Raw genomic sequence first — 121,896 nt, forward strand, 5'->3', positions numbered from 1 at the left:
TGCAAAACTCAAACCTTGTGATTTCTGGAGCAGAGCAGTGTCTGAAAATATCACCTAGGCCTTGAATCTGTCTGCATCCCTTCTCCAAGTTTACAGAGAAAATAAAATCTAAAAAGTCTAGGGAACTATACTTGAACAGCCAGCAGATTATAAGTAACTGACTTGTAAAAGCAACATGTGAACTTTTCCGAGTGTTTTAGTGAGGAATCTTTGAAAGAAAGAGCCAAAGAGAAGAGAGGTAAAGAATGATTTAGAAAGCCTGCAGCTGTTATCAGTGCTGGCTTTATGTCAATAAAGCACTGGGGTTTAGAAAAGAGAGGAAGATGCAAACATTCCTCACCTCACTGAATTCCTCAGCTAAAGGCTGACCCTGGGCTGTGCTTGCTCTGCCCCAGGTACAGCAGCCGTCTGGGTTGATGTTATCATACCTTGGCACACCGGCCCGGTGCCAGCTCTGCCCGGGAAGGCCCCACGGGATGCAGTGTTGCATCATGCGTGTGTGCCCGAAGGGATATTTGTGGATGGTCCTTTAGGAGCCATTCCTTCTGGGACCGCGTGTTGCAGGGACAGCCCCTTGCCACCGCAAACCACTCTCCCCGGCAGCACGGGCTCGCTTTGCCTGTCATTACGGGCTCATCTTAGAGATTAACTCCCCGAGCCTTCTGCTGGCTCTGGTCTCCCCTGCATGGACACGGGCCCTGTGGGCAGCCGAGCGGCCGCGGGGGCTCTGGGCGAGGGCTGTCAGCCCCGGAGGCAGCGATGTCCCCGGCAGCGAGGGGCTCCGCAGACGGACCGGCCCGGCCCCTGCCGGCCCCGCTAGATGGAGCTCGGGGCTCACGCACCGAGCGGGCCCTGCGCTGTGCCCGCCGGGCCCGGCGCTGCCCTGCCGGCCGCAGAGCCCGAGGGGCCCCGCAGTGCCAGCCCCAGAGCCCGAGGGGCCCTGCCCTGCCGCCCCAGAGCCCGAGGGCCCCGCAGTGCCGGCCCCAGAGCCCGAGGGGCCCTGCCCTGCCGGCCCCAGAGCCCGAGGGCCCTGCCCTGCCGCCCCAGAGCCCGAGGGGCCCGCAGTGCCGGCCCCAGAGCCCGAGGGCCCTGCCCTGCCGCCCCAGAGCCCGAGGGGCCCCGCAGTGCCAGCCCCAGAGCCCGAGGGGCCCTGCCCTGCCGGCCCCAGAGCCCGAGGGCCCTGCCCTGCCGGCCCCAGAGCCCGAGGGGCCCTGCCCTGCCGGCCCCAGAGCCCGAGGGGTCCCGCAGTGCCGGCCCCAGAGCCCGAGGGGCCCTGCCCTGCCGGCCCCAGAGCCCGAGGGCCCCGCAGTGCCGGCCCCAGAGCCCGAGGGCCCTGCCCTGCCCTGCCCTGCCGGCCCCAGTGCCCGAGGGCCCTGCCCTGCCGCCCCAGAGCCCGAGGGCCCTGCCCTGCCGCCCCAGAGCCCGAGGGGCCCTGCCCTGCCCTGCCGCCTCAGAGCCCGAGGGGTCCCGCAGTGCCGGCCCCAGAGCCCGAGGGGCCCTGCCCTGCCCTGCCGCCCCAGAGCCCGAGGGGCCCTGCCCTGCCCTGCCGCCCCAGAGCCCGATCGGTCCCGCAGTGCCGGCCCCAGAGCCCGAGGGGCCTCGCCCTCCCTTAGGCCCGGCCAGGACCGAGGCTGCGCCCGGCGCTCTCCTGCTAGAGCCGGACAGTCCCTGCGCTGGGGAGCTGGAAATGTCAGTGTGGAGCTCGGGGGGGCAGCCCCGGACGTGTGGGCAGAGGACGGGTGTCGGGACAGCAGGGGGAATGATGCGGTGGTGAAGGTCAGCGTGACAAATGTCATCCTCGCTGTCAGCCACCGCCACGTGCCTTTGAAGCGCTGTGGCAGAGATGGGCTTCAAGGAGAGATGTGTCGGCGCAGGGAAAGGTGGCCTGGCAAGCACTGAGCTCCTGATGTGCAGATGTAGGAGAGAAGAAAAAAGCTTTGCTGAAACGCTTGCTTTTTGAATGGATAATTTAATCAGTGACATTAAGTCCTTCCAATTATTTCTTTCCATGGGTACTTCCTATTTATTAATTTACTTCATATAAATCCATCAAGCAGTTGCCACACAGCAAGTAAACAAAAGCACCCCAGAGTTTTGTTGGGAAGGCATAAAAGTAATCGAGGAGGTTAATTATCACTGTTAATTAATTGCTTAACAGATTTGGCTGTGCACAGCATCTCCCAGTGCCCTTGGTGCTGGAAAGCCAGGGCCATGGGGCTGGGGTGATGGCAGCAGCAGGGCCACCAGGCAGGGTGCCATTGGCAGGGCACTCATGGAAGGAGGGTCCCATATCAGCATATCCAGTCTGGGAAAAGGAAGTTTTGTGGAAGCTTCAGGATACCAGGGGTGTGTCCAGCAACACATTTCCTTACCTTCTAGAGTGATTTACTTAATCAGCTTCGGCTTCCTGCTCAATTAAGTAGCTCCTTTGGTGTGGCAGTGGGGCCAGAGGGGTTGCCTTGGGAGAGAAGAAGGTTCAGAGGCTGGAAAACTTTCTCTGAAGGGAGCCATGAAGGAACTTTAAACTAATTTAGCATAACAAAGGAAAGGTTAAGAGGTGACTGGATCATCATCTCTAAGTACTTATTTAGAAATAAGCCTTCTGGGAGCAGAGGGCCATTTAATTTGGAGGAAAAAAGCATAACAATATACAATGCCGGAAAGATGAAGACAGCTGGAAACAGGGTGTTTCCCTTGTTAATGCTTAAGATTCCCTACTAATGTATTTGGAAGGACAGAAAAGTTTCCATCCTTCGGTGTCTTCAAATCCAGATCAAAGGTCTCTCTAAGAGACGAGCCTGGGGTCAGAGAAATTATGGGCTTGTGTTTCTGTGGCCTGTGTCTTGCAGAAGTTCATATGAAATGATTTTATCTGATCCTTTAGCCTTCAGATCTATACATCTCCCTGCAATAACTAATGGCTGCCACAAATGTGCTAATTCCATCTGATAGTTTATAATGTGATACATTTTGTGTCTGCCTCTCCCCAAAATGTGGTTTCGATGTACATCTGGGGCCTCTGCCATTGCAGACTGCAGCCCTCCTTGCGAGCCCCTTTTCCCTCAAATGGACTTCAGTGAAGCAGCATTTTTCTGTGCTGGTTTTCTGTCCAGGGGTGGCTAAAACTTGTTGCTGCACAGTCTGGTTAAAACATGTTTTGTGGTCCAGGCTCTGCTGTTTACTGAGAACTACTGAGGTATGCAGTAGCTCATCACCTGCAGAGGCCATGGGACTTTATTTCTGCTGAACTCTGGTTACTCTGAAAAATGACTGTCACTGTAATAGTGAGAACAAATACCTGCTTTTACAGAAAATTTGGGAGGAGTCATCCTCCCCCAGAAAATTCAAGTTTCTGCTGCATAAGTTCGAATTTGCCTGATGAGGACATGAAAAAGCTCTCAGCTTCCAAATCCACCTGATTTAAGGCAGGTGCATGGTTCGAATTTCTTCTCCTCGGAGTCCTTGAGTTGCTCAGCTGAGCGTTGTGTTAATGCTGGGCTTTGAATTTGCTGTTCCTCCCTTGAGTGGCTATGCTCTGTTGCCCAACCGTGCCGTAGCTCCTCGGCTGATGTAAATCAGTTTAGCTCCGCTGCCTTTGCTCCTCTGTCACATACCCCGGCTTACAGCGTCTCCCACAGCCTGGCGTCCCAAGGCAGCCACCTCAGCAACCTTGCCCCCAGGGGCCGTGCAAAGGAAGGTGAGGTTTAGCCGGAGTTCCAATTACAGCCCGGTTGGCTGAGGCAGAACGTCAGTGGGGCGGTGCTGTTGTAACCTTGGTCCCAGGGCCAGGACTGGACGCTCACATCTCCCACTCTTTGGAGCAGGTAGGTGAAGTGTTGCTCTCTGTGAGCCCCCTCGGTGCTGGTGGTGGGGAGCATTCGACCCGGTGGACATCGCTATGAGCAATACAAAAGAAGGCGGCGTCCCTGCACTAGGACCTTGACTTCAGCAGGCTTCCTGGTGGATTCAAACTTCCAGCATGACTCAGGGTATTGCAGTGAATCTTTAAGATACCGTCTTTTGCTTGCCAACATGTAGGCTGGCTGCCAAAGGTGGGGGAGGAGATCTGTTATGAGGCTTTTGTATGTGCTCATAGTAAATATATACATGCCAAATTGATTACACTTGCCTTTCTATTTCCCCACTAGGAATTGAAGGAAAGGAAGAAGTAGTCCCCTGTGGTCTGGCCGAAACCACTGCCTCACATGCTTGGTTTCTCAGGTGCCTGTATATGCCCACTGCTGCTGCTGAAGCCAGGACACACCCCAGAAACAACAGCATCAAGTTCCAGATTTTGCAGCATGGATTGAGATCCCTGACCTGCTAGGCAGGATGCTCTCCCACTCCATGTCTGAATGTGCTGCTGGGTGAGAGGGTGCTGGTGTCGCTGGTGACAGGTGAAGGGAACCAGGATGCAGCAAGGCAAAGTGACATGGGGTGCTGCTGGCTGTGGTGTGAGCTGCCCATGGCAGGGACACTCTACCTGGCTCAGCCCTCATTCTGCAGAGCTGAGCAGCATGCTGGGCCAGCTCAGCCCTACCTCGTGCCCTTAGTCCTTGCCTACTTGCAGAACCCCAGGACAGCATCAGTTTTTGATCTAGTGTCTCACTGCCAAACCATTAATTTTTTCAGTTTAAATGCTTAATACAATGGCCTTATTTTGAAGTCTGCCAGCTGAGCTGCCTCTGAGCTGCTTAGGACTATCATTTCCAACTGTTCTCTGGCAAGATGATTTCTCAAATGATTTAAAAAAAAATAATCAAAGTTCTAACCACATCTGTGGCTGCCTTTATCTTTGGGAGCAGGGAAAATTAGCTCGGAGGCCATCAGGTGCTTTCTGAAATGGAAGTCTTCTCCTGCAGATGGCACATCTCCTGGCAGTGGAAAGACCAGCCACTAATGTGACTCTTGCTGGGATTTCTGGCACCAGTGTTTTGTGGCTGAGTGAAAAGAACAGCCTAAAACCACCTGATTTAGGCTGTTATTCTAAATCAGCTGTGGGGTCTCTTCACACACACCATCCAGCTGTGCTGATGTGTTGGCAGGCTGACCTGTAAGGAGATCTATAGTTTTAGTGAGTGGTTTTACTTAAATGCTTCTCTTTTCCTATTAGTTCTTCCTAGACTGCAGTATTGGTCCTCCACCCTTTCCTAGCACAGCTGGCAGAGGAGGCAGCAATACAAATTTTTGCTTCCATGGCAGAGACCAGCTAAACCAGCACATTTGGAGCCTTCTCTGTGACATACCAGTGAGGTTCTACTGGTGTGCTGCAGCTGAAGCTCTGTTCCCGTCATCTCTAGGAAAAGTTGGTTAGGTCCAGTGGATTGCTGACTTCTTTTATGAAGAAGCTGTAAAAAGTTTTTTCTTCTGCTAGTGCTTTTCTCCAGGGAGTTGTTGGCAGAGAGAGAGAGGCAAGTGTCTCAGCAATAATACATTTCAAAGTTATTATGCCAGCAGAAAAGAAACACAAGGGTTTGAACTTGGTAATATATATTTTTTTATGACAGGACAGAACTCTAAAGGGGCCCTCCTGCTGTGCAGACCTCCCTGGGTTTGCAGGGCTCCTGGCTGGCTGCACTGTGGGGTGACAGCGGCTGCAACTGGAATTCCATTTCAGGCCTAATCCTGAGGGAGGTTTCCGCCACTGAGCTGGCTCCCACGCTGGCTGGGGAAGATGGGGATTTGGATAGAACTTCTCTGTCTCTTGGGCATGTTCTTTCTTCTGACTGTGGACAGACAGGGGTCCTTCTACCTACACTTACCAGTCACATTCAGGTAGTGAGCAGTGCCACCAAGCCCAAACCTTTGTGCTGCTGTGGTAATGGTAGTGCTTTCACATCGGGAATGTGTGTTTTGTCATCTGGGACCTCTTCTTTTTGTAATGATTAACCTTCTGCTAATGATTTGATATAATATTGGGCGACGTTGAGTGCTGCAATATTGATGTTTAATGTGTTTCAAAGCAAGGGCTCAGGAAGCAATAAAGATTTACTCAAGCTAATGTGTGAGGGCTGGGTTGTCCCTGGGCCCTGCGCTCACTGATGGCCTGACATGTTTGCCGTGGTGTGGCAGCATCATCTAACAGAAGCTGAATTTCTGGCTAATAATTGAATGAAAGCTTTGCTGTATTTTCAATTACTGGAAAAAGCCATGATTCTATTTTGATATGTGTTATAAAATCAGCCCTTTGTACTGGAAGGAGCCAGGGGAGAACACCTCATATTTCTCTTTTGGCTCCTGATCAGTCCTACAACAAAGCCTGCCTGCCCCATGACAACATGTTGGGCCATACAGAAGTGCTGCCCATGAGTCTGGGAAGGTGGCTTGTGCATGGAGAGAGTGGCAGAGGCAGAGCATCTAACTGGGGCACCCACCCAGCCCCAGGACCCTCCATGTCCCACACATGGCTGAGGTAGATGGAGCTGGCACAGGCTGACACCACAAATAAGATGGCGTGGGAGGAAAACTTGGAAGGACAAATTACTGTGAGTATTGATTCCCCTGACTGCTTGCAGAGGGATTTCATTTAGCAACACTGCCAATGACATTATGTGCAGCATCTTGTCCATGGCTGGTTCAGTGGCATTAAGAGAATTACTTTGGCCTAATGAATAGGAATAAGAATATTTCAACCTCCTCCCTGGAAAGTAATGGTGGATCATCAAGTGTGCAGCCAAGTTCAGGTCTAGTCACTTGCCAAGTGAATGCAAATGACAGGTTGTTTTATCTAATGGATGCCATGGTGTGTTGGCCAAAACTGTTGTCTCTTTTCTTTGCAGATTGGTTTTCCCCCTCTCTTCTAAATCAGACTTTGCTCCTGATTGGCTTTTTTTTTTTTCAAGCAGAAGACATTTTTGCTGACTCTTGCACTGAAATCTGTCTGTAGATTGCACCAAAACTCCTCTATCAGCTGTATTTTGTGCTGTGCTAAGGGAGGAGGCAGAAGCTGGTATGCTGGTAGTGGTCACTGCCAGCCTACAATGGGGCTGCAGCTCCTTGTCTCCTTCCAGCTCAGAACCAGTGAGATGCTCCATCGATGTCACTGCTGCCCCATCACTGGGACCACAGGGACATTGTGGATCCTACACTCTAGCATTGGACCATTTGCTGGCATGGTGGCCTGGGAGCACCTAGGCTGAGATGCACTTGGGTTTGTGCAACACTCCAGCACCTCTGCTCTCAGCTGCCATTCAGGCAGTGCCCCACAGCTGCTCCCCTCCAAAGCCTTCCTCCTCTGGCATGGCTTGTCGAAGTGGTGCTCACCTCAGCTGCTGCTGTTGTCAAGAGGTTTGCAGGGGTGAACGTTCCTGTGAATGTCCAGCTCCCCATCTGCTGCACACTCACTCAGCCCCCAAGTGAGGTGGGTGCTCTGAGCTGCAGGGTCTGGGTGGTGCTAAAGCACAGCTGCATCCTCAGCACAGCGTCCAGGCAACCAAGGCCAGGGGCACTGCAGATGGGGGATCCCATTCCACCAGGGCCTGGATTTAGTGATACACGTACAGTGACTCTTCGAACACAGGCTGTGCCTCACCATGGCTCACAAATTAGATCAGCATGAGATAAAATATCATCACGAGCTAATATTTTCAGATGGGATGCAGTGTTTTGCTTCATACAGCAGTGAGGATTTGCAATGGCCAAGGGTGGGCTTTTTCCCTCTTCTTTCGTAAAAAAAAAAAAAAAAAAAAAAAAAAAAAAGCAAGCATTTGCAAAGTAAACTCTGACATTTCAGCTCCAGACTAGTCACCTAGTCACCTTTCAAATGAAATGGCTGTTACTGCTCACTGGCAGTTAATCCTTGCATGGAGATTTTTGCTTAAAGAGCTGGAGGGAGGTGGGGTTTTTACTTATTTGTTCAGAATCAGGGTTCTGTCCTAATTAATTTTTTAGTTGACAGGTTTCTGCTTTGTTTCTCCTAGTGTTTTGATGTATGAGCAGAGATGTCGCACGGGATATGTGTTTGCAAAAGAGGCTGATGGGAAAGATCAAAACTGATTTGTTTTGTTTGCAGAGAAGGAGGCTCCAGATCTGTGAAACAGAGCAGAGAGTGACTGAAGGCCCCAGACACCAGCATTTTCAAGCTGAAATTGTGGCTATAAGCTGGTGACCAAAGCCCTGACGACCTTGCAGAAGCCGCTATTTCATGTCAGATGTCTGTCACATCCTGGTGCTCCCCTCCCAACCTGCCCTGAACAAAGTAACACAGCACAGACTTGGGGATGAGCCCAAGGGCTTCTCCGTCTCCAAGGCTGAGCACAGCACAGACTGCTGAGCGATTTAGGAATGAGCTGGGCTGGGAAAAATTCTAGACAGGTCTCTGACCATTTGCAAATAAGCTGCAAAATCACGCTCACAATAGGGCTGCAGAGCTGCTTTAGACTGGAACCATGCCTGGAAAATGTATTTCCCAATTGGGGACTTCAGCCATTACAAATCCCTGACTGATGTGGTTGAGGAACATGGCAAACACATGACCCATTACCATGATCCGCCAGGCTAGATCCTGCTAATGTGCTTGTTTAACCCTCTCCAGCACTATCCAGAAGCTTCTGCCTCTGAGTGTCTCCAGTGTCAGCCCTTCCTGGTGCAAACCCCCATCCCCACAGGCACAGGCAGATGGGAGCTCCCTGGAGAGAGCTGTCCTTTCTGCTGGGAAAGCAGCAGCAGAGAGCATGGGAACAGGCAAGGAGCTGGCTGCACTGCTCCCACAGAGCCTGGGAATGAGTGTGTGCTGTTACGGCAGTGGCTTCAGTGCTGCATAGGGTGGGACAGGGGATTGTCACCTCTTTCAGTCACATCTGACTTCTGAAAACTGTCAGTCCCCATGGTTCTCTTTCTTCTGCCTTGTCTGCTTGCAGCCTTTGTCCTTCATGGCAAGCTGTTGCCAGGGTGGATGGCTGTGGTGTGTGGTGTGGGGTCTATGATGGGATGGATGGATGGAGGTAGGATGATAGTACTATTTGGGCTCCATAGCAAAACCTCTAAGCTATATGGCTATATGGTCACAGTGTCATGGTTCTGGGGACCTTTAAGGGCATGGACACCATGTGAGGAGCTCTCCCTGTCCCACCCTGCAGTTTGCTGAGGATGTTCACCTCCATCGGCAGACAGTGAGTTGCCATTGTCCTTCACAAGCTGTTCTAACTCGTCTCTAGCAGGACTCCAAGAGCACAGTCTGCCTGGAATGATTGTCATCCACAGCAGCATTGTGGCTGGGCCTGAAGTTGGAGCCAGCTGAGGCACTTGGCTGAGATGCAAAGACGTGGAGCTGGGTGCTCTTGCCTTTCCAAAGAGCTGTGGCACTGAGTCCTGATGTTGGCATAGGCTGGCATTGTGCTTAGTGAATTCAGAGGATGTTTTTACACAGTTGTGGCTGGGAAGGATTGAAGAGGGTTTCTTCACCTTTTAAACAATAAGTAACTGCAAAATCCATCCCCTGCCTCTTTTAAAGACAGCTCCTTTTCCTGATGGGTAGATAGATATAATGAGATTCTCAAACTCGTAAATCTGCTGCGACTTTATTGCCTGCATCTGTTGGAGATGATGTGAAGAGAACTTCATACAGAGAGGACTCTTGAAAGGTTACAAAGGCAACCAGCAGTCTTCAGAAAATCTTCATCTAGAGAAAACAGCCAAGAAAACCCACACAGAAGAAAGCACTTGAGCTGGATGAATAGGTGTCAGGGATGAATGCAAGTGACACCGGCAATGGGGCACCTTGTTGTGAAAGCAAGATGAAGCTAGTGCCCCATGTGGGGCAGCTCTGGGGCAGGAGCCAGCCTGTGGGTGCTGTGCAGAGTCCCCAGCCCAGCAAGGGGTTGGCCAGCCCCCCTACCCTTACACCCAACACCCACTTCACTGACAAGGGGGGGCACTAATGGGGCAGAGCCGAAATGTGTTGTGGCTTTTTTATTTGTCCTCTGGTGCACATTGCCCCATTTCAGCCTCTGCCCTGAGGCAGGGACACTGGTGAGAGGCTGTTGCTTAGACCCTTTTCCAGGCTGCTGGGTCCACCACAATGGGCATCCCAATGGGTGGGGTGATAGCACACCGTGGCATCACCCTATTCCCATGCTGCTCCACCTTCCCTCTGGGCTCTCACAGGGTCACCCTTGGGGGCCAGTGTCGTGGGAATGGAAAAGGGTGCAGGAAATGACCACAGAAATTAACTGCGTGTTAAGCTGGTCAGTAGATCAGTGGGGATCTGATCAGCACCCAGGTGAGCTGGAGCAGCTCTGTGCTTGTTGAGGAGCCCTGGTCCAAGGACTGGCAAAACCCTGGAAATATTCCAGTAGCTCCTGAGCAGGGTGGCTATGTCTCAGCTGGAACAGCTTGCTCAGTGTGGCCGTGACCAAGAGAGGGGCAGGAAAATGAGATGTCCCAGCCTGTGCCTTGCCCCAGGAGTTGTGATTGACAGACAGGGGACTGCAAATAGTGAAATTGGCTGGAGATGGTACCAGAAGGTGCAGCCTGCTCCCAGAGCACAAGCTGTTGTGCAAGGCCATGTCTGTAGTGTGAGGCAATGATGTCCTCATGATGTCACAATGCAAGCTGGCAGCTATTTTAGTGGCAGAGAGTTAGATTTAAACTTTCCATTTCCTGCTGCAAGGGGCAAGATGTATTAGCTGGTTTTCCTCCTCCAGGTAGCCTCTGCTCTTGCTGACACCTCACCCTTGCTGAGACGGGGAGGCAATCCTAAAGCAGAGCTGCAAGTGGGGAGGGAGCAGATGACATCTTTAAGCTGTGATCATTGAAGAATATTAACCGCACTTGGGCTTTCTGACTGCCAAAAAGTGATGCTTGAGCAATGTGGCGCCAGGAATCCTGAAGTCACTTTTGTAGCCTTAGAAAATGCAGCTGCTTTGGGATTTCAGCCCAAGACAGCTGTTATTATCCACTGTGCAGAATGAAGCTTCTGTTGGGAGCCTTTACAAAGGCCATCAGTCTTCCCAAATAGTGGTTGTTTTTATCACCTGGCAGTAATGATACTCTCTGGTCCCTTTAATATCTGAGTGTGTTCCCAAAGTGAGACCAGGAAACTCATTTAGGGCTCACCCCCTCCAAGGGAAACAGCTTACAATTTTCTGCCAGGTAGCCCTACTGTTGTGAGAATGGGCACGACTCACCTAATAAAAACCTTGCTGACAGACACGACCTCCTGGAAGTTTATCTGAGTCGTTTGTTGTGGAGCAGAGCAACATATATCAGGGCTGAAATAGGTGCCAAGCAGCAATCCTAATGCACGCTGTGTCTGCTGTAATTGATTTGCAGGCAGGACAAATACCCAGTGGAGAGCGCAAGGGGCCCTGCCTACTCTCCCAGCTAAAATGTTATAACGCTGTGTGAAATCGTATTGCTGAAGCCCGTGGCTAAAATCCATCTTGTGGGCTGGCTGGCTGTAAAGCTGCATCATCCAAAATATCCCCTTCCCTGCATGCACTTGGGGCACTTGGGCTCCAGTTCAGAAGGAAACATATTAAAAAATGGATCAAAAGTTATGACTCTTGCCAATAATGTGTGTGTGGCATTGCATGTGTGTTGGCTTCCATTTTTTTGTCAATGCTGCTTTGTTGTTCCTCCAGGTAAATGAGGAAATGAATGAGGAAAGGTTTAAAACTTGAGGAAGCCACTTAAAAGCACAGGGAGTTGTGAATTTTAGGGATGGCTAAAGTTGAAGGGGATGGCTTGGTGTGGCAGCATGGTGCAAAGCAGGTGATGGCTCTAGGAACATCCTGAATTCCCCACACTAGGGAACAGCCTTAAATTTTGTTGATTGTCTTGCATCTACTACATACGTGTAGGGCCAGCTATGGTACTGCCTCCCCATTGCTCCGCTGGGGAACTTGGTGGGAGTTGTCCCCAGAAGGGTGTGAAACGTCACTGGACACCCCTAAGCAGTCTTTGCAAAAATACGGGCTGGCCGGGGGAGCAGGCAACAGAGAGAAGCTGCCATCTCCTGTGAGCTTCTTAATTTCATCAGCTGCACAGGTCTGCTTCATCACGCATCCCCCCCAGCATGGGATCAGGTGGAATTAGAGATTTGATCCTTGGGAAGGACTGGGGGGATGTCTTACAGTGCGAAACTGGAGGAGCTCAGCTTGTTTAGCTTATTAAAAAGAAGATTAAGAGGTGACTTCATTGTGCTGTGTGAGGTACCTTCATGGGGAGAGAAAGGCAGGTATTAAAAAGCTGTTTAATCTGGAGGAGAAAGGCATTGCATGAGCCCGCGCCCAGAAGCTGAAGCCAGACAAATTCAAATTGTGAATCAAACAGACCTTTTAAAAAGAGAATGTTAATAAAGATTAAACTACCCAGGAGAGCCATGCGTTCCCTTGCCTTTGATATATTTAGACGCAGACAGGACACATTTCTGCCCCATACACTTAAGCCAAGCAGGAGTTGCTGGGCTTGGTAAGGAGTAATTGAATGCCAGACCCGGCCCTGCATCAGGGAAGGTCAGGTGAGATGATCTAATGGTCTCTGCTGGCCATCAGTGCTCCCATGACTGGAGGCTGTGATTTGTGTGCCTGTGTCCAGGCAGCTGGCAGGGACATGGCTCTACCAAGAAAAATCAGTAAAAGAACACGAGGAACGTGGCACTGTGTCAGAAGGCACAAGAAGGTAAGTGAAGACTGATGTGTATGTGGAGAGTCAAAACCCTAGAAAGTGAAGGCTTTTAGCCAGAAAAAGGCTTTTTATGAAAAAAACAGATTATCTCTGGACATTAGCAGACAGGTAAATTTTCTGTGCTTAGCTACCCGTAATTTTCCTCACAGTTCATTAAAAATAAAATCACCTCTCAAGTTTTATGTTGACCAGGAAATCAAATCGTTAATATGAAAGCCTCATTTAGGGAAAGACAAAGACAAGTCATATCCCAATTTCACGTAAGTAGAGTACAGTGAAGTGTACCTGAAAACCTCAGAGAGGCCCAGGAGTGGCTCAGGGATCACTGTTCACTTGGCAATGCTGGAGTATGTTGTGCACTTATTTTCCTCTTTATTTTTATGAGCAACTCCCCAGGGCTGGCAGTTGAGTATGGATGCAGAGAGAAGCTGCTGTAGGGTGTCCCTCATTATTTTTAATTATACTGGGATTCAGCAGAGCTTATCTCCTGCTCTGTGCCTTGAGTTCCTGTCCCAGCCCTGGGGCTGGCCTGCCTGGAATAGGATTCTGAGAGGCAGCACGGAAGTGTGGAGGGATGCACTGGGCTTCAGCTGCTCCCAAGTTGAGTGATGGGCTCCTGTAGCAAAGGATGGAGCCCGAGAGAGAATCTTGCGGAGAAGTTGTTGTGCAAGGTGCTTTTCATAATATTTAAAAAATGTGTTTGCTTCCTCTTGCAAATGTTCAAACATCTTTAAAGTGTCTGTGGTGCCAAGCTGCTTCTCGCCCTGTTTTAAGAGAAATAATCTTTCTTTAAGGAAAAGGAGCCACAAAAAGCACAGCAAGCCCAAAGTTAACAGCAAGCAGACCGAAACTAAATTAACACCAGTAAGATTTCAGCTGCCCCTCCGAAATATTGTGTCTCACAGCAAAGGGTCTGCGAAAAGATGGGAGAACAGATTGCTTTAGCGCATCTTCATGATGTCTCTGCGGCACAGATGAAGCTCAGGCTGGGTCCCCTTCCCCTTGCCAAGCCTGCAGTGAGGGCTCACAGCCCCCAAAAGTGGACATTCGGAGGCGCAGGCTCGGCAGTGCCATGAACACCTATGGGTCCAGCACCACGAGGGGATGCGACTCGGGACACTGTATCCAGAGAGTTTGGAGAAGCCTCACCTGCAAAACCAGAGTGTGAGCCCAAAGAAGAAGCAGTGAAGAGAAGGCAAGGGACAGGGAAGGAGAGCCTGGCCCTTCTCCACTGCCATAAATTGGAGGCGAGAGGATGGGAGCGTTAGTTGTTGGCCATGGTGTCACAGCTCCGTGTGGATTACATTGGCCAGCTTCAGTGATGAAAATAGGCAGCCAGCAGTGAGTTCCTCTTTGTAACAGAAAATAGTCAAAACAGCTTGAAAACTATTCATAATGAGAGCTCTGAGAACAGCCAATGCTACACACACGGAGTGAATACTGTCATTAAGCACTCTTTGGATGACAGTCCCAGCAGTTCATTATCCCCCATCACTGCTTTGGGAGGGCGGTGGAGGAGAGAGAGGGGTGAGCTTTTTTTTCAATAAACCTTTTTTTCTTTTTTCTAAATTAATCTCCACTGTAAAGCACAGCACCAAAGGAGCAGTATAAAGGCAGCATCCTGCCTCGCCAGTGACCTCTGAGGCTGGAGCTTGGGGCTCTTGCAAAAACCAGTGCCACCAAAACACAATCGCAGCCTTGATTTTATTTCATTTACTAATGGATTGTATTTATCCTTTCCTTTCCTTTTTTTTTTTTTTTTTCCTTTTCTTTTCTTTTCTTTTTTCTTTTCTTTTCTTTTCTTTTCTTTTCTTTTCTTTTCTTTTCTTTTCTTTTCTTTTCTTTTCTTTTCTTTCCTTTTCTTTCCTTTTCTTTTTTTTGGTGTTGTTTCTGGATGTATCTTCTTCCCCTTAAAGTGCAAACAAAAGTTTACTTTTAAGATCCTAGCTAATATTTCTGAGTCATATTAGGCAGTGTGTCCAACAGATGTGAGCTCCAGCCTCACCACCCATTCACCATGAATGATGCAGCAGCTGCTGGGAGCCTCTTTCTCCACGTGAGGATACTCACCTGCAGGTTGTGGCTTCTTTATGTGGATGCAGGTGGGTGTCTCAGACTGTATCTGTGAAGCCCCTCCACATGGGGACTGTGGGGCAGGGGGACAGCCAGGACAGACAGCAGGTCTCCCTGCCCTTGTCCTGCAGTGAACCAAATCCTGTAGTTCCCTGTGCTTAGGGAAGAGGTGCAGGATGCCAAGCTGGGTATGGGCAAAGGCCTGGCAGCGCTGTCCATGTTTGCAGGCCGAGCCAAAGTGTATTATGCCTAGGCTAAATGGGGATATCAACTGGAGGTATTTTATAATTAGTGTATAATTAGCCTCTTGTTTGAAGAGGTGCTTGTTTCTGTCAGGGACAATATTACAGTGCACATTTGGTCTCCTAACCAGAGGTTTTAGGATGTGAATATCCCTATATGCCCAGAGGAGAACTCTGTGCCCTTGCTTGGTCAGAGGAGCCCAGTACCCTATCACTGCTATCCAAATTCATCAGGGCATCCCTTGGCATCAGGAGGAACACTTGTTAAAATTCGTGCAAATATTTCCCCAGCCTGCGAAGTTACCTGGGCATCTGTGATGAGTCACTGTGGTTGTGTGTGGCTCCCTGCACTTCATCAGCATTATCTTTCCTTCATCTCCAGTATCTGAGGAAAACATCATAACTTATTCCCAAGTCAAAATGCCGAATCTCTTCAATTCCAGCAACATTGCTGTGTTCATAGCCTTGTCATTATCCTGAGACTGATAACCTCAGGCAGAGGTGTTAATTTTTTAAGTCATTGAGCAATGTCCTGTTTGTGATATGGGATATCCAGAAATACAAGATAAAGCAGTCCTTCCCATCCTCTCAAATCACGCACCAAACCCTCCACCATTCCACCCAGACTCACTATCCTCCTCAGTCCTTGGAACAGATCCTGATTTAGGGCTGCTCAGCTGCAGGTCCCATTACAGCCCCCTGCTTATGTGCTGTGGTCTGGCATCACTGCATGGCAGGGACTGCAGATCACTATTGGAATGGTTTTATGCCAGAGCAGTACACTGCTTGTTCCCAAGTGTGGAACTGCTCTGTTTTAATGAGCTTTGGACATGGCATTGTCAGCAGAGCCCTGGCTGTTTGATGATGGCCACTGGGGATAATTAACCCAGCGTGTGCCCAGAGCCCCCTGCCTGCCTGTGGCCCCAGCTGGGGCAATGCCAACAGCATGGATGGGCTGTGGCTGAGATGTGCATGTGCTTTAAAGGGGCCTACTCTTACTCATTTCTTCCTCTTAAATTGAGCCTAACATAGTTTCTAAGCTCATAGTCTAACTTCTTCCTTTGGAAAATAAAAGGAAACAAAAGATTATTTTTGAAAAACAGATTCCAAAGTGGGGCTCTGTGACTCACTCCTTAATGCTACCAGGCCCAGGTGAGGATGCTGCTTGCTGATACCTGTGTCTGCACTTGGCCTCCACAGAGCTGGTGAGGACAAGGGTGGGGCTCCTCATCCCAGGGAAATGGGATGTTTTGCACCACCCCCTTCCCCGAGTCCCCGAGACACACAGCCCCATGGGGGTACCTGGGGAAGGGTTAACTGTGCTGCTGCCTTTGCCTTTGGCCACTTCAGCATGTTTCCTCCGTGTTTGTCCTAGTCCTTTGGAGTGTGCTTCTACTGCAGCTGGAAGGAACTGCTGGAATGGCACTGAGTACTTGTGTATTTGAAGTTCAGAAAAGCAAGAGTTACTGAGATAGCTATCCCCTTCCAGGAGGAAAGCCAGAACTGAAACTGGCTTTTTCTTCCTCCTTCTTTGCTCTTACCCAAAACAAATAGAAGTTTTTAGCTGTTTCAGCAGGCAATCACTGCCTGTGCGTCAGAAAGGGCCACGGGAAACTCCCTTTGCTTCATAAAACTGAGGCAGCACATTTGTCGCCCTCCTTGACACAATTGGCCTGCCACGTGTTGGCAGGGAAGTGGCACCTTCCCGGCATTTGGGATTTCCTTGCAGTGGCAGCAGTGGGCGGCGGTAACGGGACAGCCTGTGGCAGGAAGTGGCACAGCTTTTCTGCCTATCCCCGTCCTCATCCCTGCCCAGGCTGGGAGCCCTCAGAGGTGCTTGTGGCCCAGGCTGTGTAGGCAGTGTCACCACCACCAGAGGAAGCATCCCCAGAAGGCTTCAGGCCAGGCTCCCAGCACCCCCCTGAGTGCATGCGAGGGAGGGCTGTGGTGAGCACAGGGATGGGTGCCACACATCTCCTTGGCTGAAATGGCATGTGTCACCCACAGGGAGCACCAGGCCTGGTTTTCTATGTGTTTGCAGAACATCTCCGCATCCAACAAAATAAATAAATGGATAAATAAGAATTGCTGGGCGAGAATGTGGTGGCAGGGTGCCAGTCCCAGCACAGCCAATTCATTTTCAGTTCTCATTAATTTGGACTGACCTTTGCTCACATTTCCACCATGAGCACGTTCAAACCAAGGCAGACATTTAACTCTGTTTTGGGCAACGTTACTCTAATGTGGCTTTTTTTGCAGAACTCTCTCTTTTATGGTAAGCAAATGTACTGCCAACTTTTCTCTTGCTATGTACACCAGCGAAGGGAACCAGATGCTTTGTGTTTTCCTCCGAAATGTATCTGAATGTTGTTTTTTGTTTAGTGTTTCGGAGGGAGGGCTGGCTTACAGACAGCATTTCATAAATCCAGTCCTCACTGCACGCTGTTTCCCAACTTACTGCGGGTCCTGGCTGTGGCTCCTGGCTGGATTTGCGGTCTCTCCTCACACAGTGTGGCAGCAGCCCTGAGGGGCCGGTTCCCACTCTCAGTGGGGCAGGGCTGCCTCTGGGGGAGCCCCCACTGGAGGAGTCCCCAGTGAGGTGTGGTGAAAACTGTGGGGCTGGGCAGGCTCATCCAAATGACTTCTTGCACAATAGACCATCCACAGCCTGGCTCTGTGCGATGGCCATGGATCTTGAGGAAGCTCTGAGATCAGCCTGAAGACACATCCCAGGGGGGAAAAATCTCCAGTTCAGGAATGAGGTTGTTGCCTGTGGGGAACAGGATGTTTGGATTAGCCTGGTGAGTGCTCTGCCTCTGGAAATGGAGAGGTATCAGTCCCGAAGACGCTGGGGCCGTATGGGGCTGCCTATGCCCACCCCTCTTTGCCGAGGGGCTCAGAGCTGGTGTTCTGCATGGTGGGGGCTGCTCCTCCTCCTGTCTCTGCAGACCTGAGCTGTTGAAGCCAACCCAAGAAATACTTGCTGTGCAAGAAAATCATGCGGTCTTGGGCAAGATTGTCAAAAATACCTATGCCACCAGGGCACTTCTGGCCGTTTTAAATAATTTCTCTACCTCCATCAATACTTCTGCTGCTATTTTTATAATCACTCTTCTGCTTTCAACTCCTTATCTTCTTTAGCTTTCCCTCTCCTTTTCACACTTCATGCCCTAAAATCTTTTCATCACTATATATATATATATTTTTCAGTCTGATTGGGCTTTATTTCTTCTCCTCTGCCAGATTTATGTGAGTTGTCAAGTCCAGCAGCCGTTTGTCTCTGCCTGATGACAGACTTGTGTCCCACCCCCCTCCGAAATCAGATTCATGGCTGTTCTTTAAGGCCCTTTAATATTTTAATGCTCTGACTATAAATTCCATTTTCTCTAAGCTTCAATCCTTCTGCGGGCCTTCCCGCGGAGGGCCGGCGGCGCCCCCCCGCTCTCCGCCGTGATTTGCGGTGTGTCACAGGCGGCGTTTGCCATGGCTTTGCTCCACGCACGGGAGAGGAGGGCAGGGGAGGGGAGCGTAGCAGGAATTCGCTTTTCCTTAAGCTCAAACGATTCTTCAAACCTTGACAGGAATTGACTTCTTTTTTTTTTTTTTTTTTCTTTTTTTTTTCTTTCAAGACATGATTTGTTGTGGGCTTGTTGTGCTTTTTATTAAAATGCTCTCGTGGAGTGCTTAGAAAGGTTGGCTTTGCACAGCCTCAGCTTCCTTCTTTAATAAATGCAGCCTCGGCTTACAGTTTTTCCCTCTGATGTGTCAGCTGGGGGACTCACTCTCCATCTCAAATACACCCAGACTGCTTAAATCATCCTTATTTCTCTCAGAGGGAAGAGAGACTTTTGCTCTCCCAAACTTTTCACACCCTAAGTTAATAAAACTTCTCTGCTGAAAGGGATGGATGTGACACTGTGCTGAGGATTTCACGGCCGAGTGCTGGATTATTGCCGTGGTGTAAAAGGCTCCCCAGCCTTGGTAAGCACATTGAATGTCTTCCTAAAATATGAGGTTGAAATGCATTTGGCAACGGCTGCGTTGCTCAACACAGCCCATCACCGAGGTGTCCTGTGCCTCTGCTGAAGCCACTCTGCCTGGGAGTGTGCTTCCAGGGCTGCAAAGAGCTGGGCTGGGAGCCAGGGCAGAGTAACTCTCTATAAACCCGAGAGACCAGGAGGGCAACAACGGTGCTAGAAATTCTGACAGTTTTTTTAAAGAAGTCAAGTCTGTTATTAAGCATGAGATTGGCAGCTGATCCAAAGGGTGACAAAGCAGCCCTGCACTGTGCCAGGAGGGAGCAGATAGGAAATTATCAGCAACATCTGGGACAGCTATTTCCTCTAGGTTTGTAAACATTTAACCAAGGAAATGCTAGCAAAGTCTCTTGCAGCAAACAGTCCTGAGGCACCAGCATGGGCTGGCTCACCCTGCAGCCCTCCACCCACTGCTGCGGCACAGGGAAGCAGAGCTGTATTTCTTCCCTTGCTTTTTGGCACCCGGGCCAAGGCGGGGGTAGAGCTGCTGAGTGTTTAATTCAGTGCTTTCCATTTCGGATATTAGTAGTGCAACTGAGTTATGACACAGGAGCTGAGAGAGGAGTCATTCCCTCTCAACACATTCAGGATTAGTTATTTTCCCATTAAACTGCTTTAGACACGGTGAGTTTGTTGCCTCAAACGGGTCACTGCATGTAACAGGAGTTGATCAGAAAGCCTAGTCCTATCTGATCAGTGTGACAACAGGGACCTATTGAATTCAATGCAAATTTTGCTACAGATGTATACAGACCAAAACTCATGGTAACCCTCTGTATTTACACCACAGGGCTCTACTGAGCAGCCACAGTAAGGCTGAAAGGACACAGCAGGGTCACAGAGAGCAGTGGTGGCACTGGCTGCAGTCAGGACCCCAGTGCTCAGCTCACCAGGAGTCAGCGCCTGGGGCTTCACCAACACCTCTCATGGCCAGGTGGGTTTGTCCATTTGAGATGTAAAGAGGGAAGATGTGGACTATTTTGGTGCAGTTATTGAACAGAGCCATCCAACTTTCATGGGAAGGGGCCATTGGGAGCTACCCAATGGAGAGAAGGTGCCTTTATGGGTGCTTGTCGTCAGGGTTTAGGGGACCTGGCAGTTATGGGTACAATGGACAGGCTCCCTGTGGTCCCTTCAGGGAGGAGGTGGAGCACCAGCCTCCCTGCCTGCCAAAGTCATTGTCCACAGCAAAACAGGCACCAGGTTTTGCTCAGTCCTGTTGGATGGCTGGTGACAGTGCCAGGCTCCAGGAGACAGAAGCTTTCTTTGGAGAGACAGAAGAGAGTGAGGCAACGGGAGGCTCTACTTGCACCTGCCTGCAATTAATTAATTACGAATCCACTCATTAGCTCAGCCCCATGGCTCCCCTTACTGCCAAACCCCCAGCTGTCCAGAGAGCAAGTCATTATTTGAGAAGATTTCCCATTAAATCCAAAAGAAAAGGAATATTTGAAGGAAGAGGGGGCAAGAGAAACAGCAAGGGCGCATACACGATTGCAATCAGCTCTAGAGGATATGCAGGCGTGGCTGGATCCCCATCTTGGAGCAGCCTGAGAATGATGAAATGGATTTCATTAGCCTGCTCAGCCCCTGATTACCCCTGTGCCATGTGAAACACCCCCCATGGCTCCCCACAATCTGGCCTCTGCTTCCAGTGGGTACCCTTGTGTGCATGGCAAATGCACCAGGGTACTGCAGGTCCCACCCCATCCTGCCAGCTCCACAGCAGCCCCATCCAAGTGCAATCCCAGCTTGTGTGGAAAAAAAACACCTGAAGATTTCAATTGGGTGCCTGCCTTCCCTTGGTTCCCAGGCAGCAGCCTCAGCCCAGCTCACAGGCTTTCAGCCTCAGCCAGAGCATCCATCTGCTTTGCCCACCGTGTTTCTATTACCTGCTCTCTGCTCTCCTTAAAGCGCAGTGATTTACAGGCGGCGTTACGGCAGGACAGGTCTGACACTGATTGAGTCGCTTATCTGCCGTCTCCGTCCTGCTCTCTGACAGCCTCTCCCCCAGGTATCAATCTGCACATCAGTTCTTTATTCCTAGGTGAGAGGAGAGCTGTCAAGGTTGCAGCTACACTGTCATCTTCATCTAAGCTGCCAGCCACCCTTCATCACTTAAAGACCCTCTTTAACACACAGACGCTTTGGGAGGGAGTCACCCTGTTGGAGATGGCAGCAAAATTTCATTTGCTCTCAAGGTGCCCAGAGCTTGATGGATTGGCTCTCATTTGTCAGGGTGCCCGTAAATAAACAGGAGTTTCCAAGCGGTAGGTTCAGCCCCACAGCTTCTCCTTTCTGCAGCCGTGCAGTGGCCCCTGGTTGTCTGCTGCAGGGTACTGGGACCCCTATGAGACATGAGGCTCCTCTGGGCCTCAGCTGCCACCGGGGCAGTGTGATAGAGCAGAGGGAGGGTGGAGAAGATGGTGTGTGGAGCCAGGCTTGGCTTTGGGGCTTGCCAGGAGTCCCCGCTGTGTTTGTGATGAAGAACAGGGCTGAAGTTGAACTGCAGAACATCACCCCATCCCAGCCACTGCCCATTTCAGCAGGTTAATAGAAACAGGACAGGGATACCTTGGGATACCAGCACCTGTACCTTTGTGAGGTGGACAAACTGTGACAGGCTGGGCCCACCAGTGACTTTTAGTTCTAAATGATTTTTCTAAATGATTTTTTGCCTAAAACTGCACTCCTCTCTGGGATGACTGGGCCATGGCACAGGGTGACAGGAAATTACCTGCACCCACTTTGGGGTTTGCTCTCAGCGTTGCTTTTGGGCCAGAGCAGCTTCCAGCCATTCCCAGCTTTGATAGGAGATGCTGTGTGTGTGCACTGGGTCTGTGTTAAAACCCCATGTTACCTTGGTGTTCCATGGAGCCTGGGGTAATCCAAAGGGACAGGCAGTGCACACCAAAGGAGAGCAGTGGGCATGACCCTGTGAAATGCGTTGCACCTCATTTCACTGGGACTTCTGCTACCCACAGCCCTCTTCAATTTGGTTTCCTTGTTGCTGCTCTTTCATGAATAAAAAAGCCACTGAAACAAAATCTCTACCATAATGTTTATTAAATAGTAATTTTAAAAGGTTTTTATACAAATCATATAAACACAGTTTTATTTTTTGTTTTGTTTTGTTTGTTTATTACACCGAAGAATCACAGTAAAAGCTCTTTAAGTCCGTAAGTCCTGGCTCAGCCAGTAATTTGTCAAATACCTTGAACTGCAAACCTTGGAGAATTTCCATTTCTGCATATAATTTCTTAATGGTTTAATTCCCATGCTCACCTCCAGCACCTTCCCACAAAATGAAGTCACCCAGAACTACAGCCCGCCCATTAGCAACATGTCCTGCCATGGGAAGCGTGTGGAGGCAACAGCCCATTTAAGCAAAGGCATTCATGCCGATTTTTTTTTTTCTTTTCTGAATTTCACAGAGGGAATTGCAATCAGCAAACGTAATCTATTTGCAGAGGAGGATGCAATGAATTGAATGCACCGATGACCTCCCCCCTCCCAGCTGAAGTTACAATCAAACACAGTTTTCCGTAGAACAGTAAAGCACCCGGCAGAGGTAAGTGAGGTATTGGCTGTGCAGCATTATCGGCCTTCTCTCGCCTGGCGAGCTCACACGTGGGCCCTGCCCCAGCTGCCAGGGGCTCTGCTGGGCCCGTGCCACCTTAGTGCCAAGGTCAGCAGTACTCTCCTGCCCCAGATCAAGAGACACACTAACACAAGTCAGTCCCACGGAATAAGTCACATACACGATACATACAGAGAATTCACGTGCGTGTGCAAACACACTATTTCTGAATATATGTATATATGAACTCTTCTCTCTGTACGCCTACTAGACACCATAACATCACCTTTTTAATTATATCTTTTCACCTATTATTTGCCTAAGTTGGCTTTTCTACTGTATGGTCCTTTTCCATTCATCCTTCCCCTCTCTGGTGATTTGAAGGGGATAAAATCATTGAGCAGCAGCAATCCAGCTTTGAAATGGTCTGGCACATTTCCTCTCACTGCCTCTGTTTCTTTTGTACAATAAAATAACACCCCTGTGGAATTTGTCTGTGAAAAACGCCGAAAGAAATAAGGTGATTTAAAAGGAGAATCACGGACACATTTAGTGCAGTTTTTGTCGGGTGCACAGTGTGAATTAAAACACGAAGGCCTTTGAGTGTGTGTTTCTCTGCGTGTGTGTACGAGCGTGGACGTTCTGATGACGCAGCTGCTGTATCTGCTCCCCCAGAACACGTGCACCTTTCTTACAGTGGAGAAGGGGTTCTTTTCCCCTAAAATCTTATTGTCTGAGGGAGCTCTTCATGAAACAGTAGACAAATGTTCCTATTCCCAAAGTACCACGAAGCACCTGTGGCACTGCTCATGTGTCCATTCTCATGTCCTCTCCAGATGTTGTTTGCGTCCCCAGACACCTGGACTCCTGCACAATGTGTTTGTGGGGCTGGGCAAACTGAGCTTCACAACACATCACACCTTTGTCAACTGCAGTTGGTGGGGAAAATAATGCCATCCACACCCAAACTACTTGCTAGGTAAAATGTAAAAATCAGGACATGCCAGGTATTGTTACCAAAGAGCCCCTGGAAAAGCAAATCCAGTGTGACAGACAGGTTTCTTATTTATGTATGTGCAAGCTGATAGCGGTGATCCATCTGTACTGAACTGGAAATGAAGGCATTGTTTTGGGTTCAGCATTTCAACTCTTTTTCTCCATTCAGTTGTTTTCATAACACTCTTCTCCCACACCACAGTGGTAAGTGGAGGGGTACTAGCTGCCACACAATGTAGCCAGACCATTTGAAAGTAAAAGGACCAGATTTCTGCTGGGGTCTAACCAGCAGAGAGTGGTGAAGAAGAGCATTTTGTGGAGAAGGATGAAGGCTTCACTTGCTGTTTGCTACAGCACTGATCATCGGCTGGAGGAAAAATACTTCTAAGGCACTTGTTCAAAATAAAAAAAAAAAAAACAAAAAACAAACAAAAACACAGCTCATAGATCAAACTTGGGGTTTTTGCTACTGATCAGGAGCAGTGCAGCTTTGTTCCGAAGGGGATGTGGCAGCAGCTGTTTGGTCCAGTGGTGCTGATGGCACCAGCTCACACCCCCCAGCTCCAGGGAGAAGGGGAGCACCAGGAAGGTGAGGGGGCGCCAGTGGGCACCATGGCCAGGCTCCCCAGGGGTGTGGGTATGGCTCCAGCCTCCTTCCCTGTTCATTTTCCCTTCCTGGCACTTTGGAGAGGCCTCAGCACTGTACTTCAAGTCAAACCCCAAGTGAAGTCCCCTTCTCAAAGCCATTGCCTAAGCGCCAGCAACCTGACAGGCTCTATCTTTTGTTTCCTGCAATTTTCTCATTATAGCAAAAAGAAAAATGGCAGGCTGAAGAGGGGTGGGAGATTCAAATAAAGGCCTTCCTGATGAAGGCCTCAGCTGTTGCAATCAAAGATCTGGATTTAATAAATGGCTCTTATTCACAAATCACTTTAAGGCTCTTCAGCTTCTCTCAAAGAGGTGCTTCTACACATAGGGTTTCCCTTCTATTTTCTTCCTTAATGGTTTCAGAAAGCACTGTTGTTACTGTTGACAGTAAAGCCAGTATCCCACCTTTCCCCTGCTACCAGGAGAAGGAAAGTTGAAGGTAACAACATGCTTCCATTTTCAGGACTGCAAACTGCAGCTTCCTGTTGTTAGTGTGAAGTGCACAAATCCCTACAATGATACCTGGACGGAGTCTAAAATGGACAGGGGCTCCATATGCGCATATGTTATTTCTAAAGAAATCCCTCAGCATTCTCAGCAACTTACCAGAGAAAGGAGGTGGGAAATAACAATCAACATTTAGTTTCTCACATCCAAAAGGTAAACCAGGCTCCCTCACCACATCCCAGCCACTCACATGAGCAGAAAATGAAGATCAACCAACAAACAAGGGGCTCAGTCCCCCCTCGCCTGGCACAGTCTGGTTTGCAGGAGAGCCACTCGGCCCTGGTGGAGTGTGACCTGGCAGCAAGACCTGGTGGCAGGAGCAGTGCCTCCCCTCACTCCTGCTCCCCTCATTCCCTGTTATGGCATTCAGTTCCCATAGAAAACAGCAAAAAATGTACCCCCCTGCCTGCCCACCTCACTGGGCACAATGCCACGGGTGATCCTCAGGCACCCATCAGGCCTCCGAGCAGCACTTCTGGTGGTTCATCTTCACCTTGTGCTTGATGCCGTCGTACAGTTCAAAGTTGTAGTTCTCCAGCGTGGTGGAGCTCCGCGAGGACAGCCCGGCGTACGAGCACGTGCAGTAGAGGAGCAGACCAGCACAGATGGCCCCGAGGAGGACGCCCAGGGAGCTCATTGCTATAATGGTCACCAGGATGGGATCCAGGGTGTAGAGCCAGCTTTTCTCTTTGTCCAGCTTTGGGGTTCCTGGAGAGTTAGTAGAGAACAGTGTGTCGTTCCTATCCGATCCAAAGTAATCTGCAGTGGAACGGGCACTTATTATCCAGAAATCACTTTTTGTTCTCCCCTCACCTTTATACATTTCTTGGAGTTGTGATGGCATGACAAGAGGTAAAGTGTGTATATGGGAATGGCTCAGCGGGGTTCACTAACCCAGGCCTAGAAATCATGTGAAGAAGCAAACTACCAAGAAGGTTAGGCACCCTGATTCACTTTTAGACATCAGACTACTGACATAGCATGCAAGCATTTTACACCCACTGAAACTCTGGACCTTCGAATGCCACTAGGTTCAAAACTGTGGAATCAATCTGCCACAGGTCTCAGACTTAATTTTCTTCATTTACAAGTCAAAATGCCATGCAAGCAGCAATTAATGCTTAAAAGATCAGTTTCACTTGTCCTAACACAAATACAATATATTGACTTTTCAAGGTTACTGGCTTGAAGGAAAGGAAAACAGGAAAAGAAAACTAATGCCTCTGAACAATAAGCCACCACTTCAATGTATGTTCTCAAGTGTGTTCCAGCTCCTAACACCACTAAAACTGAGGTTTGTGAGTAATCTTAGCACCTGATGCTGAAACACAAGCTGCCACAGCTGAATTGTCCATGCGGCATTTGAATACCAACCTGGATCATCGTTGTCTTCAAAGTCTTGCTCAGAGCTTGGGAAGTCATCCTCCATTCTTGGGAAATTCACTAGAACAAAAAAATGGAAAGCACTGTTTGTTAAAAGAGGCTTTCTGGGGACATCATCGCCACTGGTCACTGGACTGTGAGACCAGCCAGAAGAAAGTAATTTTTAAACTACTACAAGGCTCTTCCTCGCAGAAGGAACTATTTATTTTCTTCCCTTGGCCAAAGTCAATGAAGACCCTTGCACACTTGAGAGAAGAGGATCTTCACATTACATCACATTTCATAACCACCAAATCATCAGCTTTTAAGAAGAAAAGAGAGTGAGTGAAAAGCAAAGAAACCAGACAACTTGAATAGCACTAAAATATTGTCACTGGTGCCTCCATAATGGCCATAATTCACTATTAGCATGCTCATGGGTATTACCCTTACACCTTTCAATAGGATCTTAGTGCCTGTCATTACTTGCCACTAATGCTGGATCCATTTAGCACACACTCTACTTTCCATCTTTTCCCATATGTCTGACTGGATATAGAGCTTCAATGACCCAATTCCTCTTTGGGTTTCAGATAAATTCAGAGTAATTTGAGGAATTTATGTATCTTCATTATATGTTTTTATGCAAAAGCTGGTTTAAATGGAGAGAGAGGCAAATGGGTGTCCATATGTAGGCCCTTATATTAACATTTTCCTGATCCAAATTCCTTTTAGTGGTGACATTTCTTTCTATTGTTCAGCACAGACCAAGGACTAGTAACCAAATGCACATATTATAATCTGAGCAGAAGTAAGTTATTTTCCTGTGCAGTCTTCCTATCATTTTCTCTGCATACAGTTACCATGGCTCTTTTCCACTTTTCCAAAAGAAAATGTCTTTTCATTTCAATCTGCGAAGAGTTTTCAAAGCTGACTGTAACTTGGGGACCTCAGCTGAGAAGGTGTCTCAAAATGATCAGGAACGCAAAAAATCAGGGACTAGAAAGTGACAGAAGTCACACCTTGAAAGTAGTTGTGGTTGGAATCAAGATTACTTTATGTCTTGTGCCAAAATGGCAAGAAGAGTTTAAAGAAGTTATTTACAAACAACCAAAACTAAATATTGTAACTTGTACCTAAAAAGCCACACGCAAAGAAATTATTAAAAACTTTATAAAATAATATTTCTGTGTATTTGCATGGATATTTAGGACTTGAAAAGGCCTCCTGAATTGTCAAATACACTTTTTTGCTCTCCCAGACAACTGTGTCAGGCAATCCAAGCCAGTGACATTTCAAGGTTCACTTCCAGAGTGGGGTCCCTGCTGAAAGCCATGCTGCCCCGACACCCCCTGACCCCTGATGGTAGCATCCTCTGATGGTATAAATGATACCTTCCCACCTTGGGTGAGAAGGAACTGTATCTGCACCCAAAGAATTAAGGAATTCATTGAATTTTCTAGTGAACCTGGCAACAGGAAGGCTCACAGCCCAACATTTGCCCCTCCTGCCAATGAGTTCTGCATCTAGCGAGTCAGGTAGTTGGTAAGGTGACTCAAGGCTGCTGGTACCTTGTTGAAGAAACACAGGTGTACGCTGCCTTCTGTAAATCCTCACTTTAGTGGCAAGTTCACATGATTTCTCAACAGTTTTCGAACTGACAGACCCAGATGGCAACATCTTAGGGCTGGGAGAACTGCCTGAGGGCCTCTTGCAAACATTTAGAACCAAACATGTGGAAAAATACTTGCAAAGCAGTTCACACGTGGAGATGTCTGAACTGCTAGTCACCCATTGGAAGACAAGCAGTGAGATTTGCCATCCGTGTCACCCACACAACCCTACAGAAACTGTATGTTGCTCAGAGATGAGCAGAGGTCGAAATTAGATGACAGTCTGCCTGAGGAGTCCATGTGTGGAGAGAGGCAGTTGGAAGTCATTTGACATTCCATATTGTAGCTGCTCAAAATTTTGTGTGAGAACAAGCTAGCAATTTGATCCTTTTGTAATTTCCCAGGGTAATCTTGAGGGAAAAGCCAGAAGTAAAAAATTATTGGTTAATCAACACTTTCAAAGGAACACCAGTTCTTCCAGCCTGAAAGGAAGGAGCACTGGGAAAACTTGAAAAGAGAGAACGTTTATACAAAAAGCCCAGCCCAGAGTCTGTTTACTCTTCTAGTGATTTGCTCAATTCCCCATGCTAATACAACTCTTAAGTCCTGCTTAAATGATATCTTCCTACTTGCCCATTTTCCTTCCTCCTCAGGCCCTCATTCTTCTGTTCCCCACATGCCATTTCATTCCTGTTTGATTGTATGTTATCATGCAGGGCTCTACACCCTCTGGAAAGCTTAAGAAAAATATAATTTGAGGTTTCTTTTTCCATTCTGGGGCTTCTCGAGTCATTAACTGAATCAGCTCAGGCTGTGTGGGTGTCTGTGGGAATTGAAGCTGGTGGCCTCAGTTCAGTTCCTAGTGGAGATGATTTAGAATCTAGCCTGTCACAGAATCTAGCCTGCTGTTTGTCATCAATTAGGCTCCTTTGGGACTAATCTCAGCAATACTGTCACAAGTGGAGCGAGCCACAGAAGGCAACTCCCTTAGAAAGTGGTCCCCAGAAAAGCCCTGCAAGCTGATGGGCAGAGTGGGAGAAACATGCTCTGTGTTGTGGAGAGCTGCTTCCTTAAAGGGCAGACTTCAGGCACAATTTACCTCGCATTTTAAAAGGGAAAAATATTCTGGAGAGAGGTAGTCAAAAAAGTTAGGGAGAAACTGTAATTAAATCTGAGGAATGATTTCTTCTGAGTGCAAGGCCATTTTTAAAGCCCATGTGCCAAATGATGACTGTGAGCACCTAGCCAGTCATAGGCAAAAGATGATATTAGCAATGATGTTGGAAACAGCCGGATGCCAAGAAAGGCTGTTATCTGTTGGATCTGAGAGCACTGCCAGCTAAATAGCTAATTTATGGGACCTGAAAAAAAGAAAGATAAAATTCTAATCAGACAAGGGCTGATTTAAGTACCATGTCTGTATGAACTCACATGGAGGGGGAGCAGCAGAGAATTAGTATTTCCAGAGATTAAAGAGTTTCAGTGTACATCTGTTTTAAAATAGTAGCAGGGGTGGGAGGGATTGTGCCAGGGCGGATGAGGCAAGCAGGAGAGCAGACAAGGTTCTCTGGGGTCCCACCACAGACATACACATGCCTCTTGCAGGACAGCTCTCCAAAACTGCCCAAGGCAGTTCACCTCTCCAAAGCTGAGCTCAGTATGTCTTATGGCCTGGACATACTTCCCACCACCACAGGTGCTCGATGCCAGCCCTCCTGCATGGGCTTACCAGCAGCACCACCACCTCTGGCAGAGACCTCCACACCAAGCCAAGAACTATGGCTGAACTATTTCTGACTGCTGGAAAATGGACACATTCCTCCAAGGCAAATCACAACTGTGAAGAAAAGAATTGCTGTTTCTTTCTAGCCTGACCTTGTCTGGTTTAAGTCCAGGCACCAGGTGCTGCCTCTTGCCAGATCGCTGGGATGAGGTCAATCACCCTGGGGCAGAGCTCATTCACCTGGCATCTCTCTACACACAGGCATTTGCAGATTATCTGTGGTGCCTCTTGAAGTCTTTCTGGCTGAACAAAATGAGCCTCTCAGCAGGAGGTGCCTTTCCCAAACAATATCTCAAACTTGCAGCAATTTCCAGATCTTATTAATGCCTGCCTAGGGCCACTCTGGTACAGGATAGCCTGGCCTGGAGGGCACCCAGGATGCACTCCCACCATCCCTGCATTCCTCCTCCCGACTTTCTGCAGGGGTCCACAAGTTCTGGGGCTGAAAGCGATAACCAAACGCTTTGTGAGCTCTGCTCCCTACAGTCTTTCATTCCCAGTAATATCTGTGGCTGTGCCTGCTGGGACGAAAAAACAGAGTGTGTAGGAGGAAGAAAAACAAGTTGCTGGTTTTGGGGAAATAAGCAGCACATGGTTGTTTCCTCACTGTGGAAAGGACTCGAGGGCAGCCAGCTACATGCTCACCCCTTTCTCCTGCTGCTACAACATCCCTCTTGGCCAGTGCTACCCTGCCTGGTGAAGGGGGCGTAGGAGGTACACCGCTGCTCTGCTGCCAAACAAGTGCCCATGAGGGTCTGAAACATTGAATGCAGCCAAAGCCAGGAAAATGGGGTCAAAAATTGCTATTTTCCAGTCTTGGCATAGAGAGACAGAGCTCTAGTTCTGCTCTCATCCTTGCTTTTCTCTCTTTGCTCATTCCCAGTCCTTTTCTCTCCACAGCAATAGTGTGACTCCAACATACATCATTTTGTTTTGACACAGCAGAGCAGCCGCCGTGGCCTCGCCTTGACACTGCTCTGCTTGGCGACGGCGCAGCGCTGCTCCTCTGGCTGGGAGCCCCGGGGGCTGGGGGTGACACCTCCCACCCTCGGCAAATGAAGAAGCACTTCTCAAAGCAGCAGCACAGGCTCCAGGCAGAAACACTCCCTCTGAATCCCCCATTGCTCTATTTCCAGCTGAAAATCCACCTCACTTCTTTCTTTCTTTCCCTCTCCTCCAGAAACACAGGACTACTTTAGTTTACAGAACAGATAAATCCCTGCCAAATTTCAAATTAAAACAGTGCTTCGGCTACAGTTGAGCATAAAAGAAAGCAAACAAGCTGCCACTCCCTGGCTTGGCCTCCCTCTGCAGTGCAGGAACTGCTGGACCTTATTCTCAGATTTCCTTGGGACAGCCCTGGTGGTGGCCAACTGTGCACACTTCAGACCACCACAGAACCATTGCCAAACTGGGGACACGGATGAGCCTCTTGCACTCCTTGGGCTTCCCATATGAAGATAAGGTGGGAAAGTATGGCTGGACAGCTGAAGACCCCCCCACCAAAGGCACTTGGAGACATGGAGCCAGGCTAGGTGCTTGGTGTGGAGGTGGTCATGAGCAGGCAGCTATTTCCAGCCCTGGTGCTGCCCTCCAACATGTGGCACCTGGCCCTGCTGGACACATGGCAGAGGGCCAAGGTGGCTACCCAAAATGGGTACCCTGCCAAACCCTCCCTGCAGCAGACACGTCCCTTGTTGCAGCCTGACCCCTTCTCCAGCCCTGCTTTTGCACCTCTCCTCAGCAGCGGCACCAGGCCAGGGAAACAGTGGTGGTGACGTGTGTGTATGGCGTGACTGTGGCATTACACAGCACAATCCTCTCCCTCTCCCTTAGCTCTGGAGAGCTCGGGTAAGGAGCTGACACTCAGGTTCTGTGCTCCATGCTGAGCTCACCTACCCCAAACGGAGCAGCTCCTTGGCACAAGGGCAGTAGTGTCGCCCACTGCCACCAGGCAAGGGCTGAGAGTTGGGGGCGAAGCTGGCAGCTCTGTGGCACCCTGGTATGTTTGTCCCCCTCCCCGTTGTTGCTGTTTGTTTTTTACAGTGCAGCGGCTAACAACACGATTTCTCAAACTGGCAGTCACGCCTGCAGTCTCTGCTAAGAGCCGCCAAAGCCACTGATGGAGGAACCGTGGCGGAAAGCCAAGCGGCTGTCCAAGCTCGCCTCGGGGCCTCGCCTGCTGTCTGCATGCCTCACTCTGCCACCCTGACACGGGGTAAGTGGGGGCTGGCCCTCACAAAGTCAGTAGGTTTTCACAGGGTTTCTAGAGGGACGAAAATCCAAACAGCCCCATTCACAGCCTGGTTTCTACCTTGTTCCCTTGCACAGGGCAGCAGAGGCATTTCCACCAGGCCATGAAAAGCCAATCCTGCCTCCACAGCCTGGGGGGCAAGCGGCTCTGGGGTCCCGGTGCCAAGTGTCATCCTGCAGGTGCCTGCGCTGGCAGGAGGCTGACCCAACTGTGCGGCCGGTGCCTCGGCTGGTGAGTGAGCTCTGCAGCCTGCTCCTGCCTGATCAGCCATCTCGGGCACGCTGACATTGCCAAGGCAGAGCACAGCCCTTCCCACGGTGCCCTCTGCTTTGCCAGGTCAGTGCTCCCTCTCTCATAAATCCCCGTTAGGCACTGGCTTTGCCCCGGTGCTTACAGAGAGTGCCCATGGACCCCCTTCTGCTCCTTCAACACAACACCAACTGGAGAGATAAGATAAAAAGATTGACACCATCACAGCACATACCACCAGGGAGCCCCGCCCAAAGCCTCCCCATGACACACAGGACACAATGCTGTTGCCTGGAAAATAGAGGCCACACTCCTCCCCCAAAAAGTTCTCTTTTTTTTTTTAGGTAGACACTTAAATGCCTGAAATTGCTGGTGGAAGCGTTTACATGAAAATCACACTAAGCTGTATTTATTTCCTTAAACAAAGCATGCTAATTTTAGCTGCTTTCTTCCCTAGGATGTGCTGCAGCCTGAGCAGCACCCAGCTCTCCGGCCAATCTGTCTGTGGCGCATGTACGGAATAATTAATCCCGAACGATTTCTCCCTTTTCGTCTGTTTACTTAACAGAATTTTTTTCTTCCTTGTTGGGAAGCCATCAGTCAGTCTCACCCTCCCTGTTTTTCACATGTGCATATTTGTTTTGAATTTTGCTTGAACAGTCGCTGAAGTGTACAAAATGTAAATTACAAGTGTAATTTGCTTTGCTGTACAATTACAGGAAAAAAAGCCCTCGCCCAAAAAAGCAGCATGGGTGCTCAGCTTTGCTTGTGTTTGAATAGCCAGTGTGAGGGATCACATTTGAATTATTTTTTTGTTGATGGCCTGAATTCCTAGTAAAGTCAGGAAGTTTTATTGCAAAGCTGAGCTTTATGCCAGGGTAAAGAATATGAGAGAAGGAAAATAAATGAAGAAGGGAAGGAAAACCTCTCAAACTGGCAGCAAAATATATTTCACATGAAATGTGATGCTGCTGACTCTGCTGAAGGGGTGAAAGGTGCACTTAGGCAAGATGGGAAGCAGAACTGCTGCAACAGAGGTCCCAGTAACAAGTTGGAAAGACTCAGGTGGAGGGAAAGCAGGGGACATACAAATGTCCAAACACCCGGTGCTGTGGCAGCTGGGCCACCCCCCTACAGGTCCCGTGCACAGTCTGACACGCAGAAACAGGGATGGCACAGAAGAGGAAAGCATTGCTGTTTTCATTATTAATTTTGGTAATGGCTTACCCGTTTTTTGCTGAGCTCAGGGACAGAGCATGTGGCTCAGCTGAGCTGGCAGCCAGGCCAGCCCCAAGGGCCCTGAAAAGTCGGATGTCCTGTCTCCAGGGGCCCCAGCTGGAGAAATTCTGCATAATCACACTGAGCAATTTAGCACTTAGGCAACGCTGGTGAAATCCCCAAACAATCCCAAGAGTCAGTCCAGCCTCCCAAATCTCCCCCATAAGGACTGATACAAATGTAATGGATCTAAAAGCTGCTATTAATGGCCTGATCCTCAGTGCAGAGAGCCAGGGAGCACACAGCAGCTGTGCTGCTGGGAGTTGGGTCTGCACGCAGCAGGAACTGGAGTTTCACTTGGCTAAAAAGAATAGCCCTGATGCTCCAAAGAGTTTTGAAACTCTGCTTTGCTTCAACCAACAGCATTCTCATTAGCAAAGAAAGAAGAAGAAAGAAAAACCCCAGATATTTGTATAAAAATATCATCATTTTATTACATTCCACACAATACATCTTCAAAGAATTTCAAATTTCCACAAGATATTTTTCACACACACAGGCAACTGGGCAATGCTGGGGATGTCAGGGCTCAAGGAGCAGGGGAGAACTGGGAGTAAAAATCTCGAAGTGACCTTCTGTTTTGTCTTTGGTGATTTTGGTTTGAAAGACAGGGTGCCACATTATCCTCTCTGACACACCAATGCACACTTGCTAAGTCTGTGGGAGTGAACCTGGTCAAAGTGAGATTGTCTGAACTAGGGAGATTGAACTGACTTTGGAAACGGGACACTATCATCTGCTGACATGGCTTGGGCTGACCTGAAAATGCAGCAAGCACATGCCAGTATTTCATATCTGTTTTAATTTGCAGCTGACTGAGGGGGATGGGATTCCACATCCCAACCCAGATGCACTGCAACACCAGTGCTGTGTGATGAGGAGGATCATGGTGAAAGCACCCTGGCCCTGGAAGCCCCTCTCCAGGGTCTTTTCAATGGCACTGCCTTCTAGGTGGCAGGAGCTCCCTGGGTCCATTCTGGCCCTGTGGGACAAGCACGTCCCTGCTGCTCTGAAAGACCTTGTGGGAGCCAGGCCCAGGTGCAGTGGTGCCCTGAGCACCCACCATGCCTAATGTGCTCACCGTGGCACATCACCCTGGGCTTTTCTGCACTCCCTGCTTGGTTTAGACACTTGCTGCTGCAGCTGAGAGGATCCCACTGAAATCTGCTGTGAAACCAGCGTGGGCAACTGAAACTGGCTGCATTAATTAAGGCAAGGAGGGGGATAGAGTGACACCCCCATCGACAGACATCCCCTGGGGATAGGGCTATGCTGCAACAGGGGCCAATGCCCCTTCAGCATAGTTTGTATTTCTACTTTTTTCCCAGACCAAAAGGCAGCTCAAGACTGCAGGGAAGTTAACAGAGCTGCTCATCTTGATTCATTTTATGCAATATTAATGGGCAAAGGAGGGATGGGCACTAGCAAGTTTAGAAGGGGGGAGGGAATCTTATCACTCATCACAGATGGACACAAACAAGATGGAGAACCTTGCTCACTGGAGGTACTTTTTTGCCTGCAAACAGATTAGGGTTAACAATTCAAACCACTTTTCATGTTATCATTCAGTAATTTATATAAGGCATTTCCACTACAATACGCTGGGCCATTCAACAGTTGGAGGCGTGTGGAGGCTCCTCCTCACCTCCCCAGTTAAAGCAGCAGCAACAGCCGGGCCCCCCAGGTGCACTGGCTGGGCTTGGCTTGCTAGATGTTACTGGTGCTCTAAGGAAGCAGAACATTAGCAAACGCAAAACTGACATTCTAGAAAGCCAACAGGCAATTTTTATGATTCAGCAGCTATGAATTGGGCAGAAGGAAAAAAACCAAACCCAGAAAGGGGAACTATACTTGTCCCTTGAGCATTTCTAGCAGAAAGAAAAGGAGGAACCTTCTCCCCCTTCCCCATGTAAAAGCAAAACCATCAGCACCCACAGCGAGGATACTTATTAAATAAATAAACCTTCAATTCTCAAGAAACTACAATATTTAGCATCCACTAAGACTTGCTGAAGTCTATGTGTTACCCTAAGGCTGGCTTTAACAGATACAAACAAAACATTCAGTATGAGCTTCTCTGATATAAGGCAACTTTAAATAGATTCACTTGCAGGTGGGGGAAGAGGAGGGCTTCCCCTCCTTCTTCCAAACAATGGCTGTGTTATCATGTTGGCTGCAGAAAGAATAAAATGGAGAGATCTTACATTTTGAATGTTTATAGACCTCTCTGGATTCTTCTAGCCATCTGAGGTGGACATTCCTACTGTCCAGCCTGGCCTCTTCTCAATTTGCACCCAAGACATTAACACTATCAAACAAGAAACCCAGCCAAAGCTAGATAAGGCAACAAAAAAGCATTGCTCTCTTCCCCAAGTAAACAAATCAGGGCATTCACCATAAACACGTCCCATGCCTTCTAGTGAGGAGGTGGGAAGGAGGGAAAATTAACAACAACAACAACAAAAAAAACCAAAAATAAAAACATTCCCTGTGCAAGTAGAAGCAACAAAAAGCAAATTAAAAAGGAGCTGTTTCTAAATATACATTCAGTCAGTCAGACACACACGGTCCCATGCACACTCACACACGCAGGTTTAGCACACATGCACACGAGCCTTGCACACAAGCTTCCAGGCTCACCATCAGGTTCCCTTGCAGGTTGCCTACTGGGAGGAGGAAAAAAACCCAAAACCCAAAGAAGCCGACCAACAAAAAAAATATACTCCCGAAACAAACACAACAAAACAAAATAACCCCGCACCTGACACCCCAAGTATCCTTGAAAAGTAATAGAAAGGGAGCGTTCACTTTTGAAGTGAAGGGGCGGTGTGTCTCTTCTGGCGATCCAAGATGCAGCATTAGTTTAGAGTTTGTAAAAGATTCAGGGAGGGCTGGGGGATGGAGAAGGGATGGAGATATCTAAGAGTTCACATGTATGCTAGGTAAGGAAAAAAGTGCAAAACTGAGGCAACGTATTTGAAGTCTTAGTTTCTGTCTGTCTGTCTGTTTTATGTTTTGTTTGCTTTCTTGTTCCTGTTCGGCTCTCAGCAGCGCAAGCTGGGGTCTTGCTCTAGTTTTATGGTTAGGGTGGGCTCCACAGCCACAGGGGCCCCGTTGGCATAGTGGGAGGTTTTGTAGGTGATGGAGTGATCACTCTTCTTGGCCGCATAGCGGAACCGGTGGTAGTGGAGCACAAGGGCCAGCGCGACGGAGACCAGCACCACAACAGCACCTCCGGCGGCAATAACGTAATACCAGTAGGCTGGGATGGGCTGCACTGACACCGTGTCCACTGTGGGCTTGGTCCCTGGCAGGAGGGTTGCCCCTGGGGAGGAGACACAGAACAGGGTTGCTAGGTGGGAGGCATGCAGACGCACAAAAAGAAACACACATGCTTTCAAGAGTACAGCACGGAGCAACACGAGGTCCCACAGCCGCCTCCAGATACAGGGTGTGCTCCTAGGAGAGGGCACAGCCTGGCATTTGCTGAGCCTGCATATGCAAGAGCCTTCCTCATCCCTTTTAATTAATCAGGCTGCCTGGATCACTATACAAATTCCGTATGCACTATTATTACTGTTATTTCTGGCATCGATGAATGTTTTTTCCCCTTCTTTATCTTGGCCATCTTCAGATCAGCCACCTGGTTTTGTCTCCACATGGCAGATGTTGTCAAGCAGTGATAAAACACATCACGTTCGTAATTAGAAGAAAAGCATAATCTCAGATGGCCGAGGAAGTTACCACAGGAGACTGGGAAAGAGGTTACAGGGAGAAGCATTTGTAATTTTTACTGAAAAGACAGAGAAGTTCTCTGTCTTAAAGTGCTTTGCACACAGGTCTAGTCTCACTAGGCGCCCCATTCACAGACCTGCACAGATTTCCTTACTGTGTCTTGAAGCGAGAAGGGATGGTTATAATTATTTACAGGGCATGGGCTGCAAAATTCAACTCAATATTCAGACAAGAAAATCATGCTTTCTGCAACTTCAGCAAGCCAGGACAATGAATTCGTGCGATAAAGCAACACACCTCGGCAGGGCTGGAAAAGCACCTGCCTCCCGTGAACTCACGGGCAGGCAGTGCCCAGACTCAGCCCAGCGATGGTCAACCCTTCCTAGTCTTGCAGCTGTGGCGTGTAGCAGGGCACGGCTGCGGGCTGCTGTCCCTGACCAGGTGACACCGGGACAGCCCCGCACACACCTGTCGCTGGGGCGGCCCGCTGGCAGAGCCTGTGCACAGCGGCGCCTCCGGCAGCGCCGGGGTCTGTGCCCGCCCACGGCAGGACCGCGCTGCACTGCTGCTCCTGCACACGCTGCTCTCACCTCCCCGGCAGCACTCGTGGGGGCGAGCTGTAAATAACTAGGGAGGGATGTATTTTTGCACCACGTTTATTTACTGGTTACTTCAAGGGGGGGCTGGAGTCCCCAGGAAAACTCTCAGGAGGGTTTGCTCTGCTGCTGGACACCCTGACCCCCCTCCTGTGCTCACCCTCTCCTCCTGCCCCTGGCTGGCTAGTGCGGGGCAGCTCCCTGACTTGGTGCTGGCAAGCAGAACTTTGGGGACTCCTGGGTTTGGTGTCAGCACATTGTTAAGCTCTGTGCTAACTAAACTCCAGCTTGGTTTCCTGAGAAGACTTGGAGGATGCAAGGGGAAAATACAAAACAGTGCAGGATGCACTCAGCTTTGCCAGCAGCAAGGGCATCTTGCAGCACAGCCTCTGCCCTCCCCTACAAACACTGCCTAACAGCAGAGTCACTGCCTGGAAATTTGGGACGGTGACGGCGTTTCTGCTAGTGACACAGGAGATGAGGCAAAGTGATGGTTCCTCTGCCATTCACAAGGCCTTTTTCCTGTCCCCATTCCCAAAAACCTGAGCACAGGGACTAAAACCAAGAATGAAGACTGCACTCAGATGAACAACTACAACAACAAAAAAAACCCACCTCAAAAGCTAGGAAAAAATCACACAAGCAAGACAAATCCTGCTTTGACAGAGCAGGAGGCTGGGAACCACCCACATATTTGTCATTGTGCAAGAAATTCAGATGTCTCAAGAGAAGCTTAACTGCCAGATATGCTGCTCTCAACCTGTCTTACCCCAGCTGCCCCTCACCATCAGGAGTGGGGGTGGCCCTGTCCCTCCTGTCCCCCCAGCAGTGCCTGCAGAAGGGGGATACAGGCTGGGCTGTGTGTTGAGGATGGTAAAAGGAGGGAGCAGGCAGCCCCTGTGACCTCCTTCCCTAACTCGACTGGCCATGCTAGTGTGGGGGAATGAAAGCAGCACATCCCTGCTCCTCCCTGAGCAGCTGCTGCTCCTCACCCGTCTACATGGAGATGGCAGTGTGGGACATCCCATGGGGGCTGCCATCAGCTCCCTGTGAGGCTGAGCGTGTTCAACGCTGCCTTGAGCTTCACTGATAACCCCCCACTGCCTCCCTCCACAGATCCAGCTGGCCCAGACCCGAATGTGGCCCACCACCATTCCCAATGGATCAGCAACACCTCTCCTGTGCCTGACAGCATGGGGGTGCAGGGCTGACCCCCAGGGATATCGTGGGCTGCTCACTGTGTAGAGGCCACTTGTGTTTACACTTGGTGACAGTCTCTGCTTACATAGCGCCTTGTTCCAGTGAGAGATTTACAGACAAACAGCCTCTCAAGCCACTGATATGCACCAGGTCCCATGGTGGAAGCTGAGATGGGGAGAGGGGCAGGTGTCAGGGGTGACAACAGCTCCTGAGTCTCAAGAGAGCGGTCGGAAGGCTTCCTCCTGATGGGTGTACATTGCCCAGTGGAAGGCTGAGCATACAAAGGGTGGGTCTGGCCAGAGAGGAGCACATGCCGTAGTGCCCAGCCTGTAGCCCTTGCTCCTTCCCCATGTACCTCTGCCCTCTGCCTGCCTGGGGATGGAGGGAAGCGGTATGATGTACTGCAGATGATCCTGCTTGTGGGAAAGATCCCTGGGGGAACTCAAGCTGACTGCAGCTTCAGGACAGCCCTTGCTTGGCCCTGACCCACTCCAGATGTTGCAGCCAGGGCTTCAAGTATGGGGGGTGGTGCAGAGCCCTTCCTCAGCCCCCGTTTCCGCACCGCACGGTCCTGCTGAGGAGATAGCAAAAGTCTGGAGAGTTCATTTAGCAACTGAAGTCATTAAGGAATCACACTTAGTTGTCTCTAAGCCCTAACGAAGCCAATTCCCAACATTAATGATTGCTCTTCCTTACACTGCCAGCCACTAAATATAGCTGCCCATCCACTCAGCACACAGAACTGATGTTATCTGCTCTGTTTTTACTGGCTCTGCTGCTCCCTGGAAGTTTTCTGTTATATCAGTGGAAAAGTTCACTGCTCAGGGAGATGGAAAAAAAAATCCATCTTCTTAACTTAATAATTTTTCCACTCCCCTTTGCCTTCTGCCACACACACACACTTGCCCTTCCTCATTTATTCACTAGTGCTCTTGTCTTAATAAAGAAGTGCCTCCTGCTGTTGCTGTCAAGTTTGTGACTGCTGTGTTTACAGCACAGCTTGGAACACCAGTCAGTGGAAACCTGATTTAATCCCTACAGGGTGGATATTTTATGTTGTTGTGCTGCTGGTGCTCACACCTCCAACCTGGCCAGGTACTGCCCCATTCTCTTTTCAATAGGGAACACTCTATAGGGACTAGTTGTGGAGTTTTGCAGCGAGAATCAAAACCCAAAGAAGGAAAAGCAATCATCATCTGTGAAAAAAAGGGAAAAAAATCCTTTCCAGAAAGCTGCCTAGAGGGCTGCCTGCCTTGCTCTGCCACTGCCGTGTCACAGCTCGTATTCCTTCCTGAAATCACTGACATTAACTGCTGTGGACAAGCAACACAGCTGGACTTTTCATAGATGACACAGATGAAAGCAGGTATTACACTCATCTAATCTGAATGCCACAAAACCAGTGTCAGTCTCAACCCCGTAACTGCTTCCTGTCATTGCTCCAGGGAGGTAGCTCTATCTTGATTTCAGGATACCCGCAGGGAGAGAATCCACCAGTCCCAAAGGCAAATACTCCCCATGTTTTTTCTCCATGCATTCTTTGGGATATATCTCTTATTTTTAGCTTGGTATTAATCTAATTCCTTTCTTCCAGACACTTGTTGTACCCTTTCTTTAAGGGTGGAATGCATCAATGCTCAAATGCAGTGCAGTTGAAGCACACTTTCCTGGTCCTGTAAGCTCCCGACCCACTAGGTGAAACATATTCCACCTACACAAATTCTCTTCTTATTATTTGCTTTGTGATCCTGGAGCCTGTAAGCTGCATATTTTCAGCTTTGCTCCCAAGCCAGGAGAGGAAGGATTTGCTATTATTTTTAGTGGCATCTGACTTTTTCAGCTCATCTGTAATTGCAGGAGTGGGGGCTGTAGAACATCTCAGTAGTTTGTGCAGTTTTTTCTCTCCAGCTCCATTTTTCTCTCCAGCCAGGGACTTCTTTCCCTCATTTTACCCTCTCCTATTCGGCATCTCTGTCTCTCCTTCATTTTAATTATTATAATGTAATTGCCTCCAGTCTTCATCTTCATTTTATCTTTTCCCTCTGCACTTTGCTCTTTCCCAGGTCACTCCATCCCTCTGTGCCATCTATTCTTGCCTATCATCCAGGGAAACCGTTTCAGTATTTTGTTGCAATTACAACTGCTCCCCTGTTATGACCAGTGCTAAGATGTCCTTGAGGGAGCCAGGAATGGGCAGGAGCCATTGATACAAGCTGGCAAGTTCCAGTGGGAAGGGGAGGTGTGCCTGTAACTGCATCTGCCCAGTGGTGCTCAGGGACCTTACTGTTTCTCCCCAGCCAGTGTGCCCTGGGGAACACGATGGGGAAGTGGAGGCACTCAGGCAGCAGGGCAGGGGTGAAGGGGAAGACAAACAATAGGAATTAGCAGGACCTTAGGATGGACTTTAGAATAGAATGTGAAGACCCAGAGAGATGTTCGAACTGTAACAAGTCCCAAAAGACATGGATGGTACTTGCAAAATAGATACCAGACCAGGCCTAGGAGAATGTAGAGCAATGGTGGAAGTCACAAATGGTTGTGAGGCTTTAACAGTCACCTGTGAATATCGCAGCAGCTTTTAAGTAACACCACAAGCCTGATTACCAGATAAATAAGCAGCCAGTAAACAAGCAGAACTAAATTCGTAGTTGTTACAGTATGGGTGTGACTGTAAAACATGGTGTTAGACCCTGCACTTGTCCCTCACACTGGTAACACTCCATGGCCTGAATCCTCAGGGACGGAGTCATGCATGTGACTGCAGTCTCGGCGCCTACTTTGCCTTCACTGCCACAGCTCCCAATGCACACACCCAGGAGAGAAAGCTCTGCCCACATGGAAATGCAGCTGCTTCTAGGGTAGAGTCCAGCCATATCTTGTAGTTCACCAGCACAGTAGGGGATGGAAAGAGTACAGAGTACATGTATCATGTCCCAGTGAAAGCAAAGGGCATGTTGGTTGAATTGACAAAACAGCTCTGAAAATTAAGGGGAGCTCCAAGTTTGCTCATCACATTATAACCCCCAGACACATTCCTGAAGAGGCAGGCAGGAAAACAAAATCTAAATTTAAAAAACAGGTAAACTCCTCAGACTAAACTGATGTCTGCAAAAGCAGATAGATTTTCCCACCCCAGAGCAAGATAAACAGCACATTCCCCGGAAAGAGAGAGGCAGTTTCTTGGAGTTCCTTGCCTTTTTTTCCACCCTCCAGGTTTGATCAAAGAAATGTTGGTTTCTATTCTCCAGGCAAGTATTAAGCTGTTAAATGCACCATTTTCACCTTGTTTTCCTTTTATTCACTGTCACCTTCAGAGCTTCTCATGGCAGTTTGCTCTCTCACTTATTCCTCCCAACTCCCTCCCCCTTCCCAGCAGACTGGCCCCACCCTCCTTTGCCAGCATTGCACACCACTGCTGGAGCATCCACCAACTTGAAAACCATCTTCCCTCACAGTAATGTGAATTACTGCCACCAGAATTCACTTTTAATTGGCTACTCTTTTTTTCCATTAAAGTCAGTTGAAAACTACTCTTTACTCCTCAGCCTTCCCATTTTGGATTTAGCTGCTCTTCAGGATCTAAATGCTTCTCATGATGGCAGGTTTCCTTATGATATTCAGTCCCAAGACAGGGGACATGCCTGCTTGCCTGTTCCCTGTCACCTAGCAGAAGTCAGAGGATCCCATCTCCTGCTGCTGTGGTGGGGGAGGTTTAGTACACACTTGCCATTTCAGTGCTCAGAACATTTGCTGTTTGTACAAGCACACACATTGCTTTCCTTCGATGTAAAAGCCCATGCCAGCAGAACAAAATCACCAAGAGAAGTGCAGTTTTACCTGGAAAGTAGGAGTTCTCACCTGGGAAAGCTGTGATGGGTTCTGCAGAGGAAAAACAAAAGCTCGTGTTAGAGAGGGGAGTATCACACACCAAGCCCCCAGTTCACTTCCCCAGTGACTTGCAGTGGCCAAGCAGAGCAGGTGGGTGGCTGTGCCCCACAGGAGCCACTCGCTGGGAACAGCACAGGGAGCCAGCCAACCTCAGCCACGACCACGAGAAACCCTGCCGCAGCCGGGGACCAGATAGACACAAAAAGCTTTGACTCAAACACACTTCAGAGAAAAATATGTCTGAGGTTGGGGGTTATTTGGATTCAGCCTGGCTGGTCTGACTCATCCAATGACAGAGCCTCACCTGGCCCAGTGATAAAACCCGGAAACCCCCTAAATTTCCAAAAGTGGCTTTGCTTTCTGGCTCAACTCTGGCACTGTCACTCACACGGGAACTGTGTTAATTCTGGCCAGTGATGCCCTGCTCCTCTCCATCTCCCAGTGACAAGAAACAAAGGCAAGTGATATTTTTCCTTCTTTCAAGATACTTTGAAGATGTAATCTATTACAAATTACTGGATCTGAAAAGCAATAATCGGTACTTACTACTGATTACTTTCTTGCAGAAGTAATAGACTTCTGATTATTTTTAGATTACTTCTGCATTATGCCTGTGAGTCACAGAAGCAGACTCTGGCTCTACTGAGTGCTATGAAATCATCACTCGGGTTCAAAATGCAAATGACACATTTGTCAAAGGAAAAAATTATTGTGACTTATTAGCGTTCTTTCATGCTAAAAAAGAATCAGATTACTTCCAAGGATTATGTTTGAAAAAACAGTAGCCTGTGCTGGAGTCAGCTAGTCTCATAGTTCTGAAAGAAGGAGAGCAGCATGGTATTGCTACCATTTCATTATTATTTTGGTGAAACTGGAAATGACCCATAAGTTATGTTAAATTTTGCAGTGGGAGCCCTTTGCTGGAAATGGTCTGAAACAAATAATCCTTATGGGTTTTAAGATCCACATTCCACTTCCTAGATGGTGTAAAATACCTTTGTGCAGCAGTTGAGTGTGGTTTTTTGGGCTGAAAATGCTTGAAACTTTGCAATTTATTAATGCTTTTGTTTTTGAAATATTAAGCTTTAGGTTCATGAGGCCCAAGATACAATAAGATTGGAGCTAGGTGAATTGCTGAGCTCCAAAGAAGTTAGATAGGAAATACTATTAGTGTTAATCACAGGTCTTGCTTCTCTTTAATGCCATAGAAGGCAAGAGATTAAAACACCACTGTCAAGCCTTAAATACCGGGCATTTGACATCTGAGGTATTAGCTCCTTTGGCAGATGGGAGACCAGCAGAGTTCAAAGCATCAAAGGAACAGGGACTGATGGTGCTTAAGAGCCTCTCTGGGGCAGTCCTAGTCCTCTGTTTTATTATCAGTGCTGGTTCCTGCACCATCCTCACCCTCATCTGCCCGCATAGGGGGGCAAGCAATGTAATCAGCTCTGCCCAAGCACAGTTTGTCTGCTTCCTTCTCCTGAGAAACACCCCTTGGAGGAGAGTGTTTGTCCTGCTTGGGTTAGGAGGCACTGGGATCCTATCTTGGTGGGGGTGAGGAGAGCAGCTTCACTGAATGGGGCCTTTCAAAGTCCAAAATGGACAGAGGCTCTTCTCTACCTTTTCCATTGGCTTCAGGATGGGTCAAGCACTTTCTAGTGAAACCTGCTTCTCCCAGGTCACACAGAAGAGCAGGACCTTGTTGCTCTGGGCAGCTCCCAGCTCGGATCCCCCTAATTAAATACTGCTGGTCCCATGTTCAACTGGGATACCTCTAAATCCATACCCAAGCTAGATGGCAGCCAGAGCCACCAGTGTGACTGCATGGATATGCCAGCTAGAGGAAAAGTGCAGGGCAATGGCTCCACCAGCAAACTGCTGAAACACACTTTTTTTGCTCCTTTTTTTCCCCCCCAAATCCTCTCTGTTTTTACCTGCCTTTTGGCCTGGTTTGGGAAATGGTGAATTCTAGGGGAAAAATTTCTTTTGTTATGCTGTTAACATTGCTGTAAAACCTCTCTGCTGTTTTTTTTTTTTTTTTTTTTTTTTTTTCTTATTAGAGAAGATTCCTTTTGAACTCGTCAGCCCCTCTAAGTGTGTAATACTGACTGACAGCTGGCTTCTTTTGTTCAGCACTTTCCTTTTAAATTTGGTGCATGTCCTTATCACATAGAATAGTCCTCAGTAACCCTCAGCTGCTCTTTCAGCTCTGCATGGCAGAAACATGTGCTTCCTTCTCCTCACACCAATGCAGGCAGAGCCCTTGTCCCCCAGAGGCTGAGTCGCCCTCATTTCTTTCACGGGCATTGAAAGTCCCAGAAACTCCTGGAAACTCCGCCAGGGGAGAGAGGGCCCACTGACAGCCTGCAAGCCAAGGCTCTCCAGCCTGAGCTGCCCCCTCCCTCCCTGCCCCCACGGCAGGATGCAGCACATACCCATGCAGTTCTCCAGCGGGATGTCAGTGCCTAGCCGGATGTCATCCAGGGCCAGCTCTCCCGAGTGGCCATTGCGGATAAATCCCTCAAACACGATCTGTGGGAAATCGGGACAGAAATGTCAATGCTAAGCTGGGAAGCAGAGAGTGGCTGCTGCTGCCAAGGGATAGGGTGGGAAATTGCTCTTGGCTTTCCCTGCAGACCTGTGGATCACCTGACACTACTCCCACTTCCCTGCCCTGCCTCTGGCACTCCTTTCCCAGGGAAGGCTGCTATGCACAGACAGGTTCAACGGAGAGATCTTTGCCTGGCCTGGCAGCTCTTGGCAATTTGTTCAATTAAATACCTCTCATAAGGAATAAAGACTCAGTGAACCTCCCTAGCCATTGCACAAATGGTGCAAGTAGCATAACTCTGAGTTACTGCAGCAGCAACTTTGGCCCATGGTATCAACTGAGCCATGATCACAAAAAGGAAGGGAAGGACACAAAATGCACAGCTACATTAACTGTAAAGTGCTGTTCACATCAACGTTATGTAAGTATTGAAATGTCAGAGGAAAAGGGTCAGCTTATTCCTACTTAATCACAGGCAAATTATATTTACAAAAATAAGTAGAGTTGTTAGCTCTAAGAACTGCTGAGTGGAGACACTTGCAATATTTACATAATGATGCCATTATTCAGCTAATGCTGGTATATTCACGTTTAGCACACATAGTCAGCCAGTGCCCATCATTCCTATCTGTAGGCATATTGTGTTTTCTGGTATTTTATTAAAAAGCCAAACCCACACAAACAAACTAGGCAGGCAGCTCCAGTGCAAAGCTTTTGCTTTATATCCCCCTGCCTACTCTGAAGGTATTGGAATGGGCTGCCAAGGGAAGTGGTGGACTGTTCAAAAGGCATGTGGATGTGGCACTTGTAGATACAGTTTAGTGCTGCACATGGCAATACTGGGTTAAATACTTGATGACCCTGGTGGTCTTTTTCAACCCCAGTGATACCAGGATTCAAAGGGTCAAAATATTTCCTAGGGCTGTGTACTTCACAAACCTTCTCTGCCTGTATTAGGTGCCTGCTTTCACATAGGGTGCCTTGTATCCATGCCTGCCTGCAAGGACATCTCCCTGAAGGGCTGGGGATCTGACTGCACAGGCAATGGAATGTCTGGGCTGTGGGTCCCAAGCTCAGGCCATCAACCCACGTGGGAGGCAGTAGTTTGGAGGGGTCAGTGGCCTGAGAGCTGCAGCTCCCTGGATAAGGGTCAGGGCTAGGAGCTGGCTGTAGCAAGGCTCTCCACCAGGGTGGTCATTGAAGTGCTGCCTCAAGCCTGCAAGTCCATGTTTCCTGCTGCATTGGAGGGTGCTGGATGCTGTGCTGGTGCTTATCAACAAGTGACACCAGTAGCCCTGTCTCCCTGGCAAACTGCATGCCGCCCAGGAGGGACAGCCATGCCAAAGAGACTCCTGGAAGCCCCAGCCTCTCCACGGGGTGCTGGTACAGCTGTGCCAGAGGGGCTCAGGTGGCTGTGGTAAGGCTGCACAGCTCCCTTCCTCCCTCCTGCTCATCTCTTCTCTTCCACTGATCTCGTGATAGTGGGACAGGGCCTTGACTCCACAGCCCTACACCCAGTCCTCTGATCTAGTCTAAGGTACCAGAGAAGAGGATTCACGAACGAGCCTTCATTTCCTCTTCCTTCTCTATGTCAACACTTGCAGCTGAGGCTGGACAATGCCTGTTTGCTGCCCACCCTTAAGAGCTGGCTGTGCTCCCTCCCAGCTTCCCACTTCTCCTGGCTGCTGGGTTTGCTCCCTGGAGCTGCATGTCTGCCTCTGGTCAGACTATCTGATGACCTTCATTTGGAGGGAGAAGAAATACACAAAACAAAATGGAAAAAAAAAAAAAGGAAGAAAAAAAAAGGAAAATTTGAAAATATTTGCGAAATGGGAGATCTGAAGAACATGAAAGGCAACAGGCTGAACAAAGGCCCAAGTCTGTGCAGAAGACAGGCACTCTCGGAATAACAAACAGTGTAGCTTAGTTACTATGGTAACTTGAGAAACACAATGAAACAGCCACATTCCCTAATGATGAATGGGCCCAGGCTCTGAAACACTGAAATCAAGATGCTAGAGAAGTCTACCTAGTCCAGCACACCTTCTGCAATCATCTTACCCGGTATTCCATGTCGTAACTTGGCAAGATGATGCGGCCTTCCCTCCATTCCTCCCCTTGGTCCTCTGTGATGACCCACAGTGCCTTGTGCTCCTGGCTGGCTTCCCGCCAGACCCGCAGCATCACCCCATTGCTGCCCCATGCCCGGTACTGGAAAACCATGCAGACAGCACTCTGGGGCAGATAGATGGTGGGGCTGATGAGCCGGGCTCGCTGGCCTTCCCGCCTTCCACTGCTTTGCAGTTGCAGGTAATTCCTGACATCTGTTCAGAGAGGAAAATACCATTCTATTATTTTCTGCAGCCTTTGGCAACAAGTGTCTCCCCTCCTGCCAAGTGGCTTTGGCAGTGCTGCATGGCAGTGCAGCTCCATGCCTGCAAAAGTGGGGTCTCACACGGGCTCCCTTGGTGTGCTCATCCAGCTGTACCACTGCTGCACCCTGTGCAGCCCAGGCAGGACATTGAGTCTTACTTCCCTCACCAGCTACCACCCTCTCCCTGGGTAGGAGACAAACAGCAGAAAGTGGTTAAGAAAAAACCTGACATAATTAGAAGTTAAAAAGCTGGAGCAAGTTACTGTCAGAGAAATGATGCCACGATAATTGCATTGGCAGGGGGTATGTGTGTTTATTCTACTGGGAGCTTCCTCAGTGAACAAGCCTGAGGTGGGTTTTTCTAAATGCCAGTGCTGAAAATTCGTCTTGTTTTGAGGACACACACAACAAAATGAAACTCTGGCTCTCAGTTTTTCTGTAATGTAGCAAAATAGCCTCTAAAGCACAGCACAGAGGAAGGACATGGACCCAATGTGTGAAGCATGCATAGGTGGCAACTGGGTGGTTGCAAACTTGAAGGTAGCTGAAATGCATACAACAGCAGATTCACTTGCTCTAATATTACATATAAATTGTGCCACATTTTTTGTCAGTCCTCAGGGAGAAGAGATTTGATACACTTGATATCCCAGGAGAAGTTCCAGGCTGAGGCTGGAACTGGAGATACTTGATCTGAATACTAATAGCAGCAAAAGCCCTGGATACAAATCCCCAGGCACACCTGACTTTCTCTGGAATCGGTGGTTTCCAGCTCTCTCTGATGGAAAGTCTCCTCAAGGAGTTTCCCATTTGCAGCTTGGATGTCTGAAGTCCCTTAGCACAGACTGAAAGCCAAGTGAGTAGCTGAAGTGATCTTTACTAGTCCCTCCATCATGATCAATATCACAACAGAGTCCCTTGGGTTGCTCCAGCTGCAGAGCTGCAGTGCAAGGTGACCCAGACAAGCCAGCTAGAGATATTGCTAGATTTTGCATTTTGCTCAACAGCAGGATGCACACACTTGCTCTTGCTACACAGTGGGCAAGTGCCACTGGTGCTTCACGCCAGCATGTGCCAGCCCAGGCACAAGAGGACTATCTCTGCCCCAGAACTACACTGAAGGGTTTGTTTGTGTCCCTCACCCACACCTTAGCCTGCTGTGCCTGATGGGCCAAGCTCTGAGCAGCAGCTTGTCCCTGCTTGCCCTGATCCCCCTGTGGCTTCAGTGCCCACAGCAGCAGCAAGAGCAGTGTCTGTACTCCGAATGGTCGCAAAGTGCACTCAAAACACCTCCAAAACTTAAACCAGAGAAACCTGAACTTGGAATCCATGGAAAGACTGGTCCCATCCAGAAAACGGCAGCTGACCTCACTGCTGCTCAGCAGTCAGGTGACATCGCAGCCCAAGAGAGATCTAACAATGGTGCTGGCCCTGCTGCAAGATTGTCAGTGCCAGAGAGCAGAAACCAACCACTGTGAGCTATGCAGCCTTCTAAAATAAATTTAGGACAAGATAACAGGAATATTTGCCATCATTCTACTCCTAGCATGTGTGATCAAAGTACTTCAAAGGCTAGCCACTCCTATGAACTTTCACTGATTTTGCTCTGTGAAGGACAAATCTGTTCCCGACTGGCCACATAAAGACACAGCAACATTTTAGCAAAATTTTCCAGCACCTATGAAATGTTCCTGGGCCACTTGGCACTTTATGCCAACAATCAGTAGCAGAAAAAAAGGATGAAAGTGTGTTTGCCCACTCCTGCTTGAGTGAATCACTTGAAAAAGTACCATGCCGTTTTCTAATGGAGGAGTGTTCTTGTGATTTACCTCAGAGTGGTAGTAGTGGAGGAGGAGATGTGGGAGATAAACAAGTGGAGGAATTAAAAAAAAGAACAAGCTGTACTCCATGCCTAAGGAGTGATAAGGCATAATAAGTCATCAAGGTCTCCTGAATTAAAATCCTCTTTTTGTAATTCACTACAAGCCTCTTCAAATAAAAAAAAAAGCAGCAACAAGAAAAGAACAGCAACAACAAACAAGGGAGCAAATCAGACTGCAGTCATACACTTATCTCACAGCTGAAATGGTCTCACAGGCAAATCTTTAATAAAAGCACTGACCAGGCTCAAGAATGATGAAATCCAGGTCCTCAAAGTTCAGGACCAATCTTTGGTGCCAGTATATAGGCAGCCTGCGTGAGTGCAGCGTTTTGAGCCATCCTTGGATCTACCCATAGCCCACAGCTGACCAGAGGGGCTTGTTCTAATTGTACAGCTGGACACCTCCCATTATCCACACCCTGGGAGACAGTGGTATCCAGTGTGGGTGCCTTGCCACTTCAGCAGAAGAGCCTGTGTGCCTCTGAGTCACATCCCTCCTGCGACGATTGACAGTGACTTTCTGTTTGTCCCCATTCCTATCAAACCATGAAATCAGAGAAAATCCTAAACTGCAGCCAAAACTAATGCTCCCCTCAGCAATACAGGATCTTTTTCAGAGACCTGGGAACCCTCCATCTACTGTGCTCCCTGCCCAGTTCTTGCTGGGGCCCACAGAGCTCTCCAGGACCTACTGTCAGTCTCAAGGAGGCTCAGCCTTTGGGTGGTGATTCCAGTTACTCCCCTGCAAGTAGCAGTGGGTTTGGACACCAGTGCTCTTGCTCCTGGTACCAGTTTCTGGGATGGAAAGCCGAGTGCAGGCAGGCATGACTTTCTATGTCATTTGAAGATGAAATGGCTGGATCACTCTAATGGCTAGTTGGACCTTTGGAAAAGCCCTATGAATTTGCTGAGACTGACTGAATAAAGGCACTCTGGAGCTAATTGTTGGAACAGCATGTGGAAGCCCAGTGGTTCCAGTAGTCACTCTGTTTGATACAGTAAATGGAAGCTTTTGGCACAGAAAGCGTCTGAAAGGCTGATTTCCCCTGTTAAAACACTGGAAGTGAGCTTTGCCACGATGAGCCGATCAATTCTTCGGCTCAGGATCAGAAATGCATTTTAATCTCTTTCCCAGAACTCTGCTTTGCAGTCTCTATTCCTAACACGATAGTTACATCCCCCATAGAAGTGGCACTGGTAATTTAAAGTACTGGCTCAATAAAAGGCAGGAAAAATCCACTCAGGCATTTTTTCTGCTGTTTTGCAACTGATGCTATGGCATAAATCTCATGGAAGATTTATGGGATCATCTGGATGTAAAGGAGACAGTAATGTGAACATGAAACCACCCCAGCCAGACGATGGCAGAGCCCCTTGTGTGTGCATGGCAGTGAGTCCTGGATAAATCACCAGCTGGGCTCTGCAAACCAACCATCTGGGCAACGCGATTTTCTCTTGGCACACCTGTCTCCTCCTGCTAGGAAGCCATCTGAGAGGACATTAGGGGCAGTGGGGGATGAAGTCTCACAGTTTGGGTCAGATTGCAAGCACAAGCCACAGCAGCCGCCCCTTCTGCAAGGTCAGCCTGCCTGTGCTTGGGTCCTGCACATCTCACCCCATCTCCCAGGGAAAGCACCTTCCCTCATGGATCTCAGCAGCACATCTGGAGGTGTTCCATCAAAACATGTTGGGCAGCATATACACAAGTAATTACTGAGATTTCAGATTCCCTATGCATTTCCCCCTCACTGGATATTGTTGAGTTACAGCTGCTGCTCCCATGGAGGAACCATGTGAATTGTCTTAACTTAGGTCTCTCCAAAGGTGGCTGCACTCTCCTTTGTTGCGTGGCGTGCTTTAGCTGGCAGCACTGCAGCCCAGTGGCAGCCACCTGTTGTCTGTCAAATCCCATAGGTGACCACACTGCTGTGGGCACTGTCTGCTGCTTGCACAGCCCCAAATACCACCCCAACCACACTGTGTCATAGCCAAGGGAACATCCCAGTGAGGCATGATCCTGCTGTTTTTCTGGGGCATGTGAGGTGGAAGCTGCATCAGCTTATTGCCATTCCTGGGGAGCAAATCAGCTCAGATACCCTCATGACTGCAGGGTGGTCTGGTAGCAAGGGAATGAAGCAGATGCATGAATATGCAGATTGAAATTGGATAGTTACCATATATTTAAATTTTTTGGCAAAACATGCAAATTCACCTCAAAAGGCTTCCACTATAATTTCATGACAGGCCTCTCTTCAATGACAGACTTTCATTTAGGATGGGAAGTCAATCCTCCATAAAACTAATATTTATATTAACTAGATCACTGCATCTACTGGAAAATCCCCTCAATTTTGATTATGTGTTAATTAGCTGCCAAGTCCTTGCCATTTCAGTCTCTAAATCAGCCCGTCAAAAGGCATAGAATCCCATAGTTGCCCAGAACCAAGCTCTGCCTGCTCTCCAGAGCCTTTCTAATGAACCCGCCATTACATCCCCTCAATTAAGCCCGACGCCCTCAACAGCATGGTGCAACTGTGAGTCCTACTGCCTTCCCCAGGGAATGCAGGGTGGGCACAGTGTCCCTGACAAATGCCAATTACAGCCCGACATTTATGCTAAGGGAGCTGCCAGACACCAAAACTCATCCTTTGGCAGTGTGGCAGGCACCCTGCCTACCCCTACACGAAAGGTGTGCATAGCCCCAGCAGCCCAGCAGCTGTGCCTGCACAACTGCAGCCATGAGGAGGCTGGTGCTGCAGTGCACAGGCTGCACGCTGCCCCTTGCTCCTGCACACACCCGCTTTCCCCAGCCCTGCTCTGTGACTCACTGCTGCGGAGCCACGGGGTGGTGCACACTCTGAGGTTTGAGAGACGGTATCTTGCTTTGCAGAGGGCATTCCAATCTGCCTTTTTAAACAGGAATGTCACTGCTGTTTGGGTCCAAAAAGTGACTGAGGCAAGCAGTGAGCCCCAGAGAAATGGTTTCTTCTCTGCCTCCAGCCCAGCCCAAGCAAGCAGGAGTTTTGCTGGAACAGAGCGTGGTCATACCTCCTTCTCTCATGAAAGACAGCATGGGCACATGGAAAGGCAGAGCCTGGCCCTAGCCTGCAGCCAGGGAACTCACACAGACCAGCTGACACTCAGCAAACCTCTTGTGATCAGAGTGCTGGGGTGTTCCAGCTCTGCCACGCTGTGGGCAGCCAGAACATGGTGGACTTTTTAGCATTTGCTGTCCTCACTGTGCAGATGAGAGTCAGGAGAGACACGTACAGCTTTGCTCAGAGGCAGTCTGCACCACACATGAGGGGAGCAAAGAGAGACAGAGATGGATATATGGTCTCCTTCCCACTGTGTGCAGCTGCTCACTCATTGCAGAGAAATGCTTGACTTTCATACTACCCCACATGTAAAACTCCTTCCTACTTCAAAGGACACAGGACTGACCCTTGAGGTCAATATGTGTCCCCAAGGCACAAGCCCTGAGACTCATGAGAGTAAGTGCAGACCCACTTCAGTTCAGCCCTGCCCTGTTAACACCATGAAAATCTTTCTGCTGGTTTGGACACAGTAGAATCAAGGCCTTCAGGCAGCAGTTCTCATGGATTGCAGGAAAAAACATGAAACTTTTCCTTTTAAAGATCCCATGGGAAAAACACAGGAATGGTAAGGGGTCACCACCAGCTTAAAAACAGCTTAACATTTGTTTCTCTTAAAAAATAAGCTCTTGCAGAACTTCAGAGCACTATAAACACTCCTCTGCTGAAAACACTTTGAAACAAATAAACCTTTCCCTGCAGTGCCCGCAACCCAAATGAGCAGCATTCCTGACCCTCAAAGCCAGCAATGCCGTGGCCCACAAGAGAAGCTCTCAGTGGGTTTTTGCAGCCCAGCCCAAAAGCTGTGTGGTCAGGAGAGCTGCAAGGTTAAAAGTGCTTCCTTTTCTGTACACACATACAGCTGCCAACATCTGAACAACACAGGGTTCACGATGCTGCCAGAGCTGTGACCCTGACACTGTGCTCACCCGAACGAGAAGCAGTGCATGGTAAAGCTGTAGACCCACAGTGCTCTTCTAGAACAACAGGGTGTTTACTTAAGCACTGCAAGAAAAGGGAAGGAGAAAAAATGGGCAACACATGGAAATTCCAGCTCTTCCAGTACTGGCTTATTAGTGTAGCATCACTGAGAGCAATACAATCACATCAAACCAGCTAAGGATACAACCCAGGATCTTTAGACCCTTCAGGATCAGGACCCCAGTGAAATTCAAAGATAGTGAAAACTGAGGTGTCCAAGTTATCAATCCACATTTATTTTCAGGTCTTAAGACCTTTATCCTGACACCAGTGGCATGCTGCCATTGCATGCAGCCGGAGGGGGGACGACATCTCACTGAAACCTGAACTTGTTGCTCCTTGAAACTTGCTAGGTGCAGCTAAGGGGAATCTTTCTACGGATGGGAAGCATCTGAAAGTCCATAGAGGAAAAAATTCTGGCAATCTCTTATAGGGGCATGGAAAAGGGAGCCAGTCATATTTTCTAGGCTTGCAAAGGGCAGGTAGGAGTTGGAACCATGCTGGGCTTCTGCTGAGCTGGGCACTTTGGGTCCACTTTCACCAATGAGGTCCCCAGATGGGTAATGGGAGCCTGCAGGAGAGGACGTGGAGTTAATCCATGGTGCGAAGAGCCCAAGGAACACACGGCTAAAAAAAGAAATGCGGAGCTGCCTGAAAGAGTATCTTGGAAATAAAAATAGTGGAATGAGAGCAGTGGGTGTCTTGTCAGTCTTGAGAAGTTCTCTGTGCCAAAGACAAGGAGGAATTGCATGCAGCGCACAAAATGAAATTGGGAGATATCTGAGGAATTCAGGCCTGTCTCTCAGCAGACTTTTCTAATCAAGCGCCTCACAGAGGATATTTCACCATGGTCATTTCCTTCCCCCTCTTTCTTATGCAGACTGAGCCAGGGCTCCTCCTTTCATTATTATTTTTTCTTTTTAATTTTAATTTTTGTTTTGCCATTTTCAAAAGAAGTAGAAACACATTCCATGTAGCTCTTAAAGACACAGCCCACTTTCTCGCTACTGTGGAGCAGCCATAGCCTCTAGCCTGGACCAGCACCTTTAAATCAGAGTAAATTGGGCTCCAGCAGCCTTGAGTTCCCCTTAACTTTTGCCCTGCCTCTAACCAAGCACAGCTGCTCTCTTTCACCCAACTGCTCACCCCAGGGTGGGGAATTCACAAGCAAAGACCACCCCGAACAACGGCTTTTCATTCCTTGCTCCCTGGAGTCTGAGCGTGAATTTTCTAACTAGAAACAAAGTGCTGGAGGGAGCACGAGGGAAGGGCAGGGGAAGAATGGGGGAGTGTGAACCAAACAATGCTTTGATTCTGTCCCCACCAAGGAGCTGGCATTGGCTCTTTTTCATGTTTCTCCAGTTGCCTTTAAAATCTCTTTGGGGAGGAAAAAAGCAAATAGTTGCTTCTTTTTGTGTCAAGTCTTCTTAATTTCTAAAAGCAGGACCAAAGTGTGGCATAGCAGTGATGCCTTTGTGTTCCAACCCTTCTGCAGCCCTGTGCTGTGGGGGCAAGGCAGCGGATGCCCACAGATGCCAGGATAGCACACCTTTGCCTGAGCCAGCAGGAAGCAGATCTATGGCAGTGCCAATGCTGATCCCTCAGCCTGTGCTGGTGTTTGCTGCTGGCTCCCCCACTGCTATGGGTAAGTCACTCCAGCCCCCTGGAGCGATCACCTCCTTCTCGTCCTCTGCCCACACAGCCCATGACTTGCAGGACAGTGCTGGAGTTCCTGCCTGCACCCCCTCAGTGCTTCAGTGCCTACCCTGTGCAGCACCCTGAGGGAGAGCTCTCCACACTGGCACAAAACCAGACCACTGAACTCAGTAGGACAACATTCCCCCGCCCCAAAAGTGAAACTGTGCAATTCATAACTGAGAAAAAGGAGAAAGAGCAGAAGAAGGGTAAAAACCAGGACGGCACGCTGCTGTCTGAGGCAGCACCAGCCTCTCCTGGGCTACAACAGGATCTTCTAAGAAACTATGGCCAACTAATTGTAGGGAGACTCGGGGGAGAGGAAATGAAATGAAAAATTGAGTCTGAGTTATAAAAATAAGTAATTTTTATCCTACTTGCAGGAGACTTATATTAATTAAACATTATTACAGTGAATGAGATGGGGAGGGTTATTAAGTCTGGGGCTGACTGTAAGTGTTCTCTCCTGTTGCCTGAGGCTCCACTGAGCTCCAGATATTAATCTTCTAAAGCACTCAAATGCTGAAGAGATAAACACTTGAAATATGAAAATATTTTTCTCCATAGCAGACACTGTATCCCTATGTCATGCCAAAGAATTTTTCAGATGTCCATATGGGCTGCACTTACAGCATTACCGTGTCTCTTAAAAAAAACCTAAGCACCTCAGGAGCCGAAGAGAGAAATGATGTGTGCATTTGTGTGGGGGTGATTTGTGTGTGGAGATGTAGCAGATTCTCCTCTTCCCATATGTTTCTGGAATACATATTTTCCTCTTTAGCACTGCCTACCAGGTGTTGGCTCCACGGCTTTCCAACTGGCTGGCGGCACTGCCAATCTGGCCAGCGACTCTGCCAGGTGGCTAACAGGTTCGCCTGAATGTTTGCATTCCGAGACTCAACCTTACCCAGGGGAGGGTGAGGAGGGGCCCACATCATGCACAGCTCTCTGGGTGCAGACACTGGAATCACCAGGCATCAGGGCACTGCCCAGGACAGGTAAGATCAGCCAGCTCGCCTGCAGGAGCCTTGACTTTCACAAGCAATGACTGAGAGCGAAGTAGCGCTGCAGTGACACAGACTACTGTTACAAGGAAATTGGCAAACGTTCGTGCCAACCGTGCCACAAAGTCAATGAGGGATAAGGAAAGCACACTAGTCCTGGCGTGAGTTCCAACATGTGAAGCTGAAGAACTTGATCTATCAACCACATTGCCAGAGGCAGGCCACCCTTGCAAACCATGCCAGCACATCTCAAGTGAGGTCCTCCATAAATTAGGCTTTGTCATAGTCATGCAAATCTTCTGCTTCCAAAGCACGAAGAGAAAAAGAGCAAAAGTCAAACAGCAAGAAGCTGGCATTTCCAGCATTCTTAGGGCTTAGCTCATCCTTCACTTGGAGGAGACTGAAATCCAGCTTTTGCAAGCCCGGAGTGCAGAGTAGCTGAAGACTATAGGCAATCTGAATAACGTATGGGAGAGGAAGAAATGCATTCTAGGGAAAAAGCACTGGATCCTACAGAGGACATTTGGATCAGGATGTGGAACAAAGCCTGGGCTAGCCTTCACAGTCCCACGGGATTCAAAGCCCAGTGTATGATTCAAGGCTATCTCAAGAGGACAGTTAGTATAATTCAGTGCCAGTGGTCACAGTCCTATAAATAAGTCATGAACCATACAGTAAAGCATCTGAAAGTTTCCATAAAAGAAGTTCAGCTCTGCAAAGCCTTTACAACTCATGATAGCTCATCATGCAATAATCATTCATACTGTTCACATGGAGAAAGCCCCATCAGCTCTCTCCTCCCTGCTTCGGCATTAATCATCTTACCAGGCACAGTGTCAGGGCTTGCTTCAGAGTTGCCAATCCAGGTGCCTGTAGGCTGAAAAGACCACGTATAACCGGTTGCCAAGTCGTGTGACCAACCACAGAGGTCTTCAGGAAGATCAAAATTGCAGTTGAAGTTTGCAGGGAGTTGGAAATCTTATAAAAAGAAATAGAAGCAAAATAAAGTTGGATTAAAAAATTACCTACCCATGAAGAGTTGCTATTAAAAAACAACCCAAAACTAAAATAGCTGGCAAGCCATCAAAACTGAAGAAAGTATGAAATCTCACTCACACTGATGCTTTTAACCTATCTCACATTTCCTCAGCTCCAAGGATCAGTCTTAAGTTCTGCATCATCAAAATGTTCACACCACGTCCTGTGGCTAATCCACCAAACTAAGCAAATATAAAAGCAACAACCAAATGCTTCCTAACCACTAATCAGCACCTTCTCTTCCTCCCCTAGAGTGGTCAATATTAAATGCCTTTTTAAATGTCAGGGAAGAGTCCTTCCTGAGTGGCCTATGCTCAGCAGTTCCTTCCTGGCTCCAAAAGGAGAATCTCAAGTGCTCCCGAAACCCAGCTCCTGAGTGACAGACCTAGCCACTTGCACCAGACGGGAGCTGTCTGTCATCCTGGAGAGCTGTCACTCACTGCTTCCTACCTTCTCGTGGAAATGTTACCAGGGAAAACGTGGGGCTACCATGAGCTCAAACTTTTGGATTCTGAGTGAAAGAAGCCAGCCTCTATTTCTAGCTCTGCATGGACTCACCACATGGTTGCTGGGCAAGTCCTTTAACTTTCCATCTTGAAACAGGGGCAGAGTTAATTCCTGTGACAACAGCTTTGAAAGCTCTGGAGAGCTTTCCTGCAGAGACAGGGCTGTGGACAGGTGGGCACATGCCAAGGACTGCATGTGGCAGAGAGGCAGCTGCTGGCTCCTTCAGTTGAGGGAATCAGTCATGTGGCATGGAGGCTGAAGAACTGGGCTGAATCCATACCAAGCACTCAGCGGACATGCATGTCTGAGCCTAATTATAGGCCAGGATTTTCCTGAGCAAAGAGGAAGTTTTAAATCACAGTGCCCACAAACTGAGCGATAGCCAGAAGGAGGTGAGTGACTCAAGTGATAGGCATCAGGAGAACTTCACTGCAAGGGGCAGAAGAGGGTTTTTTTACACGCTTCCACTCCAAAATAAAACAATGCAGATCATGGATCCTTTTATTCAAATCTAATCTCGTACCCTGGAGAGCAGCATTGTTTCTGTTTGGCCGTCATAAATCTGATTGTCCAGAGAAACACACTCATTGTTTTATGGAGTATGAGAATGAAAATTGTTGCTTAATCTGAGGGAAGCTGACAGGGAGGCTGGTTCCACGCTCCACAGCATACTCCGCTTGCTCTCTTGCCCTGGATTGCACCCAGGAATTGTGTTCTTGCAGAGACTGTTACTGGCCTAAATTTCCTCTCAGCGCTTTCCCAAGTGCCTCAATGGTTGCAGAGCTGCACAGGCTTATCACTAAGGCAAAGCAATGAGAATCAGGCTCTTTGAGCCACTTTTGCAACATACATTTCTAGACCTAATGTACAGCAGAATCCCCATGGGAGGTGTGGAAAAAGCCAATTAATGTTCTTTTATAAATTTATTTATTTAAAAACCCATTTTTTTTTTTTTTAATCTGGGACTGAAAGCTGAAGTGACAGAAGTCCTAGGAGCTATCTCAGAGGATAGTTTTTCCTTGTGAGATTCTTGTTGAAGTTCTTGTGTAAATGCTCCAGTGCTGAGGCCCAGGCTCTGCTGTTGCACCCAGTGGAATGCATTTCGTGAACACTGCATTGTACAACTGACCTTGCACAGCTCTGTCAAGCCCTCTGCTCTTTATCTGGACATTTCACAACCTTTAGATGCTAACATCCCCCTTGCAAGAAGCAGAAGAATATGATGTCTGCTTTTACAGATAGGGATTTGAGGCAGAGATTAAGTCTCCCCCAGCACCAGCTCTTAACAAGCACAGCAAGGAGTCTAAACTAAAATGCAGCTTCTTCCATCCTCAGAAGAAATAGTCAAGTGCTACAGATACCAAATATTTTCATGTGCATCTGACAGCCATCTAAGACTGGGTATATGAAATCCTGCATGGAGTTAGTGTTCCTCTTTCTCTACTGCCCGCACAAGGAGCCCAGACTGTCCTCCTAAATTTTAAGCTGCTGATATTAGGGAAAATGATCCTTACGCAGATAAGCATTCAGGACATCTGTCTTAAATACATGTTGTGATTTACTTTGTGATCTCTGCAAAAGGAGCCCCACATGCCAGGCAGTCTGAATCACCTTCTGAGGTTATGACATCCAGCCAAGAGGTGATCTGGAATGGAGATGGTTCTAAACAGGGCACTAAATGAGTTTCTTCAGGTTATGTAAGGAAGCTGCGGGACCAGCTCTTCATGTCTTGTACCCTAGGGAGCAAATTAGTTGCTATCTCTTGCTCTTCCATACTTCCTTGATAGAACTTATCAGATTTTGGCAGATTTGTTTATGGGTTGGTTTTGTTGGTTTTTTTTAATCCTGGCCTATCGCTAATAACATTACTCTAAGCTTTCCAGGAATCAGCTCCATGTATTGGAGCTAATGGGAAGATAAGAGTATTTTCCTAGCTCTTAACCCATCAGTTATTGAAATAAAGATGTGCTGCTCTGATACATACCCTCCTCTTCTCCACAGCTATCACCACAGTCAGTTGCTTCTGCATCAGTTGGGTAGGGAGTGGTGGTCTCTTCGCTCTTCAAAGTGGGCACCAGCGTCTCTGCAGTGGGCCTGACATCTGGGAAAAAAAATGGAGTAGAGAAGCTGTTTGCAACAGACTGTACAAGAAGCCAGGTAGTAGAAACAAGGCAAAAAATCTTTTTCTCACGTTCTTATAATGGCAGGAAGAGATAGAACAACTATGCCATGAGATTTCCACGTGCTACAAATGTCAGCATGGCTTGAACTTCAAGTGAACTGCCTTTCCATATGGTAGTTCTATGGATTCGGAGTTCCCACTGAACAAGCCTCTTCTCTAGACATACACACCACTTTTTCTCTTAATTTTTTAATCTACAATCTACACGGGTGTTGTCAATCCACTTAGCTGTCATTACTGGATAAGTGAGATCACGGGCAGAACATCTTTTTTTTTCATAAAGGCACATGACACGTTGAAAAAACACACACAACATTCCCACCAGTTGTGCCAATTTATAAAACAAGTCACTCAAACCCACAAATGATGTAACCGCAAACGGACCCAGAGGATCCCCTAGTGAGCTCTGGCTCACTGCAGAAAGCATCTGGTTTCGCACTCCAGGCTCCTGACGACGCTTTCAAAGGGTCTCTGTCCAATTTCCCTTTCTCTAACGTGGCCCATGTGTAACAACCTCCAAGCAGGTGTCAGGGGAAATTTAAGCAAGAAAGGGAAGGATATTAACATCAACAGTAAATGACATTAGGTTCCAGCAAACTCTCCTTTTATGGGTGCATTAAGTGGAGTACAGCAGACTTGATTCTTTCCACTTTTAGAAAGAGGCAGCTTTGCTCAGTTACGTGTGATTGTGTTTCTTTGTCGGCACCCTTCAGGATATAATTTAATAAAACCAGAAGCAGGAGGAAATGGCTAAATACATGGAATATTTTCCATAGGCTCCTTTATACCCTTTTATTTTCCTGTTATTAAACATGTTGTACATCAACTGTCTGGGTTTTTTTAACTTTTTTTTCCAGTGGCTGTCCTTTGTTCAGGATAAAATACCAAATAACCTCAAAGTCTTTTAATTTGTAAGTTCAAATTTGTTACAACCCCATAAAACTCCAAATGCAACCAAGAAGCAAATTGCAAGCAGCCAGGCACAGAAAGATGTCATAAAAAAAAAAAAAAAAAAAAAAGGAAAGAAAAGAAAAGCAGCAGGTGAAAGCAACATATCAAAAGCTGGAACTTATTTAGAGCTGGTACATTTTTTTAGGTTGTTGTTCCTGTAGATCAAGATTTATAGCTGAAATGTGACAATGTGGAAGGACCTTGAAAAGCCAAGTCCCATATGGGACACAGATGCTGAGCGGATGTAAATCAACAGTGTTGCATTGCCCTGGACAAGCCGCAGAAATATATCTTAAAAAATCAGTTACCATGGCAGAACCGCAACACGATGGTTACAAGAGATAATGAAAATAACAGGCAGGACAGCGTCATGTGTGAAATGGAAAGTGAAAAAGAGAGGTCTTGCTTGCTTGCTTTCTCACTCCTCCCTGCCCCTGCAAGTGTCTGTTCGACTGGTGGTAACTGCTAATCAAAATGCAAAGTCACTGAGCAATTGAAACCAGATGTTTGGAACTTCAAAGGAGAGAAACCCAGCTGCAAGTGAACATTCATCATTCTCCACTCTTCAGAGGAAAAATTTTGGCAGCTCTTTGAAAGAAGCCAATTGCTGACTGCTTGCTTCCCAATTTTTGAGTCAGTAGCCAGCTAGTTTGTGAGCCCAGTTGTGGCTGTTACCTGTTTAGCTCAGTAATTAAGATGCTTGCTGCTGATAAGAAATAGAAACACCTGGGCAGGGTACACCTGGTCTTAAACCCTCATTTGAAAATATTTTTAATTATCTTGTTTTAATCCATTTCTTAATCTTGTTCCCAAGCAAGTGCAATTTCTTGGGTTTTCGTAGCCACTTTTGTAACACGCCTCGGTCCTCCCAGCAAAGGAGGGCCCTGTCTGGGGACTGCTAAGGCCTGCTGCATGTAGCCAGCCTAGATTACACATGCAGATAATGCCATGGGCTATCTCTGCTCCCCAGGTTGCATCAGGGATATAAATGCTTTTTATAACATGGTGAATCCACAAGATTACAAGCCTGTTTTGATCACAAAGCTGTAGATTAATAAAGCTACAGATATTTATGACCTGGCAGTTGAGCTTTAAACATTACAATGTGCAAATTATTACCCAGCCTAGGAAACGACCATCAAGCACCTTGCCTGGAAAAAACATATGCTGTTGCTACTGATATTGCAAATGAGCATGGACACATATGTAAAAGAAAATTTGGGCCAAAAATAGCACAAGAATTTAAAGATGGCAAACCCTCATACTGTCTAAGTTGGAGGAGTGCAGTGGAAGGGCTGGCATGCACAAGGCTGGAGGTCCTGTGTGACTGCCTCCCTTTATGGCGGTGATGCAGTGCTGTGACACCCCGTTCAGCAGCAATCTGCAGAGATCTGGCAGCTGGAGACTCCTGGGAGCTGCAGAAAGCAGCAATGTGGGATCTTCCTGACCACTTCTGCACAAAGCCCTCAGCTCCTGCTTCTTGCACCTGCTTCTCCCATAACATCCTAAGATGTCATAAGATTTAAATTAAGATCTAATCTGATTTAAAGTCTAGATAATTTACAGTGGATTGCCAGTCCAGGGGGATATTAACTGTTGACTTCAAAAGTGAAAAATTATCGTTATTGATAGCGTGTGCACGTGTTGTGTGATTTGCTGGTAAGTGTTTGCAATGCATCTTGCAGCACGTCACAGGAGGAAATGCTGGTAAAGATTGCGCAGGAGGGTAAAAAAAGCCCTGTCTTTCAAGCTTCCTAGAATGGGAATTCTTAAAGAAAATGCCTTCTACAGATGTGTTTATAAAATGGAAATCATGCCTCTTGAGCATTGACATCTGGACTCCAGATTCATATGTAAGCAGATTATTAAAAAAATAAAACATTAAAAAAGAGGACAACTAGCTGCTGGCGTTGCAAAGTTAGCATCAGACCCATTGACCCTCTGGATGCATTTTTTGCTTTGGGGGATGAAACTGTGGAGAAATCAGTGACCACTGAACCTCAGAGAGTCAGAGGCACAACCTCTTACTGATCCCAGTGAATGTGTGAAGTCAGTTTTCATCTCTGTATTAAAAACAGCGGTGGCTGAAAGGCACACCACGTGTGAAAAACAGGTGGGCAAATGTGAACAAATTTCCTAGGTCTAAGGGATGTTTGTAGAGATGTCATAGAACTAACTCCCCAACCTTGTTCTGCAAAAAGGTTTCCATATTGGGCTCAGTGAGAGAGGGATTGTTGTTATTACAGCAAAGCCTTGTTGTGGCAGCTCAGGATATGAAGTGTTGGCCGCTGCACCTCTGCTTCTCCTCCTACCTTTTGTCTTATTATTTGAACTAAAAAGCCCAAATGTCCTCTAACATAAGAGACTGTGAAAGACTATCCGATGTCCAGGTAAATATCTGAAAGGAGCGTGAAGGGAGTTGAGGACATAATCTGCATGGGGCTCTGTGTGAAAGCTTGGACTGCAAACATTGCTGCTACATCCTGCATCAAGGCCAGTTCTTTTCAAGGTGGAAATAAAAAGGTGGGGCCAAGCCACCTTACGGGTGCTGCCTTCATGGCTGCAGTCTCCCTGCCACAGCACAGCCAAGGTAGGACAGCAGGAAATAACTTTAAGTTTGCACCTTGCTGGTTTAGTGCTTGGCCCCAGAGCAGCCAGTGGGCAGAGGGGTTGGGGCTCTTACCTGTCCAGTCACAGCCCAGCACCTCCAGACGCATTCCTATTCCTGCTGGGGACCACCTCTCTGGGTGCACTCGGATGTACTGGGCAGGAACAGGGTCAAACCTCCGGACTTCAGGGATGTCGTAGTGAATGTTGCCTTCAAAAAGCTACAGAGAGAAAGAGAGAGAGAGAGAGAGAAGACAAGAGATGTGTGCAATTCACATGCTCTCGACCAGATTTGATATTTTGGGTCTGGCAGAACGTAGCCACAGTTTCAAGTAGTTTAGCTGCCCGAGTCCAGGCCATTGAGTCCAGCTGAGCAGAAATTGGGCTGTTCCTTCTCAAGTTTCAAGAGGACCAGCCAGGCTATTTCTAAGAAACTTGCACAATCTCTCCTGGCCTCTGCTCAGAACCCAGAGGTTAGATTCTGATCCAAGCCTCGCAGGGAAAGCCTGGGGAATAGCCACTAACTTCACATATAAATGAGATGAGATTTGTCCTTCGGTAAATCAAGAAGCTACTGCATGTTGTAGGATGGTGTAAATGCTTTATTTTCCTCACAGTCCAAGTACTGCTGTTTTTCAGCTTACATGCATGAACTAAAGTCTGTGGGGAATAAACAGAGGGCTATAGATAGCATCAGCCCTCATTTGAAGAATCAGGAAAAATTAAAATTTACCCAAAATTTGAGCAGAGGAGTATGCATAAAAACAGAGCAGGCAGTAGCAGAGAATTTATTTATTCTTGGAGGCCCTTGCCCTCCCATACCACTAAGCAAAAAGATTATGGGGAACTCCAATGATAAGGAAAAAATATAGGGAATTTCAGGGTCACATCAGTGACTTCAGATATAGAAAATTTCCTAAAGAGGAGTTGTGACTCATCTTCCTCTTTCAGAGATGCACACCACAACAGCCACACCTTTCCCCATAAAATATGTAATTAGTTTCTGTAAAACATAATTGTTTCACACAAAACATAAAAAAACATAATAAAACACACAATCTTTTGGACTCTGACCTGCAGGAGCTGGGGAGGCAGCAGGTAATGTCCACATCCCCATGCCTGGTCCACATTAGAAAATGAAATTGCCATCCTTGGGGAAAGGTGGAACTTATGGCCACTAGTACAAGTTTGGAGCAACACCAAGGGACACAACCTGGGATTTCATGGAGACAATTCCAAGCTCCCAAGGTCTCTGTGGGAGTGGACAGCCAATTTCCCAAGACCTCATCAGGCAGTCTGAAGCTAATCAGAAACGTATCCTGTTTCGCAGCTACTCCAAGCAGTGCCTACCTTGGCTTGCATTGTTTTGGGGTCCTGGATGAAGTCCCAGTCCTTTCCATTCATGCTGTAGGCCACCTTAAACTTCTTCACAAAGGAACGGGACTCAGTGGCGGTCACACTGTCCCCTCCACGAGCCCCCTGAATAATGACACCTTTGATGTTCTTCGGGAGGCCAAGGTCCACCTGCAGCCACTCCTCCCCAGGCTGGGCTTGGGGCACACGGGGAAACCAGCCTGAGCGGCTGCTCACCAGGCGGGCCATACTGGGAGACCAGTCATAGCCTCTGATGGAAGAGGCAGAGATCTGTGAGTCAGGAATGAGGCCAGAAAGCATTCCCAGCAAGTTGGAGCAGGGTGAATCTGCAGGGAAGGAAAGGCCATGAACAGTCAGCGTAATTGAAGAGAAGTGCTCGTGGTTCTCCTCACAGCATTAAGCTCTGCATGCTAAACCAACACCAGCACTGGGCATTTCCCCCACCCTCCAGGACCTGGAGTCCTGTCCGTCCAAGTGCATCCCTTGCAATGGGTGTCTCCATGCTAGTCACAGTGTCACCTTTCCCACCGCAAGCAGCCATGACAGTGACAAGGGACAGCACCCCTGGACAGGCTGCTGGAGGGACAGAGAGGAGCACTGAAGTGAAGGGGAGGAGGGGACCCTCACCAGTGATGCGGCAGCCGTAGAGCTCCAGCCTCAGGGCAATGCCGTTGTGCCAGGTCTGGGGACGGATGCGCACGAAGCGTGTGAGCACTGGGCTGTGGATCTTGTTGAGAACCACCTCTGTGGCATCCTCATTGGCCTGAAATGTCTGCAAGGGAAGGGAGGCACAAATGTATATTTGCACACACTGTTACATCCTCACCAGATAATCAGTCAAAATAACCTCACCAGGGAAAACCAAGGAAAGGCTTTCTGGTCAGGGTCAGCCTCCAACCAGGGCAAGCAGCAGGGGCCTGCAGGGAGATGTGAGCCGCTGTCAGGAGAGCATGGTGGGTGGACTCACCTACCAAGGAGGAGGGCCAGCAGCTTTCTTGCTGAGTGCCTCTCACAGCACTTTGAGGCACTTCAGACTACCAGACCTCAGCTGCTTCGAGCTTGCCCTCAGACCAAGATCTGCTCCAGCACAAACAACCAGATGCCCCCACACAGGCTGACATCCTGATGCATCCTTACACTGAGCTCCACCGGGAAACATCATGTGCAAGCAGTGGTGTGAGCAGGAAGGGTACACCTCTGCCTGGGGTGACAAGCTGCTGCCTCAGCCAGCCCCTTGCCTTTTCCTCTCCCATGCACATGCAACCTGCCACATGGAGACAGCTTTTTGGGAGTTTATGATCCCACATGGTATGAAAAGGCTGCTGCCTTACCAGATGGCCATAATCAATAACTACCAGATGGATGTTAGATCCACCTCTTCTGCCCATCTTTTAATAGGCCGGACAAGGACTGGATACATGTGTTTCTATTTTAGGCTGCAAAGGCATAGTGGGTGGGGGAAAAAAAGGGAAGAAAAGAGGAAATAATCGAGAGGAGGGTTATCTTCAACCCTTTCTCTGCCCCAGCATAAAGCACTAGAGCTCACAGACCAAGGCTGCAAGCATCGCCTGCTTTCACTCCAAGCACTTCAGGACAGGGCTAGACTATCCTCCCATCTCAGCCAGGAACCACATCTACGCTGAGATGCTGGCTAGGTTCTTCTGCAAGCTCCCACCATGTGCATGAGTATTAAGCACAAGAGTTCCCAGTAAGTTTATCTCAGGAAAGCAGGAGAGCATAATCTTTGGCACCAGTCTCCTGTGGGAGGCAGGAGTCAAACTACTGAGGACAGAAGGGGTGAGGCGGTATCCTGGCCCCTTGACTTGAATAGCAGCTAGGAAGCATTTTGTAAGCCTCCTGTGGCTCTAGGCTTGCACACAGCACATGCCACTTCTCCCAGGATCCAGCACAGCAGGGCATGCAGAGGATGTTTACAGGGCCGTTCACAGCACCGCAGATAGCTCTGGGCTGCCCCTTTATATTGCCATCCACTCCTTCAGGGTAGGGAGCAGCCACTCCACAGAGAGAATCAGTTGCAAATCTGGCTGGTAATTGGGATGAGGGATTGATGTGAACTTGAGCAGAAATGCTAATCTAGAGAATATATATCATGCTGTTACCGTTTAGCAACACAGCATGGTTTATGTGTTTTTAATATCCTATTTTATCCTGTCTGACCTGACTTCCCATCCTTTTCTTTGCTCAGCAGACACCAAATACCCTTTTTTTCCAGCAGGAGGGCTGTAAGAAGAGTGGTTACTGTGAAACACTCTCCAGGCATATGTGTGTGTGTGTGTGCGTATGTGTGTGACTTGTAAACCCGTGGGCACAGACACACACACAATTTAAACAGATGTATTTCCACACCACAACAGAGCCTTCAGCTTTATGCCAACACAGAAGCTTATACACAACACCTTACCTCTGAACCTAACACTGGAGGACAGGAAATGTTTATCTGAGCCAGTGCAACTATTTAGCACAAGGAGCAGCATGTCAGGTCAGACCAAAGGTCCCTCTGTCCCAGAGGATGGCTCCTAATGCTGGCCCCAGCAGATGTCCAAGGGCAGAAGAGTCTTCTCCTGGCAACCTCTATTTGCTTCCCAACATCAGCAGTGTGAAGACTCCATGAGCCAAAGGTTGCATATGGACCAGCATGTTTAACAGGCACTGACAAGGTTTGCTGCTCTTTTTGATTTAACATATTTCAAGTTTTGTTCTTTTTTAGCTCACTTCGCACATACGAGCATCAGGGGCCAGAATCCAAATTTACACCAGCATAATTTGTTGCTGACTTCTGCACAGTCAAGCTTGACAGAAAGCAGAAGCAGGACTGTGCCCAAAAACTTTATCACTACTATAGGCATCGCTGCAAACATCTCTTAGACAACCTTGGTTTCAGCTACCTGCTTCCAAGAAGAGCAATTTCAATTCTGCTTTAGATTAAGAAATCAGCAACTTACTCAGGCTAGATCACATCAACAAGCTATGAACTCTGAATCCGGGCCATGACACTCCAGACTGCTAGCTTGTGAGGGCAGAATCAGCACCTGACTTCCAGCTCTGCTAGCAGCTGCACTGGTAGGACCTGTTCCATTGAACCTCACTTCTGAACAGCCCCAGCTGAGCATGGCAAGTCATCGCTTGCACCCTGTTCAGCATAACAGAAAGAAGCCACTTCCAGAGGTCATGTGCCTGGTGCTGTTAGAGATCTGAGGTATCACCATATTCCTGCTCTTTCAGCCTCCTTTCCAAGTGGAAATGCATTGTGAGCCCACAGGTGCTGGTGCTGCTAACCGGGGTCTGACTGTCTGGTTTCCCCGTACTGAAAACGCTGACCCCAGAGCCCCAGCACACTGTGGAGAGAGGCCCATTGAGTTCAACAGGCTCTACATCCTGCCTCAAATTAGCACTCACAGCATAGGAAGAACTAGCAAGAAAATGTGTGAAATTGGGAGTGCCAAGAAAGCAAAGACTTCTTCCCTCTCTACCAAAATAGAACATTGCTATTCCTCCCGTCCTATCTGCTTCCCATCCCACTCAGCACATATTTTGAGCCAAGTCTTCAAATGGTGTAAATCAACATATCACCATCGAAGTATAAGAAGTCACAGTAATTTACACCAGCATAAAAAAAAAAAAAAAAAAGAAATACCTGGCTGTGATCTAGGGAGATAGATAGATAGATAAATAGATATACACTCAGTGGAGAGCACACATGCCTATGCACATGAACACACACTCAAGGGTGATGCAGCCAGAAAATGAATGAGAAAACCATTAACAAATTAAAAGCACCTTCCAAGAAACAGTCAAGGGAACTCACTTCCACTGCTGCATCAAAAAGCTGCCTATCTTCTCCCCATACTGTATATTTACTTCCTTTTCAGTCCAGACAGCAGGTCTGTATGTGAAATGAAATTGATAAGCAATGAGAGCTGACCTGCCTAATTAATTTGCTGCAGAAAGCAAGTGGTAAGGGGACATGATGTCCAGGCTAGAGGAGGACTGTGAAAGTTTTCCATGTGCACACACATGCAAGCTCCACACTAGTATTTACAAGTTGCATTTTTAACATGTTGGAACCATCATAGGCTGATGGGGAGGATTGTTGAAGCTACATTAGTTCCAGTGGATATGGGAATTGTGCCATTGGCAGTTTGGAGTGAAAGAGATGAAGGACAGGGAGACAAAAAGTGCCATGAAGTTGAAAAAGCAGTGAGTCAGGGAGGGGATAGGAGGTAATTTGTCTCCTGCTCTATTTATTATGCTGTTTGGCCACTATGCAATTTGTTGGGGTGCTGAAGAAAGTGGCTGAGGGAGGAAGAGGAGAAGGCCAAGGATGGCAGCAGCTCTGCCTTCGTCCATACATATGTGTCTCTTTGGACCACTAGATTTATTGCAGGATTATGTTACTCCTGTGGAGACAGAGCCCTGGAACAGAGCATGCTAACAGGATTAGGGCTTCAGGATTTAGACAGAGAAGCATGAAGGAGAAAAGTAGGGGAGATTATTTTCCTTGTCAGATAGGGAAGGCATAAAATGGGGCATGTTTGATGGTGGGAGGATTCTGGCTCAAGTGGAGGGTGGATAGTTCTGGTTTATTAAATCTAGGAACAAAGAGTTAAAAGAAAAATGATACTTGGCAACACTCAACAAAGCACAGTGTCTGGGCAAGGCACAGTGTAGTGGGCTGGGCTTGCCAGCTCTGTGTCTTTGAGAGGCTCCACTCAGATTTGGGAGTCATCAGGGACACGAGGAATGGTACTATGTTAGCCTGCAAAGGAGATATCAGGCCCAGAAATACAAAGCTGCAGCCGTGCTAAGAAAGCCAGGGCTGTAATTCTCCCCAGGTACTGCACCAAGGGTGAATGCACAAGGCTGCCTTTGGCAAAGCCTGATGTCTTTGTCCTGCCTGCAAATGCAGCAAAAGCAGGCTGGGACTTGGATGTCTCTGTGCAAATCCTCTGCACCATGATGTCTCTGTGCAGAAACACCAGTGGCCCTCTGGCTCATTGCACCAGCTTTTCCTGAGTTTTCCAGATAAAAAAATCACAGGACTGAAAGCTTTCCTCTCCTTCCTCAAGTGAATAAATACAGGAGATCTGATTAAGAACTGAAAAGACAGAGGAACGCTCCTAAGGGGAGGCACAAGGGTCTCCAAAGATTCATCCTCAATATTCACTGCCAGCACCAAATCCTCCGATGTCCCCAGCTCCAGTGTACAGCTGAGATACTGCTCTTTGCAGCAATTCAATCTTTGTGCAGCTACCACCTGAAATGTCACCCAGGAAATTACCTAATAACAAGCATAAACCGTCAAAATGAGTAAGAAATAAAAAATGCACATCAGCTGGATCTTGCTGCTATTTCTTGTCCGTTGACTTCTACATATTCTGGAAACAAATGTTTCAGTTGCATTTTACACACAGAGCAATGGAAGAAGTGAGAGCAGCACTCATCGTGGTCCCAATCCACTCCAAATCCTGAAATCCATCCCATCCCCAGTTCCCTTGCCACACTAGATGATTCCCATGAGCTCAGCTTCACAGTTACTAAGATGGAGCAGCTCAGACCACACAGGAGCTGGAATCTGAGGTGCTACAAAGGAAGTGCATCAGAATGGATAAGAACTTGGTTATCTGATGAAATCCTCATAGCTGAGTCTGTCCAAAGAAAATGGACAAAAATAAAAGGTCAGATCCTGCCAGGTGAGGAAAATGGCCAAAAACAAAAGGTTGAATCCTGCCAGGTACTCTTTTCCTTCCTTGGGTTCAAGAAGAGTTGTTGTTTTCTAAAGACATTTGCAAACCATTAGATAAGATCTCGGCACGGACACCAGGGCTGCTGCCTGGAAGATAACCTCAGAGGCCATCAGCCTGGCCCCAGGTCAAAGGAGGTGGAGGGAGGGAGGCAACAGGGAGAGCAAGAGCCAGACCAGCTTTTCTGCAGCAGCAGGGTTGGTTTGGTCCTCTCCCCTGGTCGAGGCACGCTGGTGAGTATTAAGGGGCAACTATGGGATGGCACGTGGTGGTGGCGACTCTCCTCCCTGTCTCCCCTCTCGGGGACACACAGGAGGATGGCACAGCACCTCTGGCTAGGTCGCTGGGTTAGCCTCCCTGCCCCTCCCGGTCCCTCATGCCTGAGGGAAAAACAGAGCACCACCCCCTGAACAGTGGATGTCTGGGCCAGGCTTTTTGGGGTTGTCAGGAAGGGAGAAAGCCTGGCAGGGATGAGGTGGGGAGGGGAGGGAGTGAGTGTGAACGTCCACTCCTGCCGGCTGCCTTCCCACTGCCTCCCCATCCCAGAAACGCAGCAGTAGTGCTCAGCACGGAAACGGCCCAGCCAGCCCTGTCTGCTGTGAGCACATATTAATCACATTTTCCGCTGCTCCATCCTGCATTTCCCGTTTCCCTTGCTGCTGAGTGCCAGCAGCTGAGGACTCAAAGGTGAGCCATCACATTTGGCAGGGAAACACCCTGGCCCCACTGTCATCTGAAACACCGGAGGGAAGGGGAGCAGGGGGCAATAGAGAGGTGGTGAGAGCTTCCCATCCTCTGCAGGGAGCACCATCCCCTCCCCACCTCTCCTGCACTGGCGGTTTTCTCTTGCATTAGCTCCCCGATGAAGATGTTAGCTGACCCACCCATACATGGCAGAGCATTGCTTTTGGCCCACAGAGTTGGCAGAAATTCAGAGCAGTGTTTGGTACACCCCATATCCCTGTGTGTGCATGTGCATATATATGTGTGTATATGCAGCTATACATATGTGCATATCTGTACATGTCTCTCTCTATATGTATCTATCTGCATGGATATAGAGAGTCCCTGTCTGTCCACACCTTCCCCCTCCCTGCTCCTCATGGCACCAAATCAAGCTGCGGCAGACTTGACGAATCTCTTTGGCATGGTTTGCTCCAGCGCTGCAGCCCAGGCTGTGCGGAGCTCCACACTGATGCAGGGAGGGATCTGCACCTCGAGCACAGACATCTGGGAGCTTGCTTAGAACAGGAACAGCAGGATTAATGTGGGCACGGAATGTGGGACCAGAGGCCCCCGGCACCAGGTCTGAGCAAGTGGCCTTGCCCTGGCCCCACTGTGCTCAGCAGCTGGCAGCCAGTTGTTTGGCAGGACAGGAAAGCAATCTCCCGGATGCAAGGGGTAGGCAAGCCACCAAAAAGCAGTTACTTATCCTCCAGCCTTGGGAAGTGTCTGCTAAACTAAGGCCAGAATGTGGGAACGAATAGGCACTGAAATAGAGGAGTAAAATAAAGAGGTTTTATTTTTCCCCCTTTTTAATGAAAAGAGAAAACAGAGTAGAAAAATCTGACAGAAATCAAGGGCCAAGTCTCGAAATGGTGACAATTCAGGTGGTTGTGAGACTGTTTTGGATTGACACCAGCCAGGCTTTAGGGTCTCGCTGGAGCAATGTAAATTGGCTTAGCAGCAGTGAAACTAGTCATGCTGTCCTGCTCCACCCTGGCTGAGGATGCAGTGTCCAACACCCAGGACTGCAAGGATGGGATATTTATTCCCCCGTGAAACTAAAACCACCCTCCAGACCAGATTCCTTCTCCAGTTGAGACTCGAAAAGGTAAATTTATTGCCAGTGGTTATTTGAAATACTGAGCTGTGCATAGCTCATCTCTCTGCCCAGCATAATGAGCATCTCCTGCCTGACTCAGCTTACAGAAAAGGTCCCAATGAGATGTCCTCGGTTCGCAGAAAGGTCTGCTGTGACCAGTGGGTCCTGGGACAGCACACAGGCTCCACACCACTACACGGGCACTGTATTAGGACTATACATGAGCTCTGCCATGTCCTGGAGCCAGCCCACCCAAGATCTGGGGGAGCCCAGCTGAGGACTCCACTATGTGGTGCTGGGCTGTCCTGTCTCTCCATTTCCCTACTTTAAAAATAGGGCTAACACTCCCTCACTGGCACATGAGGAGCTTAAATACTCCAAATATTGCAGGTATGAGATCCTGATAGGGACCTCTGCACAGAGAGGACTCATTCTGGGAAGCAGAGGGAATTTAAACTTAAGACACGCTTGTGGGGAAGGGGAAATCACACAGCCCGGAAGGGAAGGAAATGTCTGGATGAATCCTGGACAAGGCAGGCTACTGCATTTCATACCAGCAGCGCCCGTGCCAGCAAAAGGGAGGGACAGCTAATTTAATAGAAGTGCTGAGCAATCAAAAATTACTGGGACATGTGTGGGAGGGAGGTGTGTGGGAACCCAGCCACAGAGTTCACACAGACACACTATGGCACATCAGCAGGGAGGACCTGAACACAGCAGCAGTGTGTTCTCTTCTGGATGCCACAGAAGAGCAGGGAAGGGCTTTCTTGAGGCAGCCTTAACCAGGGAACAAACACACAACTAAAACAATTGAAAGAGAAAAACCAGCCCAGGACCATGGCTACCTTAACCCTCCTCTCCATACACCAAACCTCCCATGAGACCCCTCCAAGTTTATCTTTCCTGGCCACACACCAGCACCCATATGGTGTGAAATGGATGAACATCCATATTTACCCTCCTTCCTCCTTGCTCCCACCTCTGTGGGTGTCCCAGAAACACAGCAACAGCATGCATCGCTCCCAGAGTTCAATGCACCCTTGCTGACCATGCCTGCTTAGCGCAGATCCCACAGCTCCGGCAGCCTGAATTGTTTCTCATTATTTATTGCTCATTTTGTTCTCTGGGACGGTGCAATTGCCTCTTAGGATTTGTGCCCTTTCATTTCCAGGCCTCAGTAACTCCTGAACTACAGTTTCATGTGGTTTTGTGATTGTTAACCCAGCATGCAGACGGGTCTACGACCATAAAAGCTCAATGAATCTTATATGGCAAAACACAGGCTGCGCAAACATTTTCTCCTTCATTTGCAGTCAAAGAACATACTATCACCACCACGAAAGATGCAGCAGCAGCCAGGTTTTCTAAGGAATAGTGTTTCCTCATTGCTGTGCAGAGGAGAAAGGAATATTTCTGCTCAGAGCATCATCAGTCTTTTAGCCTCATCAGAAAAAAGGGTCCCTCATAGATTAAACCCTCCAGGCCTGCAAAATCTCTTAGTCCTCTTCCCTCTTGTTGGCTGCAAGGCTCACCAAGGTGCAGGCAGAAGAGACAAAAAGGACATTACCTTGTGGTTTTTCCCATGTCGGTACATCATCCAGTCCTCCCCATTGGTGCTGACCTCCAGCTTGTAGGTACGGACATAGTAGCCCTTCTGGGTTTCTCTTGAGATGGCACCCTGTGTGGCAATGGCTGTGAGCACAGTCAGGAAGTGGAGGTCCACCTTTCCAGGGGAAAAAGGCACAAGAAAGAGAGTGGTGACCACCTGAGAGTTCAGAGTAGCTAATTAGTTCCTCTATCTGTCTCTGAAAAATAAGAAGGTGCAAATTCAGCGTGTCTCACTCTATCTGTGGGTGTGCAGTTCAACAGCCACAACCCTTCCCAGGGCTGACTTCAGCAGGATAGGACCCTGGGACAAGAGTAGCTAAGGATCTTGATGTCTGTTTATAGGGGACCATCACAAAGCCTTCTCCCTGCCTCAGACCAAGCAAGAGGATCTGCACAGAAGTGCATGTGCATTAAAGCAGGACAGAGACTGACTTTTTCCATGTAAAATAAAAGCATGATATCCAATTAGCAAGTGCTGCAGCTCTTGGTTTTCCCTTGCTGGTTTTTTTTTTGTTTTGTTTTACAACATGGGTTGAGAAAGGTCAGCAGAGCTGGCTTAGTAGCCCTGCCATGAATGAAGAATGAGACGTCTGCTGGAGGCAATGACATTCACCACCTCCTGCTCATAGTGCCCTTTAGCAAGCAGTGTCTCCCGGCGATGTGACACAGCCAGAAGCTGTGTGTGGACACACTGTGGCTCTAACCAGCTCCCAGGGAAAGCCTTTGCTCTGTCAGCCCCCCGCCTGACATCAGCCCGCTCACGCTCCCTGCATCACTGATGAGATAAATATTATTCTAGTTGTTTTTCTATGCACCCCCTGGAGACTTTGGTCCTCAGGCCAGTGGCGGAGTCAGTGGCCCTTGTAAGTGGCAGAGGTCTCTCAGTCTCTGTCCGTCTGATGGAAAGTCCATCAAGGTTTGGGCAGAAAGGAGGGGGTGGGAGGGAGACAGCGGCTGGAGTCAGTCCTTGTGCAGGCAAGCTAATGGGAGAGCCAGCCTGCTGCATTTCACTGAGGCACTGCAGCTCCCCTGCTGCTTGCTCCCCGTGAGCCACAGAGGCAATAAAAAATTCAACAAGCCTTATGGTCAAGGGTCAGTTTAACAGCGTGACACTCCATTTGGTGGGGGAAGAGGAGAGGGGGCTGGAAGGGTACCTGGAGGTACTCTTTGTTGCTGTCTACATTGGGGGTCCAGCCGTTGTCATCACTGTTGAGCCGGCTCTGCTGAGGCGTCCATCGCCCATCTGAGTAGGTGGAGGAGGCACTGATCTGCATGTTGGAGATCCTGCCAGACTCCATCCCCAGAGGCACATTGCACTGAAAGTCTAGAGCAGACATACGCACACAGATTGGTTTGCAGCCTCAATACTTCATCCGCAGGTGAAAGACAGCCCTGAACTAATCTCTCCAGCTAACCCTGAGCAAAGCTGCCTGTCTGGAAAGACAAACAGATCTGCACCATCGTGCAGGTTTTGTGTGTTCACAGACAGCACTGAAAAATTATAGGTAGGGCAGCTTTGCGTTTGCGTGGCCCTCTGAACACTAATACGGTCTGGATCTTTCTCCCTCTATCTTCTTCACCTTTGCTCAGTTTTGACACAATTCTGTCCCTTCCCTCCCTCCACCTCCACCAAGATGTTCCAAGTACCCTTGCCACAAAGTTCCCATCTTCTTGAAGGCTGTAGGTGAAATCTAAGCACTGACAAGGCAAGGAGTACAGACAGACACATTAGGAGAGTGCTTACTGTTGCTAGCAGCAACATCAGGAATGGGCAGCTCTGAAAGTTTTGTGCGCATCTTAGAGCAGGGATGCACATGTGTATGTGTCCGTGTATATCTGCATGCACTGTATGTGGTATCAGGTCCATAGGGATTAACCAGACAAATTTATGAAAGACACTGCTGTGCTTTTCTTTGGATCTCCTCACTTCTAAGGCTGTAAAAGTCACAATTAGCTCAGTTTTATGGCACATTTCTTCTATTTTATGGCAGCTGTCCTATAAAAACAATAGCAAAGAAAACAGTGATAGAAAATACTGCATGGGTCCAAGCATGCTGCTGCAGTAAACCAACAGGGCTCCACCAAACTGCCTGTGTTTTTAATGTGGCCAAGTCAACCTTGGGTGGAAATGATGGGCCAAGTTAGGATGTCAGTGCTATTATTAAAGTTTCAATTCACACCACCATAAATGAAAACAGGCCTGACAGTTTAACAAAAGCTTTTGTGCTTGATTTCACAAGGTTTGTGTTCAACATCTTATTTCCAAATCCAGAACAGAAGAGGGATTAAAGAACAGATCAACTGAGTGTAGCAATAGGTAATGGTGAAGAGCTCATGCTTGTCTTTAACTCTCACAGCCTCAGCAGAACATCCCTTACTCAATCACAGAGTAAGGGGTTGTAACCCTGCTGCTCTGGTGCTGCACAATCCCTGCTCTTCCCTGCTCTCTGTCACAGGCTTTCAGTGGCAGATCAGGGACTCCCTCTCTTTCCCTGGGACTGAGGGATGTCCTGAAGGCTTCTTCTGTTGTATCAGAGGTTCACTGCTAACAGAGGTCAAGATGCAAAAGTACCATGGGGGAAAAAAATGGAACCTTTCCTTGCCTTCAAGAGTTATCACAAAGAATCAAAATTCTCTTCATTCTCAAAATACACAACTTACTTCCTCACTCCACATCAATTTACCTCCCTTATTAAGGGTTGTAAAACAAAATTGGGCTTGAAATTCTTAAAGCTTTAAGCAGTCTTTAATTAGTCAGCCAAGAAATTCTAATTTGTGGTTTGGGACTGTAAATTTCTAGGAAACTAGAGAGAGAGAGAGTGCGCGCATATTTTCCCCCATGCTTTAATGAATCTGCTGCACATGCTGGGCAGAAGTCTTCCCCCAAATCCTTTGGGCTGAGCACATACATGAAGGATTCTAGCCCAAAAGGTATTGAGAAAACTTCACAAGCAAGTGAAAAGTCAACAAAAGGTCAGAAAGTGAAATTCTTACTGAAATCTTACTTCTATCAGAAACAGAGAACAGACCTAAATCTGCACTGCTGGTGGAGAACCAGCCTCTGGACACACTTCTGCCTGCTTCACTCTTGTATATGCCAAATGAAAGACAGGAAACACAGGGGACACAACTAAGTCATACACACACATTTCCAACTTACTTTCTGGGACTTCCTGGTGGATCAAGTAGTACTGAGCAGAGAAACCATCCTTAGCCACTGCCAGGTCAGTGTGGAAGGTGAGAGAGAGGACGCCGGTGGTGGAGCGGATGTCTGATGGCATCTTAGTGCCACAGTACCTGCCTATCAAGGGGCCAACTGCAAAAGAAAGAGCAGCAAAGGTAATGCCTGCTTTTCCATCAGCCTCCTGGGTCACCAACACATTGCTGATCAGGATAAAAAGATAGGCTTTGGGGATAGGCTATTTTTTATATCTATTGGCCTGTTGCCATGCAGTGCAGAAATATCCACTTCAGCAGGCATTGCTCTGCAATTGCTGGGAAGTGCTCCAGAATGCTCTGTTTCTCAGTTTTTCTATAAGGTAGGGGGGTCCTCCCATCATTGCATGATCCCACTGCCCTCCCCTGAGGGAGAACTGCTGGTGTTTGGAGTGTCCCATGGGGCTTTTCAGATCAGTGGTTACAACAGAGCAGTAGTTTCGTTTAATGAATGCAGCCTTCTGCAGGCACACTGTCCCCAAACTGGCCATGGAGTGCCCTGATGGCAGGTTGCAGGCTGCAGCCACCTTTGAAGTTAGGCACCCTTGGTGCTCAGACACAGACTGGAGCTTTGTAAGACACCAGGAAGGGCCAAGGAAAGCAATGCAGCACCCCGTGGCTTACCCTGAGGGATGCCATCCCAGATGTCTAGCCAGTCATACTTGCAGTCTCCTTCCCCTGACTGCAGTGGGTCATGCTCGAGGTCAAAAAGCAGAAAGTGGAGGAGGATTTCTGTCTTTGGCTTGGCTATGATGGTGAAGACACAGTCCAGGTTGTGTGGATACTTGTCAGGGAAACCCGGGGACTCAATAGTGCCGTTGGAGGCAGTGAAGTTTCTGGAGCAGTCCTCAGAGCCTGTAGCAGCAGGAAAAACCCAGAGCCTTAGCAATGATGAAGCTTAATGCCCACAATTTGATACTGTGGAAACCCCATTCTGAGTTTGGTAGGGTTGTGTATTCACTTCTGGAAATGTCCTGCAGCTCAAGAGCTGTGGGAATTACTGCAAGAAGTGAGTTGATTTGCAACATTTTCCACAGGTGGAGAGACAAGGTCCATGAAGTCACCGTAGTGAACAACATAGTTCGAAATCCCTTAAGACAGCTTTGCAGACATAATCTGTACACCACTGCTGGTCCTCCTGACAATTACCTCAAAACCAGGACTAGAAAAGCAATCCTATCCAAAGCCATTGCTGTGACTTGGCAGGCCAGCACCCTGCCACATCCCTGTCCCTCGCACCGGTGGTGGTGGACAGGGAGGCTACACCAATCTGGCCTGTCTTCCCCAGCTGGCTCTTTCCACTCTAGCCCACCCCCCAAACACTGACCTGGCAGACCTGTGTGCTGCTCCAGAGCCTGCAGAGAGGCTGGCTGGCACACAGGGAGCTGCCACCCACAGTACTCATGACACAGCTGCTACCTGCAGCCATGCAGGCAAGACACCACTGCAGCCCCAGGTCTGATGGAGGAGACCCGTTTGGGGAAGGAGCTGCCTGGGGATGGGGCAGAGAGGACTAATGGGATGTATTCTTTTTGGAAAGGCTGTTCCCATGGGCCAGTCTCCTGCAAACTCCAGCTTTCCAGCACAGATATCTGTGCCTCAGTTTCCTCTTGAGAAAATCCGGAAACACAAATATTTGCACAATGAGAAGGCCTGTGGGAGGGTGCCAATGTCTCCACTGTTTGCTGCAAACCCTTGGGAAGTGCACAGTTAGCCTGCAGCCCACCCCCTCCCCCCAGAGACCCACACAAGGGACAGGGACAAGCTCCAGCATACATTTCCACAAGGTGGCCACATTAAGAGTGGGGATAACAGAGACCGTGGCAGGAGGGGGTCTCTGCTGAGAGCAGGAACAGAGCCTTCTTTTTCACAGAATGAGCCATCCACACCAGAAATGCAAGTTATTTCTATCCTTAAGGAAGACCTTTGCATGGTGGGGAGGACAGACAATGTTGCCTCTTATTTATTGCTGACCTCAGCGCTGGCCTCAGCTGCAGCCGGGCCAGCTCCGTGCCCCCTCTCATACAGCCAAGGTGCCTCGGGTGGTTGGGGAAAGGGGAATTTGTGTCATATTCATACCACGGTGTCTTTGAAACCCTTGCCAGGACAATAGGCAACAGAAATCTGCAGCCTGGAGCTAACAGAGGAGAAAGGGGGTGTTAGAGAGGCTGCTGGCCACTGCTGCAACCCGGCACTAGCATTTGCAAAGGTTTCTGCTTCACTTTTGCTGGGACAGTCTCCTTCTCCTCTACAAACCCTTTTGCTCCGGCTCTTCCAGGCAACACAAGCCTTCCCAGGACTAATGGGAGACTTGTTATTCAATTCAGCATTAACCTACGGAGTCAGGCCAGCAGCCTGAAGTAATAGCGGGATCTTGCACTGCATTATGCAGTGCTTGGCTGGAAAGAAAGCTACTCAGGAGAGGCTCTTAATTGACTACCTAATGAAGCAGCCAGCTTTTCTGAACCTGTGGGGTAAAATGCAGAGGCCAAAAAAAAAAAAAAAAAAAAAAAAAAAAAAAAAAGGCCAAACAAAACACAGCATAATGCCATGAATAGGGATAGGGGTGTACTTTGTTTCAAACAACCTGAAAGATGAACATATAAATAGTGAAAATAACACAAGCTCCGAGCTAGAGAGAAAAATCAAAGGCTAAACTCAAGAGTCGGGAACTGACCTCTAGAGACAGGCAAGATGTAACTATGTCACCACATTAGAAAACAGTTACCTCATGTGGGGCTCTTATCGCATTTGGCATCTTTGTCTACATTTTGGCTAATAGCAGCAAACACAATGATCAGCTTTTTATAAGGAAGCTGCAGATAATCAACGGGAGTCATGCTGGCTTCGGCAGCACAGGCCAGCCTGAGAGGCGACTTTGATGCCCAGCGCTGGAGAGCTCAGGCCGGCCCTGCCAAACTGACTCACAAAGGCAGCAGCAGGGAGGCTGCACCAGCCAGGGCAGGCGGCTCTTGTCAGCCCACAGACTGCTGAGCGATACCCATCAGGGGATTCAAAGACTGGTATGTGGTTGTTTGTATGCAGATTGCTCCTCTCTCACACTGTGATAAGGGAAATTTAGCACAAAGTGGGGAAAAAAATGCTCCGTTGACAAGAGTTGTTTTTTTAGGTCACCTTTAAGACAGAAGGAATCTGCAGCTACTGCTGCCTTTACTGATGTGGACAATGACAATCTAATGACCTTTAAAGCTGGTGACACCCTTGCTGATTACCCTGACAGCTCAGACGGAAACTTGGCCCATGCCTGCCTGCCTGCCAACATACTGCAGGAGCCCTGCAGCCAGCACTGCCCACCGCCCTCTCTGGAGCCCTGGCAGGGAACGGGGCTGGGCAGATGTGGGCTGGGAGTGCTCCTGGATCATGGGCTCATCCACACTCCTGTGCCAAAACCTGCCTTGCCAGGCTGGATTTCGTGGGCTGTGGCTGTAAGAAAGTGCGGCTGTAACTGGAGAGGATGGCTACCTGCAGGGCTGGGAGTGGCAAAAGTAGCCCCAGCACCACTTCAGACCTGAGGGCAGTACTGCAGAGACATCGAGGGACACAAACTCAGCTCCAGCCTCCATCCAATATCTGTTCTCTTCCAAATCAGCCCTTAATTCCTCTCCCTCTCTCCCTCCCTCCCTTCCAGTAACAACTTCTCCTTTCCTCCTGAATTTGGTCCCTTACTGGCTCCCAACCAGACCAACAGGGTTCCTGCCTGCCATCCCTTCCCACAGCATGGCTGGGCCACCTCAGCCAGCTGGACCACTCCACAAATAACCTCGTGCCCTGAGTTAGGGCATGGACCCAGTGTGAGGTCAGAGACAACCCAGTAGAGCCTGCTGGGCTCACAGCAGGTGTGAGCAGGGAGAGAGAGGCAAGGGGGGCTGAGGTGGGTCTTCCCGCCTGTATTCTTTGCCATCCTCTGTGATGGCAACTGGCCTTAGCAAACCCCAATATCTGGCTAAATTACTAGACTTTCAGGACTAATCCGCATCCTAACCATAAGCTAAGAGTGGTGGTGAGCTGGCTGCCCAGCAGATCAATGGCCAGTTATGCAGTCCAGGCAACTGCCAGTGACAGCACTTTCCTCATCCATCTGAATCTTCACACTGTCCTGTCGTCATTGATTCACAGTGAATTTAGGGAGTCTTATTCTCTTGCAGCAAAGTCTCCACATTCACATCTACCTATGGCCAGGCTGTGGGTTGTCTGTGCACCTCTTCCTGCTGCACAGCTGACCCAGGGCCCACTGGCACTGCTGCCTGGGCTCCCCATCTTTTCTTTAGAGAGGCTTGATAAGCAACCCTGTTGTGTTCCTTTTTGGTTCTTCCCATGGCACAGACTTTTTTTTCCTGGTGCTGGATGCAGTGATGGAAAGACATGTGTGTTTTCTTCAAACACATCACCAAAGGAATGCAGGCACAGGGCAGGTGCCCATGTGCCCACGCAAAACGCTCTCCTGTTCCCTCAGCATGCAGGCATGCCTCTCTCACATGCACACAGAGTAGGGGCTATTTTTCAACCCTCTTTCTTCTCAGGCACAAAAATTCTGGCCAATATTTAGACAGAAACACTATTAAAAGGGCTTTGAGCAGATTTTTCTTTCCTCAATAATAGTTCAGTATTAAACAGAATTATGAACACTTCCTCTTATATCAGTCTGGAAGGGTGCTGCCTCACACATCGACAGCATTGCTGACAGCAATCACTTGAAAACTAAAGCCCCCCAATTACAAACCCCACATCCATGGAGAGAAAACACAGCATCACTGATCAACCCTGAATCACAACTCCACAGGAGGGGGAGCTCCATGCACTTCCAACAGAGGGACAATCCCCTTTTAGCCCTAACAAGCTTGCGCATGCCAGGGAGTAAAGGTGTGTGTTTCTAGTTCTTGAATACCATAAAGCATTTAAGGAGGAACTCTGCTTTATGAGCCATACTGTGATCCAAAAATGCACTGTCATGCGACACTAACATCTTTACCTTCTTGCAAATGTAATGCACAGACTTGCCAAAAAAAAAAAAAAAAAAAAAAGTCCTTTGTCTCCGGAAAATATGCTAAAAATCACATTGAAAAACTGGTCAAAGGCATTTCCAGATGAAGATAATTGTGTCAAACAGTCTGGGAGACAGGCACTGACTCAGATACTCACCTGTCTTGTAGATCTCGTAGCGCAGAGAGAAGCCGGCACCTTGCCGCGCGTAGTCTGAGGTGAACTTGATATAGAGAGAGGGGCCAGAAGAGATGATGGTAGGAGGTGCAATGTTCCCACAGTGCTTGCCCAGCAGGTCTGCCGCTTCACTGTCCCCATCGCGGATCTCGATGTAGTCGTACCTGCGGAGGCAGGTGAAATGGCAGGGAAACCATCTGTCAGGGAGATGCTTCAGGATGCCAGGCACAAACAAAAACCACTCTTGGTATCTGCATATTTCACAGAATGTCTTCCAGACAGGTACCTGCGACTCTCTTATTCACACCATACCACAGACACCAAAACACCTTCTTGTCTGACTACGTTTAGGTCCTTTCCTCTGCTGCCATTCACATCTTTAATTTATTGCACATATATCCGCTTCACCTTCACAGCCAACATGCAAAATTTAGGACTCACTTTACCACCTCTATTTCCACAAAACTCCTTTGGTGTGGGAGAAGCTCAGATACAACTCTCCTGGGGCTGCTCTCCCTCCCTGACCTCTTATCTGAGGTACCATTATGCTGTCTGGCAGAACTCACTTTATTCCAGTATCCATGCGGGATTTGGCCAAGCACGTACCAAACGTGAAGCTGTCAATGTTCAATCTATGTGAGCAGGAGCTATTTTGTGGACTGACAGCGTATTGGTCCCTTATCAAGCATGGCAAGTACACTCACTTAGCACTTGGACATTAATATTAGTCCTCTTCTATTAAGTGCTAATGAAGATTTTCTGTAGGCAAGTTTTCTGTAAGAGCTGGGTAGCTACACTCACTATTACTGTACATTCTGTAACTGCAACCTGCCTTTGCTAAACCCTACCTGGAGGTGTAGACCCACGGGCCTGGATGTCTGCCTGGTGGGGAGGAACATGTACATTTAGAATTGCCTCCTGGTGCAGAGACAAAAGCTGGTTGCAAAGCTTGGCTGACAGGGGAAACTGCCACAGATCCCTTAGTATTTTCTAGGCCATAAGTAGGCAAGGTAGTAGTATCAGGCTCTGTGTGCTGTGAAGAAACAAACAGCTTTTATGTGTACATCTTGTTCTTCAGCTGCTTTCTAACACCCACATTCTCCCGCCCCTCTCCTCTCTGGCCAGCATGATGCTATTTACAGAAACTGACCATCTCTCTAGGACTGTTTATTTGCTTTGTAACAACCTGTTTGAACAACAAGCTACAGCTCTTCTCACGGGGCCAGGGAAGAAAAAAGCATTTCCAGGCTGCTAGGAATCTGCCTTTCTTCTTTGTCACAAGATCTTCTGTTTGGGAATGGAGAGTTGAAAGGAGAAGTAGCTTGCTGGAAATAGAATGATCCTCATGTGACTCATTCCCGGTCTGCAAAGCACATATCGGCGAGCAACAACCTCAAAACAAACTTACAGGGACTTAGTGTGCTCCTCCACAAAGAAAGATGGCCCAGACGGCTTTGGTTTCACTCCTTTCTGGGACTAAATCAGGCTGGGTGCCAGAAGCAAAATGCCTGCAGATAAAATCCTGTCTACGCTGGACCGAGCACTCAACTAGCTGCAATCACTCAGCCTTTAACTTCATTACAGACTGAATTGGCTTGGCCAAGGTGAAATCCAAGCGGTCTTGAGAACTGGCACTCGAAGAGGAAGAGCATTTGGCTTAGCTGGTGTGTGGACACACAGTAATGCAAATGAAGATCTCTCCTCCTGCACTCTCCTCAGCTCTGCCTAGCCCCTATCACCTCGTGACCCCTTATTACCCTGACACCAGCCAGCAGCACCCTGCGTGACCCCACTAATGTCCATCATGTGTGGCTTCATCCCACCATCTCTCTCGGGAGGAGGAACATAGAAGGCAGTGTTAGTGCTTCTTCTAAGTAGATTTTTTTTCCCTCCTTGTTTGTCTATTTGTTTAAAGTAGTACTGAGCAAACAGCGGGGACATTTTGTTCTCTAAATAACTACTTGCTTTCAGCATGCTTGCAGCCCTTCCACATCTGAAGAGCACATCTGTGCCACAGAACTACCGGCTACTAGTGTAATTGTGACTATATGGCAAAATATTAATTTGGCAAAAACGTAAATGTTGGCAAAACACACTTAATGGAGTGGACTGTAAAAGCTGCCATTTTCATGCACAGCAGAGGTTAGCTGCATCCCAGGGTATCGCATCTGTTTGTGTCCTCATGGGGTTATACCTCGCCAACAAAATACATGGCTTCAGCTACTTGACTGCAATGATCACAGCTTCTGCTGTAGCTAGCACACCAAATATCCTAGTGCTGTCCACATGGCTCCTCAAGCCAGTTCTGTGGGAGCCCTGGAATTTCAGAAGCAAGTTCTGGACCAAGAAATTTTTGCTTATTGAATGGGTGACAAACTTCCAATAATACATACAATAGGGAATATTGCAATCTGCTCATGGGCAATCTGCAAATGGAAAATTAAAAGAATGAATCTAGTAACTAAATCATCAGGAAATATTTGCCTTTTAAAATTACTCCCTATTTGGCTTCCTTCAAGCATCTAACTTAGTTTTCTCATACTGGAGCTAATCCTTAATAAATCAAATGTTAAAAACAACTGAAAAAAGCCTTTAAGAGAAGGTCAGGAAAACATTTTTTGCCAAATGTAAAATTATTATAAATATATGAGAGTTTTCTTCCCTAGTTAAAAAATCTTGGCCAAGTCCTCTGCTCTGCATGAGGCAAAACCTTTTCTTTGGGTCATATAAACAGAACATGAATTGGGGAAGTATTACACTTGGGAGATAGCACCTGCCAAGATGAGCAGGAGCCCCTACTTCCTCTCCATCAGAGTAATTAAGCTTTAGGCTTTCAAAATGAAACACCAAAGACATCCAATCAAAACTGTTAAAATTCCAAACTTCAGCAAGAATGCCAGCTAATCCCCACCACAGATTCTTTTGGAACCATGCACTTCAGTCATGTCCATGCCTTGGCCCTCAAACAAACAAACTGATCAACCCCATTCTGCTCATTCTGGGTCACCGGACATGTTACAATCCAGTTTGGCCAAATCTTTGCTCCTGTTAAGCTTAAGCATGGTTTCTAGACTTCCTTCCTCCCTTGTGAAAAAACAAGAAGAAATATTGGAAGGAAGAAAACCCAACCATGTATTCTACTCTAACCATTTCTTTTTCAGATAGCAACGGCCTAGGGCACAACTGGGTGGGGCACATTCATGCTGCAATGGTGTTCAAACTGTCTCGTCCAGTGCCCAGCGATTTGCATTTCACTCATATAACCAAATCCATTGTTTCAGTCAACATGCACCAGCATTCTTGTGGACTGACCTCTCTGGCATTACCTCCACTGGGAAAGCTGCCACCTCCAAGCACTTTCATGGCCACTTCTCCCCTCCTAGGCATTACTCCAGCAGGCCAAGCATAAACATGTGAGGGCAGGGTGCAACCTCTGTAACCCACAAGTATAACCAACTGATTAACCAATTCTTCTTTTGCAGGGAAGGCGACCACAGTTGGCTGCTCCTCCCATGGCACAATGGCAAGACATTCTGAGCTGCCAGTTGAGTGAGAAGGCCAGTGACTTGGTTTGAAACCACCTCAAACAGCTTTTCACCAGGGAGTTTTGAGGCTGGGAGGCAATGCTGAAGTGCTTTTAACTGCCCAGACAATGGAGGCTGAGAAAGAAGGGAAATACAAGACTTAGATGCTCTCCTTGAAGTTGTTTAACAGAATTAAATGAAAAATGTACAACGCTTACAAATATTGCTGCATTTTAATTACATATTTTTTAGTAGAAAGTGTTTTGCTAATGTTAAGAGAGCTTTCATAAACTAATTATAAAGCACTTCTACAGCCTGTATTATTCATGCTTGTCTGCTTGTTTTTTCCCCCCAGTCAACCTCTCTGCTTCCTGGGCTTTTCTTTCTATTTTTCCTAAGTCACTTTTCTGCTGGCTCCCCAAATGAGGTGCAACAGTAGCAAACAAACCCCAGTTGTAGTGATTATGAGAAGACCTCCAGCTTTTCAGTCCTTTTCTATTGTGAAATCTAATCTGCTCCCTGACCATTGAGCTGTGCTCCATGACCCCCTGGGGCCAGGACAGACCTCCCAGGTGCCCACCCAGGCACTGCTGAGCTCCAGAAACTCTAAGACCTATCTGGGGAGCAGCACCAGAAAGCCTGTGGCATTCTTCTGGGTGCTGCTCTCCAGAGGGACACCCAACACAAACAGTTTAGTGACCCATACTGCTGAACATAAAATCAACAACACTGTTGACCTTCATCCCCAGGTCCCAAGAGATGCTGAGTCCTTCCCCCTGAAACACGCTTCAAGGGCATTACAGGGACATCAGTTTAGGATGGGAAGAATCATGGATAACAAATTATTTATATGTTCACAGCTGCATCACTAGTCCTCTGATACACATAAATTTGTGCAAGCCTTGCTTTAAAACCTAAGGAGGACTGGCCAAGTCCTGACCAAGCTGGCAGCTTTCACTGCCTCTCTCTAGAGCTATGATTTTGAAGTAGGTGAGGACTTGCATTCAGCAAAGCCCGGTTTCAAGTGCTTGCCAGGGGAGAGAGAGGGGAGAGAGGCAAGGCTCTAACCTGAACTTCCCCAATGTTTAATTTGGAGCTATTATTTATAGGCGTTTCCATGGGGCTCATGACTGCAGCTGGCAAACAGTAATGATGGGATTCTCACGAAACCCTGGGAGGTAGGAAGGCAGAGAGGAGCAGTGTCTGCCCCAAGGTCACACAGGAAGTTTGCAGCACAGCTGAGAATAGAAGCCAGTCTTGACTGGAGAGATTATATTATATTGGAGAAATCTGGCCTAGATAGACAGGGAGACAAATAGGTACAGACTGCATGCCAACAACCCTAAATTTGGGAATGCCCAGGGCTGACTCGAGCCTTCAAGACCTCTGATCTGCTTGAACCATATGTCACTGTTTCTTGAATGCATTTGCTGAGGAGAGGAAGAGAAACTGCAATTCTAGTGGAATTCGGCAGGTGTTAATATTTTGCAGGTAGCTGGGGAAGGCCTGTGCTTAGCCACAATGGCGGCTAGTAAATGCAATTGTGCCCCCTTTGAAAAGGTGGTGGGAGGTTTATTTCTCAGAAATTGGTATAAAAAGCATAAGGTTTTTTTGAACATCTTCTAAGAACAGGCTAAGAAATTAAATAGCAGTTGCAGTATTGAGATAGTTAAGAAATGGTGAACAGCATCTCTGTGCTTGTTGTGCAATCAAGAGGTGACTAGAATTAATGTCCATTAAATGCTAGCTGGCTTAGTCAATTTTTCTCTGTCACCACCCATCTTCATGCTCTTTTGTATGCCACCTTCCAACCAAATCCTTATTTCATGGGTGGTTACATTGCAAAAGACAAAAAAACTTTTCCCTGATGTTTACACCATCTTGACTAACTGCAGGACATACCCTTCAAAGGTTAAATTGTTCCAGAAACTACTGAGGACTTTTAAATGATTTTTTTTTTTTACAGCCATGATAGCAGAGGCAAGCACGACTGTTGTCTGATGAGACAAGAGCAATGAAGTTTGATCTTAGCTGCCAGCCCTTAATCAGAGTAATTAATTATAAATACAGCAGATGAATTGGATTCTCCTTTGACTTGAACTGGTTTTACACATGTGTAACTCATCATTTTAAGGGTAATCACTCCTAATTTTTCCAGGTGTGAGAAGAGAATCAGTCCTCATAGACACAGGCCCTGATATGGATTTGTGTACAGAACTAAAACGCCTGTACCACATCTAGTTTTAGCCAGCTAAACGTCCTCGGGTCTCAGTGGAAGCAGATTTCTCACACCCAGCTTGGGATGGGATTAATTGTTCCTCTGCACTGACAACAGAAGTACTTTAAATCACTCTTACTGACTAGACCTGGGCTTTAGGTGTCTGAACCATGCAGAGACAAATCTGATCTCAGTCTGAACCTTTTGGGGCCATTTTTGCCTATGCTGAGGCAAAATATGCTCACAGAGCTTGCCCTTGTTTTGCCCTTATGGAAATAACTGACTCTGGCAACAACAGAGAGAAATGGGCTATACTTGCTCTGAATCTGAAGGGATTTCGCTGGATTTGAGTGACTAAAATGACAAAAATCCAATGAAAGCAGGGGGAGAACTAGGCTGGTGTGGGGGGAGTGGGGGGGTGATGGCACAGGCAAAAATGCTTAGGATTTCTTGGAAGTTTGTTTTAAATTTGTTGTATCCAATTACATCTTGTGTAATCACAATATTGTGGGGGTTTGTAATCATTCTACTGTGCTTCGGATTATTTTCTTATCTCCTCAAAAAATCTGACCAGAATTTCCGAGAAATGAAAAAAATCCAGTTATCCAGTTAAAGGGAAAGGAAAAAAAGTATCGAAAAGGGAAAAGAAAAATAAAGAAGGAGAGAAAATAACCCCATTAGATTGGAAAACTTCTTCAAAAATGCCTTGAAGACAAAAAATGAAAACTATAAAGAGCCTCTATTTCTACTCTTTGCGTTGATTTTTTTCTCCATTTTATAAGCACTGTTGGTGGGAAGAGGCTTTCAGCAGTTACTGCTAACTTACAAAGGGCGGGGTGGGGGAAGGTAGCCAAAATACTTCGTGCAAAGAGAGGCATAAAACATAACTGTAAAGTGCTCCTGAGGCAAGTTCTGATTCAGGAGGGAATTTCAGCTCCTAGCATGCTGCTGCCCTCCCCTGAGACAGGAGAGCAAAGGCTTCCCCGCGCTTTGCCGTTCATCCCCAGGCTGCCTCCCTCAAGCTGTGTTGCCAGATCGCTGCAGAAAGGCGCGTTGGAGAAGTGCTCTCATCTGGGGCATGTCTGGAAAGCCGAGCGTTACATAAGAAAAGAGATGTGCTAATGTGCACTTCGGGGGTTTTTTGCAGGCTGTTGTTCAGGAGTTACACATGGCTGTTTAATTTTATTTCTGTCTCCAAAACCATCTCTATAAATTCCTCACTCTTCCATTTTTAGCTACAGGGGTCTTTTGTTGCAAGATGTCTGTGGTGTGCATTGGTGGGGGGAGAATCGTGGTGAATTCAGGAATAAAATATATAAAGCATGTTCAGAATAAGCCCCCTTTCCATGGCGTTCTGCCTTCTGTTGCTGCTCTAAGGGAACTGAAGCAACTCACAACCCTTTCATACCCCAAAACGCAGGACACTTGAGAAAACGCATTTGCACTTTTCTCCTTCTGCTACAATCCATCTGTGGAAAAACATTAGACTTTGGTTTCTATGTCATTTTACTGTCACCACTCACAGGCACTTGATCACTAGCAGAAAGAAAAAAAAATAAATATAATAAAAGATAACAACCACAAAAGGAAAATTTACTGCCAAAAAGCAGCGGAGTAGGCAGAAGGCAAGGGCAAATGCTCACTTTGATCTCTTTGCAGTGGGGGTACAGATTTCCCTTTTCTGATGGGATCCAGCACCTGACACCCTACGCAATTGATGGAGACGAGCTTAGGTCAGGCTATCCAAGTTCTAGGGTGCTGATGAGGATTCGGGAACACTCACATGGCCTACCGTGCCAGCCCTATTCCCAGACGAGCAAGTGATGCCCCATCACATCTTGCTGGTTCAGTATCAGTCATGTCCTTCGACACAACACGCAGTGAAAAGCAAAAGGAAAGAGTAAAAACTGGGATCAGATGGGGATCAGAGCTTGGTAGCTGGGCTTTCCACTATCACTCATTTGCACTGGCTTTTTTTCAGCACAAAACTGAAATAAACACCTCGTTAAGCACCAATTGTATAAAGGCGGTTGTAAGAACAGAGCTCTGACCAGCCCACCCTTACCCTCCTGGCTGTCTACATCCCTCATTAATGATGGATGGACACCCTGGGACTGGCCCACCATAGGATGACTTTTTGACCCTGCATTTTCTCACACAGGCTGTTCACAGCCCAGATCCTGCCTTAGCTGATGTACAAGTGAGTAAAGCTTTGCTGCCAAGACTGGCCTGCAGCCTCCACTATTTGGGCATTCCCACAATTCGGCTGTGCCAGCTTGTAGTAAGAGCTATTTCTGGGGCAAACACTGCACCAAACCTGTCTGATGCCTCCTTGCCTACTGCAAAGCACAGCATCTCCTACCCCCTTCTCTCCTCCAAATATGGGCACTTGCAGCTCGGTAGCCATCTGAATCAAGCGGTGCCAAGTCTAAGCACAGTCAATGCCTGAGTGAGCGCGAGTGCTGTGCCATGCACGTGTCACACCTTGCTGTGCATTGGCAGCAGCGGTGACCTCTCTCACGTGGTTCTCTTCGACAGCAGTGACTGTCTGGGGGTGTGGGAGGAATTAGCTGCTGGCAGGAGCTGGTTAGTACCCCTGAGGTGATCTCAGCCCAGCCCAGGACAGCAGGTCAGAGAGGCAGCCACATCAAGATGGAAGAGGAAGACAGACAAGGGAATGGGACATAGCATGAGCCTGGTAGATACTTTTTCTCCTTAATGTGCTCTGGGAGCAGGGGGATGGGACTGTCTCTGTTTGTCCCACAAACAAGGACCCTGCCACTGCTTTGTTCAGTAAGATTTTCTTTCAAGCAACCCTTTGTGTGACCCTCCCGTTCAGCCGTGGCAGTGTGTCTGCTTTGTCCTGCCAGCTCAGCCATGGAGTGTTTACAAGCCTCCCTCACCCTTCCAGGCTATGGTTCAGCTCCATTGACACTGAAGGCAACAGACTCCTCTCTCTGCGTGTGATGAATCAATTACTTCCTCTGACACTCTATTACTATAGCCCTTACATCTCCAGATTGCAGATGAAAAGGCAGGCTGAGAAGGGGGACAGGGAAGGGGAGAGGTCTCCTGAGGTCTCCTTCAATTGAGTTGTTGGACATCTGAAGAAATCCCCATCTGCCATATTTAAAGACAGAAAGATGTTTTGCTCCTGAACGGCAGAAAAATCAGAGGGTTTTCACAAAAGAAAACCTAAGAAATCAAATGGGTCAAAAAACTTCAACATGATGCAGTGAACATAGATCAATGGTGAGTCAGTCCCCTCTGCTGATGGAGATCCCAGACCTTGTTCCCGCCCATGATTAACAGCCAAACATCAGTATTACAAAGAGACAGTCATTACACCTTCCTTCCCACTGCAAAATAACAATGTAAATGAAACTTCATACCAACACTCATGGAAGAGGAAGGAAGCTGAGCACATGCCTCAAACTCTCGTGCTGCTGGTGGAGGGGGATGCCGGGAGGGGGAGGCACTTCTCCTTGTTGGACATCCAACAACAACCCCAGCTCTGAGGTTTCCCTGGAGGTTTCTAACACGTGGAGCACTTCCCATGCAAACACCCTGCATGCAGCATGGCCTCAGCAGGCATGGGGCTGAGAACAGGGGTTCTCCCACCACAGGGGAGGAGTACTGCTTGTCTCAGAAAAGCAGAACTCCACCTCAAAAGATTCCTCACACAGTGTCTTCTGTACTGCTGCAGGAAGCTGGGGGCCGTCACATAACACGAGCAGCCACCCTGCCAGTTTCTGTGCCATTTGTAACAGAACGAAGTCTTTGGCAGAGGATTTCTGCTGTCAGACCCCACTGCTTCAGGCTCTGCTTCTAGGAATTCATTAAACAATAGTATCTCCATGTCTGACCTAGTGTTACTTCAAAACCACACCATACTACTGTACTGTGATTGCTCACTAAGGCTAGATGTAGATCTCACGAATTCCTTAGGATTAGCAGTGGGGTGAGAAACCAACAGAAAAACCCTAGGTTATTCACTCTTTCTAATGATCTACTGACTAAGCCAGCATAAGGAAGGCTTTCTATGGTGTGTTTGAACTGATGTATCAAAGACAGTTGCTTAAAACATCCTAGCTGTGATTAGTGGACCATGACTACTATTAACTTATAAGGAATTCCAGGATCACCAGACTGTGGTTTGCAACATATTATTACATTGCCATTCAATGGTGGTGTGCAGCCACTTGATTTAAAGGAAACGGAGAACTCGCCTCAGACTAAAACCTAACCTCCCCCAACTCCTTCAAATATGTTCTATGCTGAGTTCTGGCCAAAAGCAACCACAAATTTCTTCTGTTTTTCAGTCTGCTCTTTGCAGTCTGTTCTTTTTATTTTGCATTCATATTTAATTGCAGAATTCACACCCAGCCAGAAAAGACTGAGAATGAACTGGTTGTCTTCTGCACTCTGACCTGCTCCTGTGTGATGCTGCTGCTCAGCAGCCTTTGGAGGAAAGTGTGCTTTGCACTGTTGCTATCTAGACTGGGTTTTATGCCTGCAGATGCCCAGATCTTCTTTTCTTTATAACACAGGGAATTTTAAGTGATTCACCAAGGCAGGAACTGTGAATCAATAGCAGAGAAGGGGAAGAACGCAAATCTCACAACTCTCAGTACTGATATTTGCTGGGGAGTCTGCCAGTTGCCTATTACAGCCTGACAATAGGGATTTACGTCCATTACAAAGGCTGAAAGTAGCTAAGTCAAACAGTTGCTCATTAAAAGCCTAAACTAGCTCCTATGTAAATCAAAGTAAATGCTCGTGGTGGGTTTTTTCTTTTTTACTAGGCTCTGCATTTAGTCCTTAAAAAAAAAAAAAAAAAAAAAAAAGATAATTTTTAAAATATCATTCTAGCACTCCCCTTACATTCGCTAAACCTTCTAACTCCTGCAGCCAGACAACAAACCCATAAAGAGCATTGCTGAGCCCACTGTACAACACAAAAAAAGTGACCAAGAGTCATAGTCCCACAGACATTTATTTAGGTTCTTGAGACCTGTTTGGGATGAGGCTCGGTGAAGGGTGTCACCTGGTGTCACACTGTGGACAGGAGCACTGTTGCAAAGATAGTCAGGGGCCTCAGGCTCTACTGAAAGCAAGAGCACCTCAACACTGTGGTTTATCAGGCATCCCAGTGGTATTGCTCTACTTCTATCCTACAGCATCTGCACTGAGCAAGGTCTGCAAAGATGTAAAGGATTTAGAGCTGGAGTATAGCTTAAAGTGTTTGCTAAAAACAGGCACAGGTTTCTGACACTTTTAGCTGAATTCTGAACCCACTTAATCAGGAATCACCACAGACAGCCCCGTGCTTGCTCCCTCTCCAGATGCTGTGAGGTCCTGTTCCTTCCCTTGCTGGACAGAGACTGACTGAGAAGCAAGTACACCACCACCAGTACCAGTTCCTCCTCAACAGCAGGAAGGAGGGGGAGAGGTCTCTGTCTCTAACCCTATTGTTCCCAGTGTCACCAGCTGGCCCTCAATTTGTCAACATGCCAACAGGAAACAAGGTGCAAAATGAGATCTGACTCCTATGCACAGGATGTCAGTGAGCTGGCGGGTCATAGGAGACCCCACAAGAGTGTATTTGGGGCCACCACCTTCTGTGGAGCTCTGGGGCATAGAGAAGCACAGCCACAGAGCAAACAGAGATGGGAAGCAGAGAAGAAGGATGCTGTTACCTCATGTGGCTGGTCTCACCGTTGCATTCACTGATGTTCCATTTTGGAAAATGAGCTGGGCTTGATGGGAATTATGAACCATATAGCGGATGCTAGATAAAGTTAGAAAACAGTAGAAGCTCATTTGAAGACAAGTTGAGCTGCAGTGTCATGTTACCCAGACTGAATTATTTCCTGTACGTTAGAAATGTTGCTTCTGGCTACCCATGCCACAAACGTATGAGCAAGCAAATGCCTTCCTTAACATTTCATCTTTGACTTCCCCTCATTGTAAAGTTAAAGCTTAACTCCCCCAGTGCTTCAGGAGATGCAGCCACTTTCCCTCACATCCTAGTGAAGAGCCCCTCCAACCCCTGGCATTCTCTAGTGCTCCAAATGTATTTCTCTTTTCTAAGCATTTTGCCAATCACAAGATGAACTGCATTGTTTCTAAAATGTTTACTAATAAGCTAATTATGCATACTTTTCAAAGCATTTACTAATTAGCTGTCCATGATTGCTGCCTTGTCTACTCTTAACCTTCACTGATGGAAGGATGGCTTCTCACAATATTACACTCTTGTTTGAAGGAGATGGCAAGAGAGGCAGACTGAATGTTGCAGCCCCCAGCTGCCTGGCTGGCTGTGGGTTCTGGGTCTGGATGCAGCTTTCCTTGCCACCTCAGCTAAAAGTAATTTGAGTCAGTGTATGTGGCTCTCTAGGAAGAATGCAGAGCTGTTTTATTCCAGTGCCCAGCTTTTTGGATGCTCAGGAGATGGCCATGCTGCCATAAGAAGCCTTCCCTGGCTGTCCAAGCTGCATGTTTCACCCTTTGTGCTGTGGCATGGGAACTCCAGCACTTTGCTGCCAGTGTTCCCTGGCCAGCAGTGCTCTGCAATAGGGGTACTAGGAGTGTGCTGTCTCCCTGGCCAAATCTTGGCTCCCTCTGCCCTTCAGGGTGGGTGCAGACGTGTCTCCTCCTGCCATGCCTGCTGCGTATCCAGCACACATCGGGATCCGGTGCTTGATTCAACTCTCTTGGCACCATTATGGCACTTATGAGGTCACAGCGACCACTGCATAAATTTCCTCATGATAGTGGCTCCAGTTCCTGTTTCTTGAAATCTTCTGGGCTTGGCAGTGGGACCCAAAGTCAGCAGGAAGAGCCTGACTGCAGCTCCATTTCCAATTTGCTACCTCTAGCCTATTTTGGGAGTCCCTGGCCCCTCTCTCCCGAAACCTTCGCCAGCACTTGGCATGTGCCACCAGAGGGGGCTGCGAGCCACGGCAGCGGTCCCCCGGCTCCTTCCCAGGCAGGGATCCCACCGACTGCAAACCAGTTGCAGCATGTGTTGCAAATGGCTGCAGAAAAATCCACTGGGCATGGTCTGACTACCAGTCAGGCTTTTAAAAAACGCTATTCCTCTGGAGCAGATGTTATGACTCAGCTGGAAGGTCTTCTGCTGGCAGAGGAAGCATGAGCATGTCCGCTGCAGCCTGGAGGGAGTGTGCCTCTGCTGCATGTGCACTGCCCAGCCTAATCCTCTGGCAGGGTCAGTTGAGTGTGGCTGGAGGTGGCAGAGTCAGTAGCCAAATGCAGGAGGGAGCTTTTAGTGGTCTAAAGAGAATTCCACAGCGGGAGGGTGGCACAAACAGAAAAGGTGGTTGGTCATAAATGCAATGACTCACGCATAGCTGAGGTTTTGGATTTGGATTTTCCAAGGAAGCAGAGCAGACAGAACAGCAAAATGGCAATTAAGGAGTGAACAGCTCAGCTACATGACTGCAAAAGCTGGGGGATAGCTGTCACTGTTGCCCACCTGTTGGAAATGGTTCAGGTCATTCCTAGGATCCTAAATAAACCCCCGCATGCACAAAACTGCCCAGCAACCCCCATACCACACGGAAGTGGAAACATTCACCACAGCACCAACCTGCTCTTTTCCACTGGATGCCACTTCCCTGTTCATTGCACAGGCACCAACGATGTAGGTGTGTGCAGTACCTGAGCTGCAGCTGCACTTGCAGCACAGCCGAGAAGAAAAAACAACCAGGCACTAGCATGATCATTTCTGAATAGCTCGGCAGATCTTTTATCAGAGCATCAAACTTCCCTTTTGGCTCTGTCTCTACTGCTGTGGCCCCACAGCTGCAGGACCGCATGAACAATGGCCTGGGGCCATACTGCCTGTCACAGCGTGCCCACCCTCCCTGCCACAGGGATCCTTGCTGGTGCACAACAGCCACAACAGCAGGAGGCGGCCACTTCTCTTAACCTACGTGCTCGAAAAGCAAGACACTTCCTTGGAGCACAGAAACAGCATTCAGAGAGAGAGGTTCTGGGGCTTCAATTACACCAAATTACTCCTTTCATGATGGTGGTGATAGAGTGCAGTTACTTCCTAATGCAGCTGGTCACAGCTGAAAAATAAAAGCCCAGATGTGCCTCCAGAAAACAATAGCAACAAGCAGCACTAAACAGCCACCTCTGGCTGCCACTTTGGGTGTCCATCCCTGGCTGATGCTTCCACCCTCCAGGCTGCCAAAGCTGCTCTCTGCAGCCAGCTCTTGCTCTGCCATCTAGGCAACACCAAGTTTGTAGGTCCCTTCTGGCCAGCTGCTGGCCGAGGGGAAAGCACTGACCTTTCCTCAGAGGTCCCCAGGGTGCCAGGCACCGTACAAAACGCAGGAGGAAATGTCTCCTGTCCCAAAGGGAAATCTAAAGCAGATACAAGGAAGGCCAGAAGGGACACAGTAAAAAGACTTTTGGAGACATTTTTGTAGGCTTTCGAATGGGTTTTAGGAATGTAAATGTTATGCTTTATGAGGGAGAAACTTTAGCCTAATAAGGTAAAATGAAACGTTAAAAAAAGAAGCAACAGAGGAAGAGGTTATGGTGTTTACCTCTGGCAGCTGGAAGCACAGACTGGCCCCACTGTTGCTCCAATAGCTGCCAGGTAGCAACACCAGAGCAGGGGACCTTGTCTGCCCAGAGACTGAGTGTCTCCATGGAGTCCATCTGCCTGTCACCTTGATGTGAATGTGCTCTATATTAATGATGAGATGTCAAAAGGAGGGCTCTGCCCTGAGACTGTGTCTTTGATGCTGATCTCCTGTTCCTGTTAAGGTTCACACCTGCAGATACAATGAGGTCTTTGCTTCTTCATAAAAAACCCTCTGAAACTCAGATGAGATTTATCACTAGATGGTCACCTATTATAAATGTATTGTAATGTAATTGAGTATTAACGATCAAGCTTTACACAGTGTCCATACTTTTGCCTCCTTCTGGTTGGTCATTTAAAAAACCCCACTCCTATCCATTTCTTTCAGGCCATGTTTATCATGCGCTGTTTTCACTGTTCTGTTATACTTCCTATCAAGCACTGTCCATGAAAATCTTTCAAACCCACTCCTATTCAATACTGGCTTGAGGGAGCAGACACAGTAAGTCAGCTTGGCTCTCAGCTCACAGCTGTGGCCAGCAGAAGCTCAATTGCACAGTGGATAAATCATGTTTCACATTAAGAAAGGCTCCCTTGTGCATGTACATGCAGAAAGGGAAATGGTGAGACCACACAGCAGATTGCCACAGTAAAGTAGAAAGCAGCAAAGGGATAACCAACACCCCCAGTGCTCAGGCAGTCCTACTGCATACACAACCTGCACCTTGGAACCAGACAACGTTGTCTCACATGCAGCAAAACGTGGCAAAAGTTGCACAAGATCCTCAGAGCTAAAACTGACATGATCCTACAGGTGGAGGAAAAGCCTGGTGCCCATGGGGATTTCTGGCTCTCATAATAACCTGCTTTTGCTTGCCTGAGACCTTGCAGAGACGGAAGCTGGAGTCTCTTCTGCCCAGTTTGATCCCTGCCCTGCACACACCACTGTCTTGGCCAACACATATGGCATAATCTTCAGACTGCAAATATGGGCCTATACAGCTTTTATTACTGTGAATTTGGGGCAACTGCGTAAGCTATGAGGAGACTGCAGTTCAGCCTATGCAAGCAACAATAAAATCTGATAGCAGCTATCATTCTCATATCCACTGCAAGGCCTTGTGTTCATCTATGCCCACGTTAAGCCTTTCTGTACCTTCTCCCTGCTTTATACACAGGTATGATCCTGCAAAGTGCTAAACACCTTGCACACACAGTGACTTCAGGGAGAGTTCATGATGTTCAAAGCCTTATTAGCCCAGGCTTTATCTGTAGGGGGTGACAAGATCCCAAATGACATCAATCAGCACACCTTCATTAGAGTTAGAGGAGCTATGCTGATTTATGATAGTCGAGGATCCAGCTCTGCACTTCATAACCTTCAGTACATCATCAAACCCATGCTGAACTCTTTGTTCTCCACAGGACTGATTCTGCAGCCCCATAAATGCTTCCCTTGTTCCTTTGTCCTTTTTTTACAAACAGAATTTCCCTCTCCCTATGCAACCCCCTTTTAATCAACAGGACCAGTGTATCTAGCAGGACTGCTATGCTAGATACATAGCATAGCAGGCCTGTTTTAGGAGACTCCAAGCTCCTTCACACTCAGGCATCCTTGTAGCTAGCTGTGGATTCCAGATGAAACCCACAGGTTTATATGTCTGCTGAGACCATGTTATTAACTCAGCCTTTTATGGCACCCTTTGATGCCATTAATTATTCTTCACTAGTTGTTAATTGTTTTTCCCAGACATCTAGTTTCTGGATCCTTTCTTAGAAGAAAAAGGGGGGAAAAAAAACAAACAATACCACCCTTCCCCCAAGTTTACCAAACATAGCAGAAGAAGTACTGTGGGAAGTCAGATCGAGCCCAAAGAGCTCAGACCACCACGCCTCCAGTCTCACATGGCTTGAATCTGTGTCTGCAGCCACGAGGCTCTCTGTCTTACCTCTGCCTAGTTACACATCAGGAAATTGCTCTGTTCTCCCAGCATGGTTCAAAAGAAACAGTGAGGCTACCTTGACACAGCAAAACAAGTGGCCTTTTAACCAAAATCAGGCTGAAAGCCAGCTGGGCCTTGCTTTCAGGTGGTATCAGGCCAAGTAAAAAACTACAGGTTCATTGCTCAGAGTAGGCTCATCCTATGTGTCCAAAGCAGCATCTTACAACCTCACAGGCAACACTTGCTCCTTAAAGGCAAGGAGATGCAGCACTGTGGGGGCTCAGGGTGATGCTTGATTACAAGTGGAAGGAAGCACAAGACCCATACCACTAGGCAAAAGCAGGAAGAGGAGGCAAGTATGTACTAGAGAGATAGAGGAAGGCTCTTACTTGCAGTCATGTTTTTCTATTTCGAAGTGAGGGTTGAAGTTGAGGATAATCTTCTGGTTGGATTCAGGGGCGTAGATGACCCATTCACAGTTCTGGTGGGAGGGGTAGTCATTGGGGTACCCTGGAGAGGTGATGTACCCGGCATCCTTGGAGTTCAGGCGGCCCCCGCATGGTTGAGCTGCAGAGACACAGAAGGGAACAAGGCACTGAAACACATTCTGGGCATCAGGTGTGCACAGCAGGTCTCCCTGGGCCACTGATAGGGGTGGTCTGATAAACACCATTCTCCAGGCCATTGACATCCCTTTGGTACTCTAATATTGATATTAATCTCGGGGCAAGGAGAATTATTCTGTAGAACAAACATACTCCTTTCCCCTCCACCTCCTGCCACAGTTACATACCACATTTCACACAGACCAGAAAAGAGAAATGAATGCTCTTGCCAAGGCAATTACAGAGCCATAAAGTAAGAGACAGATTGATATCAGATCATCTGGAGCTGCCTCATTTTATCCCTTCTTTTGCCTCCTTTGCAAGCTGCTCTGTGTCAGTCTCCCACAGCTGCCTCAGGAGACACCAGAATTTGGACACTACAAATTCAATCCAGCTGCAGGAAGGCAGAAAGCTGTGCTGTTTCCAGGGAAGGAAACTGAGGCACATCATGGGTGCTGGTGAGCCCAGACCCATCCACACTGTGTGGCAGAGCTAAGGACAGCACCCATCCTTCCCAGCCCCAGCCTGCAGCCCCATGAAACCCCCTGCTTGCTGTGCTTTCCCTCCCCAGCTGCCTGCCCCAGCAAATATGTTTCAACAGACTTGCAAGCTAACCCGTCCACTGGAGCTGCAGACACAGATAATCAGCAGTGGTGGTTTTGTGGGACTAGCCCACAAATGGTTGGCAATGGCTGCGTGGTAAGCAGAGGAAGCTCTCTCAGCTTTGGGCTAGAACAGGCCCTAGAGGGTGATTTCATAATCAAAAAAACATTTAATCTCTTGAATGCTGCAAATCAAATTTATTATTGCATTACTTGCTGGGAGGAAAATCTGCATCACGGGGTCACTTGATAATGCACTACAAATCCCAAAGTCCTTTCTCTGTGGGGCCCCCATTGTGTGTCCTGCTTCCCCTACTCCCCTGCCACCTCCAGCAGGGGAGGTATCAGCACCCAGGCCCACAGGCTGCAGCAGTTGCCCCCTGAAGACAGCATTGCCTCTTCATATTCAGCACAAAACACAATACCAAAACACACAAAACCCACCAAAATGGGCAAAACCCAACAAAACTCTCAGTCCCTCCATAGGGCAGGCTGGCAGGCATACGGGTGACCTTGGTTCCACATTGTGGAACATCCTCCTCCCTGAGAATGAGCAGCGGGGTACAATGTGGGATGCAAACCCTCATGAGATGTTCCCACTATCAGGTGATCCCCAGAGCCCCAGAGGACCCTGGACATGCAGGAGGGCATGAGTGGGTTTTCCTAAGGCCCATGTGTGCATGCCCTGAGATGCAGGCTGCAGCATATCCCACATCCCCAAGGGAGCCAAGGCACAGAGAAGCATCACCCTTGGTATGGAAGAGTAACCACACATCCCAACAGCTCCATGAGTGGAGGGTGTGTCCCACAGTGTTCCCCAATGCCTTGGTCCTGAGGGATGTTCCTCTCTCTTCACAGCGGCACTCACTGCAATGCCCCAGGACCACCCAGGAGAAGCAAAGCAGTGCAGATTGTGTGGCCTCAGCCCCGTGCTGTGGGTCTGGCTCTGTTCCTCTGCCGTAGGGTTTGCCAGGTCCCAGGGGTGCCCCCTGCCAGGCTGTCACAAGTCCACCAGCTCTCTGGAAGGACATCCCAGCCCGCGTTCAAACTGCCCTCTTGCCAGAGCCAAGGCGAGCAGCAGGAGTCAGGCAGGACCCCTCAGCAGTAATCCTTCCTGGAAAAAAAGCACTTTGAATAAACAACCTGCTGCCTGCACGCTGCCTGCAGAAAATGCACGTGTCCTGTGCAAAAACAAGGGCAACAGGAGGGCCCTTCATGGGCCAGCAAGGCTTCCTTTGCCACAAAAAAACATTCCTTTTCCCCCATGTTTTTCATGCCCTCTAACACATTCATTCTTCAAAATAACTTTTTTTCGCACACACCCAAAGGCAGATCTGCAGCCTTCCCTTTTTCTTAAAATAATCCTGTAAGTATCCTGAAAAATATGAGGGGAAAAAAATGCAGCACTGCCATGAAGAGCTGAGAATACCGAAAAACATCTGGTTTTCTTCCACAGGAGAGATTGCTCAACACACAAACATTTACAAACCTACTTCTTACACAAATATCTTCTCTCAGGAAGGCATATTTGCCCACACATGTGTTTATGTGGGTTTGGAGGGAGGGACAGAAAGAGACATTCACGTGGAAAGAAGAAATTCACGGACTTGTTGACATCAATGTACAAATAGACGTGTAATTCACACTTCACTCATGTACGCACTTTCACACCTTCTCATAAAAATTCACACCTCGTTTGCACACATGTCCACCCCCTCCAGCAAAGAAAAATATTCAAACTGCGGATTATTTTTCTTGGAAAGGGCAAAGTCTCGAAACAATGAAAATACAGTCAATCCTTCCACACCTCGTGATTCCCTCCCTGTCTCTTCCAGCTTTCACACACATGCTACCCGCTAGGCTGATACCACCAACATCACCCACCACTCAGAAGCTGCTAGCCCCTTACTCATGCCGGATACCGTGAACACCTTGTGAGCCCCTGCAACTCCACCAGTTGGAGGGGAACTGTCATATGAACAGAGGTGTCAGCCTCCAGCTTGCTCCAGTTCTTCCCCAACAAATGAACTCAGGAGCAGAAACACGGTTCTATCCTGACCTTGAAACGTCTTCCTTGCCCTGCAAGGCCACATCACAGCTCAGAGAGTGGGACTAAGCTAAGGAAAACCCTAGGCTCGATCCTAATTTCACGTCAGCTTGGTGCCCAGATTAGACTGTCAGTTCCAGTGAGGACAGCCTGAGTGAGAGGGGCTGGAGTCCAGCTCTCTGCAGCTGAGGTCCCTCCAGCAAAACAGGACAAGCAGGTGAACTCTGTGTAAACAAGAGCACCAGCCCTCAGGTGTCCCTGGAAATGTCACCATATTTCTGGAGCAATGAAACCTGCAGGAAAGCTTACCTGTGCCTCTAAAAGGAACGTATTTTGTCCTCCCATTCATTCCTGCCCGAGAAGGTCCACAGAAATGAAGGGGGCTACTTCAGTACAGCACTGTCTTGCCCACATGGTGGGCAATAGCATACCAGGAACTTGAGGCTTCTTAGAGTTATCTGAAGAGGCAAAATTACTTTAATATCTCTGTAACTGTTCTGTTGGGCTTTTTCGACTTACAGGTATCTAGCAGGTGAACACCTGCAATGAGAACAAAAAATCTATCACCATGTCCACTGATGGGCAAAGGGTTTGACTCAGCAGTCATGCCAACCACTGTCTTTCTGTATAAAATATGGCCTGCTTTGTAAACAGTAGAGGCTCAAGCGTCTATGTGAATAGATTCTTACAAACTGATGCATTGCATCCATCTGACGGAAAAAAAAAAAAAGGTTAGTGGCATGGCTACTGCTCAGTCTGTATGCATTGGAAGCAAGACATGTTCCATAGCTAATGGGCTTCAGCAGCTTTTGCCAGCTCTGAATTCACTTAATAAAATTAAAATTAATTTCTGAAGTACAAGCCAAGTCTGCCAGGTGCTTGGGACATCCCGTTGCTCAGTAAGCAAAATGCAGGTGTTGAAAGCAAACTGCTGGGGCCCCTGCCAGTCCACATGGTAGAGGGGCCAGTGGAGTGCTGTGCCAACAACAAGGCCACAGGAGAGCAGCAGGGCTCCTCAAGGGAGGCTAGGGAGGTCAGTACTCCCTGGCAGTGTTGGAGTAGACTATGGTCAGGTTGGGAAAACTGCAGACCACCCCCCCCCCTTTTCATTAAGGCTCACCAAAACATAAATTATCCCTGCAATCTCCTCCATGCAGGGCCACCCCTACAGGGGAGCTACACCAGAGGATGACAACCAAGCCATAGGGATGGGAAAAGAAGACCTGGAGAAAGTCATGAAGTGCAAAATCCTGCAAATGCTGCATTGTAAGTGTGCAACTTCAAAGTTTCCCATTGACATGGGTATCAGTAGCTGAGCTCCTCACCCTTTACAAGGGGCAGACACCTCTTTCTCTGCCCTGACCTGCCAGAGACACCCAGGCTGACCAAGTCTCCTCCTGCCTCCCCCAGGCCACAACCAGCAATCGTCACTCAGAAGACACAAAAATAATAGCCAGGCCCCAGGAATCTTCACCCACACTTGGGGTTTTTCAGCTCTGCAGCTCATCAGGCACATGCTGAAACCTTAGGCCGGGAGCAGGGCATTCTCCTACTTGAATTTCCTGCCGATTAAACCCCTCTGGATTTCCCTCACCCCAGGAGAGCAGGGCTCACTGTTATTGTTGGACCTTCCACACAGAAACTAAAGCCAACTCTGCCTGTAACAAAAATAATCATCACCAGAGAGGCCAGTTTCACAACAAACATACGTACTACAGCCTCTCAGAGCTTGTAGTGTCCAGCACAAAACTACCACGTGTTTCGATCTGCTGAGCTCAGTTTACTTTTGGGATATCGTTCAAGGCTGCACACAAAAATTAGGGTGTTCTGGATGCCTTAGAAGCAGCAGCAGTGTCACTGTCTGTGCTGCTTGAAAAGAGCAGCCTTTGAGGACAGCAAAGGAACAAAGGAGAGAGATGTGGGCATTCCACACCAGGCAGATCCACTGCATGGTCTTGTCACTTCTCTTCCTGGCATGAGGCCCTCCAGCCCAACTTCACACTCTCATTCAACCACTGCAGAAGATTTCCATGTCCCAGGATTCAGCACTGGGCAGGAGATTTGCCCTGCCAACCTTCTGATGGCACAGCAAAATACAGGTGCTGGCATACATTACCCATTTCTCTCAGAGCTGCTGAACTTGGCTCGAGCCCTTGTGCAGGAAACCCATGTTACTGTTCTGTTAGTCACACAGCTCTTCAAAGATCAGAATTTTTCAAGGTCCATGCATGTCCAAGCACTTTGCCAAACCCTGGTATGGAGGAGACAAACATCCCTCTTCTGCCAAGGATTCATTACCATTAATGCTCGCCCTGCCTCATTCCCTGAGCCCTGACCCTGACTGGGCACAGCTGACATGGCAGGAGCTCTCACCCAGAACCCCTTAGCACAACTTTTGCAGGAGGCAGGAACACAGATCGGACTTAAATCATACAGTTTAACCATTGGCCAAAGAGAGAGACAGAGTGCAGAGGAAGCTAACAAGATTAGATGCTTTATCCCCAGTAGCATAGATCATTTTAGCAGAAGTGTGTTTGCTTTGGATTGCAAGATAAAGCTTCAAAGGCTTCCTGAACAAATTAATGGACAAACACACCCAAACAACACAAGGCTCTTACATGCACATTTCATTCCGGAGCACTACCCACATCTTGAGATTTCACGCAATCAGGGAGACTCCCCTGAACATTTCACTGAGGACTTTTACCAGTTTAATTAAAATTTCATTTAAAAGTAGAGACATAACAAAGTAGAATTTAAAGACTGCTTTTGTGATTTGAACTAGGATTTCGTTCAATTCGAAGTGTCTCAAGTCTGTCATGAGACAAGCTCATAAAACACTGTCTGGGCTTAAGCAAGAAAGGAACGCGCCAATCCATCAGTTGAGGAATGCAGCCATTTGACTGCTTCCTAAGGCAACTGGGAAGGGATGCAATATATTCATTTTATAGCACTGGACAGAAGTGAAAGGGGAACACCGGAAAGCTCAGCAAATGGAACATTTTAGCTGTAAGCCATTGCAAAAAGAGATAATTTCAAATTATTTTTAAATAAGAAGAGAATGTTGGAGGGAGGAAGAAAGAGAAAAGGAGATTTGGAGACTTCTGATACCTGCACTTTTTCCGCCCCCTCCCCGTGTTAATCCACAAAGGAATTAAATAGAAACCTTGAAATAGAGACCTACTCAAGCTTCACCATAGAAAATGAAAGGGCCAAATCCTGCATGCAAATCCAGGTAATTTGCTTTGAAATCTCTGGAGTTCAGCTTATTTCTATCTCTGGGGTTCTGGATAGCCACCTCCTAGGGGCTGACATCGCTTTGTACCACTTGGGCCAGTGAAAACTTTGACCTTTAAATGTCCATCCTGCCCAACCCCTCTCTTATAGCTTTGATGAGATTTTACATCCTGCTTATCCACCTTCACTAACTTTATTATTTGTCATCTTATATCAGAGGCAAATGTAATTCAAATAGGGTAACAAACTTAGTAGTGTTAGTCTTTCTATGGATACATGTACATGCAATTCTCCCAGCTCGCCTGTAAATGCAATCTGTGGGTCTGGAATTACAACTCCTGGCTGCTCCAGTAATCATCCCAGAGAGCATGTGAGTGTGTGTGCACACAGGCAAGGGAGGCAGGTAACTGCATTTTGAACTTGAAGAAATCATGCCTACCTCTCTGTTAGGCACCCAAGGGCTTGAAATCTCGTGGAAACACACTGCCATCTCCCAGGAATAGGTGGCAGCTTTAGGAGACCCTCAAGCTGCAAGTCAGGCAGTTCCTGAGTAAAACTCCCCAGTACTGCAGTCAGGGAAACAGATTTGAGGAAGCTTGAACCTTCCTGCATGGCAGCCTGCCACCCTAACTATAGGCTATATGAGGAAAAATATGATGGTGAAAATTTGCTGAGCCATCCCCATTAATGCTGTCAATAACGAACTCTTTCAAGGGCCGTGGAGACAAGAGACATTTCTAGTTGTACACATGGAAAAAAGATTCCCCTAGGATTCCTCTCTAAAGAGCTTCAGGCTTGATGAAAGGTGTTCAATGCCTCTGAAATACTAATTAGTATTATTATTACAAAAATTCCAACAAGAAAAAAAAGCTTATCTCATCTTTCATCTCCCCACACACACTCTCAGCTTCCTCACACCTTTTGAACTCATCTGTCAGGGTCCATTTTGAAACTGAATCCTGTTTTCCCCATCAGGCACTGGCAGTTTACCCCTGTCTCTTCCCATAGCAGCTGGCAGAGCCTCTCAATCTCACAACACCCCTGGCTTGGCCCTCCCTCCCAGGGACCCTGTTGGAGCCTCAGAGCACAATGCAGTGCCTTGGCTGCTGAAAGCCCCATGGATGGGATGGGAGGGAAGCAGCCCCTCCTGAGCCACTCAGAGAGAGCCCTGCTGCAGGTCCTCCCATGCACGCTGCCAAGCAGTAGTGGCTTCAGCCTTTGGTGCTAGTGGTGAGGCTCAGCAGCAGCTGGATTTGAGCACACTGTCAAAGTTATTGCACATTCTGGTAAGTGTCTTAAACACATTGTTACCTGCTGAGCACATATTCAGCAGTCAAACAGAAAGAGAGGAAAGCAGCAGTGAGCTTGGGGTGTGCATGAGGGTGAAAGTTGTCAAGGGGCTCTGGGTTTGTGAGGGACAGTGCAGCTCAGGGAGGGATGCAGAAGTGTGCGTCATGGCAGCAGCAAGGCAGTCCCTCATGACTGGTGTGGCTCTGCGTGTAAGAGGAAAGGTAGAGATCTGTGTGCCTGTGAAGAGAGAGGAGGAACGAGGGAGATAAGTGTGTGTGTGTATGTGTGTGTGTGTGTACATGCACAAGGGGTTTTCCTTCTTCCTCTTTCTGCATGCATCCCTTTAAAAAAGGGGGGGTTCAAAGGAGCCTTTCAATAAAATGCAAGCAGAATAAAAAGACGGCATCTTCCTAGAAGGGGCATAGAAAAGGGCAGGCATTCAAGCCCTACACAGACAACACTTTATAGCAACGGGTGACCTACCAGAACAGCTGGGCAGATGTCTTGCCTTTGTCTCAAATGCATGGGAAGAAATGAGGGCAGGTTTCGAAGACCTAGAGCCCATTTTCTCTGACTCATCAAGTACGAAGAGAAGGGAAGAAGCAGTCAGACAAAGTCCTTACAGCTATCCACCCCTGCAACTTATACTTCAGGCTATTTTGCATGCCAACCTGTTGCATGCCAAACTGCTTGGGAAGAGGTCACCTCACCAAGGCTGTAGCTGGAGCCCCAGCCTCGCAGGATTACTCTAGCAGTCCTCCCTGATTCACCGGCACCGCCTGCACATAGAAAGGGTTACAGATCAAAGTGGTGATTTCGAGTGTTTGGCCCCATGCCCACTGACCTCGTGCTGACAAACCTCCCCTCCATGTCTGTGTTTGTCTCTTTTCATTGCACAGGCATCAAGCCTGGCTCAGGATCTGGCCTTCTGAGGCTGCGCTTTGGCTCAGGCAGGGAGCAGGCTGACCCTTTGATTCTGAGTGTGATTAAACCCATGCTACTGTAGCGCTAAGCCGTGTGCAACACTGTTAGCAACAGCCTGATTTATGTTGTTGCTAGTATTGCAGTTTCCACCAGGGTGTAGACAGGGATTTCGAAAATAGCCCAGCTACCTCTTTGTCTGTGAGTGTGTATTATAATTAGAAATGTGTCAAAGGGCTGTTACAGAGTGAGGATGGAGCTGGAAACGTTCACACCCCACTTCTGCCGCCATCCCCGTGCTGACACCATCAGCCCCGGCTTGGGTGTGCGCAGCCACATCAGCTCTCCACACTTCCTGGATTAGACAACTGTATTCCCAAGACCCCAGGGGGGTACGGTGGCGGTGACTTCACTACACAATGGAGAACAAGTTTAACAGCTTCCACTTTGCTCTCAGGCTGCTGAAATCTGCCCCCACCACCGTGGCTAAATGACAACTTTTCTTCTGTTTCGATTTCAGATGGGATCACGGGTCTCAGATGTAGACAATTTATTTTCCTAGCACAGCTGGTCTGTCAGAGGTCATATAATTTGGCAGCAATCCCAGTGCTTAAAAATTAATTTTTCCTTATTAATACAACTGGGGGTCCCACAGGATAGGATCCCAGCCTTATCTGAACCTGACAGCTTCCTAAACCCCATGAAGGATGCTTTTTCCTCTCAAGCTATCTGCAGTACAAGGCCATCACGTCCTGGTGCCTGGCAGCACTGGAGGTTTCTGCTAGGAAACCAACCTGCCCGCCTGCTGGGATAGGAAGTGCTGCTTTCTCCAGCCCAGCAAAGTGGGATAGTTTCTCATTTTAACCTTCTAAAGCCACACACAAGGTACCAAACACAGAGAAGATACTGTGAAGGAGGATGGGGCGGGGGGCAGAAGGAGCAAGGCAGGGAGATGGGAAGCGCCTCCAATAGAGCCCTCTGGGACCAATATGCATGCCTGTCACTCCTGACACCACACACCATGATTTTCTGTAGCAGTAAAAGTAGGAAAAAAAAGTGCAGCGTCCTAACCTGGGTCAGAGCCCCCCCACCGAACTTGTATCAGTGGCTTTCAGTGATGCTCTTACAACTATCTGATTCCTAGTCTAAAAGAGCTTTTGTTTCCAGTAAGAGCTGAGTTAACAGCACACAGGCATAAGGCACTACACTCAGTGCCTGTGTGGGTGTGTGTGTGTGCGTGTTTGTATGTGTGGCCGTGCGCTTGCTTGGCAGCAATTTGTTTTGGTCCTCCTCCCCACCTTGCTACATCTCCCAAGTCACTACTAAAAATAATAGCTCTTAAGTAAACTATTCGGAAGGCTTCAGAGTGAGCTTTGCTCAGAGCTGCATAAACATCATCTGAACGGCTCAGTACTTGGGTCACTCAAATCTGTTACTTTCTTATTTCATTGCTTTTTACAGGAAAATGAAAAACACACAGCCATCCAACCTTCAGATTTATCTTCACAGGTCTCCCACCCACTCTCCTCCATGGTTATCTCAGGGTTTGCTTGGCTACATACAAATTGGCAGCTGCACTGTTTATCTCTTACTGTAGAAATATTGCATGAGGTTTTTTTCCATGTGGATTATCATATTATTGTCTATTAAAAACGTCTCCCCTCTCTACTAACCTCCCTTAGGGAACCTAAAGAGGGACTTCCATAATGGGGGAAGGCTTTCAGATACACCAGACTGAAACATAAATCCATCTACCTCTGGCATGTTTCCCTTACTAGACTGGCTAATTTACTGGAGCTGAGTGTAGCCTGATTGAGGTTTGCATCCCATTACCCCGTACCTTTGCTCGCTGTGCTGGCAATAAAGTCATTTGACCGGATTTGCAGCCACACATCATCATATCGGCAAACCACCGCTGGTGTCGGCCGCAGAGAGACAACTTCCTTGCTGGTTCCAACACCATGTGATGCTCTGCTTAGCCGGGAAAAACCCCGCATTCAAATAAACACTGCTTAGAGCGCCTGAATGGCCTGAGAGACACGGTTTGCTCACAAACCTCTTCCTAGTTAATAGTCCTGATGCCGAACTCACTCCAGGATAGAAGGAGGTGAACGCATGGACACAGGCACACACTCGGGCTCAGCGGCCACAAGGATCACAACCAGACTGCCCAATGCACCCTCACGAGCGAGCCTCAGGTTACAGCCCGATCTGCCACACCACAAAACCTACTCCAGGAGATCAGACACTGCTTCAGCAACAGGGATCATCTGAAAAGACTGTTGCACTCAGCAAGGGCCTCCCAAGACACTGCCTTTCTCTTCATCCCATCAAGTGCCTATTCGTTTTCCTACTTGAACAAAAGAGGGGATTTTTTTTCTTTCCTTTATAACCGTAAGGAAGGAGGGAGGGGATGCCAACCGGCAGCCGAATGTTTATCGGCAATGTCTGGGCTTCGCACTGCAACAGAGAGGGATTTTCTCAGGCAGCAGAGATTGTCTCACATCCCATTTTCAAGGGGAAGCTGGGTGGCCACTCAACTCCGGGGCAGGAGAAGGCAGAACGCACTCTGCCATCATCTAACGCTGCTCGGGTCAGACCGCAGCTCAGGGCCCTGGGCCATGTCCCGAGGCCCCGACTAACAGGAAAGCAAACCCACAGCTCAGCAGCTGCTGGCTTGGCACTACCGTCCTGCCAGGCAGCTCCTGAGCGCAGAAGGAGCCCCGAGAGAGCACTGGACGGCATATCCTTTTCCTTCAGAGACTATTCCAGATGGGACCCAGTTGCCCTCACTAGCGAGACTCAAAGCCAGTGATCGGGGAGCACAGGGCCCACCCATCCTCAGCCTGCCCCACTCCTGCCCCCATGCCGATGCGACGCATCGTTTTATCCCACCATCTCTTGACAGTCCAGCCTAGCTCGTCAGTGAGGAACAGAAAAACACACTCGCGTCCCAATACTTGCCATCCACCCGCCTTGTCCCGGGACAGCCCAGCGTTTGCAAAGTGCGTGCCGATCCCGCACGTACCGCGGGCAGCCTTTCCTGAGGATGCCGCCGCTAAGCTTCGCCTGCTCCCAGTCCTGAACAGCCCCGGCTCTCCGCTCCCGCCAGATGATTTTAATTTCTCACCTAAAGTTTCCCGAGGTTGCAACTGGCGCGGGGCCGCGGACATTCGGATGCGGGTGTCCGACATGTGGCCGGTACCTACCGCTTCCCCTCCCTTGCCCGCAGCTCCCCAAAAACCCAGCACGCAACTTTCCAGCGCGGCTCGATCCCCTCGCCCCTTCACGCCGGGCGTTGGGAGCCGCGCGGCTGCAACCTCTGCGCTCCTTGCCGGGGGTGCGCCATCCCCGCCCCGCCACACCATGAGCGCCTCCAAACCCCGTGCTGCGAAAGCTGCGCGGCGCGGCCGATCGCTCATGCATTCGCTAAATTTATTCCCACGCAAATCATCTATGCGTAAGACCGGGACCGCGCCCGGGAACCCGAAAGTTGGGCGGACGGGGACATCCCTTATCCCTGAGGGCTCCTTACCTGTCTCCGCCGTGCCTCCAGAGCCGGGCAAGCACAGCCCTAGAAATCCCCAGGCGAGAAGAAACGTATCCATCCTCCGGAACAAATTATAAAAAAAAAAAAAAAAAAAGCGAAACCCACAACACAAGACCTGAGGCTGCGGGGCCAGGCTTTGCCTCCCTACCCCGGGAGCGCCGCGCCCCGTGTGGGCGCCCCACTCGCGACCAGCTCCGGCGGGGCTCAGCGAGGAGCGGCGGCGTTCCCCGCGCCGGGGCTGCGGGGCGGGCGGTGCCGGCAGAGCGCCTCTCCCCTAGGGCGACCCGCGGGGCCGGCGCCTCGGCATCCCCCGGGGCGCGGCGGCGGTAGTGCGGGCTGGGGCGCCGTCTGCGCCTCCTCTCCCTCCCCGCCGGCGCCTCGCAGCCTTTTCAGGCAGGGCGGCATGTGGCTGTCAGCGCCGAGCGCCGGCGCCGCCCCCCGCGCCCCCCCGCCCGCCCGCGCACCGCCCCGCGCCCGCGCACCGCGCCGCCCCCCGCGCCCCGCCCCGTCCGCCCGTCCGCCCGCGGGCAGCGCGGCCGCTCCGCAGCGCGGGGCCGGGGCTGCGCGGGGGACCGAGTGGCCCCGCGGAGCCGGGCGCGTCCCGGCCGCGCTGCCGCGCCGCGGGTGCCGGCAGGACCCGCCCGGGCGCTGACGGCCCCGCAGCGCAGGCAGGAACCAAACCCGATGGAAATAACGGCAAAAGAGTCGGCTGTGCGAAGGGAGACACCCAGAAATTGTCGGATGGGGGAGCATCAGGACAAGGATTGTCCCTGCTCGTGGGCTTCCGCCGCTGCCGGCCGAGACCCAGAAGCGCCGAGCCTCGACCAGAGCCGCCTGCCAGAGCGGGGAGCGGCAGCGGGAAGCACACTCTGCCTCGCTCCTGGCACCCCCGTTGCGGTGCAAAGGCTGCCACAAGGGACAAACGCAAACCCTCTCCGGGATTGCACCGCTTGGCTTCCGCGCTCCAAACCCATTTGCTCCGAGGTGCTCTTTAAAAACGCGAACCGAGAGCAGCGTTCACATAGTCATCCTAGCAGTGCTTGTAAAGTTTGTTCGCCTTTGCCCTGTGAGGGTGGGGAGTCTCCACCCGAGCTGGAACTGCTGGGACCGTGCGTTTACTTGTTGCTTATATTGACAGACCACAACAGGCTTAAAACCTGGTATCGGGCAAACTGGGGCTAACACACACCTCCATCCTCTTTGAGAGGTGAAATTTCAAAGCAAGTGAAATGAGCCCTAAAACCCTGCACCAAAATGCTGTTTAAAAACAATTTCTTTTTGTTGTTGATGAGTCCCTAGATTTTAGATGTCAACTTCCAAATAACCATTAGACAAAACGATTAAAGCTATGTTATCTCAGATTTTTAGAGTTGGTAATTAGTGAAGAGATACTGGCATGTGGCAGAAGTGAGATACATCGTTGTGTGGGTGAGAGGGAAAGTAAGAACATTTCACTGGTATTCATTTAGGGTGATGAGACTAATTATTTTGTACTCTGCTGTCTATCAGTTACGAGTAGCATTACCAGCTCACGTCAATGAAATCACGATGCCAACCTGTTTAAGCACATTCACACAACACAAACGCTTAGAGTTCCTCTGAGGCCAGTGGAAGTTCATTGACAGCAACAGATTTGGCCTGACAGATAGATCTGATATTTCAGCCGTTACCCTGAGGGCTGTAGCTTCCCTTTTCCTTCTGTGTGTTTTGATACCTGATTTTGCATCTTCTGTGGCTCAAATGTGCTCCAAAATCCACTGAAGTCAATGCAAAGCCAGTGGCAACAGAATCTACTGTCTTATTTATTGTATTTTGATGTGGAATTATGCAACAATTATTTACTACTCACTTATAGTTAGACTACTATCAAGCTAGCGAAGTGTGATTTTTTGCGTGTATAAATAGCCCTTGCAAAACATAACACAGATATCAGAGTGTAATATAAACCCACAGCATGAATCATTCCTTTCTTAAGACATGCATGGAAAAGGAAGAGGTTACCAAGCCCTAATCAGAGACAGCCCCATCTCACGTACCATATGGCACAGGGGCAATTTTTCTTCCATTATGTTCTGTTTCTCCTGGTTAAGGTCAATAGAAGAGTGCAAACAAAACCTCGAACTGATAACAGCTCTGATCTGTTACTGAACGAAGAGAAGATAACCCTAGGAAAGAAAATGGTGATGGGAAATGAAGTTACCTGCTGCTCCACATAGGTTTTTCTCAGCTGCTTTTCAATTGCTCTCCACAAATCCAGCCCCGTGTTCGATGTTGGATCTCAAGTCTCCTCTCCCCAACATGCCACTGTCAGGAAAGGAAAGGCACAACTAAAGAACAAGGCAGTGCTACTGCAGTTTCTACCACTGCAGGTGTTCAGGACAGGACGATAATAGACCTGGTGGTACCTATTATTCCAGCTCAGGTAGAAGTGTGTCAAAAATACTTCTTCTGGGAGCATTTAATACTCTGACCCTCTCTCAGGTTTGAAGGCACTGAGCACAAGGTGATGCTATGTACTGTGAGCTTACCTCTGCCTGTTTCCAGGGGCAGCTGCTGCTGTGAGCAATGCTTTGTGCCCCAAGGGAGGCTGGACCTCAACAGCTCTTCTTGCCGGAAAGTCCTGCTTCTGCCAAAGGGCTCAGGGCTCTGCTCAGTCCTCCTGCGGGTATTTAAAACCCACAAGTAAGCACTCACCAAATCCATTGGGAACTGCAGCATTTTTCCATGTCTGTATGTCAGAAACATCCACAAAACCTCACTGAAAATGAGACAATATGTAATTTAATGGTACTGTAATATTTAACATACCATCTGCATTAAATTTGGTTGAAGGGATTTTGCAGCCCAAGCATTAGTCAGAGCTGTGATGCAGTGAAATTTCCCCCATCTCTCCTCCCCTCTAGCAGAAAGCCTCCTCAAACACTGCCTAGTTCTCTGCTGCTGACCCGAGGGCCTGTGTACCTAGGGTTTTCCCTGGCACTCTGCAGCTCTGCTCTTCTCCTCCCTCTAATTGCAGCTCCTTTTAAACATTGATCACGCAGCCTCATTTATTTTCAATCACAGCTTCCTCTTTCTAAATGAGTCCTTCTCTCCCCATGAACTGACCATCAGGAGATGTCTGTAACACAGGAATTCCCCAAGTTTTTCCTTAGGAAAACTTTCCTTCCTTTCTCAATCCCGATTTAAAAGAAAATAAAATTAAAACCAAGGCATCATGTATTCCTGTAACCTTCTCTGGGCTCCAGAGTAGTTGGACAAACAGGTTGTCTCCCCCAGTTTTATGTCAAAACATACTATTTCCAATGCAGATCTTGACAGCCTTCCAGAGAAAACAACACGGCAGGACTGAAACAGGGTTAGGAATGAGAGAGGGGAAAAATGATACCCAGCCTAGATAAAACCATAAGTATTGTCAGTCAGCAGGAGAGCAGGGACTCAAACATTTTTGGCAGGGTATCCAAGGAGCAGGAGCACAGGACATGGGGGCAGACAGGGTGGGCTGTCTCCCAATTCCTTACAGAAATGCAGACTTCTTGTTGCACTTTTCCTCCTCCAGACAGTGCTTTGAGATCCTCAGCTAAAAAGCTCTAAGTGCATCATATAAAGTGTTTTTATTAGTCCATCAGGTGCATGATTGTGAGCTCTTATTTTATAGCCACAAATAGCCAATAATTACCTTAGCATCCCATTAGCCCTAGCCTTCAACCAGACTGTTTGCTGGGGAATTTGTCCATACTCAAAAAGCAGACCACTACCCTAACTTGGGCAAAGCAGTTCGGCACATTGCATTCAAGTCCATAAACTTCCAGTCTAGAGGTGGCTTAATTAGCAAGCTGGCCTGTTAATTTTTCACGGGGAGTACCACCTCTGCTAATGTGCTAAGCAGTGGCTGCAGAGCAAGCCCAGAGGCTGCCCCTTCAGCTCTTGGATGCTGTAGCAGGCAAGTGCATGCCCACCTTCATCACTGCTTGACCACTTCACCACTGCCCCCCCACCTCGTTATTGCCCACTCACCCTGCTATTGCTCACCTCCTTCTAACATGCCCCCTCATTTTTCCAGCTGCCAGCCTATCTTCCTGGCGGCAGGGAACTGCTTTCTCCCTCTGCCTCTCCTGCATGCAGATATCTGATACAGGGGGAGCACTGCTGGCGTGCAGTGCTCCCACTGCCCGGCTGTGGTGTGGCCTGAAGCTCAGGCAGCCACACGGGTCCTGGGCCAGCGCTGCCCTGCTGAGGTGCCAGGAGCTGGTGGCTGGCTCTGGGGAAAGTACGGGAGCAGTACTGACTGCTGCCGGGGAAATGAGGGGAGTGCTGAGGCAGCCTGGAAAGGAGAAATGAGAAGAAGGAGGTGAAAAAAAGCAGAAGTAAAAGAAGAGTGGAGAAGGGAGGTGGTGAAAGAAACAAAGATACAGAACAAGGGGACGGGAGGGAAAATGCATAAAAGGCAGGAAAGAGGGATGAAGAAAACTAGTGGAGTTAAAACCCATCATGGGATTAGTAGAGTGAGAGAGGGCGATTGCTGCTGGCTCAGGGGGTGCTGAGCCGCGGGAGGGGTGCAGAGGTGCCGCTGGGGGCCTGCTCCGTGCAGCAGACTGTGGAGGGGAGCAGTGGTACTGACACGGGGGAGGAAAGGCCCTGCATCTTCAGAGCTAATAAAGAAAGCTTTCAGACCTCAGCAAGCTGACTAAATTAGGCAGAATATAAAGGTGTTGTATTATTTCTCAATACAGCAGTGGTATGAAAGGAGGCAATGGGTTCTTTTGAAGCAGCTGCTGTGTAATCCTGGGCTTTCAGGTGTACTTCAACCAAATGCTCTCCTGGTTTCAGCAGGTTAACTTCATTAAAGGCTCCATCTACCACTTTAATGTTCACTAAATCCCACTGGGTGGGTATATTAAGCAGAAATAGCCCCCACAAGATGATTATTGCATGTTGTTTGGCACAGTGACTGGACCTGGAGGAGAAAATGGGGTAGGAGAGGGGGGCACACAGTGAGCCAGGCTGGAAGGACAGATCCTGAATTGCTGTAGTGTAGCAGCAGGCATGCCCTTTTGCTGAGGGCATCAGGGGCATCAGAAGCCACTGCAGCAAAACCCCAAGCCTGCAGGGAGCCATTCCTCCTGAACCCATCTCCACAAATAACCTGCTTGGTTCCTCTCCGCTTGGCATGCTCCTTCTCTACACACCCACTGGTCCCCCAGCTTGTGAGGAAGGTGGTGATTTCTCACAGCTTCTCCTCACTTGCAAAGAGGAGACCATGGAGCTGTAAAGGCCATCTGTTCTTCCAACAGACCCTTGAAATTCCGTGGGCTTTGCTACTGTGAGCTTTGACTGGGACTTGAGTATCTTACCCCACTGTAACTGTTGGGTGCAGTTAAGACTCTTGAAAAATCAAAAAAATTCTGGTGCGAGATGACCCAAACTCTGTATGTTCATCTGCTAAAAGCACCCCAAATGGCCAACTGACTGTGGTTCCTACCCATCGAGCAGCACATAGGCAGCTTCACTCTGGAGAAGCTCCAGTTGGACCACACTGCAGTTAGGGTCAACAGCAAATTTTCCACAGGCAGCATTAGAGGGACACATTTGTGGACTTCTACATGGTTAGAATCACAAACTAAGGGCCTCGTTTAAAGTCTGCTGAAGCTGGTGAGAGTTCATCCATCAACTTCCTGATGGCTGGATGTAACCCAAGTGGCTGAGCCTTGCAAAGCCAGCATGATATCTTTAACTTAAGTACTGCCATTGCCTTTGCCCAGCTGACTTCCGTGGTCTATACTTACAGGGCTGTGTGCTCAGTGTTAGAAAGGGCCACACCACCAGTCTTGCTAAAACACCTCCTTAAAAATACACAGATTCTTAAACCAGCAAGTCACTTAGACACTCTCCCTTTGCCTGAAACTTGGCAAAAAAAAAATAAATTCTTAGGACAGAAGCTATTTCTTTTTTCTTATAAACAAACTGCCATTACCCATGCTTTGGCTGTTAGCTTGATAGATTCTGGCAAGAAAACACGTGTGTATTTTAAAGGGATTTCTCTTTTCCTTATCATGGTTTAGCTTTTGACCTCACCCTTCTTACCCCTCCCTCCCTCCCTCCTTCCCCATCCCAGGCACATTCCGGCATGACTTCTGTGGTGGTACGTCACACAGCCCTCCCAGCAACCGGGGTTAGCAGTTAGCTCCCTTCAGCAGATAGCACATTCTTCTGGAGCACTGTCATGGGGGGAAGCCTCGAGCTGTGAAAGGTTTTCTTTCCCTTTTAATCTTTTATTTTCTTTGATGTTTATTTTAAAATAAATTATTGTGCCTTATATTTATTATGGTACCTGGCTGTGCAAGGACCAGGACCTCTCTTCTGTCCAAACACAGACTCAGAGACAGTTCTTGCCTCAAACAGTTTACAGTCTGAAGAGACAAAGCAGACAAAAACCAAGAGCCAGATACAACATGGATGACAAGCCTATGGATTACTTTAGCATTTAGTTAAGTTGTAAACTGTTGAGGGAGAGATTTCCATTTGACTATGCCTGTGCAATATCAAAAGTGGGAACTTCTGATGCTGCTGAATTGTTGTCTGGAGATTTAACACAGAACACTTAGGTGAGGATGTCCCAGAAAGTCAGTGATTCCTAAGGGAACCATTGCTTTTCACTTGATTTCACCCAGCATATGTCAGTGACCTCAAAAAGCAATCTCATAACAGAAAAAGCCATGCATAATCTGCTAATAAAAGACAGATCAGAACAGATCTAGAGGACCCCATCTGATAGCTATAAGCCATGCTATAAGCTGTGTTTTCACCATGGCCAAACACTCCTGTGTTTTGAGAACATTTCGAAGCATGTTTGGCACAGAACTTATGTACATGCTTCCCTTCCTCAGAAGTTCTTAGTGGCATTATGATCTTGCTGGAGACAGCTCTGCTGGATCTATCAGGCTGAAGATCGTCTTCATAATCCTCCCTTTGACATAAGCACTCATCTTAAGTAAGATCTCACATTTATGCCACATCCTAGACCAGAAATCTATAATTTTAGAGGAGCCCTACCCTGCTTCCTTTCCCTTTCTGAATGTTTGGAATCACACTTTCCTTCTGGAGGTGAGGCTGCTTCCTTATCATTGCACAGTAGACCTTTTTTCCCAAGAGGGGTCACCCTTTTCTCCACAGGATCCTGCACACAGACCTTATTGATTTTTTAGTATAACTTCTTCTGGAAATCAATGTGCTAAGGATGCTTCACAGTCAATAGGGTGGCCATGAAGCCCATGCCTCAAATAACTGCACCAGATGGTCCTGCAGGGAATTGGGACTGCACAATAACAGTCAGGAAGCAGCTAATTTTCTGGCCAGCTTCTACAGGAGCGCAGTGAAAACACTCTTGTGCTCAGCTGCCTTCACAGGACATTAGGAGCACATGACTCCTCTGCAAATTCAGGCTGTGCTTCTCAGAACTTCAAACCTAGGGCTTAGCAGCAAGAAACTGCTGACATAAAAAGGTGCACTAGAATAACTATTATCAGGCACTCTAAAATGAGGGATGGTTTTGCTGCCATGTGGCTTCAGATTTGGAGAATGAGTAAGGTCTTTTGGTCATTCTGAACCAGACAAGTAATCCAAGACCTACCCCAATGTAACTCTGTGGGTAGTACCAGACCTTTGCTGTACTCCGTTTCCTTTCCATGTCAGCAAAATGGGACAGCTCATACCTTTTCCCTCCCACCCTTTCTCTGACTTCTTTGCTTGATGCTGCACTCCTGACTGGTCTTTCCCCATGCACAGCACAGTGGATCCAGTGGTTACTGTAATACAAACAATCTTCAGGTGCAGCATTTTCTTTTTCCTCCCCAGTGAGCTGCATTTATCAGCATCAGCCATGAGCCCAGCACAGTCAGGCTTCCCCTTGCTCTCAGCACCTGAGAGCATTTGGGTTCATAAACCTTGCTATTAATAATACATTGTGCAAAGTTGGTACAGAGCTCAAAGTTTTCTCTGTGTGTGCTGCAGTTTGATTTTAACTGTGGGTATCATTATCATCAAAGAGACTGAGGAATGGCAGCTTTTAGTTAAACAAATGGAAAGCTGTATTTAGTCTCTTTTGCCACATTGTGATAAGAAAGAATAAAGGCTTTAAAATATATTTTACAGCTGCTGTTTCTTAGGTTTTTCTGTCTTACTATAATCTCTGTGGTTCTGACTGGGAAGTTGTTGCAAAAGCTTTTTGTTTTTAAAGCTCCTATTGAAATAATACATATATTAATTGTCTCATTCCTGAGTTTTTTGGTGTGATGGGAATTTCAGATGGCAGGGTGGAGGGACAAGTTGAGGGACAGTTGAGAGAGTATGTTCTGGGTGAATAATGAGAGAGGGGGCCTAGATATCACACTGCTAGCAAAGTGTGAAGAAGAAGAAGTGTCTGCCCAGAAAGTGAGAAGACAATTGGCAGAGGAGCCCAAGACTCTTTGTAGGGAGCAGGGCAGAGGCAAAGCTGGGAAGGGGGAGCTGAAAGTGCTCAGCAAGGAAGCCAGGTGAAAGCCGAGACAATGCTAGAAAAGAGCTGCATGAAACTGTAGTCTTTGATGAGAAGAGAAGAGCTGGACTCCTCATACTGTGGCCACAAGAAATAAATAACAATGAAGCAATTGTTGTATGAGCAATGGAACAAATGAATGCTGCTTTCCTAGAGGTGCTTAGCATGTGGTTGGATTAATGGATGCATAATAAAGGTCAAGCTCAGGCTTTTCCTGACATGGTGGCACTAACATGGTCCGTCTATCTCCCCAGCTGTTTTTTAGAAATCTTGCAGGAGATTTGTATTTCTGATGAAATTGTCCAATGGTTCAAAATTTGCTGTGGCAGCAGCAGAGAAACATGTGGTCATATATGATATATAAGCCTCTTCCTTACACACTTATCTAAATGTATATAGGTATATCCTAGTACTTGCAACTGTGCTATCCCTGAGGGCTACAGAGAGTTTGGGAAAGCCACAGTGATTGCAATTACCCCCATTTTACATGACACAACACAGAAATACTAGACCCATTCCAGGCAGAGCAGAGGTCCCCATGCTCATCATCACCACTCACCTCAGTCTTGGGGACTCTAAGAAACATTTTTACCTTTCACTTGCTGAAAACATGAAAGCAGTGTCTTTCTCTTCCAAGTGCTCTAACATGTTTGACTCAAAGGTGCCCAGAGATGTCCATGTGAGATCCCTTCTTCTCTCGGCTTAGTCCCACAGCACAGCCACAGGTGGCTGTCACCCAGTGGAGACTGGTAACACTGCTGATGCCAAACAGAAGGTGAGCAGCAAAGAAGCCCCATCTGTTAAACACATGAAAGGTGAATTGATGTGGGTTCAAGCCAAGTAGTGAAATATAGCTGTGAATCTGAAAACTTTGTTCCAAAGAAACAAAGCCCCACTTTAAAATAAATCCAAAAAAATCCCATCCTGCTTCTATTGAAGTCAATGGCAAAATTCCCACTGCTTTAACCAGGAACAGAATCAGGCCACTTCCAGACAGATTTACAGCCAACACATGCTGTAACGCTCGCATACTGCATGTGCTTACTTCTATTTCTAGCCATGTTAAAAAATTATAGCAAATGCCTATGGATTTGTGTGTATGAGTTATTGTGCTGCTAATGAGAGGAAGAATTACCCGAACATGGTTTAGATGGTCATCCGTTGCCAGCACAGATGAAATTGCTGGGTCATCCACTGGCCTCATACTGCTGTTCATCCCATTAGCATTTCCATTAGAATTATTACAAAATGTAACTCAATTTTTTTTTCTTTTTTTCTTTTTTTTTTTGCGGATGAGGGGAGAAACACAGACTGTGTTTGCAATTAGTGCTGCTAAGGAATTGCAACCGGAGCTGAAGGCACACTCCTGTGCCACACTGCAGCCACTAACATGACACTTCTTTTTTAACTGGGGCAGTAGGAGAGGTTCTAAGTATAGAAACAAACAAAAATTACTTCTTCCAGCTGAAGGCCTCTACACGTAATGCATACATGCCTGTGTACTAGAAAGGTCTGCCTAACTCATTCCCACATGCTTCTTGCTTTGGGCAGCTGAATCCATCCCTCATAAATGTTAAGAAGTTGGGGGGGAAAAAATATCTGTGTGAGGTTTAGACTGCAAAGTGCTGCCTGCAACCAGTGGGTTTCTCAGAAGCTGCTGTTTGCCAGCTTTTTTGGTAACTAGACTCCATATTCTTTGAAGCTATCATTATGGAAAAAAAAAAAAAAAAGAAGAAAATCATCTCATGGCTAAGCCTCCCTCCCCTCACTCCTCCCACTTTGAAAAAACCACCATCTATTGTTTTCCTGTAATTGATCAAGCATAAACATTCAGCTCTACAGTTTTACGACTAATCACTCTACTTCTAAGACACGTGTTTGCAGCTATGCAAGGCACCAGCTGCTGTCATTCCAATGGATATTAATTTATATTGTCTCCCACTCCCGTCCTCCCTGTGCGGATGCACAAAGGGAGTGGGGTGGTGGCGGGGGCTTTAGATGAAGACATCTGCTTGAAAGGCAGACAGTAGCCGTGCTGCCGAGATTGCACCTGGACTTTCACTGGAAAATCAGACACACTAGTTGCTTCCTAGCACTCCAGGCTTTGGTACTCACACAGGATTTTAACTACAGTTATTTACTTATTTACCTTATTTCCAAGGGAAATGAAATGTCTGGACAGAGGGAGTGAGGCAGATTTCAGGAACAAAACAAAGCTGATTGAAATAAAATATCACAGACATGTGGTGCAGCAGCAGGGGGGGGAAGACGGGTGAGGAGGGGGAAGAGGAAAGCTGGAGCCTCTAGT

At 48.1% G+C, this 121,896-nt stretch overlaps 1 protein-coding gene across 5 annotated transcripts; it reads right to left on the minus strand.

The window, feature by feature from the left end:
• Window positions 1–22,028: 22,028 nt before the first annotated feature.
• Window positions 22,029–111,428, minus strand: NRP2 (neuropilin 2). 5 transcript variants are annotated; one of them, XM_066322649.1, is made up of 17 exons: window positions 111,044–111,428; window positions 99,196–99,373; window positions 82,481–82,662; window positions 77,945–78,175; window positions 77,265–77,420; window positions 75,259–75,428; window positions 74,064–74,219; window positions 65,537–65,681; window positions 64,886–65,235; window positions 63,612–63,756; window positions 59,780–59,896; window positions 57,076–57,228; window positions 47,281–47,543; window positions 45,104–45,200; window positions 42,618–42,659; window positions 26,085–26,153; window positions 22,029–25,469 (listed from the first exon to the last, which is right to left on the minus strand). In XM_066322649.1, the coding sequence occupies exons 1-17, from the start codon at window positions 111,114–111,116 to the stop codon at window positions 25,165–25,167; spliced, it is 2,832 nt and encodes a 943-aa protein (XP_066178746.1). In that variant the 5' UTR covers window positions 111,117–111,428; the 3' UTR covers window positions 22,029–25,164. The 5 variants fall into 5 exon arrangements, with proteins under 5 accessions (XP_066178746.1, XP_066178748.1, XP_066178747.1 ...); XM_066322651.1 differs by having other exon boundaries at window positions 22,029–25,418; window positions 42,639–42,659; window positions 111,044–111,427; XM_066322650.1 differs by having other exon boundaries at window positions 42,639–42,659; window positions 111,044–111,427.
• Window positions 111,429–121,896: the final 10,468 nt, after the last annotated feature.

Source organism: Sylvia atricapilla, chromosome 7, assembly GCF_009819655.1.
Source record: "Sylvia atricapilla isolate bSylAtr1 chromosome 7, bSylAtr1.pri, whole genome shotgun sequence".
NCBI lineage: Eukaryota > Metazoa > Chordata > Aves > Passeriformes > Sylviidae > Sylvia > Sylvia atricapilla.

Bases quoted from the DNA above. Each gene is read 5' to 3' on its own strand.
- NRP2 (XM_066322649.1), bottom strand. From the start codon at position 111,116: ATGGATACGTTTCTTCTCGCCTGGGGATTTCTAGGGCTGTGCTTGCCC. The intron at 78,176-82,480 runs GTGAGTATCTGA...CTGCTGCTACAG, and splicing joins CTACGAGATCTACAAGACAG to GCTCTGAGGACTGCTCCAGA. The intron at 45,201-47,280 runs GTAAGATGATTG...GATTTCCCACAG, and splicing joins GTTACGACATGGAATACCGG to ATCGTGTTTGAGGGATTTAT.